At 43.0% G+C, this 144,179-nt stretch overlaps 1 protein-coding gene and 1 pseudogene across 2 annotated transcripts; both read right to left on the reverse strand.

The window, feature by feature from the left end:
* Positions 1 to 4,794: 4,794 nt before the first annotated feature.
* DPYSL3 (dihydropyrimidinase like 3) lies at positions 4,795 to 109,775 on the reverse strand. 2 transcript variants are annotated; one of them, XM_072146151.1, is made up of 14 exons: positions 109,277 to 109,775; positions 30,899 to 30,987; positions 27,610 to 27,794; positions 26,624 to 26,788; positions 24,827 to 24,888; positions 24,477 to 24,557; positions 19,119 to 19,187; positions 15,522 to 15,642; positions 11,674 to 11,830; positions 10,011 to 10,152; positions 9,273 to 9,443; positions 8,112 to 8,291; positions 7,656 to 7,818; positions 4,795 to 5,305 (listed from the first exon to the last, which is right to left on the reverse strand). In XM_072146151.1, the coding sequence occupies exons 1-14, from the start codon at positions 109,595 to 109,597 to the stop codon at positions 5,214 to 5,216; spliced, it is 1,998 nt and encodes a 665-aa protein (XP_072002252.1). In that variant the 5' UTR covers positions 109,598 to 109,775; the 3' UTR covers positions 4,795 to 5,213. The 2 variants fall into 2 exon arrangements, with proteins under 2 accessions (XP_072002252.1, XP_072002253.1); XM_072146152.1 differs by lacking the exon at positions 109,277 to 109,775 and adding an exon at positions 46,743 to 46,978.
* Positions 109,776 to 133,755: 23,980 nt separating this feature from the next.
* On the reverse strand, positions 133,756 to 136,152 carry LOC140128452 (nuclear pore complex protein Nup155 pseudogene; annotated as a pseudogene).
* Positions 136,153 to 144,179: the final 8,027 nt, after the last annotated feature.

The following is a 144,179-nucleotide window of genomic DNA, read 5'->3' on the forward strand; positions in this document are numbered from 1 at the left end:
CCCTGCAGTACATCTATATACAGTCTCCTCGCCCCCTGCAGTACATCTATATACAGTCTCCTCTCCCCCTGCTATACATCTATATACAGTCTCCTCTCCCCCTGCTATACATCTATATACAGTCTCCTCGCCCCCTGCAGTACATCTATATACAGTCTCCTCTCCCCCTGCTATACATCTATATACAGTCTCCTCTCCCCCTGCTATACATCTACATACAGTCTCCTCTCCCCCTGCTATACATCTATATACAGTCTCCTCTCCCCCTGCAATACATCTATATACAGTCTCCTCTCCCCCTGCTATACATCTATATACAGTCTCCTCTCCCCCTGCTATACATCTATATACAGTCTCCTCTCCCCCTGCAATACATCTACATACAGTCTCCTCTCCCCCTGCTATACATCTATATACAGTCTCCTCTCCCCCTGCAATACATCTATATACAGTCTCCTCTCCCCCTGCTATACATCTATATACAGTCTCCTCTCCCCCTGCTATACATCTACATACAGTCTCCTCTCCCCCTGCTATACATCTATATACAGTCTCCTCTCCCCCTGCTATACATCTATATACAGTCTCCTCTCCCCCTGCTATACATCTATATACAGTCTCCTCTCCCCCTGCTATACATCTATATACAGTCTCCTCTCCCCCTGCTATACATCTATATACAGTCTCCTCTCCCCCCCCAGAGCTAGAGACCCTGAGCCCAGGACAGATGACCCCCCCCTTTTCTTTCACAGACAGCCCAGAACATAGCTTCTCTCAAAAATTACCTTTCAGCCAAGTTGTGAAGGGAAGCGCTGACCCATGACAGGCAGGGAAGCCTCCTCTCACAGTAGATAAGCCGGCAGTATACAGAAGCCGGCATTTCCCGGGCTCACAGCAGGTCACGTGACAATGAACTGCACGTGACCCTGTGACACTGAAGAAGGGAGCTGACCGTCTCAGGAGCTGACAATCTCTGGCTAGGAGCGATGTGCTGCATTGTTGCAGCACATCGCTCCAGGTGGAGACAGACAGCTTTTCGTCTCCTACCAGGGACTGATAGGCATCCGGATAGGGGTGGAAGCGCACCGCTCTGCAAACAGCTGAAATTCCCGTGCATGGATGGGAGTGATGCGCTGCAGCACAGCCGCAGCGCATCGCTCCCAGTTCCAGAGAGCTCAGTGTCAGTGTCCGGAGCGCTAGCGGTCTGCCGCTGGCGCCGCAAATCTAATGCCTGCATGATTTTTACAAGTTCAATTGCGATATGGTGGGGGCCCACCCCGGGAACGGGATGGTGGGGGCCCCGGGGCGCGCGCCCCGGGAGCCCCGCCTATAATCCGGCTCTGCATGCATATGAATATATATTTACATGTATATGGTGTACATGTGTATCTGCTGTATATACTGTATGTTTGTGTGTATATACTGTATGCATGTGTTTGCTGTATGTATATGGATTATATATATATATATATATACTGTATGTATGTCTATATAGATTCAGTATGTGTGTATACAGCGTTTTTAGATCGCATGTATGTGTATACACATTGGGTGTATGTATGTATGTATGCTGTATGTATGCAACTTTGATGCACATATACTGTATGTATATACAGTATGAGTTTGTATATACTGTATGTGTATAAATGTATATATGAGTACATAAATGTGTGCAAATAGGTGTATACATATGTATCTGTGTACGAGTATATATAAGTGAGTGTAGAATGTTATATGTCTTTATTTAAGTGTATAAATGTGTGTGATTGTATAAACGTGTGTGTATGTATATATGGATATATTTTGAACGGGAAGGGGGGAAGCCCATGAAAAAATTTGCTATGGGGCCCTGCCTCTCCTAGTTACGCCACTGCTCAAGGTATGTTTGCTTCATAATGCATCAACTCAAATGGTAGGTTTATTAAATATACAGTTCAGACTTACATACAAATTCAATTTAAGAACAAACCTACAGGACCTAACTTGTATGTAACCCGGGGAACTGCCTGTAGTAGTAAAAAAATCTAATTTACTGTATTCCAAGAGTGCTACGTTTAGCTCGTGAATCACGAGCCTTTCTCAGGTCTATACATATGCATTTTTTTCCCGCTTCCCAGTACATGTTTGTGACTTGTGTTCTTTGCCCCCTGAAGATTTTGAAATGTAGACGAGTTTAGAATATAAATAATGGCATGTCTACATGTAAGATATACCGTAGTGCAGTGATGGCACACCTTATAGAGACCAATTGCCAAAACTACAACTACAAAACTACAATTGTCACAGGTCTCAATTGTATTGGCATCATGAGGACACCAAAACAGTAGAAAGAAGCAGGAAAAATTTGGATTATTATTGCAGCTTTTCTTTGAAGTGGCCTGAACAGGTAAAATCACAGGGCCCAGAGCCAGAGCATCAATGTTCATTCCCCTCCGTCCACACCTCCTCACGACTCCAGCGCTTCACTTTAAAATAGAGCTGAACGTGGCACATCCTGTGCAACCTGGGACCACAGGAGGAGGCCCTAAGTATTGTCTGTACTCTGTGCTGGGATGATGGCGTGGGTGCCCATATAGAGGGCTCTGAGTGCCACCCGTGCCAAAGGCTCATCACCACTGTCCTAGTGGCTTCCTGCTCACAAGTAATTTTCACCACCAGCTCAGACAGGTCTTACTTCCATTTCCATGAGACTTGCCCATAATACAGCATTGCGTGATTTCGGTGTATGTGTTGTGCTCTATTACACTATGCATGTGATTAATATGGAAGGTGAAGAATAGCTTCTCTATATGATACGGAGAGGTCTATAGGGCTACATTGAATATTTGCTTAACAATATTTGCCCTTTTCTAGTGATGAAGTAGGCTCCTGAATTTATGGAATAAATTCTTTACAAGAAGTCTGATCAAATTTTGCAATGTGGTTCTACATAAGGTAATTGTAAATTGTACTGTACAGTTTGCTAGAAGGAAAAAGCATTATGTGTAATATAGAAATGATTGCCACCCTCTGGACAAATTGTGGCATTGCATTGTATAGGTAATAGAAAATACTATCACATTGTATGGATAGACTGAGTGCTTCTACACTAATAGTGCAACGTCCTCTCATCTGGGTTTGACCTCTGGTGTTGGGGCATCTGAATTTCCCTGTTACCTGAGTAGCTATCTGGCTTGATGTGTGGCCTAGAACTAACCTGGTCATGTTTGGCTTGGTCTAGGACAGGTGAACAGGCCTCTTCCATGCTTGGTAGGTCCAACGAGGGATGCAAGAAGAGGGGAGGCGGCAATATGATGGAAAATTCCCCCTGGGGTACTGATGTATTTATGATGTAGGGATCCCCAGGCTGTGGGTGAAGGGGAGGCCCATGATGGTAGCGTCAGGGGTCACACATGGAGACAGGGTTGATGAACATACTGTATAACTCACAGTCTCTTTATTCTACAGACTTTCAACACCTAAATGGGTAACAGGCTGAGGTAGAAAGGTCTTTCCTGCAGGGGCTACGAGGTAGCTGATGGTTGGGTTGCAGTCTGGTTGTAGCTCAGTGATCAAAAGGCCGTACAGTCCTTAAAATGACACCACACCTAGCCCCAATACACCAAAGTATGAAAAAGTTATTAGCTCCAGCAGATTGCAAAATGAAGATTTTTTTTTTTGTACAAGAGGTTTTAATTTTTGTAAATGTATGAACGTATTATAAAACCTATTTGGTATCCCCATGATCATACCAACCCAAAGAATGAAGAAGACATGTCATTTAGTGCACACAGTTAAAGCTGTAAATATGCAAATATCAAGCAAAATACATCAGCGAATGATCCCCCAAATATTGTATAATATCACCAAAAAAAAATCTATAGCTTGGATGCATATCACTGTATTCCATGTAGCTGATGGAGATTTTAGCCTCACGTGTATCGCTGTTCCATCAGCTACATGGAATACAGTGATATGCATCCAAGCTATAGATTTTTTTTTTTGGTGATATGATACAATATTTGGGGGCTCATTCGCTGATTTATTTTGCTTGATATTTGCATATTTATTTGCACTTTACCAGTCCATGCTTACAGACTTTATCGTAGTCAGTGTAGAGAGATAACACACATTGGGGCTCATTTAAGGGTCCGTCGGATGCATTTTCGCCATGTTTCCCGAATATTTCCATTTCGCTCAGAATTGCCGCATGCAATTGGATTTTGGCGCATGGGCCCCGGTTTTCACGCGACAGGAATGTTGGGGTGTGGCCGTCGGACAACCCGACGGATTCGGAAAAACCACAGAATTTAAAAAACAAAATGTGTCGCAAGATCAAGCAGTCACATGCACCAGGAAGTAGAAGGTGAACTCCGGCGGACCACGGCACAGCAGCGACACCTGCAGGAACTCGTGGCAGATCTTAGTGAATCGTGGCAGACCCAAATCCTCGTTGGACAACGCACCACAGGATTGTGACAGGACTAGGTAAGTAAATGTGCCACGTTGAGTGTGTTTTTTTAAGTGTGTTTTAGAGTATGTCAATAAAATGTAGCTTTTTATATAAAGTTTACTGCAGTTGTCTTTTGACACCAGCTCTGTTACAAACATATGAAAGTATGAAGTGCAATTTGTTACACAGAAAACAAGCCCTCACACTGCTCTTTACATGGAGAAATAAAGTTATAGATTTTTGAAGGTGGGAAATGAAAAATGGAAATACAAAAACAAAAAAGGGCCTCGGTGTTAAGGTGTTAATTCACCTAGTTTAAATGTTGGTGCATCTAAAAGAGAATTAAGACACAGGGAGACAGATTATTTGGTGGGACCTCCATTTTATTGCAATTCTTGTATAAAAACAGAAAAGCTTGTTGACAGAAGATCCAGAATTTTCCACAACTAATGAATTTATCCAACAGATGTCTGTGTTAAATGCCTCATAAAAAATCATAAAATAACCACAGGAAAAAGGATCCTCTCCAGACATTCTCTGGAAACTGCACCTGACTGAACTGCATGCACTGGTTGAAAATTAAGGCTATGCAATTATGGAGAAATAAAACAGCGACACTTTAAAGCTAGGTAGCAAAAAGCAATTGTAAAACATAAGGCCTGAAGGTTAACAATTCTTCAGCTTGGACTTCACTTCAACTTTTTAATTTATCTGTGAACTTCTCTCTTAAATACCAATTGTACCATTTGGTTGTTTCCCACTCTTTATGGCTCTTGGTTGTTTAACTGAGAGATGTAATATTGGAGCGTCCACCAGGGGGAGCTACAATTCTCCGGCTACCGGAACGTACGCCGCTCTCATCTGCCTGGTTCCCTGTGAACAAAGTATAATGAAATGTTAGGTGTTTTATCAGCGTGAGAATAACACATAATAGAGAGCACCGCCAACAAGAGTAAATTAAATACCCACGCGTTCACATTTTATGATGAGTTTTTGTTGCCATACGTTATTACATGCGCTGCACTAATAAAATGTTCATGCCAACTAAAAAAATATACAATGAGCTACTGTCTTATAAAGTGCTGAGCAAGTGGCTGGAACCTGCAGCGACAGGAGGGCGAGGCTCATGCAACTATGATAACAAATCAGCTCTCACAAGGTTGTTTAACAGATATCTACCATCAAAATCAAGCATCATAAACAGGGACACTTACTCATAGACCAGGCACTGTGACTGTGGTGATATTCTTATGTGTGTTATCCTGGACTCCTTCCTTCTAAAATCACTTTTTAAATGATATGTGCTGTAGCTTTACAGGCTGTTATACTGGGGGAGATCTTTCAATCCGTCTACGCCAGAATATTGGAGCAATTTTCAACAGAAATGCTGTGCGCCATATTTATTGAGGCTTTTAGACCATTTTTAGGCAGTTTTGTGACTGCACAGGAAAGAAGCACTGGTTTAAAGACCGACACATTTATACATCTACCTATTGTCTCTCCCTCCCCCTCCCTTAGTACTTCCCACTCCTTTTGCCTCTCAAACAATAAGGGGGGGGGGGGGAAGCGCTCCTGCACAGTATAACAGCATGTGCAGTTACAGCACAATGGGGCTCTGGTAACAGCACTAGAACCCTTCAGGCTCATTAGCTTCATTTGATGTTGATTCTAGAAGGAAGGAGTCCACGGATAACAAATATAAGAAGATAACCACAATTACGTTGCCTGGATCTACGAGTAAGTGTCCCTGGTCTATCAGTCTTGATTTTGGGAGATTTCCTTTAATATCCTGGGGCAGGTAAAAGGGCTTGCTTTACTACAGTTATCTGTTAATATAACTTTACAAGATAAACTTACCAGCTTTTGTTTTTAATAAACTGTATTTTTTTCATTGAATAAGCAAAGTCAAGATACATGACAATATGAATTATAATGAAATAGCATGAAATAGACTCTGCACAAATATGCTCTCGGTACAGAAGAAGAGCTACTGACCTCCAAGTTTTAAAAAAAAAAAAAAAACAGAATGGGGCACATTTACTTACCTGTCCCTGCGCGATCCCTGAGGTGCAATGCCCTACGAGAACGCACAGCTGCCGGGATTCACTAACAGTGTGCGCCTGTGTCGCTTCCCCGATCAGGTCCGCCGGAGTTCACCATCTTCTTCCCAATGTGACACAATTTTAAATCCCACGGTTTGTCCAAATATGTCGGATCGTCCGCTCGGCCGCCCCCCCAGATTTGTGTTGCATGAAAGCCGGCGCGATTGCAACACAATCCGATCGTGTGCGACAAAAACCTTCTCAAAACGGGAATAGTCAGGGAACCAGATGGAAATGTGATCCGTGGACCCTTAGTAAATGTGCCCCATTGGGTAAGACCCAATGCAAATCATCAGTTCCTTATGTCCAAATGCTGAAAGCCCCACGGCTCCTGTCACTGTAGCCACTGTATAGAGAAGAACATGACTATAGTGGGACAGTGAATCACAGACCGTTCAGTGGCCACATTTCACGTTTACCACAGCCAGAGAACAAGAATCCGAGCATCACAGTGATATATCATGATTACAGTTCTACACTGAAGTTTTGCAGTGACTTCTTGTATAATATATTACTAGGATGCATAGGGTCCAGTCCTCTGCACTGTGGTCAGGCCATTAAATCCGCCCATTGTGTAATGTGTGATTCAAGGACCAACCGCGATCAGATGCTTAAGGTGCAATGTTGACCCCCCCATCACTGACATAGAAGAGGTGGGTAAGTTTAATACAAACATCATACTAATATAATTAACAAAAATTCTGTGCACACATTATAAAAAAATAAAAAAATATTACACAGTACATACAACATAATAGATTGCAATGAAAAGGGTGCTCATGAGAAGCATATCCACAGCCATCTCAAATACAGGGAGCCTGCATCTCTAAAATCACATGTATACTGATTAAACATAAAATCACATGTACGCTAATAAGACTTACAGAATACAGAATACCCTAGGGTAGATGATATCAGGGTAAGTACAAGCCCCTAAATGGGTCACCCATATTGTATACATGCCTCTGTCTTAGTGACAAAAACTAGACCTAGAGTTATTCATACAGCAAGTACTGTGAACTCATGCCATATAACTTATGGAACAAATCAATGTACCACTCTGCCCTATGGTGCCTTAAGCCTAGAAACGTGCTATAGTATTACACATATTATACACATACCTGCTAGACTGAATGCAGAGTGGTGCAAGTTTCGGACTGGTGGGGTCTGCCTGGTTGGAGACCCCTTAGCAGAACCTGCAGGAGTTCCAGCTTTAGGAGTTGATGATAAATCAAAGACTGGTCCGTCATACATACCCCGGGGCACGGCATGTAAATCTGACATCTATGGAAGAAACAATGATGCATTTGGATCATTTGTGGGTAAATAGTAGTCACACTAAGCACATGCTTCAAGCTGTAGATGCCAACAACATAATGAAAGTTACATCTGCTTATGGTATCAACAATCAGCAATCCATCTGAATAAATCTAAAGGCATATTAAAGGTTAAAATCAAAAGAAAGTAAAATATAGATTTTAAAATGTGCATAGTACAGTCCTCAATTATGTCTACTAGTAGAATTTATTTAAAATATTAGGAAATTGGGGTAGCTAGAACTAGGGCAATTATCTTACCTTAGTCCTGGCTTTGATCCGCTTGTATACGTAATCAGAGAAGGGACCGCAGGGGATGAAGCGCCCTGTTCCCTGGGTCACATGTAAGGTACCCTCCTCCATCATGATCTTCCCTTGGCAGATAACCACCAGTGGTGCTCCTCGTAGCTCCATGCCTTCAAAGATGTTGTACTCTGCAGCCTGGAACACATCACAGAGTCTTAAATTGCTGTAACTAAACATTTCTAATGACTACCACATCTATCAAAAATACTTAATAAACTTACACTTGGCAATAAAAATCTGACATTTCATGATCTACTTTTCTACAACACACAGTCTTCTCATTTTAGTTTATCTGCAGTTCTCTGCTTTCAGAAGTTGATCAGATGATTTGGCCAGGGGCACGTTAGACATTTCCACTGCTCTAAGGGTTATGTTACGTGACAAAGAGACTATTCAGACATACGGCTGTCTGCAAAATGCAAGGATGGCACAAGAAATAGAATAGAATTACTCTTTTGTCTAGCGCTTAACAGGGATGGTCTCGAGGAGGGTTCAACCTCTATTGTCCAATAGGACACACAGACAGAGGATGTTGTCGTAAAAGATCCTGTTTTTCTGCATCCCTATAAAATAAACTTTGGAAACAACAATTGCAAAGTTACTGTAGTTCTAACCAAGTTTTTGTAGTTTTGGGCTGTGAGGTATGTGTAATACCGTTTATAACCATTAAGATCCAACACTTTACAAATGCAAGCCATGATGCAGATGTGATCGGAGCCAAGGACAGCAAGCTCCAGAATAACCTATACAAATAGTTGTGGGTGTAATTCTGATAAACCATGCTCTATTAATAATCTATCTTATTCATATGCAGGCTAAATGAGTAATTTGGTTAACAATGGAGCATAATATCCTTTTTTACTGTGGCCATAAAAAGAAGTTCAATTCTTTTACATTGTGTGAGATAATGAGGAGCTGGCTTATTCTTTTTATTATCTGCCTTAGTCATCGCTGGCCTATTATTCCTGCTGCTATACAGCTCCAAGACACGTCGTCATCCTATTAGATCATTGATACAAACCAGTTCATTTAATAATGCCACAAATAATCTGAGGTCATCATTATATACTCTACATATTAGAAAGCTCCGCTGTCACCGGGCTCCATGTCACTTACCGAGTGATGACTTTTGGCAGACACAATTTTCACTGCGTCTGGATCCCAGATGACCAGGTCGCTGTCTGAGCCCACAGCTATTCTCCCTTTCCTGGGATACAGGTTGAAGATCTTGGCAGCGTTGGTACTGGTTACGGAAACAAACTGGTTTTCATCCATTTTGCCTGTAGCCTAAAAAAACAAATAGTTTTTGTTCAGTTCACAGCTGCTTAAAGTGAGAGGTGTACTCAGCACACCATTTAGCGGAAGAATCTTATCAATAGATTCAATCTATTCATTCTGTAGAAATCCAGAAATTTTCAGGCACCAAATCGATTCAGAATCTTTTCTGATCAGCTAGCTACTCCTGTCATTCATCCACAAGCTTATATAGGGAGGATGGGGAAGGGAACAATTGAAAAAAAAATTACAATTACAATAGGAGCTTCTCATTTCCAATTTAAGGACAATAGGAGCAACATCCATTCAGACTGAATAGGTTTGGACTTGAAACAAATCTTTTGAAAAATGTACCAAAGATTCCAAATATCCCAAAAACTTTCATGATTCGCTCAACTTAATAGTTGATGAAATGTTCACATGTATAATGTTCACATGTATGATCAGTTCTAGAACAACAAGCATGCATTAAGAAGTTTCATGGGTGTGAATGTGATTCTTTTGGCACAAATATAATATTAAATAAATTTGCATATGATAATATATCACTGCTCTACCGTCTCTATAAAAGTGTCTTACCACTGCTTTGTCCCAGATGATAGACATTCTCTCCTCGATACCATTGGTTCCTTCTGGGATTAGAGTAAAGTTGTCCTTCCCTATAGCCTTCTGTGCGGTGCTGAATGTAGTATGAGCACTGCCGGTCACCTGCAGATCACCGCTGTGAAGACAAAACAAATCTTTTACTTATTGTAGTGGGAGATTTTGAATTCTGTTGTTTGACAATAACATATGGCCATAAGGTGGCAGCAGTGAGTTTATAATAACATGATTATCAGAAGGTTTGGATGAGTCCTCCAGCTGCATATTATTCCCAAGAAATGATAAACCGTATCAAATATCTGACATCATATGTCTCGGAGGAGCGGCACTGAGTAATGAGGTCATTTATAATAACATCTGAGCACTAAGTGTATGTCCATAATATAGCAACTGGCAGCACTACTGTCCTTTAAAGGGAACCTGTCACCAGGAGACCCATTTTTAGCACCCCCCCAGTCCCCACAGAGCATAGTACATACACTACCAAAGTATTTTTGTATAAGAAATAGGTTTTACAGAAAAAAAGATATGTTATATTGTACCTTTCATTAGCATCTGCTGTGTGACTAGGCAGTTGCCAAAAGGGAGGGACTGGAAAGGAGCAGTTCCCCCCCACCCTTGGGGAACAGCTACTCCATGTGACCTTTTCAAATATATGAAAACACCCATCACTGGGCTTAGCGACGCCCCCTGCTCCTCTACAGCCAATCCCGAGTGTGGGGAGTTATTCATATATTTGAAAAGGTCACATGTTTCCCAAGGGTGGGGGGGAACTGCTCCTTTCCAGACCCTCCCTTTTGGCAAGTGCCTAGTCACATAGCAGATGCTAGTGAAAGGTACAATATAACATTTCTTTTTTCTGTAAAACCAATTTTTTATACAAAAACAATTTGGAAGTGTATGTACTATGCTCTGTGGGGACTGGGGGAGTAGCTAAAAATGGCTCTCCTGGTGACAGGTTCCCTTTAATGTACAGTCCACACCGTCAGTAACCCTGATCGGAAAGTCAAAAAGTAAATAATGCGCAGTTAAAAATTATTTACTTATGCTATATTCACACACACGTACCTGTTGTACCGTAGCACGGCGGGTACACGGTGGCGCAGGGGAAAGGAGGAGGGGGTTAGTGCCGCTTACCGCTGCCCCTCTTCATAGAGAAACATGGCACACACCGCCGTATTCCGGGGAATGCTCCAAGCTTCGGAACGGTAAAGTGCAGCATGGCGCCGTACGCCCATTGCCGTCTACGGGGAACGTATATATGGTGTACATATACGTCGGCCGTATATATAGATCCCCCATACGGCCGTGTGAATGTAGGCTTAAACAGATGGACGTCTTATTTATTTATAAATAAATAGTGTATTTGTTAGGCTCAGTACACACCTGCCATCTCCCTTCTATTATGAAATAGCAGGAAAAATAACTTTTTGCCACTATAATAATGGAACCCTCTGTAAACAGGGAACGAAAAGTGAACAGAAAACTGCTTGGAAACCCCCCAAGCAGTGGGAAATGATCTGATAATTATTAACAGTTATTCCCCATTTCCTACGAACCGCAGGTTGATAGTTGAATCAACTTTACACATAAATTCAAGAGACTGAGAATAACCAAAAACAGGTTTATCTTTTCTTACCTGGCCAATAGGGAGTTGATGTAGTCAGGGGTGGTGGGGTCAGGGCTCAGGGGGGGTGATGTCACAAAGGCTGCAGCTTTAGCCCAGTTCTTGCTCCAGTAGTGTGTACCATCAGTGCCCAGACTAGCTGTGATTGGTTCCCCAAAAACAACGTTGCCTAAAAATGGACAGATTCTTATGTGACTGTTTGATACAAATGTATCTATACATGAAATCTGTGAATTTACAGAAAGATTATAGAATTATATGTACAGGCGGTCCCCTACTTAAGAACACCTGACTTACATACGACCCCTAGTTACAAACGGACCTCTGGATTTTGGTAATTTACTGTACTTTAGTCCTAGGCTACAATAAGCAGCTTTAACAGTTATCACAGGTGTCTGCAATTAAGATTTATTGTTAATCCTGATTCTTATGACAATCCAACATTTTTAAAATCCAATTGTCACAGAGTCCAAAACAATTTTGACTGGGGTTACAATAATAAAGTATACGGTTCCAACTTACATACAAACTCAACTTAAGAACAAACCTACAGAACCTATCCTGTATGTAACCCGGGGACTGCCTGTATTGGATCTTTGTAATCATGATTCTGTACACAAAGGAATCACATCTGAGGCCACAATGAAACCTAAAGAGGACTGGATTTCTTTTTCTCTTTAATGTTTTAATAAACTGAACTCCATATAAATAAATAAATAAATATGATAAATATGATGACGCTATGTAGGAAACAAAAGAAACATTTATAATAATGCGCATAAAAGAACACAATAAAGTGAAAAAAAAGAGGACCTGCCATCAGCCATACACACTGGCTCATGGTAAATGTTCATTTTCATGGCAATGTACATGGCACTGGGTTAGTGTGAAATCTCTAACTTCCTTATATGAGCATCATCAATATCTCTAAGCAGTGAACCTGAGATATCCTGGAAGCAACAGCTTGGGCAGAGCAAGCAGTATCAGATCTCCCAATTTGTGAGGTTACATTTTCCAAACACAGATTCATAACTTGGGTGCCGTTAATGACAAGGGTGCAACTAGGAGAGGTAGGGGACCCCTTAAAAATTTAATTACACACATTTATATACCTATATACATAAACATACAGTACTTCACTCATACACATATGTATACACTTACACACATATATGCACATATATAGAGCATAAACACATCGCATATACAGACATACAGCATATACACACATTGTACACCGTATACACATACAACATATATGCACATATACAGAATATATACATCACATATATGTTATATACATATTATACTGTACAATGTGCAGCATAATATGTATATAATGGTGCACATCCTCCACTCCTTATTGTCAGGTAGGATGACTACGGCTGCTATGGCTGCTACCATTGTAGTTAGGGCCCTGGTTAATGGTAAAATATGACCTGGAGATCCAGGAGAGGCACACTAACACACAAGTTCACAGCAGATAGAAGAGTACATCGGTACTCACTGGAAAAAATTTTTTGGTAACTTTATTCATCCAATTCACAGAAACAATACAGGCAAGGTACAATCACAAAAAATAGGATGCCATCTCCATCTGACGCGTTTCAGACTATCAGGTCTTTAGTCATAGACCAAACTATTTTACCGAATCCAGTGATCTGTTTTATCTGCTGCTTATATCCAGAGAAGTGGAAGACTTTTTCCCTATGATTGTGCACCTGGTGGAGAGCGAGCCTGGTACTTTGCCTTAGATTTTTTCCATATTTTAGAGTCATAGAGGGACAATTTTCTTTACAGTACAATCTTTAGTTTTGCTTTTTGGACGTTAAACGGTTCAAAGCAGACACACTAGCAATGAGTGCCCTAGCTGGTGCACCGCTCTGGTGTTCCAGTGGCAGTCACTGTGACCTTTCAGACCCCTCAATAGTCATATAACGTTTCACTGGTTTGTTTTAATATATTTCTTGGCCCTTCCTGGCTTCACAATACCCAAGTCTTACAATCTGCTGCTTCTGAATGCCAATGTATAATAAAATGTCTAAAATGTAACTTTGAAATCATGTATTAAAAGAAATGGCTAGCATGAAAACACTAGATTATTAACCAGACAAACATATATCTTTATTCTGTCTGAATCACTGTTGGTGATGAGCAAGTCATGCCTTAAATGACTGCATACAGATAAAATGAGGAAAAAAGGAGGGCCCTCCTTATGTCAGCTGACACAGTGGGGAATGATTACTAAGGCTTTGCGCCACTTTGTGGCTCACTTTTTTCGGACTGTGCCCTATTTCCAATGGTAAAATGGCTTGCACAGGTACTTAAGTAGTAGGTGCATTTCAATTGTGTCGCACGTGACCCTATTTTTGGCGCAGCTACGCTAGCCTCCAATGCTTGGAAATTTAGGGAGCCTGCCGCCGGGCGATCCGTTATTAAATTGTGTTACAAGCCCTAGCACTTAGATGCACCACTAAAAAGATGATGAACTCTGTCGGACCTGAGTGGGGAAGCGACACATTCATGATATTAGTGAATCGCAGCACAGTCATTATCATCAGACAATGCACTTTCTGTGAACTCTGGTGATGGGGTAAGTAAATGTGCCCCTGTATCTGGGGTAGTCATATGCTGAAATACTTCCCGATACTAACCCAAGGCTGGATTCTAGCCTGTTGCAGGCGACAGATGATACACTGGTTTCTGTGCACGCTGCACTGTCTAAGATTTGCATGTGGCTATGGCCAATGAGACGGAATCTACTCCACCTCATGCCTAAGTTACCACTAGGGGTGAGCCAGCCCTTATGAAAGATACCGTACTTTACGAATCTAAGTTACTGGAACTTTCCATATGTAATCCGACTTGTAAGGGGTCTAAAATTCAGGGTTTCTGGTCTAAAAGGTATAATGGACCACAACTGTCAATACATTACAAAGTGCATATGAAATATAATAAAGTGCATGTAGACGCCATAAAACAGCGTAAAACATTAGCAACAATGAGAGAGGGTCAAATACTAACTTTAGGACACTACAAATACATATACAGATACATCACTGGTTAACATAACTGGCTTAACCTATTAAAGGAAATCTACCATCAGGTTCCGTTCTTCTTTTACCTTCTTATGCCCTTGTTTTTACAAAAAAAGCCTTTAAAAATTATGCAAATGAGTGGGTTCAAATTTTTAATCAAGCACAGACTCATTTGCATCATTATAAAAACAAAGAGTGGATCCTGCCTGAGGGTGCAAACACCAGCATGTTAGTGTGTTTGGTTTACAATCCTTCATCCTGGTGATAGATTTCCATTAACCAGATGTGATAAAACAGTCTGTAGTGTAAGTGAATGGAGGAAACCCCCCATTTTCTGTGATAACTAACTCACCTTCAGTCATGTTAACCATTGCTACATCTGTGCACATAAAAGCATTATTTGATTTACTTAAAAACTTGACTTTATATATAAACTATATAATAGGCTTCCTTATTAGCCTCAACCCTCAGTTCACACTTGGCACCAATCTACAGTGCATGTAATATACAATATATGCATACTATGTAATGACTTATATTCCCTGGCATTCAGTGCCATAGAGCCCACATCCTAGGAGCCACAGCACAGAAAATAATCTATAAGAATTTAGTCTGTGTATTGTGCTTCATTTAAAGGAATTCCCATGACAATTCCATTACCGATTGGCCCCTAAGATTTGGTGATGCTGGGAAACATGCAGTATGTGTTGGTAGGCACATGCTGACCATACAGTACAGTCTGTGCATGCGATCTTTAGAGACAATCCTTTTGCAGGTATTAGATACAGATATAGCAGGATGTTCATATGTCTGCACATTCACCTTTTTTCCTGGCTTGGGAGATGAGGTCTACTGAGCTCTTGCTCATCACTTTGGTCACATATAGTGGACAGTTTGTTTGGCTGGCAATGGTTATGGCACGAAAGACAGCTTCTGCTTCCAGCTGAAAGAACAAAGAGACACGGGACGCTGAAGAACGTAACACAAGAAGAGTTATCAACAGCCACAAACAACAAGAAACAGCACTGGGTTACACAGTTTTACACAAAACTGCAGGATAAACAGCTAAACCCTTTAACCCTTTATCTTATTGTATCCCTCCAGTGTGTAAAACATTAAAATAAGACCCCATTACCCTCTATCATGTGGTCAGACACAAAACGTCTCAGTATTTATGGACCTGTAAGTAATTCTTCATCAATATAAAGTACAGGCGGTCCCCTACTTAAGAACACTCGACTTGCATACGACCCATAGTTACAAACGGACCTCTGGATATTGGTAATTTATTGTACTTTAGTCCTAGGCTACAATAAACAGCTATAACAGTTATCACAGGTGTCTGTAATGAAGCTTTAGTGTTAATATTGATTCTTATGACAACCCAACATTTTTAAAATCCAATTGTCACAGAGACCAAAAAAGTTCTAGCTGGGATTACAATGATAAAATATACAGTTCTGACTTACATACAAATTCAACCTTAAGAACAAATCTACAGACCCTATCTTGTGTGTAACCCGGGGACTGCCTGTACTGTAATAGTATGATATAATGTATAGTATAATAGTATGAATCAGATTTTTGCATGAAGTTTTTAAAGCCCAAATGTGAATCATAAAGGGAGATGAAGTAAAAATGGCAGGTACCGTACTTTTCTGATTTACCTCTGATATCACAGGATATATGTTGTTTTATTGGGTTTTCACAGATAGCCATACCCTGTGAATTCTGATTTAATCGTGTAACATTTAAATCCCGCCAAAAGGGGTTGGAGCCTCTATATTATAGGTTTCTGACTGGGACACAAGCCTAACCATATGTACTGTTTCTATACATCCCGTCACTATGCCGGCTGATGAACTAGAGACAGGGGAAACACATTGCAGAAATGATTAGGGCAAGGGAGAATCATAGGAATTGGGGGCTACTGAATGGTTTAGTATCTGGGGTCTTCCTTTTGAGGGACCACAGTTACTTTCAGTGTTTTCAGGAAAAAGCAAAACAGTAGTGTAAATGATCCTGCCTTTTTACTTGTGATACATGTCCAGTTTTTCCTGTCCTGGCAGGTGCAAATTTTGGCTTATTTTAGAGACTTTTTGTTGCAAATGTCTCAAATCCACATGGACACAAGTCATGTGAGGGGTTATATACAGGAGTGGACACTACTGTTAATTTGGGATTGAACATGTTTCATTTTTAATGCATTTTGAAACCTATTACCACAGCTGAGGAGAAGTGATTTGCCTTATTTCATTACTTTTTACATTTGAATTCACAAAACGCATAGTAAACGCAATGTTAGCGCATGCATTAACGCGGTTTATATTGCATTTTGTAAACACAAATGTTAACAGTAATGAAATAAGGAAAATCACCTCTCCTCAGCTGTTGTAATTAATTTCAAAATGCATTATAAACTTAATTAAATCGCTATGTGTGACCTCAACCTTAGAAATAACCAATTTTTTAAAAAAATTGACGAAAGAGGTTACTGTGCAAAATGTTAATCATTTAAAGCATGTGAAATAATTCCAATTTACATGTTAAAATCGGGTCCATGAAAAAAAAAACTTCCTTTGCACCCGCCCTGGACCTAAAAAGTCGCAAAAAAGGTGAAAAGTCGCACAGAACATCTGGAAAGTTAAGATACATGAGGCACACTGCAAAAGGTGCAGACCGAGGTGCACTTGAAGAGCACCAACAAAAGTCGCAAAAACTAGAAAAGTCGCAAGAAAAAGACAATTTGCCTAGCTGAAACTATGATACATGTGCCCCTTATAATCATACTGATATATAATGCAAGGTCCCTGTTACCGGCCGGACAACAGTGCCAACCTGTTATCATGATTTATCACAGCAACAGGTACTATATATAATGCAAGGACGTCTGTCAGCGGCACTGTGCTCAGTCCTAGTCCACCGCACATTCCCATGCCATAGAGCAATGAGATAATGTATTAGTTGTGCAGGTACTCTTTTATAAACCTGACCCTGAATCTTCCACATTAAAGGCGGCTGCTATGGAGACATCGTATCCTTACATAAATAATATCATTTATGGCTCTGTTTCCACTCAGAGCCCTGTACTTCCCTCACATTAGTTCTGCTGGTCTGTGGGCTTTTATGGCTGAAGCCTGTCAGCACGGTGCATCTCTTATTGATGACCTCACAGGCGTAAAGACCGCGAGCTCGGGTTATATCAATCCCTGGCAATTGCTCTATTAGGAGGGAGGACGATTTCCTGCGTTCTCAATACTCAGGGCGTGAGGCTGCATTGCTACGTGTGCACATCTTTTCCTCATTACATAGGACTTCCTCTCCCATTACTGAAATAATCATTACACTAAAGAATTGGCTCACTCTCAGACACTGTGGTCGACACAAAACATTCCCAATTCTTTCATCCAAGTATTACTTTTATCTTTTCCTGAATGTACTTTTTGCTTACCTGTGTGTCTCTAAATGCCTTTATTGTATATCTTTTTTTCCCCTATTGTATACATCTTTCCTTTCTATTTCCTTTGTTCTGTATGGCCATGGGGCTGCTAATGAACAGTAAAGTTTATGTTTCTTATGTTCTGATGCCCGATCATTAGCAATCAGCGCAGGAAATGGTTAATCAGCGCCAGATACAAACAGGATGAAGACACACAGAAATAGAAATTGTTTAGGCTCCATAATGACGCCACAACAATTATACGGTGTATAAAGTTAACATCTGATGGCTTTCTTTCCATTTGAGTATGAAGTGGAAATACACACAGCCTTGAACATACAAACCATCTCAAGTCTTTACATATGTAATGGAGCCAATGCTTAAAGAGGAATTCCCATGAGGAAATTACATCAAAAACTGATCCACTTCTGTAACCAACATCTATTTGATGGATGTATATAGTGAATTGAGAGGTGGTAACGCATGTGTGGCTCACTCCATTGACTTCTATGGGAGCTCTGCCCTCAGATTTTACTATACTAGGAGGTTTCATTGAAGTGAATGTAAAAAGCAGCTTATGTGTATCCATCTAGTATTCACAGCAGCCATGCAGAGGGGTTACTTAAGATATCAGAACGGGCAAAAATGTAAGTTTTGTCTATGTCCAATTTTCTGTATATTTATGCTTATTCTTGTTTGTGTTGTATGTATGTATCATTTTTGTTTATTTTACTATTTTACTGTGGTGATCATAATTTCCCCTTGTGGGATAATTAAAGTTGTATCGTATTGGATAAAGGACAGTAATAAACACCAATAGCAGGCTCTTCAACCAATGTGAACAGATCCTTATCTTGTACAGAGGCATGTGCTTCGGTTTTACCACATTACATCTCATGGGACATCAGGTTAGCGACATTTATTGATCATGGATTACACTACCACCAAATGTCTTGCTGTCCTTCAGTCCATTCACTTACCTCTTCTGGCCGACTTAAAACATGACCCTCTGGTCCAGTAATCCCCATTTCTAGCATTCTCTGTTGTTCCTGAAATGGAAATAAATTCATATTTGATACTTTGAAATATGTTTTAGTATAAATATTGCTTTCAATATGGTATTCCTTCCCAGTTTGGTCTTAGTCACACACAATTGTATTACCGTAACTGTGGGCAAAAACCAAGAGGAGACTACACAGAGATAAAGTATAATGGAACGGTTTGCAAAGATTTTCATCACTTATGACTTTTAAGGTTATTTTCACAACAATTGTTGATACAGCACTTCTCATGCAGCACGATTTTTGCACATGTGACTTCTGGCACCAGTAATGGGTGCACAGGTCACATAAGCCTCACTAATTCCAGTCCCACTGGGAGAAGGATTGGACGTGAAGGGGCTGAATAGTTTCTTTAATATTACCCTTCCCCTACTACCAATGGGCCTTACGGTTACCCCAGAAAATCAGTTTAAGCGTTATTCCCATTTGCCCAACTTAAAGCATATCTGCAGGATATGTACTAAATATGCCATAGATCCCACCTCCTGTGAAAATAGGGGTTCCCTGAATAAGCTCTGTCTGCTCAGCCATCTCTGGATCTTAGCAGGAAAAAGATCGGAGAGAACTGTGTACATATAGCCACCGCTTCATTCTTAGTGACTGCAAAATAGTGGTTAAAAGCCTCTGAGTTCTCATGATAAAAAAGCGTGTGATCCAAGACTATCATACATTTATGGTTTACCCTATGGATGTAAACACGTCATACGGGACAACCACTTTAACATATGCTACCGCAATGTCCTAATAGGTACCGAGAAAACAAAACCTGTCTTCAAACTAAAACAATTATGTATTTTAGTAATAACTATATTTGAATATTCAGGGACAATATAAGATACAATGTCAAAACAATGTGTCTTTCAGCAGGAATAAATTATTTCTGATAATAATCTACAATGACCTGGCAAAGAAGATATGGAAATCATTTAGAAAAGTCATTAAGGGCGTAAGTGATTCAGATGAAAAAAATGTGAGAGTTTAGGGGTACTGCACCATATCGTGTACACTGGGGTACTGCACCCCAGTATGTACACAGGGGTACTGCACCACAGTATGTACACAGGGGTACTGCACCACAGTATGTACACAGGGGTACTGCATCACAGTATGTACACAGGGGTACTGCACCACAGTATGTACACAGGGGTACTGCACCACAGTATGTACACAGGGGTACTGCACCATACCATATACACTGGGGTACTGTACCATACCATGTACACAGGGGTACTGCACCACACTATGTACACAGGGGTACTGCACCACACTATGTACACAGGGGTACTGCACCACACTATGTACACAGGGGTACTGCACCACACTATGTACACAGGGGTACTGCACCACAGTATGTACACAGGGGTACTGCACCACAGTATGTACACAGGGATACTGCACCACAGTATGTACACAGGGATACTGCACCACACTATGTACACAGGGGTACTGCACCATACCATATACACTGGGGTACTGTACCATACCATGTACACAGGGGTACTGCACCACACTATGTACACAGGGGTACTGCACCACACTATGTACACAGGGGTACTGCACCACACTATGTACACAGGGGTACTGCACCACACGATGTACACAGGGATACTGCACCACACTATGTACACAGGGGTACTGCACCACACTATGTACACAGGGGTACTGCACCACAGTATGTACACAGGGGTACTGCACCACAGTATGTACACAGGGATACTGCACCACAGTATGTACACAGGGATACTGCACCACACTATGTACACAGGGGTACTGCACCACAGTATGTACACAGGGGTACTGCACCATACCGTGTATACCCCTGTGTACTGCACCACACTATGTACACAGGTGTACTGCACCACAGTATGTACACAGGGGTACTGCACCACACTATGTACACAGGGGTACTGCACCACACTATGTACACAGGGGTACTGCACCACACTATATACACAGGGGTACTGCACCACACTATATACACAGGGGTACTGCACCACACTATGTACACAGGGGTACTGCACCACACTATGTACACAGGGATACTGCACCACACTATGTACACAGGGATACTGCACCACACTATGTACACAGGGGTACTGCACCACACTATGTACACAGGGGTACTGCACCATACCATGTACATATCCTTTGTAAAGGCAGAGCTTTTTTTCTGCACTGACACATGGGATATGCAAAGCAAATGAGTCTACTGCTTGATATTCATAACAAGTTTCCTCCTCTGGACACTATTTCAGCTATTTTTTAGACTAACAAAATGCTTCTAATCTTTCTAAATGCTCTGTCCTTTCTTTAGGGAGCAGATTTTTCGTTCTATGACTTCATCTTCTCCATTTTGCATTCCTGACCTCTTGCTAACATTCTGTATCAATTAAAAGGGACCCGTGAATGAGAGCCAAGTACTGCAGTCCAGAGTTTGGAAGGGATTCTGGTTAGGATTCTAGTGACACACAGGCCAAACCCCAATCCTTTCATCATTGCAATCCCTTATTATGGAAGGGAGAGTCTTAGCAGACACTGTAGAAATGGTCACAATACATGTTCCTAAATACATGTAGGGGAAATGAATGCTTTTCACCTAATGCAGGGGAGTTAATATGATTTAGTGTACACATTTCATCTTTAATTGTTGCTGACACCCAAAATGTATGTAAGCTATATTGGTGTTATTTTACTGATCTCTATGATTCGCTTCTGCATAACGTGTATATATATTTATTTCCAAGTTTCTTTTGCTAATGATACTAATACAATAGGATACTGCGCAATGCAGCCCCCAATGCAGCTGGCTGCCCTATCTACAAAGCGCTCTACTCTCAACATGGAAAGGCATGGGACTAGTCACCAATAATTAACATTGTACATGACATAGGATAGAAGCAGCGGCAGCCCCCTCATGGGCTTACAATAGTATATGAATAATTGCTCATAATACCCTATGCACTTCATTTGTTAAAGTCTGGAGAAAGTATCCACCCCATTAAAAATATCAGTCTACTATCTATCAATCATTACATATACATAAAACATATTAGCTAGAGTTAATGCTCACAAGTTATAGGCACTAGTTGTCTGGGGATGGGTCATTGACCCAGGGGTTTTTGGAGTGCCTCCCTCTCTTACGTGTCAAATGACATTTATTGTAGAGTTTTTGACTTCCTGTAGTATTACTGGTTGCATGTGATGCTTTCTTTTTCAACTTTTCTAACCATAAAACAATTTGGAAATATGTGCGTATACTTCTAACTGTATACCCATGGGCCTTTAGAACTGGAAACCATGTTCCTTTAAAACATAGAAACTGTTACTTTTCATTTAGTTTATACTTAGATTTTTCCGCTAAGGATCCTTATCCTGTGCCTAAAGTATTGGGAGGAGAATCTAAACTATTGGGGTCTGACCACAGGAACCCACCGTGATCACTAAAATTGCAGCCCCTTTGTGCTCCATGTTCATGACTGCCAAAAGCCCAGCTATCACAAGAATGGGGGTCTTGCATTTCCCAAATGTGGCCCATACAGAATAAGGCTACATGCACACTTCCGTGTGCCTGCTGCACCATGGCACGGCGGGCACACTGCAGCGCGGGGAGTGGAGGAGGAGGTGAGCGCCGCTCACCCCCGCCCCTCTCCATAGGAACATATGGGCCACGGCGCCGTAATACGGGAAAAGATAGGACATGTCCTATCTTTTCCCGGGCTACGGAGCGGTACGGTGCCGCTCCCGTACGATGCCATCAGCCCATAGCAGTGTATGGGGGACGTATATCGGCCGTACATACGTCGGCCGTATATACGTCCCCCATACATGTCCCCTATTTTAACAAAATAGTACAAAACATCCACAGAGCATGTATATAAGTAGTGGTCATACATGAAGCAAAAGGATGACAGCTATAGAAAAGAAACATCAGGTATGTACACTCACCGGCCACTTTATTAGGTACACCTGTCCAACTGCTCGTTAACACTTAATTTCTAATCAGCCAATCACATGGCGGCAACTCAGTGCATTTAGGCAATTTAGACATGGTCAAGACAATCTCCTGCAGTTCAAACCGAGCATCAGTATGGGGAAGAAAGGTGATTTGAGTGCCTTTGAACGTGGCATGGTTGTTGGTGCCAGAAGGGCTGGTCTGAGTATTTCAGAAACTGCTGATCTACTGGGATTTTCACGCACAACCATCTCTAGGGTTTACAGAGAATGGTCCGAAAAAGAAAAAACATCCAGTGAGCGGCAGTTCTGTGGGCGGAAATGCCTTGTTGATGCCAGAGGTCAGAGGAGAATAGGCAGACTGGTTCGAGCTGATAGAAAGGCAACAGTGACTCAAATCGCCACCCGTTACAACCAAGGTAGGCAGAAGAGCATCTCTGAACGCACAGTACGTTGAACTGTGAGGCAGATGGGCTACAGCAGAAGAAGACCACACCAGGTGCCACTCCTTTCAGCTAAGAACAGGAAACTGAGGCTACAATTTGCACAAGCTCATCGAAATTGGACAGTAGAAGATTGGAAAAATGTTGCCTGGTCTGATGAGTCTCGATTTCTGCTGCGACATTCAGATGGTAGGGTCAGAATTTGGCGTCAACAACATGAAAGCATGGATCCATCCTGCCTTGTATCAACGGTTCAGGCTGGTGGTGGTGTCATGGTGTGGGGAATATTTTCTTGGCACTCTTGGGCCCCTTGGTACCAATTGAGCATCGTTGCAATGCCACAGCCTACCTGAGTATTGTTGCTGACCATGTCCATCCCTTTATGACCACAATGTACCCAACATCTGATGGCTACTTTCAGCAGGATAATGCCCCATATCATAAAGCTGGAATCATCTCAGACTGGTTTCTTGAACATGACAATGAGTTCACTGTACTCAAATGGGCTCCACAATCACCAGATCTCAATCCAATAGAGCATCTTTGGGATGTGGTGGAACGGGAGATTCGCATCATGGATGTGCAGACAACAAGTCTGCGGCAACTGTGTGATGCCATCATGTCAATATGGACCAAAATCTCTGAGGAATGCTTCCAGCACCTTGTTGAATCTATGCCACGAAGAATTGAGGCAGTTCTGAAGGTAAAAGGGGGTCCAACCCGTTACTAGCATGGTGTACCTAATAAAGTGGCCGGTGAGTGTAGGGTAGTGCAATACCCGGCGAGCACAAATGTGCAGCCTAGGATATGTGTTTTAAGTGATAGAACACCTTGAATTTACTATGCAATGTGGATTTTGTACCTTTAGGGTCTCATCACTTACCTGGGCTATGATGTCTCCATTCTCAGCATGAACTTGAGCAATCGCCCCCAGGCTTCCAAGGAATGTAAAAATTTCATAAATCTGGAAAATACACAATCAGAATGTCAGAAAACTGAACATTTCCATGTTTATTCCAAAAAGCTGAACTTTTAGTGATTGTATGACAGCTATGACGCCTTCTTTAGAATAAACAATATATAACAGAGACAACACATGTCCGGTACTATTGGTTACAAATTGTAGTAATACTTCAGATCAGAGTCTTGTATCCAACAGACACAAACTAAAAGAAGAACGTTCAATTCATTTGGACTCCAGCCCAGAGAGGAAGGAAATATAAGAGAACTTACCTCAGTGTTGGACATCTGATACAAATCTTTATAGGCCATGTAAACCATGAAAGAGTTAACACCTGGAAATAAAAAAGAAAATGCAAAGATGGAAACTTAGTGTCAGATTTTTTTCCTGTGTTATAGCTGGGGACATGTGATAATTATTACACTCCTGTGGAATGGAAGGAGTTGGCTGGAGAAGTTAAACATGTAAGGAAAGGGCTTGTTTGGCATCGCTACCAAGTATTTAGCTGGAGAAAAACAGAGCTGAGGAGAGGGAGAAGGTAGGAGAGATATCCCAGATGTAATGCTCTTGCGCTATAAACCCAAATATGCAACGTCCTCTTTAAAAGCGTTCTTAAAATAACACATTTATGGCAGAACATATAAGTCATTATCACCTCCTCAAAGGCAAGAATTATGGGCTTGGAAACGGGAAGCCTGGGCACCGGGACAAGAGAAAACACAGGTTCCTTCACTTGCTGCCGACTGGTACCGCAGCCGGGAAGTTTAACCTATTATTAAAGGCTTGACTCAAGCAGATTATATAATGACAAACCCAATGACAGAGAAGAAGTGTCTGAATATCAGTGGAGCAATGTCTAGACCTGTAATCTAGAGCAAATAATACTGGAAAGAATCAATACGAGCACAAAGTCACCATATTTACATAAAATATTCTAGTTGGATTCTTGGGGATGGAAAAAGGGCAGGGCTGTATTTGCCTGTTTTTTTAAGCATTGAGGGATATCCTTGCGCAACGCCAGAAATTGGGATTATTTCCACATTTACGTCATCCCCACACCAAGTGTGAAGGAGTGTGAAGGGGAGCGGAGCTCAGTGGCGGAATGGGATTGGCCAGAGCCTCCTGATATATTCCACGAGCAGTAGCAGCGGGGGAAACATCATAAGCTATCTTAGGGTATGATAAATAACCCCCATTGTGTGGTAAGCTACAGGAGAGGCGGCCTAGGAAGCCATAGTAAATATGATGGAGTAATGGGACGTATAACATATAGTAGTGACAGAATGGGGGGTCATAGTATATAGTGGTGTAAAAATGGGGGGGGTTACAATATATAGGATTGGAGGGTTATGGTATATAGGAGTGGAAGACTGGGGGAGTTGCTCTGGTATATAAGCGTTGCAGATTGAGAGTCATGGCAAATAGGAGGGGAGAATGGAAAGTAATAGTACATCACAGTAGAGAAACAGGGTTTAATGGTTTATAGTATTTTGGGAACAAAGAGCTTAGTGGTATTTAGGAGTGAGGGCTTAGTGGTGTCATAATGTAGTAGGATGGGGGCAGAATGTCATACAGGAGTATGGACAGAGAGGTTAGTTGTCTCTAGGAGGTATACTTGTATCATGGTCTTTTATTGACTTGGAGATCAACAACAGACAAGTTATTCTGAATGTTTCCCACAATGGAATAAGAAAACTACACAAACTATCATGAAATAAATAATGAAACCCCCCCCCCAAAGAATTGCAAAACAGAGGGGTCAATTTATTAAAACTGGCAATTCAAACGCCAGTCTTAATATTCTCCCCCACTGGCACAAGACACTGGCCTCTTTGTATATCTGGATGTGACCTCCACCAGCGCAGACCTTTTTAGACAAGGTTTGACCTGGCAGACATTATTGGCTATAGACTCCGCTGGAAAATAGTAAATATTGCCGGACGAGGCATTCACTCCCCAGGAAACCAAAAGAACTGGCAGAGATGGCCTAATATATAAAATGTATTTGGTTTCCCTTGGGGTTTTTAATAATCCTAACTTTCACAGTAAAATAATCTAAAAAGCTGCACCTTTTTGCTTGACAAGTGCTTCCACTTCTTGTCTCACGCTGTCGTTCCAGTGGGTTATATCTACATGCAGAGAATAGTCGCAGCATGTCTTCCCATCAGCCCACTCTCTCCACTTCTCAAAAGCTTCAGTAATGCTGGATTCCGGCTCCGGGATGACATGGTCAACTAAGAAAAAAAAAGAAGAAAAACTGGTGTAAGTGACTGGCATACTCATGCTCATCTCATTCTATAGTCATAAATGTAATGGCTCTTGGTCAAGAAGTTAGACAACAGAAAGGTCACCCAACTCCACCATAATTTAAGGAAATCTACTATCAAAACCAAGCTTGATAAACCAGGGGAACTAACTCACAGATCCAGGCACTGTGACTGTGGTAATCTTCTTATATTTGTTATCCATAGCCTCCTTCCTTCTAAAATCAACTTTTAAAATTGTGCAAATGAATCTGAAGAGCTCCTTGTGGTGTTATCAGAGCCTCTCTGTGCTGCAGCTTCACAGGCAGTTACGGTGAGCAATGAGCACTCACCCCACCCACTAGAGTGATGGCTGAAGCACTAAGGGAGTAGAGAGGGAGACAGTGAAATAGGCTGTGAAGCTACAGCATGGAGGTCCCTGGTTTATCATGATGGATTTTGATGGTAGAAGAAAATTCAAAATGCTGGAGTGGGCATGTTTATTTCAAGGAGAAGAAGAGAATCAACCACTGTGGTGGCAGCTTCTTTTCCATGAAAATACAGGTTCAAGCATTTATAAAAGAAAATAGAGGGGGTTCATGGGAGTATATATAGTAGTTTGATTAAAGTGAACTGAATAGAGTGTTTGCTGAACAATAAAGTGGACATAAGAGTAACTTTGGTGTTACTACTATTGGAATTTCTCTGAAGCCTGTTTTGTAAATATGTGCGTTAAGAAATAGGGCAATATTGTATTATTTACATCTTATACATTTTTAAAAATCATATGAACCCAGTTTTAGAAAGCGTACGTATCATGGTGGTTCCTCCTGCGATGGCGGCTTTGGTCCCTTGGAAAAAATCATCTACTGTTGTCATTCCTCTGTAGGGCATCTGTAGGTGGGTGTGTACATCAATGCCTCCAGGTATCACCATTTTCCCATTGGCCTCAATAGTCTTTACACCTCCTGGCACAATCAGGTTGTCTCCAATCTGCCTGTAAGGTAGAAAGATAAGAGTCTTTCACTAAACCAGAACGTGGTTGACCTAAAATTGACAATGTGGGCTAGAGCAAAGGTAAAGCTCAAGAAATGATTTGATTCAAAATACAAAATAAACCCAACAATTCCCAAATACTGCAAAGTGTAATAATAAATGTAAAGTATGATACACCATGCATCACTTTTACGAGACCACAGTCCATTACTAATATCTAATACTACTAATATGTGAAAGAAACATGGGATAAGCCACTTTTTTTGTTAGTTTTCTTAGAACTGGAGGTGAATGTAGGATAATAGAATCTATAGTAGAATCAATCCATGTTGACAGAAGCACAAGGTGTGCTTCTTCTGAATCCTCCTAGATTTCTACCAAGTTATCACCCACATACTGGTGTGGGAGACATGAGACACAGAGACCTTGGCTGCTATTCGGATTCAGCATTTAATACCTTTCCGCTACAGACTTTGGAGCACATTATGAGAGCATATACTTGTGTGTACGTTTATTCTCTTGATTAATTAAATGTACTACAGTAATAGGTTTAGCCCTATCTGTTTCTCTCCTTTCTCTTGCAGGGGTCCTCATTTGCCCAAAACAGACAGGTCAGATCTTCCACTGAGGTTCTAAAACTCCCTTCCCTCCAGTACCAGATCCATAATAGCCAAGTTTAATGGGTTCAATAGGAGAATAAACCTCTTTGGTACCGATTCCTGTGACTGAAAAATATGTAACAATCCCGGGAGACTACCATCCATTTCAAGTTACTGTGACTTACAATAACAGGCTTCAATCTGTGATTGTTGCCCTTGGCAGCATATAGTACTATTCAATATTGTTATCTGTTCATTGTGAGTTTCCGTAACTGTACACACTTTAGCCCATTATTTATATCAAAAGTCATATACAGTAATTTTACATTTCTATATAGATGATGATTTTTTACCTTTTTTTAACTTATATAAACTACCATATATACGTGAGTATAAGTCGACCCAAGTATAATCAGAGGTCCCTAATTTTACCACTCAATATAAGCCTAGGTTGGGAAATGCATTGGTCACAGCCTCCCCAAGTAATGTAATCCCCATGCACCCTCCTCCAGTAAAGAAATGCCCCATGAAGCCCCCCTTAATGAAATATCCTGCAACAGACCCCCTAGTAATGAAATTTCCTGCAGCAGACCCCCTTAGTAATTAAATGCCCTGCAGCCCCTCTGATAATGTAATACCCTGCAGCCTCCCAATAAGGTAATGCCCTGCAGCCCCCCTAATAATGTAGTGCCCTGCAGCCCCCCTAATAATAAAATGTCCTGCAGCCCCTCATTGTATAAAACAGTAAACTTACATACTCACCTTCCAATGCTCCCCACCGTTCCTCTTCTGCCTTTTCTTCACTGGTAACATCCATGCACTCTGCCCGCCGATGCACACAATAACACAGCAAAGCTGCTGATGTCATAGTGTGCGCCAGTGTGCAGAGTGCATGGATGCGTCTCTGCCCTTTCTATTATAAGTGAAGAAGAGAAAGAAAAGGAGTGATGAGAAGGTGAGTATGTAAGTTTATTTTTTTATACACTCAAGTATAAGCCAAGTTAGTTTTTCAGCACATTTTTATACATGAGTATATGTGGTACATATGATACTTTTGGGTTTTTCTTGCATAACCCAATTCCTTTCTGAAGATGCCAAAAATACCTGCAGGCATTGCCAGCCAGTGTGGGCAGTATCAGCACAGACCAAGGGTTCTCAAAATGCCAGATGCACATGAATGTGTGCGTAGAATGGATCCTATAATACCATATCTATCACGTTGGTTGAGTTTTGTATGTGTAGTGTCACATGACACAGTGGTCATGATGGAATAAAGAAAAGTTACTTTTTGTACAAATTCTGTATTTTGGGTAATTTATTTATTGACCTGGATAGATTTAAAATAAATGAAAACTGCAGAAACCTGAGACATTTCACAAAGCAAACAAACCCCTGGGGCTCCTCGACAGCGGATGTGAATTTCAGCTCCAGCTTCGGAGAGTATAAAGATGTGCAGCTGTTCATTTGTCTTTGGCTGTGAGGACCTTCTGATCCTACTCACATCCTACAGGTCTCGTTACAAATGCTAGGTTTTTTGGAAAGAGAAGAATTTCCTAATTCTAATCCAGAGAACAAACAATGTTCTGCAGTAACTGGAATGCACAATATTAATCAAAGTGGAAACCAGGTGCTAACCCAACTATGATCCTTAAAGGGGTTTCCTCAAATATCCTATTAGGGAATTGTAATGGTCCCCTTTGGAGGACCATCATTGCATTACTAACTAATAATAATAATAATAAACACTAAGCTTAGCTTATCATCCTCTCTTAACTGAAGTTGTTAAGTAGTTTGTAATATTATGAAAGACTTTCCCAACATGGTGTGTCATGGTGCTGCATGGAGTCCCCTGTTTCTGTGGTGCGGTGCTTGTAAGGGTTCAGAAGACCATAGGCAGTCAGTAGGGGTACTGCTGGTCTGTTGGGTCTTAGGCTATGTTGGTGGTGTTTTGTGGTCATGTGATGCCGCACCCACTAGTGCACCCATTAAATTGAGGTCACCGTAAAAAAAGATTAGTGGAGTTCTAATATGGTTTCCATTACTGAACCAAACTTTATTTCCCATCATGCCTCTGGCTATGCAGAGTCTACTCAAACGGCAATTGCTCTGCTATCAGGGTGTATGGGCACGTGAGAGGGGACAGCAGTTCTATGTTACTGATCTACCAAGTAGGGTGGAGCTGTGCTGCTAAGAGATAGAAACTCATCTAATTGCCTGAAATTGCCCGTTACCCCAGTAACAATATTAATGTATATATGGCAAATCACTGATAATATCAAAGGAAATACGGGCAAAAACATCATTAAACAAGTGTGTATATGACTAAGCAATAACAACGGACAAAAAAATAGACCTAAATCTACATAATTTTTGGAGCACACCTCTTTTCCCATGAAGTCATCCCATTTTATTAGGCCATGCTCCTTTTGTCCTACTAGTCGTACTCATTTTTGGCACAAATTGATAAATCTCCCTCAATATGATCTGTGTCTCGACATTGACTTACTTGATGAGGCCATCTTCCATGTAAATGTCTGCAAAGAAAGATTGGTCATCGTTCACTATCCGGCCTCCTTTGATCAGAAGCCGATCACTCTGAAAAAGAGAAGTGTTAGATTTCAGTTACATATCATGAGTAATACAACTGATTTACAGACTTATCGAGTCTGATACACACTGCCCACATTACTACATTTTAATGGAGAGTATGTTAAACTGCTGACCAAAGTGACTTACTTTATCACTTTAGAAAACAAATGATATAATGGATGGCAGAAGCAACATACTACATGGTACATGCCCTGCCCCCACACCTCTGTAATTACTAATAACTAATAAACTATACATCAATACATTTCATTAAAATCAATTTATTTCATTCTGATACAGGTAGTTTATGATATTGATGTCCTATCCTTACCCTTGGACAACTGGGACCCATAACCATCACTTGTTCTTCGTGGCACCATACAACAGAACTACAAACTGAGTCACCAGTAGTGGATTATAGTATTGGTGACATGGCCACCCAAACCACCCACCTAATATTAGACTACTTCACCAATGTAATTCTGGTACATCTGTATGTCTCTCAATACATATGTAAACACCACCCGTTAAAGGACCTTTGAAGGACCTCCAAAGGTCCTGAAACTGCAGATAGGAGCCATTGTCTATACCCCAAGTAGCTTGATTCTAGCATCATATGGCGATGGTTTAGTCCACTGTCTAGTAGCCATGAAAGGAAATGCATTATCTAAGAACTACCACTACAGTGGATGAAGCTCTTGCTTCTAGCTCCCACCCTAGTGTGGTTCTGGCAGAAGAATCTGCCTTGGACTACTGAACAGCAGGAAATCCAGGTGTCAGACCCCAGTGGTTCTAGTACTATCCAAGAGGATAAGTTATCAGTATAAAAAATGGTATAGAAACTCAATTAATTTTACTTAAAGTCACCACACGGACACGGCAACAGAAGCAAACAGCCATGCCATTCATACTATACTAGGGGTAGGCCTTTGATTTAAACTCTTCAACTTAATCAACGGTTCACATGTTTTGAGTTTGAGTTTGACATCCTAAAATAGAAATTGATGGTTAAACTAAACATAACCCACATGACACTGCACCCAGTTATGTAAGATCCGCACACCAAGGATTTCCAAATGCCAACCGGTGACTTGGGTGTGGTATTCACAGAGGAGACGTGCATACAATAATAAGTGAGAGAGGGTTAGTAATCAGCCCGCTGACCCGCCAAAAGTGCCACAAGACCCAGGACATCACTGGAAGTACTGAAAGCAGCTGCCGGTTGGCAAAGGGGGCACGTTTACTAGGATAAGTACAAAATGGGTAACCCTTTTGGAGATTTATTGTCTTTCTCCGGCTAATTTTTGGGCAACTTAACTGCATGCGAGCAAAGAGATTTGGCATAATTACAATAATAATAATAATAATAATAATAATAATAATAATAATAATAATAAATCTTTACTTATATAGGGCCATCATATTCAACACCACCTTACAGATCACGGGGTACACATACAAACAAAAGAAGACTTAATAGATGTAAGCTATCATTTATGTAAATTCTTGAAAAAACTATAGTTTATGATAATCTATCCTTCTTCAATGATGTCCATCCCAGTGATGTGAATGGTAAAGATTCACACATTTGACTTTTAAAAGGACTCTCACCATATTTTCACAAATACAGCTACTGACAAGTTTCCATAGAGCCCTATTAACTAACTGACACCTTCCTTTTAGCGTTTCGCGTGAATTCACATGTTCAGTTTTCAATGTCCAAATAAGGAATTGAGTGAAATAAAAAAGGAGCAGCACCTTTCAATCCTACATTCTCACCCATTATGATCCACACCTGCTTTTGGCTTTAAAAACGGGATCATGTGAACGCCGGCCTCACATGAAAGGGGGCATTTCCTGCTCTGCCAGCCCCTCCCATCTATTCCTCCCCATGTCTCATGGCTTTTCTCAGCATGTCATGTGACCAGGGAGATGTCATCTAAGGTTCTTTACACAGTTACATTTGTAACATTTACCCCATGAATGTATCTGATCACATGAAATCACAGCATGCTATATGGACTTCTACTCCTCTGTGGAGGCTGCTGTGATCTCATGGGGTCAGATGAATACATGGGGTAGACATTTCAAATGTAACATGGCCTTAGATGACATCCCCATGGTCACATGACATGAAGTGCTTAATGATGTAGCAGAGCTCTCTCTCATTTTCCCACACAGCAGCATGTCCTAGCAGTGAGGCCTGTCAATCAGGAACAGGGAGGCAGGGAGGGGCAGTGCAATGAACACTGCATATGCAGGACTCTATTAATATCACTGGACTCACATCAGGTGATTAGGTTTACGAACTGATTTTTTTTCACATTGCAGCCATGAAAAGGAACCATTTATGGATAAGGACAATGTTTTTTAATCATAGTTTTTAATGAAATATTTTTCGGTGGGTTAATTTAAAAGACAGGTTTTCTTTAAGTTTCTTCTGTGTGTGAAACCACACTAAATCATATGTAATGGCCATGGAATTTCACAGCAACCCTTTCTAATACCAAACAGTGTACCATGCTAAAACTAGCTAAAGATCTGTAATCCCTGAGACCATTCAGTACATTTCAATGAACATTCAATGAGTAAAATACACTTCTGTTAGAGGACAAAGAGCCTGGTATCTCAAGTTCAGTAAAAGAGTAAAAGAGTTCATTCATTGGAGAGTGAGGACTATCAGTGACACTCCACTGCTTATATCTGTCTCTGTTATATAAAGGATCTCATGTAATGGTGAAAATATTCTAATCAGTCAGAGGTCAGACAATTATTCTTTTCAGCACAGTTAAGAAAATAGACTTAACCTGATGCTATTGAAAGATGACCTCTATGAAGGTTAGTTAGACCCATTTATATTACATAAGTAAAAAGTCTGCATAGTGTAAGGCTACATTCACACACACATACGCTGCTCAACCCCGCCCTCTCCAGAGAAATACATGGCACACGGCGGAATACGGGGAAAGACAGGACATGCGTTATCTTTTCTCCGATTGTGGCGGGTACGGTGCCACACGTGTGCTGCACTGTACAGCTCCTTATGGTGCCGTGCACCCATTGCCGGCTGAAAGGGGGTGTATATACAGCGGACGTATCCATCCCCAAACAGCCGTGTGAATGTGGCTTAAGGAGTTTACAGGTGATGTGTCCAGACGTATCTCATGGTATACTGCTGGAGCATGGTACATTTTTCATATCTAATGTTCTTTTGCCATCATTTTGTATGGACATTACTAGATTTTCAGCCTCCTATTAATACCACTATTATATTGAAGGATTTTCATGTATTAAACCGTGCTGGCATTTTATATTGTTCAAATCAAATACACTTCTTTGATCATAAGGATACTATCAGAATCTTCACACCTTCATCCTCCAGGGAATTTATCACGCTAATTTTACCTGTATTGTGCCTCCACCCTCCTTTTGAAAAGTGACTGGAAAAGTGCAATTAGTTAATAAAAAAATCACAAATCAGTACAGTCCTTCATCCTGGTGGTAGATGCCCTTTAAGTTTCTGTCATATCTAAAGGATCCAATAAGATGTCTAAAAAGCAGTCTTGAGAAGGCCAAGTCTCCCTGAAGAACGGAAGCAGTGATGTGATAAGGACAGAATATATTTTGGACTTGATTTCCTAGGATGTTCACCATCATCCTTCCCTCTCTTCCTGTGTAATGTTTACTTGGTTTTGCTTATTCTAGTTAGCGTTTTGTGATGGAGATTTTCTTTGGACAATGTAATTTCACAAAATACTGTTCGCTAAGCTTTAAGACCTCACAGAGGAACCAATACAGGAGACCAAAAACTACTGGTCTGGTGAGAAGAACTTGCATAGGCTTCAACAGAAAACAAAAATGGAGACACATTTCCTGTGATGTGACCAGCCAGGATGTATGGAAGTAAAACGTGACAATATTATATTTAACAATATCTGTAAACACAGAACCTTTTTTTTGGATAGGCTGGATTTTATACATGGACACATTCAAAGTGTTATTACAGTATATGAATGCACTCTCTCATTTCCTTGACTGTTACATCACCATTTGGGATGTACAAAGCACATCTGGTACACATTGTATGTACTCAAGTCAGTTTCTCAATTACTTCTGTGTTTCCTGAACAGTAAAGAGGGAGAACTGCTCCACAGCAAGGTCTCATCTGCCTCATGACTCACAGCTTAGAGGAACAATCTGGAGGCAGCCAGAGGATCACATCATTTTCTGAGGAAAATGAGGTCTATGTGTTACTTAAACTACTCTACTAAGTCTGAGATATCGACATACAGTGTACCTAGAAATTACATGTATCTGGGACCAATAACAATGATTAAGTGTTCCTAACAAACATCATCTAAAAGTGGTCAGGATCAAAACTTGCTGAATCATCTGCCCAAACAAACCAATATGGCTGCGGGCTCATGTTTCTTCTTGTCACCCAAAGAATACCCATTTCTTAACAGAATACTTCTGCTTTTGTATATTTGTTTAATTTTATTCAGTGTAATTTACTGCAATTATTCATGCATTTGGGGGGGAAAAACAGAATGGGATCCTAAATAGAATTAAAGCAGAAAAAAAGACAAAAATTGCATTGCTTGGATGAAATCTTGGCTTTGGCTAAAAGTGATGCTTTCAAAATTCCAGACTGTAGGTCCTAAGTTAGCAATGTGAACCCGAACCAAGCAACAACTGACATTTTGTTTAGGAGGTCTGCAATAAATTTGGACAGCAGATGGATGTCAACATGCCCATTGTCAACCATAATGTCTAGATTAGGATATTACTTAAATGTTATAAAGCATTTACATGTCTATAATATATATGACAAACTACAAAACAAGAAATCAAGGATCCTTATGGAGCATCTGTCACCTACCTGACATATATATATATAAGGACTTATATAATAGTTGTATCTACCATAGGATGAGTGAATCTGTTCATTGCTTCATAAATTCTGGGAGGAAGTGATTGAAAATGAAAAAAAGTTGTAAAAAAAAATTAGAAGAAACAAGGGAGGAGATTTTCTTGAAAAGTTTGCGTTTTGGGAGTCATATACCAATCTCCAGGACAATTGGAGCAACATTGATTTGGATCCAAACCAAGGGAGAAGATTTAATCATTGCTTCTATGCCAGTTTATTGCCTAGAAGTACTTTCATACTTTCTAAAAACCTTTCCACAAAACTACACCTAAGCCTCTTGATGTATGCGGAGGGACTGGGGTGGGAATGGTCTCTATCCTACGCCAGCGCACAAGTGGTAACATCCAAGATCCAGTTCATTCATTAATGTCTAGTAGGAATAACAGGGGAAATGTATTTATTCATGTATATATTAACCTCAAAGTTAGATATTTGTGATATGGTGAATATCTTATGTTTTCATGAGCTTCTCTCTCGACTATACAATGAAATCCCTGGTACTGCTGACTACTGCATCATAATACTGGATGGGGCCCAATGACCTAAGCTGACACTCATTTAACTACATTCCTCTCATATATACACCCTTCCAAACAGTCTTTTAGAAGACATGGAGGTTCTTTGATCACTTCATATCTTTATCTTTACACCCACGCTGTGGCATGGAACGGTCTAGTTCTCTGTATGTGTGCTTTGACATAGGTCTGTGGGCATAGAGGCGAGAGATGGCTCTCCGATAAATTTGTTACTAGCGCTGCATGCCACTTCCTTTATCCTCATAAACAAGTACGTCTTTGATTCCCCTCACATGTTCTGACACTATGCAGAACTGGTCATGCTGCAAAAAAGTTGGAAAACTTAGCTGGCTCCAAGTAACAAACCAAACCTTTGTACTCGGAATCCACTGAATTTCTTATTTCAAGTGAGCAGATAGAAGCCAGGGATTAGAAGAGATTAGAGGAAATGAAATATATGACTTTTAGCAGATTAGTCATCAATATAGATGGTAGCCCTCCGGGAATTTATATGGAGGTGATAAATAGGTGACTTTCTACTAAACTACATTCTGGTACATGTCCTTATGCAGAGCAATGTGATTATTCATAGAAAAACTCATATCAGCGATTAAACTACAGGAAGTCCATGGGTTACGTATATAATATGTTCTGTAGGTTGGTTTTTAAACTAAATTTTTATGTAAATCGGAACTGGCAAATTTTGTAAGTGTCACTCCAGACAAATTGACAAATGGATTTTCGCAATTTTGGGTTGTCATAAGAACAAGGATTAATAACAAAGCTTCTTTGCAGGCAACGTTGATACCTCTTGCAGCTGAGCATTGCAGCCTGGGTTTAAAGTTCAGTACATTATCAACATCCAGAGTTCCGTCCATAACTAGGGGTCGTCTGTAAATCGGGTATCCTTAAATCAGGGATTACCTGTATACAGTTCCTTTTTTAAAGGAAATCTACCATCAGAATCCATCATGATAAACCAGGGAAACTTACTATTAGATCCAGTGACTGTGGTAATCGTCTTATATTTGTTATCCATTACAATTATGCTAGTATGCCAGAAGGGCTCAGGATGGGGTTACCATAGCCCCTCCATGCTGTTACACTGTGGAGTAGCGCTCCCCTGGACAAATCCAACATGCACATCCAACTATGGTTTCCACCTATACTTGTATAACAACAAGTTTAATCAACTCCATTGATTTAGGCCGGGCACACCTCTTGGCAAAGGCTTAAACTGGTTATCCAGAGAAATAAAAACACTGCTAATTGTTTCCCCCCACCCACTAAACTATGCATGCGCTGCTCTGTACACACATTCCACCATCGGCAGCTGCAATGAGGGGCTGCATCTCCTCAGTACAGCCACTTAGTTCCAGACCCCATGTTAACTTTCTTAACTTTCTATTAACCACTTGATAAAGGGGATTTGATGTCAGAAATGTTATATTCCACAATTAAAAGAAATTAACTCTTAAAGTCTCACCTAGAACTCTTTAAAGTTAATTCAACATTAAAGGTCTTATGATAGGTCATTAATGTTAGATTTGCAGTAGTCAAATTCCTCTTTATAGAGACAGCACCTTCTCTGTACAGGCAGCTGTGTGATTGCAAATGGTTTTAGGGGCAGCATGGTGGCTTAGTGTTTAGCATTACAGCCTTGCAGCGCTAGGGACCTGGTTTCAAGTCCCAGGATCAACATCTGCAAACAGTTTTTATGTTCTCTTCGTTTTTGCGTGGGTTTCTTCCGTTCTTTCTTCGTCCAACACGCTAAAAACATACTGGTAGGTTGATTAGACTGTGAGCCCCATTGGGGACAGGGACTGATTTTGAAAACTGTGTGCAGTGCTGCGTAATCTGTGTGCGCTATATAAAGAAAGGAATTATTATTATTAAAACAAAGCTGCAGAAGAGAAGTGACATGGTCATTAATTTACTTTGTGCATCACACAACAATTTCTGTACAGAAGAAAAATGCAAGGTCTACATTACTTTTTCCTACTGTATTACACTGTGGATTTTCCGATATTTACATTAATGCTACTATATTACACAATGGATTTTTGGCACCAAAATTAAACGGAATATCCACAACAAATATGAATATGCAACAAAGATAGCTTTACTGTAATACACACACGTTATAAAGCTTTTAAATACCCTAAAACACATGTGTTCTTAAATGGGTTAAGTCTCAGAGAACCCTCTTTAGCAGAATATAGATTGACTTTTCCTGCATAGGGGGTGGTGTCGCTTCATGAATAAACACTTTAGCTAACGAGAAAAGTCTGAAAGAAGACAAATTAGAATAGAGTCTGAGAAATCAAAGCAGAAATCATGTTTTCCGACAGATAATTATGTGTTACCAGCATTTCTTTTCTCTCGTTCATTAAATAAAAACCCGATAGTGTCCATGAGATGGATGGCAGCGATATGAAAATACAACTTCAGATACAAAAAAGCATTGCACTTGTGCGTATACATTGTATGGGGAAAAAACACTACAGTATGGGACATCCTGTAGTTATCAATCTGTATATAACAAAAACAACCTGCAACCTTAACACAGCTTCACACTCTGCCCCTATAACTACAAGCCTCCATAGCATTTTACTCTGTAAATGATGATAAGGAGTAACAGTACAAATATGTAAATGGGAAGTACATTCTTGGATAAATTTGGTTTGTTTAAAGAAGTGGTTCACAATAACGATACTTGAAATCTCCTGTTATTGCTTCATATCTAGAGGCGTTATGCATAATTAAAGTGGTACTGCAGAATTTTGGATCCAAAACCATTTCTGACATATTTATTTGATAGCTTATAAATATCTGATAGTACAGGCAACAAAATCTTACACGACAACATGGAACCCAACAAGGAGTTCAAAGTATTTTGGCTACTCAGTGAGATGCAAACAGTGAAATATACTCAAAAAGGAGTCAGCAACTCACAAATCTTTCATATGTGCTTATAAGAAGATGTTGGCATAGAGGTGAGCTGTAATTTTTTGCTCATTTATGACATATTTGTGGGAAGGCCACACCTCCCCACAAAGCCATGGTTGACATAAAGCATTAAAAAGTAAGTGAAAAACTGAGATCTTATTTTACACCAATGTGAAATAGGGGGCTTAAAACATCCCCCACCTCCCACATATATCATATTATAGTATACTGTAACCCAAAACACAATTTTCAGTCCACTAGAGTCACATTTTAACGTCCATCTAAACTTCCATATATTAGCTTCACAGTGCCACAAGTAGGTGTGGGGTTTATTAAACTGGGGTTTAACTAGGTTTTATCTTAAGCTAAATTGTTGATAGGGTTCTACACAGTCACTATTTTTAATGCTGTTATCTTACAATTGCAGATGCTTGTAAACAAGAAGTAATCTAATCGCAATCTAAAAATAAATTGCAATAAGTGAATATGAGACAGTTCATTAGTTAAAAATAAAACAACCAAATGTTTATTCTGGTAGTCTGAAAAAAACCCAATCCAGGGTTAAAAATCTAGAAAAAAAGTGACCCTTTGGAGTATGGATCATTTTTATCAGTCACTTTTGAGCAAATAGGGGCTTATTTACTAAGGCCCCTTCCACACTTGCGTTTTTCACACGCGTTTTCTGCACGTGCTTTTGACGCGCAGCACTTAGAAAAGCCATAGAAAAGATAGACCTCAGTCCCGAGTCCATTTCACGTGCATTACCTGCGCGTGAAAAACGCATTGAAAATGCATTGAAAACGCGCGTGAAAAACTGAGACACTGAACAAACTCTGACTGAAAACAGATTGCACTCTGATGCAAAATGTCAGTTTTTCACTGACCAAACCATGATCGCACCCTGATCAGACTCTGACTTGATCTGCAACGCAAGTGTGGAAGGGGCCTAAGGGTCCGCAGACGCACTTTCGTCGGACTTTCCGACGTTTTCAGATTTTGCGTGGCTGTGACAGATATTCAACTGGGGATTGTGTCGCATGTGATCAGATTTTGGTGCAGCTATGCTGGCTTTCATGCGACAGAAATCGGGATGTGTGCCGTTGGATGATCCGACTGATTTGGACTGAGAGCGGGATTGATGACACAACATGATGGAGCTGGTTTAATGAAAAGTATTTTTTTTACAATGTATATATTTGACTTATTGGGGAAGATTTATCAAGCTGTCTGAAAGTCAGAATATTTCTAGTTGCCCATGGCAACCTATCACAGCTCCCCTTTAAAATATTCATGTTCACAGGTAAAATGAAAGCTGAGCTGTGATTGGTTGCCATGGGCAACTAGAAATATTCTGACTTTCAGACACTTGATAAATCTGCCCCATTGTCTCAACAGTCACATGTATTCTTGACAATGGTTTTCCAATATCCAGAAGTCTTAGGCTGTTTAAACCTAATCCACTTTTGTAGAATCACCCTATAAAATATAGTGGATCCAAATATCTCCATGGTATACCCTTAGTTGCCTTTACTCTGTCTGCAAATAAAGTCAACTAGCTTTGAGACCCAGATCCCAGCCTTTTTTTCCAATGTAGATTAAGTTATAAAGAAAGTGATCATGAACAACGGTTGGTGTTTTTTTTACTATTTTTTGCTCTCTTATTTTTAAAATAATGGATTCGACTTGGTCTTGCATTTAGATCATTCAGTGAGTCTTTGGTTACCTGCAACAAGGATATACTAACAATATACCTTTATAAGGTATTACCCAATAAAAAAAAAAAATAATGAGTTATAATTGCAGCCACCACCTATTTCTTTGTTGTGCTATAATGTCCCTCTTGCCCAATTAAAGGGCCAATTTTCTCTAAAACCACAAGCGAAAGCGTGACAGATGGTCACACACTATAGTGACATTACAAGGTACATGGTAGCAGCCATTGTAGGGCCACCATCATAGTATCATTGGCTAAGCCCTGATAATTATCCATGTTTCTGTATGTAATGGTTTAGCATAGTCAGTAGAACATAACAAGGACTCTGGTTATGTGTCATGGTCCACTATGTTTTTTTTTTCTAATAAATCGTGCTTTCAGCTAATTTAGGTTCCTATTATAAAGGGCGAGTCACAAAATCTTAATTACTAACTCATGAAAGAAATGCAGAACACCGAGCCCCACCCTACTGCACGTTCACAAATCCATCTTTGTGCTAGAAGACATGGACTGTTGTCTGGATGCTAGTGGCCTGGATGGCATGACCTATCATATACTGTGATACATCTGTGCCATTAAATTACCCTTTGTGGTTACATATCCCACTAGAGTGGCTATTTTTAACCCATGATGTATATTCATGATTTGTTGTCCAAAAGACTCAGCTTGAGGTCCTTTGTTACCATAGACTTCATACATCTGACGCACAGAAGGGGCTTAAGAAATTCTATAGGGAATAATAGACCTGCCAGGCCATAGTGCTACACCACCCAACCCCCATAGTGTAATGAGCCAAATCCAAATTGGCCATGAGCCCTTCCCCCCTAACACAGGTCTATTCCTAAGGGCAATAAGAACACCTGCCTAGCAACAGCCCTACATAATGATGTAATAGACTAGAATTCTACTTTCCATCCTTTTCTCTCTCCATTCCATGTCAGAGTTTGTCAGTGTGCGCCCCCTCTGGCAGGATCTGCTCTTCTTTAAACCTCCTATATCCTGGATTTTAAGAAAAAAAGACTTCCAAAGTTATGCAATGATCCTGACGGGCTCCAGGCCCCATAGATGTTAATAGAGTTGGAGCCCCTCAGACTCATTTACATAATTTCAGAGGCATTGTTTTGGAGAAACCAGGACACTAGAAGCTTAAAGAAGAGCAGATCCTGGGGGGCACACACCAGTTTGTTAGTGTATTTGGTTTATAATCCTTCATCCTGGTGGTAAATACATAGTATATGCCTATGCTTTTGTAAATATAAGAGCTTAGGACACACAGGTTGAAGTTGCAGCGGATTAGCCACAGAGGAACAGTACAGTACAGTAGCATTTTATTGAATGACACTTAAACTAATTTCACTCACACACAGCAATAAAAAAAAAAACCTTCAGCACAAAATGGCATGCGCTGGCGGTTTTGTGTCCTCCGCATGTCAATAACTGCAATGGAAAGGTTAAGATCCATCCAGGACTCAGGGAGGTAAACAGAATATTATGGATGGTTTTAGTAGAAGGCACATCTCCTCTAAGATGCTAATCTGAGAAATCCCTCTGTGATCATGTACCCCATGTTATAGATTCAACTAAATAGTGAATGAAAGCAATTTTCTGTAGTCACTTTTTAAAAATTAAAACCCTATGAAAAAACCCTTAGAAGCTTTCAGTTCTTTAATACAGGCATAAATGTGGGATTTTCTACTTATATTTTTGTGGATTTTGACTGTGGAATTTTCTGGAAGTTATTAATGAAACTGTGATCCACAATGAAGGGTATTGAGCAATGGAAACCGTCTCTATGATGTCATGACAGATCTTATCACACATTTTTCATAGCCAATTTTTATCAGTCTATTTTTATAAATCTATTTTGCACGGATACTAATAAACTATACTTTATGGGGGGGATTTTATAAATGCGCTGGTGCATCGTGTGGCAGCACATGCTCATTTTGCCACGCAGGTCGGTTTGGATACCCTAATAGGGGCCCACTCCATGCCTCTCCAACGCCCACATGGTGTACGAGGGGGAGTAAGGGGAAAAGTAGTCACAATTTGTTCCCATACAAGCTAGTATGAGTGATCCATTAAAAACCGTTAAGACTAGGACATGCTGGAGTCTTTAAAGGATGACATGGCTCCACCAAAAAGTCTCATGCACACGGCCAATATTCACATATCATTCTAGCATTGTCTTAGGCCTTTTCGCATTCCACTGGACAGTTCTAGAATACAGTTTGCATTATGCAGGTTTTTCCATAAGGTGATGTCATTTTTTTGATAATTGTTTGATACAATGTATCCAAGCCCCCTTTCCATTAAAGGAAAAATGTTAGAAAGTCTTTTAGTAAATGGAAACAAGTCCTCATAGATATGGTTACCACCAAGAGCAAGTATTAAAGGAAATGATACCATTGTTTGGGGACATAGAAACAGAATTTTTTATTAGTCTTAAGGTTTCACATGTTACTTATGTGAGTGCTGCCTTTGAGCTTTATGTGCGTACTGGAAATTTTTATGCATAATAAAAAGGTTGACATAGACCTCCATAAAGATACAGTATACACCATATAAAACACACTATCCAGGCATAATGGGCTAGTGCTAGACTGGAATCTAGAAAAATTCAGGAAAAAATTGGGGTGCACATTGTGTCTGTCATTTGATACTGTATTTGCTGAAGATATATTTAAGAAACACTGGTATAATGTGCACAGATCTATCTAGACATATGTGACATGGTGGAATAACGTCTAGCCATGTAGAAATGAATTTTCTAGGGTGTGGTCTGCAATAAAGCAGGATTCCCTTAGCAGCACAACTTTGTTTTAGTTGAAATTAACGGAATATACAGCGCTCCCAGGAGAACAGCCCAAGGGAACGGGCGTGGTATTGTCTATACCAGCGAGTAATGTGTTTCACATAGTGTAATAGGAATCTAATATCACCCACTGAAGGTGTAAAGACAATAAAAAAGCTATTGGAGATACATTCATATTGTTACACTATAAAACGGGCGGAAAAAGGGCACAATTTTTGGTACACAAATAAGGTGCCAGGTATGGATGAAATCTAGAAGAGTTTCTAAATACTTATGCCCATTTCTTGGCAGTAATGGAAGGGATTATGCCCCTCAATTATTGCTTGAACTAAAGTGAGTTGTAATTTCATTTTGTTACAAGCCAAGAATTTTCAATAATTAAAAAAGTATTGCTACATTTTTAACCATAAAGTACAATAAAAAGCCACTTTTTTACAGGCAGCTTAAAGGGGTGATCTGACAAGTTAAAAAACAACGACAGATCCTCTGCCACTTGGTACCAATGCTGCACAGGTCACCTCTTAATACACAGGAAATGACTGCTCAGCCAATCACAGGCCGCAAAAGTGCCCCGCCTAAGCCACTGATTGGCTGCTTTTTGAGAAAAACTATTAAATAGAGACGGTCAGGGACCAGGAAACGTGGGAAAAGAAATGGTGGGTAATTTGTAAGAAATACATTTTTACATGCGTGGCACCCACTGTAAACATAATCTTTCTGCCTAGGAGGGCAAAAATAGTCATATTTATATCATTGTTTTCAATATTTTATATGTAACATATTTATCAATGGAAATGCATAGCGTTGAGGTTTTCAACATGAATTATGGAAAGAAGAGTGGGTGGGGCTCTAGGCTGACAGTACATTATTGACTGCCATGTTGATAAATGTTGAATAAGAACGATTGACCTGGCGCAAAATATTCAAGCAGAGTGATTAGTAAATGAACCCCAATTCTATAAAGTACAGTACATTGTAGTACAATTCATATTGACTGTAATTATTGTATATACACATTATTACAAAAAAAGCTAAAAAAGGTCAACATCTGCAAAGAGTTTGTATGTTCTCTCAGTGTTTGCGTGGGTTTTCTCCGGGTCCTCCGGTTTCCTCCCACACTCCAAAAGATACTGTTAGGTTGTTTAGATTGTGAGCCCCATGGGGACAGGGACCAATTTGACAAGCTTTGTGCAGCGCTGCATAATCTGTGTGCGCTATTTAAATAAAATAATTATTATTATTATAAAATAACATGTATACGTTAAATGTGGCTTAGACAAACCCTTACATAGTTGTTGCCTAGCAACACTGACCATCTGCAGCAATGGCACATACGTTGTATGCAGTTTGCAAACCTGCACATTCAGTGGCTTCTGCTTTATACAACTAGCGGGCTGTGCCAGAGATGCCACCTGTATGCCAGGCATTCTTTTAAGAGGGAAAATCCACAAACTATTCCTCTAGCTGCAGGGTATGAATGCCATCCTACTAGGAGGCTGATAATGTACAATAGGATGTGTGCTTAATATGCAGAGACACCCCCCCCCCCCTCCTCAAAAATGCTTTTGTTTTCCCATTAGCAGCCAGTAGCCACAGTGCTCATTTCTAGGACAATATGGAAGCTGCGGAGGATATCCTGAGCACTCCCCCCACACAAGCTTTGTACTCATTCTGTAAGAATGTCATGGATTGTCAAAATACTGCAGAGACAGAGACTTCTTCTGGATGACTGCACCTGCCCGCTCGCCCCTCTAGACCCTCACATGCCCAGCAAAGCACACGGGCTCAGTGCCAGCAGTCACCGACATGCCACATCTCCTCACAAGTACATTCCATTCAGCTTCATAGCATTTATTTATTGGATCTGACAGCATATTATAAATAATATTTTATTTTTTTATTACTATTCTTATTAGCATTGTAACAAAATACAAAAAGCAATCATTTTGATCCCCATCAGTCCATGTTCCTTTTGTCTAACTGGTAAAGATGGAGTAGCGAGCACCTATTCCACTCCCAGTGCATCCCCCACCCATCACCCCACGAAAGGTCTAATTAAATTCAGCCCAGACAAAGCCCAGCTGCACATCTACAATGTGACAATGAAGGGCAGGCCTGCTACCGAGCAGAAGGAGGCCAATGATTGTCTGCAGAGCATTGCATTGCACCTGCGACAAATGGCTTCACCCTCTAAAGATCTTGAGAAGATGAAGGCAGCAAAACATGGACACACACACAGACGCGCCCGTCCATGTTTGACACATACAAAGGATTTTTTTTTTTTGCACATAAAAAAACAGCACTAATCCAAAATTTTAGACAAAATATTCTAAGCTAGGGAAGACAGGGTGAAAACGAATATCCCAATTCTCTCTCAATCTCAGAATCTGTAAGTGTGAAATATGTAGGTCATTTCCTAAATCTGACAGTAGACGCTGTGCTATATATAGATAAATGCTTGGCAATTGGATCTGGTGATAGATAAGGACATGGAAGTCCATTGCTATGTATATTTCGGTGGTGCAGTAGGTACCACCCCTATCCAGGGTGTCATCCTTTCTCTTTTATATAAGAATAAGAAGAAATCACAGCCATACCATATATACATATACATTGTATAACGTCTGATAAAGATGCAGCCACCTGCCAGTGGCAGATTATAGAGAGGCAGCCCCTGGCATGATAAACCAGGGCTCTGATCCTAATACACTCAGGTCATTTTCACCTTCTTAGGCTAATCCTGGACACACAGGGGCTATGGAAATAAAGGGTCCCCAGCACACAGACAATACGAGGAGACATGACAGCTAGGAACACACAAGGGATGCATTGACTCACTGTTATCCTAGGAATGTTCTTCTTGCCCTGGTAAGACATGATGCTCATGCTCTCCACAAGTTTCTCTGCAGCCTGCTCCCTCTGTGTCTGGCTTGCAGCAGATCAGGTAAGGGGCTTGTGTTTTGTTATTTTGGTCTTAGCTGCCTTAGACAATAGTAAATCCCTTTTTGCAGTGCCAGCTGGGACTCTGAGAAGAGAGAGAACGAGCTGATCCGGGCTCCTCCCTCACTAGTACTTGCTATAGGCACTGGCCTCACCCACTGCTCGGCTCTGCATCTGCACTGCACCTCTGTGGCCAGCAGGAGGCGCTGCAGATACACTGCAGATTTCAGCACCGAATCACGAAACTAGAAAGCAATGCATGTAGTCTTTCCAGGAATGAGATGGTGTGATCCTAATGTGCAGCCATGATAATCTCACAGATGATCCAGTGACTGTATCACATAATACATCTCCATCAATGACCCATATAACAGTAAGTCTTCATTCACACCATCACATTCTGCTATTGACTAACATGAAAGCAGAAGAAAGCATGTTATACCTAAAAATGCTCAGGTCAGTTTTTCACATATTATTCATGCTCTACTGAAGAAGTCTATGTGAACGTGAAAAATACGGATGCCACACATCCGTGGTACGCAGCGGTACGTATTTGCAGATCAATTGCTATTTAACACAATCACATGACCCTTCAAGGGGTTGGCACTAGCTAGAGATAACATTTGTCAGCATTCCATTTTTTCCCAGATCCACAAAAAAACAGATGACACATGGACCATTTTTGCTGCCATACGACTCAGAAATGAATCCATTGTTTGCGAGCCAAGAACAGAACATATTCATGTGCAGGTAGCCTAACCCTGTGAATATCCAAGCTTTCCCAAACTCTTCCCAATGTCACTCCCACCTTCTGTTTGTATACAATGTCCAGCGGCAATGCGCATCTACAGCTTCTGTTTACAAGCAGAGGCCAGCGGCAGGGCTGATTCTAGCCTTTTTGCTGCTCGAGGCAAAAATTTAAATGTCCCCGCCCCAACCCTCCCCAAGCAGCCTACTTTGGATTCATTTCTCGCATAAATTGCAGGGAAATCTTTAAAAGCATCTAAACCTGATCGGATTCTTACAACTTTAATAACAAGTGATACCATTCTCACATAGTGACACCAGCTCAGTCTTACAGGTGATGATCTGCTCCATCAGGAAGAGAACTTCATCATGATTTCTCCTGGCTATGGTTTATCCCTGTTGAATTCACTGCCAAATGTCTTCGCCACCATGCAGCAGATATTCACACTGCGCCCCTAAAAAACCCCAAATCCTGTCAATTACGTAGCTGTTTTAAAGACAGTAATGAAATAGATTTTCTCTTAGCACGCCAGCGTTTGGCAGGTCCGTACTAAAGGCAATCTGCCACCCCCTTCAGGGGTCTGCGATCTGCCGCCCGAGGCAGGAAATTCATCCCGACTGTCACGGGTGACCTTGCAATCCGAGACATGCACTCGTGCACCCGTGTTCCTCTTTGTGGCGCAGCCCCGACACGGCCCTTTGTCACGCGTGTCCCTGCGATCCATGTTGCGGATTGCAGGTACACCCATGCTCCGATACGTGCTGTTCTGTCCCTAGCCTGTACTTACCTCTCCAGGATGCAGGCTGTGGTTCCATCCAGGCCACACGCCTCCTCCGACTAGGCCACGCGCTCCCGCTGCTAGGGCGCTCGCCGACTCTCCAAGAATTTAAAGAGCCAGCGTCCTCCTAATTGGCGCTGGCATTCCCAGCTCTGCTATACAGCCCGGCGGCTCCCAGCATCCCCTGCCGGAACTTCAAGTCATTCTGCTGAAGAGAAAGCCCTCCGTGTTTCCTGAGCGTTTCCAGACGCCTCCGTATTCCTGTGCTTTTCCAGACGTGTTTCCCGTATTCCTGTGCCGTTCCTGTGTTCCTGTAATGGTCCTGTGTTCCTGTGGTGGTCCTGTGTCCCGGTGGCCATCCCAAGGTCAAGTATCCTGCTAAAGTCATGGACTGTGCCAAGGACCCACTCCAGCTACTGGCTCTTCAACTGATGATTGCCTCCCAGCAGCAGGCTCCTGCAACTCCTCCTGTTGCTCCAGTCACCCCACCATGTTTTCTGGCAGTAGAGTCTGGACCCGAATTTTTTATGCCTAACAAATTTGATGGCAACCACAATTTTTGCAAGAGCTTTGTTGCCCAGTGCTCGCTGCACATTAAACTGATGTCCTCCCAGTTCACCACCGAACGCACTAAGCTGGCATTTGTTTTCTCTTTGCTCTCTGGAGAGGCCCTGACCTGAGCTACCCCTTTCTGGGCTAGTGGTGATCCGGACATGGCTACCTATACCACGTTTCTGAAAAAAAACTCAATTCCGGCCTCAACCTCAATTCTGGCTCCCATGCCTGCCTTCCCAGCCTCTGGCCTTCCCAGAGGCCACTCCAAAGTCTCCTCCGGCCTTCCCAGAGGCCGCTTCAGAGTCTCCTCCAGGCTCCAGAGTCTCCTCCGGCCTTCCCAGAGGCCGCTCCAGAGTCTCTTCCGGCCTTCCCAGAGGCCACTCCAGAGTCTCCTCCGGCCTTCCCAGAGGCCGCTCCAAAGTCTCCTCCGGACTTCCCAGAGACCGCTCCAGAGTCTCCTCCGGCCTTCCCAGAGTCTCCACCGGCCTTCTCAGAGGCCGCTCTGGTGTGCCAAGAGCCGCTCCAGTCTCCAGTGTGCCAAGAGCCGCTCCAGTCTCCGGTGTGCCAAGAACGGCTCCAGCCTCCGGTGTGCCAAGAGCCTCCCCAGCCTCCGCAGCGTCCCAGTGCTGCTCCAGTGGCTCTGCAGCGTCCCATTGCTGCTCCAGCGGCTCCACAGCATCCCAGTTTTGCTCCAGCGGCTCCCCAAGAGTCCCCTCAGCCTCCACAGCTTCCCAGTGCTGCTCCAGCGGCTCCCCAAGAGTCACCCCGTCCTCCGCAGCTTCCCAGTGCTGCTCCAGCAGCTCCACAAGAGTCGCCCCGGCCTCCGCAGCTTCCCAGTGCTGCTCCAGCAGCTCCACAAGAGTCGCCCCGGCCTCCGCAGCTTCCCAGTGTTGCTCCAGGGGCTCCCCAAAAGTTGTGAGGCAATTTTAATTCTTTTAAAATTTTTATTACATTTATCAGGTTTGTATTCATCACAGAAAGGGCACTGAACCACCTCACAAGTAATGGAATCGCATAACCCATTCACTTTGGAGCTACGGACACACTGGAGTATATTTATAAAACTAGTAGCATTAGTTTTCTGTCATGGTTTGCACAAAGTGCTTGCACAAGTATTTATGAAGTGCTGCACCTAAGGGGTTGCTTCACACCATGCACATTTGTGTCGAAAGTCTGACAGAAATGTGGCGCACTTCCTTTAAAATGATTACATCATTAAACAAAACTGGTGCACTCAGTTTATTGTACGACTGGTGTTTGCAGGGTGCACAAGGTTATTGAAATCTATGCACCGATCTTCAATAATCGGGTGCACTCTGCACATTGGTGAAGCAAACTGTTTCTCAGTTCTATGCTGTATCTGTAAAATCTGACCGAAAACTGTAGTAATTCTAGACCAAGCTCAAACTTTATTTGTATACATGGCACTAATTCACATTAAATGAGTTATTTTCTAGCTTTCTCCACAGCTATTAGTTTATGCCTTGTACTTTTCATGCCTTATGGCTCCAATTATTTATTTTTAAAAAATAAATAAATAAATAAAATAAGCAAATATGGCTAAATGTTTCCAAATGGATCATTGCTTAAATGTGGTTCTAGGCTGAAAATAAGTCATGTTTTTGGCTTCTCTAGTCGACCGAGCTGCCAACTGGCCTTTTGAATGGGAACTTTTTCCCTTCATTGTAATAAAATCTGAAGAGTTTTAATGTACACAAGAGCATAAAACTAATCATTCTTGGTATGTACAAATAAGATACAAGAAGATACATATAAGCAACAAGTATGAAAATGTTTGCGGTGACCTTCTGCGAGTCTACCATTACCCACAAGCACTTCCGATGCAACACACATTGTCACGGTTGCTCCCGCAACCCACGTCTCGAGTCGCGTGCACACCTGTGCTCCCCACCGCGTCCCAGTGCTCCAGCAGCCAATAGACGCCGCTGGACTAGACGTCCAGTGCCACTTGGACGCCGCTCCCAGGTGTCGGCTTATATCATCGTCTGCGGTGGTTCAGCGGGTCCACTACCCCTGAATCCTGACAATAAGATCCGGGAGTGGATCCCGCCAAGGTTCCCCTACCTGAACTGGCTGATCTTACCACTATTGTGGTCAGCAGTCCTAGCAGATTGCCATGCAAGGCCAGCAACTTGGACAACTCACCACCATCCTGCAGCAATTGTTGGTTACCCAGCACTAGCGTCCAGTACCTGCAGTACCTCACGGTAATATGGCTGCATACATCATCGTCTGCGGTGGTACAAGCAGGTCCACATTAGACGACACACATAAGCCAAACATGGTTTTCTGTTTCAATAGTTTTTATTGGTATACCAGATTAAAAGCTCAAAACATTCAGCATATTGTAGCAAGTACAAAGTAGTAAACCTCCTTTCTATTAAAAAAAACTGTCACTATTTGCTTGTTAAATGGAGGGACTGAGCACCACAATTTACACATTGGCACTATACAAGGACACCGCGAGTCTTCCTGACATAACCGTCAGGTCATTTAAAATATAGGGTGGGACCCATCACCTTTAACCGGTTCACGACCGGCTGCCGTGTATTCACGGTGTGTGTCAGGTTCTGGTTCATGGAGAGCGCTCATGGGCTGAGCCCTTTCCATAGCCAGTAAGTCTTTGCTGCGTATTGCTAGCACCGAATCAGCACGTTGTAATGAATGAGGTGGAAAATCCCCATATACTGTCATAATGTAGTATGGCAGTATATGATAGGATCGATCAGACACCCTAGGGTTAAAGTACCTTAGGGAGTCTGAAAAATAGTAAAAATAAAAATAAAAAAAAGAAGTTAAAAAAAAAATTATAATAAAAAAACCTAAAAATTCTAATCACCCCCTTTCCTTAGAATTGATATAAATAAACAGTAAAATCATTAACACATTAGGTATCGACGCATCTGAAAATGCCCCATCTATCAAAATATAATAAAGGTTTTTCACTGCATAACGGAAAACAGCACCCAAAGTCGAAAATGGCACTTCTTTGCCATTTTTAAAAATATTTTACAAATCTATAAAAAGTGATCAAAAGGTCGTATAGTTCTAAAAATATTATCACTGAAAACATCATCAAAAGTCACCAAAAATTACACCACCCATAGCTCCGTACAATGAAGTATGAAAAAGTTATTAGTGCCAATAGATGGCAAAATAAAAAAAAAATGTTGTACAGGAGGTTTTAATTTTTGTAAATGTTTGAAAACATTATAATACCTATACAAATTTGGTATCCCCGTAATCGTACCGACCCAAAGAATAAAATAGATCCAAGCCCACAAGAATATGGCACAAATGCGTGTTTTTACCAATTTCACTGCTTTTGGAATTTTTTTTCCCGCTTCCCAGTACATGGAATGGAATATTAAATACCACCATTTTGAAGTGTAATTTGTTATGCAGAAAATAAGCCATATCACAGCTCTGTACATGGAAATATAAAAAAGTTATAGATTTTTGAAGGTGGGGAGTGAAAAATGAAAACACAAAAACGAAAAAGGACTGCGGCGGGAAGGGGTTAAAGCTGGTGAATATTATGTGAAAAAGGGAATTGTGACCAACACTTTTAACACCTCTCTTGAAAGTCTGTACCCTGAAATGTGTATTGGATTATAGTTTTTAATCTGACAGCAAAGATTCCAGTTATAAACCATGTCGGTCATTACAGACTTGCATCACCCCAAGAGGTTGTATGGGCTCAGTGTGAGGGACACAGGGCTAGCACCCCACAACGCCGCCTGTGACACATGTACTATAAGCTCCAGCAAGCCCTTCTACCATAATACCCTCTGGGCACCACAAATGACTCCAAAAAATTTTCAAAACTCACCTTTCCAGCGCCCCCGCAGGTCTTCTGTGCATGCAACGTCATGGGCTCTGACGTCAGCGCTGTGTGCACACGGACCTGCCACTGCTGAACGTATAATACAGAAGACCTGCGGGGGCGCTGAAAAGGTGAGTTTTCACTTCGTTTCTCTAATCAATTGTCTGTATAATGGGGCAGGGGGCCGGCTGTATAATGGGGGAGGGGGCTGTTCGTATCATGGGGTCAGTGGGCTGCCTGTATGACAGGGTCAGGGGGCTGTCTGCATAATGGGGCAGGGGGCTGCATGTATAATAGGGCAGCGGGCTGTCTGTATAATGTAGTAGGGGGTTATCTATATACTGGGGGGCAGGGGCTGCTGGCTATATACTGGGGCAGGGGTCTGCCTATATACTGGGGCAGGTGCCTGGCTATATACTGGGGGATATGGGCGGTCAGGCTATATACTGGGGGGCAAGTGCTGGCAATTTGCTAGGGGACATGGTCTTGCTATGTACTAGGGCAGTGGAGGCGAACCTATGGCACGGGTGCCAGAGGTGGCACTCGGAGCCCTCTCTATGGGCACCTGCGCCATCACCCCAGCGCAGAGTTTGCCAGACCAGACTCAAGGCCTCTTGCAGTCCCAGGCAGCCCAGGACCCTAGAAGGAAGCTACAATGATCTACACCTTCTTTCTACTGTATTGGTGTCCTCAGGTGCCTATACAATTTAAACATGTGACAAAGCAGGGAGTTATAAGTTACTGCTTAAATGGATGCATCGGCACTTTGCGAAAAATATGTGGGTTTTGGTTGCAGTTTGGGCACTCGGTGTCTAAAAGGTTTGCCATCTCTGTACTAGGGGCTGCTGGCTATTCACTTGGGGGTTGTTGGCTATATACTGGGTGGACAGGGTCTGGCAGGCTATATACTGGGGAGGCTATGACCAATGCATTTCCCACCCTTGGCTTATACTCGAGTCAATAGGTTTTCCCAGTTTTTTGTTATCCTTAGGAGCCTCTTCTTATACTCCGGTTGACTTATACTCGAATATATATTCACAAATAGTTAAATAGGAAAAAAGTTTGGGTGTGAACATGGAAGGTCTGCATAAAAGTTTTACAGTATTCATTATATGTTTAGGATAGGTAAACTTAGGGTTAATGAACGTTTCTGACTTGTTGAAGGGAGGCAATATTGTATTGGTGGAATAGAAGGTGTGGTGGCTACAATGGATTCTGATAGGTCGATTGAAAAGGCCTGCCGGATGCATCCATTGGACGAATGAATTATGGGACTAAAAGTGGATAAGAGAAACCAACCAGTTCTTTAAAGGTCAGCGGAGGGTTTTATGAATTACTGAGATATTCAGGTGAAACCCAGGGTTGGGCACATATGACGTATTACACGTGCATTTTAAATGGATAGAGGATAGAAACTAGCGTTTCCTGTCCGAATGGTGGCTTATTCTTGTGGAAGATCTTCCAGATACTAGGTTGAGTTGGAAGACTTGAAAAAGAAAATATATTACTATCAAGTAACAGTACATAAAATTAAGTAGCTCCAGTGAGAGATTTTATTATTATAATTTTTTTAAAAAATTTTTTTGTCCTCAGAAAGGTATTAAAGAAACGTGAAAAAATGCTTTGGAGGAAAAAAGTTGGATCACTATGAGTAAGATATAAATGAGGGCAGTTTCTAGGCAATTTGTTGTACAGGGCGAATCTCAAAAAATCCCCCCTGCACTTATTGAAATAAACACAAGGCGCCCCAATTTTAACATAAACAGCCCCCCACAAATTAAAAATATTAGAGACAAACATTTATGTATGGTTTATAGTTCATGCAGCACTATCCCACTAAAATACCTTAGATATTGCTCTCCCCAAATTAATTCTAACATATAGAGTGCCCTTCCCCTTAATTAAAATGTCATGTGTTTCTTACATTATAATATTGTGCCCGTCATGAATAGCGATTTACATATGTATTTGCCAAGAACAAAGATTTGTAAATATATACAGCCAGCCTGGTGCACCAAAACCAAGTTGGGTTTGGAATTCCCTTTAACAAAGATATTTTGACCTGTGGGTAGAGATAAGCAGACCTGACGTTCAAATTCAGACCCGACGTTCATTGGCAGACAAACAGCCAATCCGGCAATCCGATGGCCCTAGCATCTTGTCGAGGCTATAGTCAGGGAAACTTTGTAATGAGTTTTAGGAAAGCGCTTCATTCTCCACTTACTTTGGCTTCTCAACTGTTCCCTCCCTTCCCGATAAAATGAGTTTCACTTTCACTAAATTCTATCTTTCTAGCAAGACAGACCAAAGGCCACTGAGATGTTAGACTACATTAATGCCATTTGGAGAAGGAAGGAGGATGATTGAGCATTAATTATGGCTTGATGACTATGGAGGTACACAGATTGTACACACAATACAGTAAGGATGCTTCAAAGGCACTTTTAGATAGCAAACTAAAAATAAAATATAGTAAATAAATAATTACATCCAAGTAGAGTAGTTAACAGATGTCTGAACCCTCTAGCCCCATCTGCTGGTAGAGAAGGTAGTGGTCATTGTATGGTATTTTTGTATTGTAATGTGGTTTGTATTTTTATGCATTGTTTCTGAGTGGTTATGGGTCAGATGTTTTCTACATTGTGCAGCATATATTCAGATAATACTTAGTACAATAGCTGATAACATAATGCTTGCCCTTTTACAGGACCCTGTTATCCAGACACACATGGGTCCTTTGCCAGAAACATTGACTGCCCTTAGAAGCTCTGCATACTTTCCCTCTGAAATGCACTCCAGGGTTTTGCTTGTGAAAACAATAGGAAGGGCTGACAGATGTAGTGCCTGGAGCCAAGAAAACACTTGCATTATTTCAATGTGCTGCTTAAAATTCAACGTACGGATCTGCTACCCTTCACAGAAAACACATTAACAGATCTAATCGTCAGTGCAGCCACTGATCAGAAGGCAACGGCTTTATGGTCATTACATTATATATACATGATGCTGTTTAAATATTAATCCCACTACCAGGACTCGGGTGCAATTTCCAATGAAAGCCTCTTACAGGATACTAAATGTACAAGTGCTTAGGACCATCTCTAGGATTTCCCCTGTGCATCCCCAATACTGTAGAACTGTACCAAAACAAAACTATTAAGAATTGCCTACAAAATGCAATAACCCCACTGCTATGTTCCCCCGCCTCATGTCTTACGTATAGATTGTGAGGCTCACATGCAGGGCCCTTCCACTTGTACCAGTTCAATATCGTTTTGTTGTTTTGCTTTTTCTTATTTGCTTTAGTCTTAAAGGAAACCTACCATTTCAAATGGTCGGTGTAAGCTGTAAACACCGAGCACCAGCTCAGGGTGAGCTGGTGCCGGTGCTTACTTTCGTTAGTGTTATTAACCGCGGTATTGCGGTTTTAACACTTTTTAACCCCTTAAGGACCAGGCCCTTTTTCGTTTTTGCGTTTTTATTTTTCACTCCCCACCTTCAAAAATCTATAACTTTTTTATTTTTCCATGTACAGAACTGTGTGATGGCTTATTTTCTGCGTAACAAATTGCACTTCGTAGTGATGGTATTAAATATTCCATGCCGTGTACTGGGAAGCGGGAAAAAAATTCTAAATGCAGTGAAAATGATGAAAAAACACATTTGCGCCATTTCTTGTGGGCTTGGTTTTTACAGCTTTCACTGTGCACCCCAAATGACATGTCTATTTCATTCATTGGGTCAATACGATCACGGGGATACCAAATTTGTATAGGTTTTATAATGTTTTCATACATTTACAAAAATTAAAACCTCCTGTACAGAAAAAAAATTCTTCATTTTGGCGTGTTCTTGCGCTAATAACTTTTTCATACTTTAGTGTATGGAGCTGTGGGTGGTGTCATTTTTTGCGACTTCTGGTGACGTTTTCAATGCTTCTATTTTTAGGACTGTTCGACATTTTGATCACTTTTTATAGAATTTTTTCTATTTTTCAAAATGGCAAAAAAATGCCATTTGCGACTTCGGGCGCTATTTTCCGCTACGGGGTTTAACGCAGTGAAAAACGGTTATTATATTTTGATAGATCGGGCATTTTCGGACACGGCGATACCTATTGTGTTTAGGATTTTTACTGTTTATTTATATTTATATCAGTTCTAGGGAAAGGGGGGTGATTTGAATTTTTATGTTTTTTTAATATAATTTTTTTTTTTACTTTTTTTTATTTTTTTTTTTTACTATTTTACAGACTCCCTAGGGTACTTTAACCCTAGGTTGTCTGATTGATCCTACCATATACTGCCATACTACAGTATGGCAGTATATGGGGATTTTGCATACCATCTATTACAATGTGCAGATCGCACATTATAATAGATAGCCTCGATCATGACAGCCTGGGATCTTTGTGTGATCCCAGGCTGTCATGGCAACGGATCGCCGCTCCCCGGTGACGTCACGGGGAGTGACGATCGGAGCCAAGATGGCGGCGCCCATGCGCCGCCGGCTCTTTAATGCCGCCGGCAGCTTTGCCGGCGGCAATCAAAGGGTTAACACCCGCGATCGGTACAAGCACCAATCGCGGGTGTTAGCGACGGGCGTTTGCTTCATTATGAAGCTAATGCCCGGTGAGTATGAAGAGGGCTCAGCCTGTGAGCCCTCTTCATACTCCCCCATGCGCAGTAAGACGTAAGGGTACGTCTTATTGCGCTATGGGGTTAAACTTTATAGCAGAAGCTGCTTCCGCGACCGTGCGCGCGCCTACATAGGAAATGCTGCAGGCGTTGCGCGCGCACGATCGTGCACACGCAGCGCCTAAGCAGTTTCTGCTATAAAGTTGAAAAAGTGTTAAAACCGCGATACCGCGGTTATTAACACTAACAAAACTAAGCACCGGCACCAGCTCACCCTGAAATGGTAGGTTTCCTTTAATGTATGTGTATGTACATTGAATGTACAGCAAAATGGAATTAATGGTGTGCTATAAATTATAATAATAAACAGCTTTAATTAATGTAAAGAGTTCACCAAGGCGAACGTATACATACAGTATACCTTTTGTATGACATAGATATGCATATATTGGAGCTGTTCAGTAAAGACATAGGGAGCGTTTCTAGATCAAACTTGCACTATACATGTGGAGTGAATAAAACCTTACTTGTCAGTGACTGCCCTGTGTATTCAAAAGACTGCAATATGTTCTATCCTTTTAAAGGGATCCTGTCATCAGGTTCTCTCCATCAACCTAATGACAGGTTCTCACAGAACATTATGCCCCATGCAAATAATCTAAATAAAAATCTATTGTTTAGATGTAGCTAAAATCACTATTACAAAAAGAGCTGGCACTGCCAGGTGCGTGTCCTGTTTGGCAGAGTAATTGGGGCAGATTTATCAATTGTCTGAAACTCAGACTATTTCCAGTTGCCCAAGGCAACCAATCACAGCTCAGCTTTCATTTTCCCAGTGCTCATGAATATTTTAAAGGGGAGCTGTGATTGGTTGCTATGGGCAACTGGAAATATTCTGACTTTCAGACACTTGATAAATCTGCCCCATTGTGTGACTCACAAAAATAAGTTCACAGAAAGTGCATTGTCCGACAATAATGCACTCTGCCGCGATTCACTAAGATCGTGCGCCCGATATCCTGCATGTGTCGCTTTCCTGCCCAGGTCCGATGGAGTTCACCTTCTTCATCGTGGTGCATGTCAGTGTATTGTCTTGTAACACAATTTGAAAGTTAAATCCTGCATTCAGTCTGAATCAGTTGGATCGTCCAACGGCCCGCCACCCTGATTTCTGTGGCATAAGAAGCCAGCACAGCTGCGCCAAAATCCGATCACATCCGACACAATCCCCTGTCAAATACCTGTCACAGCCGCACAAAACACGAAAACGTTGGAAAGTCCATCAAAGGTGCGTCTGCGGACCCTTGGTAAATAAGCCCCAATGTCTCCCTCAGATCCCTCAATCCCCTTCCCTCAGGAATTTTTCTCTAATGAGACAACCAATGGCTGCATCAGCTCCCTCTTTCCCTCACGCTCATTCCTTTTTTAGAAGTGATTTTAGATAGATACGCGCTATGAATCTTTATAGAAAAGAAGCTTGAGGCACACTATGGAGACTTTTGTGGGAACCTGTCACTAGGTTTAATGCTGGAAACCTGAAGACAGGTTCTCTTTAGGATTGAAAAAAACATGAAAACTGTGCAGGAGAACATATAGGAGGGTTTTTATCAGCGCTTCTGTGGTGTAGAAGTCCTGAAATAATCGCAAATGCTAGCTTATTGCTTGCACTTGCGATTATCTTCCCCTTTCCAGGGGAGCGCGGCCAGCCAGAGGTCCTTCCTGCGTGGGCTTGGAGTAAAAATAAATGTTGCGCGTCCAGCTGTGGTGAAGCAGATGTAAGACTCCATGTAAATTGATTGGAAGTGATTACATGCAAACTGGCTATGAGAAAAACTAACCTATCATGAATGGCAACAGTTAGTCCTATACATACAGATTTGTCTGGTTGTGTCTGATTTTAACCCTGAATATATACTATTTTACATTTTAGCATTTTTTTCTGTGTAGAATATGTTATAACCATAAAATAGTAATTTTATTTTTGTTCATCATTATCTTTCAAAAATGTTGACATTTAGTAGGGTGTCAATTTACACTATACTTTTCCATTATAACTGGGGAATTCGGTGCGTGTGCTGTTAATTATAATGAGTACGGGTGTACTGAAATAATCAACAACTTCTCTAAAATTTTGTATATGCAGGTATGGCAGCCCAACAGAGAATACAGATTAAAATATTAAGATGTACAGCCTCTGAAAAAAGTGTTTTATGTAAAGAACAAAGAGTCCAGCTTGGAATTTTTAATTTCCTATTGCGGACCTTATCATCCAGCAGTTCAAATCATAGCATAAGGGGCAGGGGGTTCCCCAGTGTCATTGTACATGCTGAAATAAGGTTGGAGCGGAGCAGCCCCACCAGACACATCTCCATGTGTGAATCCAACCAGATCGGGAGCTTTTCCATTCGGGAAGTAAGTTGATAGGTGAATCGAGAATCTGTAAAGAAAATTGGACTTAAAAACACCTCATTCTTATCACCTGATTCCTAGGGCACATTGAGGGAACGTTACAGTTATAGCCCTGAGTTAGCAGAGAAGCTCTGGTGACAGGTTGTCTCAGGTGGAGAATGAAGGAAACCCCTGGATATTCTTTTTGATTCTCTTATTACTGTACATGGCCAGAGGGACATTTCTTAGGCTCATGTCAGGTCTCCATACAACCTGCTCTAACGAATGTCTAGGCCAACCCTAAAGTATCAGTATTCAATCAGTAAAATGATTTCATAAATAAAACCAAAGAAACAAACAATCTGTTGGGGCCTAAGAAATGTTAAACATTTTATGAAAACCACAGACTGCAAACGCTGCTTGTTCTTGCTGATGATCACTTTTTGCTGCCCAGGGGATTCAATCATCCCTGGAAAATGTGTCCGGATATGAAGTCCTTGCCCTGCAAGCCTGGGACAAGGTTTTTATTACACATTACATTTTGGATGTTGTCTGTCTCCAGGAAAAGAACTTGTGACGTGTTTATTTCCTCTGCTTCTGTTTTGCCCTGTACATCCATAGCAACAGCTGCACCGCATACATGTTACATGATTATCAGGGTTACCTCATCTCTGATAAGGTCAATGGAATTCAAGGGCATCACGTGGGGTTAATCACTGCTCATCTGTCCTTGTCCTGGCATATACATAAAAACTGTTCTTAACCCCTTAAGGACCAGGCCCTTTTTCGTTTTTGCGTTTTTATTTTTCACTCCCCACCTTCAAAAATCTATAACTTTTTTATTTTTCTGTGTACAGAGCTATGTGATGGCTTATTTTCTGTGTAACAAATTGCACTTCGTAGTGATGGTATTAAATATTCCATGCCGTGTACTGGGGAGCGGGAAAAAAATTCTAAATGCAGTGAAAATGATGAAAAAACACATTTGCGCCATTTCTTGTGGGCTTGGTTTTTACAGCTTTCACTGTGCGCCCCAAATGACAGGTCTATTTCATTCATTGGGTCAATACGATCACGGGGATACCAAATTTGTATAGGTTTTATAATGTTTTCATACATTTACAAAAATTAAAACCTCCTGTACAGAAAAAAAATTCTTCATTTTGCCGTGTTCTTGCGCTAATAACTTTTTCATACTTTGGTGTATGGAGCTGTGAGTGGTGTCATTTGCAACTTCTGATGACGTTTTCAATGCTTCTATTTTTAGGACAGTGCGACCTTTTGATCACATTTTATAGAATTTTTTCTATTTTTCAAAATGGCAAAAAAATGCCATTTGCGAATTTTCCGCTACGGGGTTAAACGCAGTGAAAAACGGTTATTATATTTTGATAGATCGGGCATTTTCGGACGCGGCGATACCTAATGTGTTTGTGATTTTTACGGTTTATTTATATTTATATCAGTTCTAGGGAAAGGGGGGTGATTTGAATTTTTATGTTTTTTTAATATAATTTTTTTTTTTTTCCTTTTTTTTATTTATTTTTTTTACTATTTTTCAGACTCCCTAGGGTACTTTAACCCTAGGTTGTCTGATTGATCCTACCATATACTGCCATACTACAGTATGGCAGTATATGGGGATTTTGCATACCATCTATTACAATGTGTAGATCGCACATTGTAATAGATAGCCTCGATCATGACAGCCTCGGATCTTTGTGTGATCCCAGGCTGTCATGGCAACGGATCGCCGCTCCCCGGTGACGTCATGGGGAGTGACGATCGGAGCCAAGATGGCGGCGCCCACGCGCCGCCGGCTCTTAAATGCCGCCGGCAGCTTTGCCGGCGGCGATCAAAGGGTTAACACCCGTACAAGCACCGATCGCGGGTGTTAGCGACGGGCGTTTGCTTCATTATGAAGCAAATGCCCGGTGAGTATGAAGAGGGCTCAGCCCGTGAGCCCTCTTCATACTCCCCCATGCGCAGTAAGACGTAAGGGTACGTCTTATTGCGCTATGGGGTTAAAGTATAGTGCTTGCGAGGTGTGGGGGTTACGCAGAAAATGATGGTCATCCCCAGGGGCATTGCTAGGGTGGTAAAAGAGATGGGGCATGGGCCCCAATGCATATGTATTAAATTGTCAGTAGGGGCCATTCTTATACATAACCCCTTCAAATGAACTAACCCCCAAAACGAACTGAAAATACAGGAGAAATCCCTACCTTTTCCATCCAGTGACTGCAGGTGACATGTCCTCTGACTGTAACTGTCCTTTATCTTCTCCATTAGGCCCCGCCAACACCATGTCTCCTCTTCAGCCATGTGTCCTTTACCACACAGACATCTTATGTTCCTCATTGTCCCTACATCTTGGTTCTGTTATAGGTTTATCCTGCTGCTACCCCAGACACTCTCACCCAAATAAAGTAATACAGCGACACGGAAAATCCACTATTTATAATGCATGCAGTTGTGGCAATTTACATTATACTGTCCTGATTTCCCTACTTATATATACTACTCATACTGGTTAACCTAAAGTACATTGTGGCCCCCACAATAACTGCCCCTTCACAATACATGTGCAATATAATTTACAACCCCCTCATTGTGCCACTCACCTAATAGTGTTCCCTATAAGTGACCTAACATGTAATAATGCACTTAATACCTGTGGCCCCTGCTAATGCCCCTTCAATGTGACCCTAATTTGAATTATGTTGGACCCCAAATGCCCCTTCACCTTTCTAATCATGTGCAGTGAAATGAGCCACCTAATAACACCCGCACTAAATAATGTCCCCCATTGAATAATTCTCCTACACTAAATAGGTCTCACCAGTAAGTGATGTCCCCACAGCCCCCAGGATAAAATTCCCCTTACAGCCCCCGATATATAATGTCCCCCACAGCCACAGTATATAATATCACCCGCAGCCCCCAATATATAAGGTCCCTACAGTACCCGGTATGTATAATAACTCCCACAACCCCCAGTTTATAATGTCCCCCACAGCCCCCCCAGTAAGTACTGCTCTGCACAACCTCCAGTATATAATGTCCCCCACACCCCCAGTATATAATGTCCTCCACAGCCCCCCAGTAAGTAATGTCCTGCACAACCTCCAGTATATAATGTCCCCCACAGCCCCTTTGAACGGCCATTGATGTATATTGGGTACTATTGTCAGTATTATTTATGAAATTGCATGTTTTTACTTAATGATGCACTTAGCCCTATCACTCATGTATTTTTGCACTATGCAGTCCAAACTTTACAATGTTAATAATCCATCCACTTGAAATCGGATTTGTGTAATGTTGTTTCTAGTGCCCTCTTGGCCGCATGTTTACACTTCATTGTGTGACTATTGTATCATGATTAGTGATGTACCTTTTTGACCACCAGGGACTGTTTTTATGAGTTGTTTTAAGTCATGGTCATCATACATGTGTCATTTTTGTATATTATTAATAAAATGTATTGCTGGTGATTTATTTATTGTCGACTTTTTTGAATTTTTATGAGGTTTGCATACAGGTATATAATACCCCATACAGCCCCCAGTATATAATGCCCCCCCACAGCTCCCCTAGCAATTAATGTCCAACACAGCCCCAACAGCCTCCTTCCGCAGTAATGGATGTTCCTCGCAGCCTCCCCCAGAAATGAATTTCCCCCACAGGCCCCAGGCAGCAATGAATGTCCCCCAAATGCCCCCTCGGCAATAGATGTTCCCCACAAGCCCTCCCACCAGCAATGAATGTCCCCCACAGGCCTCCCCCAGTAATGGATGTCCCCACACAGGCCCCTCCAGCAATTAATGTCCCCCACAGGCCTTCTCCGCAATGAATGTCCTGGACATGCCCCGTCGTGAAGGATGTAACTGACGTCTTTGTTCTCCACTACAGTACTCACCTTTATCTGTATCCAGAGAGGTATCAGATGCGAGAGGTGAGAGTGGGGTGAGCTACCTGAACAGTGGGACAAGTGTCCTGCTGATCCAGGGCACAGGCCAAAACATACACTGCACGAACCCAGGTTCTTTATGCCTAGCGACACCCCTGGTCATCGCCAAAGCAAGGTCTTGAGGTAGGAAGATACTTTGCCTCCTTGTCACTTCAGTGCTGGTTCTGGTCATACTTCTATAGTACCTGGGGTGTCACTATTTCTGTCACTACTACCTGTTGGAGCAGCTCACTAGGATCCCATCCCAGCCTTTATCTAGTCAATTCATACATTAATCCTTATAGAATCATCTTTTCTTTATTATGTAAATGAGGCTGGTCACATGGTCAGAGGCAGTGATGTCACCCCTCCCCTCCCCCTGCTCATGTCTGTGTGTAATGTATAGTAATGCATCACTAGTGTCTGTGCTTTATCTGCTGACATGCTGAATCCTCCTAATACACAGAGACACAGACATCAGCTACACAAGTACCTGACATGTTCTGCTATAACATGTGTGACACACAGACATCAGCTACACAAGTACCTGACATGTTCTGCTATAACATGGCTGCCTGGAGCTGTTGTATCTCTCCTATACACACACAGGCTACAGGGGGCGCCAGCACCAGGAAGCACATGGAGGAGCCATTACACCATTATACAAAACATTATTATAAAGGCTGTCAGTAAAGCACTGGGGGTGTGGCTGTACCGCCCACTCATTAATAAGCTGGACAGCTTGAATATGATAATGACTCACTCTACATCTCACAGGTCATTTGCATACAGCTTTAGGACCTCATTGCTTAAGTTTACAGGCATGTAGAGGGACAATGAAGGGATAGAGGCAATGCTTTCTAATGGCAGTTTATAAAAATATATTTAGTTTAGGGGGGTTATTTTGCAAAATGTGCAATGCAGCATCCATAAAGGAGACAAAGTGTAAACTGTTCACTGGCTCATTAGGCTCCTCAACTCTAACTAAAGACTCAAAAAAAAAGTCTTGTCGCAGGGCAGGGTATGACAAAATCTGACAGATCTGCTTCGACAGGTTCCATGACAGATTACAGGCAACTTTCTCTTTTGGTCTTGTAAACACTGGATATGATGTAGAAGCTGGGAGGAACAGCCACCACTTTAGGGAAAATGAATATGGAGTGTCTCTTTAATGAAGCCAGTAACCGCAATTTCCTAATATAAACTGAGAGGCAACATAACTACAGGAGCAATAGAAACATAACAGGAAACTTAAGAAGAAACGTTTGCACAGAGATCCTGAGCAAATGCAAAACAGATGAAAATGAATGGTAATGCACTCTCCATGTATAAACACATCACTGACAGGTATTAGACCAGAAATGACTGCATAACTTCCTGCATGTATGACTAACTTTTATAAATCTGCTAGGGCATGCTCCATTGAGGCTATGTTCTCTCAAATGTGTAAGGCCTAAATCTTTCTAGTGTGACGATGATGTCAAGTTTTGAGTCCAGTGAAATGATTTTTCATTACTGGGGAAGGCTGCCTGGGCATTTCATTATGGGGGAGGCTGTCTGGGTCATTTTATTACTGGGGGAGGCTGCCTGAGCCTCTCATTACTGAGGGAGGCTGCCTGGGCCTTTTCATTACTGGGGGAGGCTGCCTGGGCCTTTTCATTACTGGGGGAGGCTGCCTGGGCCTTTTCATTACTGGGGGAGGCTGCCTGGGCCTTTTAATTACAGGGGAGGCTGCCTGGGCCATTTCAATACTGGGGGAGGCTGCCTGGGCCTTTTAATTACTGGGGGAGGATGCCTGGGCCATCTCATTACTGGGGGAGGCTGCCTGGGCATTTCATTACTGGGGGAGGCTGCCTGTACATTTCATTATTAGGGGAGGCTGCCTGGGTATTTCATTATTAGGGGAGGCTGCCTGGGCCTTTTAATTACAGGGGAGGCTGCCTGGGGCATTTCATTACTGGGGGAGGCTGCCTGGGCCATTTAATTACTGGGGGAGGATGCCTGGGCCATCTCATTACTGGGGGAGGCTGCCTGGGCATTTCATTACTGGGGGAGGCTGCCTGTACATTTCATTATTAGGGGAGGCTGCCTGGGTATTTCATTATTAGGGGAGGCTGTCTGGGCATTTCATTACTGGGGGAGGCTGCCTGGCCATTTCATTACTGGGGGAGGCTGCCTGGACATTTCATTGCTGGGGGAGGTTGCATGGGGTATTTCATTTCTGGGGGAGGCTGCATGTATATTTTGTCAGTGAGGAAAGGCTGTTGGGCATTTGATTAATCGGGAAGGCTGGGACCAATGCATTCCCCATCCAATGCTTATACTCGCTTCATTACGTTTTCTCAGTATTGTGTGGTAAAATTAGGGGCCTTGGTTTATACTCAGGTCAGCTTATACTTGAGTATATACAGTAATATAAGTTTAATATTATTGTAATATGTAATGTGTTAGGTAGAGTGGTGCAGTGAAAATGCTGGAAATAACTGCAAAAAAGACTGTTTACTAGCATGACAAAGACATTGACAACACTGCTGGGGTTGGGACTCCTTTTATCATAGCAATATATGATGTGAGGAGTTCCTGTGTCCCTGCTAAACAGCAGCGCCAAACTGCAAACTGCAGGATCAGAGCTTCACGGACCAACAATGGCGGGATTTCTTGCAGTTTATTTGCCTCTTTAGGCTGACCAGAGGGAGTGTAACTACAGGAGATTGATATGCATGAATGATCCAGGAATGAGATATACAGGCAGTCCCCGGGTTACGTACGAGGTTCCGTAGGTTTGTTCCTAAATTGAATTTGTATGTAAGTCACATCTGTTTATTTTATAATTGTAGCCCCAGAAAAAAGAAAATTTTGCACCAGTGACAATTGAAGTTTCAAAATTTTTTGCTGTAATGGGAAGAACGATTAGCAATAAAGCTTCATTACAGACACTTTATAGCTGATCATTGCAGTCTGGGACTATAGTAAAGCATCCAGATAACTTTACCAAAGGTCACAGAGGGCAGAGGGGTCCGTCTTTAATTAGGGGTTTCTGTAAGTCAGGTGTCCTTAAGTAGGGGACCGCCTGTACATATATAGGATAATATATGTACAAGATACAAAGTGTGGAGCAATTTCTCTTGTCTTAGGGACTTCATACCAAGTTTCTAGCTGTGGAGATATGGAATCTATATTAATGCCTATAAATCCCCATGGTAGCAGCTGGACTGTGGTGGGTTTTCCATCAAACATGGAAACTTTAACTCAAGTTTTCCATGAAAAGAGTTTCTTCCATTTTAAACAGCCACTTGGAAAAAAAAGACACTTGGATGTCAAGATACACATATGTTATTTAGCAGAATTAGCAGATTAAGAGATTAATACTTAGGAAGAACAGCTGTCTCAGAGAGAAATGGCCAAGTCTTGAAGCAGGACCTATTTTCATCTTCTAGAGCCAGAGAACATCTTTTGTCCTTAAGCAAGTGACGCTATCTCCTTATGAGGACTACAAGTCCTACATTGTAAGCTCGGACAGACCACATAAGCTGAATTATTTAGTACATAATAACAGGACACTTCTACACTTGGTTGTCAATGTTCACTATGTATATATACTCCCAGCCCAGGGCATTTTCATTGGAGAAACCTGCTGGAAATCAGTCACTTAAGAACATTAACACAGAAGACAAAAGAATTAAAGTGATCCCCAACAGAGAGACAGATGTCATTTTCATTAATCTTCTTCAAACACTGCCACAAAGATGTGCGGGGCGGTTCTCGAGCCTTCTTTGTAGGGAATGGGAGCAGTGAAGTAAAACATAAATGCAAATACTAAAGTTGTTAAATGACTTAAACTGTGGCCATACTGTAAATTACAAGCTGCTTGCCACTTCTCATTTCTGAGATTCTTATCTACTCTTATTCATTTTATTTTCTTCTCCTACACAGTAAAGTTTTATGTAAATCTTCAGCATAATGCTTATTTGCTTGTACATACATTCATATTCAGTTCATTAGATGTATAAAGTATGGATGTAGTAGTTTAGTTAGTTTATTAATTTATGCAGCCTCCATACTTAAGGACATCTGACTCACAGACAACCCCTAATTACAGACAGACCCCTCTGCCCACTGTAACCTCTGGTGACCTCACTGGATGCTTTACTTTAGTCTCAGGCTGCAACGATCAGCTGTAAGGAGTCTCTAATGAAGCTTTGTTGTGTAATCATTGTTCACAATACAGCAAAAAATTTTGAAAAACCAATTGTCACTGGGACAAAATTTTTTTTTGTCTGAAACAACAATTATAATATATATCAGTCTCGACTTACATACAAATTCAATTTAAGAACAAACCTAAAGACCCTATCCTTGACATAACCCTGCCTGTATATATACAGGGTGTAACAAAAAGGTTGGAACAGGGGAATATATATCGCAAAATAGACTCTGGATTGAAATTTTTTTACCACTCATTACTAATTATTTTACAACTAATTCCATATTAGCTTATATTTTTAGGAGCCATTTGTATATGAAGTATGCTGATTCCTGGAATACCCCTTTAAAGGAAATTTACCACCAGGATCCTATTATATAAACAAAGATGCTCAAATGCTGCTGTGGCCCCCACATTCTGCATCTGGTCTTCTTTTACATTTTTATGGCCTTGTTTTAATTAAAAAAACACTTCAAAGATTATCCCAATGAGTCTGAGGGGCTCTGGGCTTTGGCGTCACTAAATTATTCACGCCACTTTGCAGACATTCTGCCCGCCTCCTCCATCCTAGCCACAGAGTCGGTGATGTCACGTGGCTCTCAGCAATTCCAGTGCACGTGCAGTCGTCTCTGCAGTTTGCAGCCGCTTCCAGCAATTCCAGCTGTGCACAGCAGAGATTACCGTACATGTGTGCAAATTGCCAAGAGCCGGGTGACACCCCCAAGTCTCTGGCTGGGTTGGAGAAGGAGGAAAGTCTGCAAGAGGGCAGAAATTATCAATCGATGATGGAGCCGAAAGGGGCTCTGGTAAACCCCCCCCCCCCTCCCAGAGCATAATTTTTAAAGTATTTTTTTTAGCAACATGAGGCCTTACAAATTAAAAGAAGACCAGATGCAAAACAAGGGGACATGAAAGCATATAATTGTCTGTGATTAATATTAGAGTTTCCCAGGCTCCAGGTCTTGCCCTATGCACTAGATGCCGGTGATGATGGCATCCAGTGTGCAAGTGTTGCCGGTTTCCTGCTTTCAGCGCTCGTGGGGACTTACTGCGCAAGCGCGAGAATTGGAGCGGCCTATGAAGAAAGAGGAGTGCCTGGATGGCACCCTAATGAATAAGCCGGATCACTGGTCCGAAATAGACTGCTTTACAAAGGGGCTGAGGAGTAGATTAAGTAGGTATGTTTGTGGTCACAGGACCTCTGTAAGTTGTAGAAATACATGGTTAAAGGACATCTATCACCATTTTAGCTGTGATAGACTGTCCTATAAGCGCTGCTCATTACTTGTAGGGGATGGTTCCACTTCTTTTAGCTAAAACTTGCGCAGCCACCAGGTTACCGATGCAGCTGGACAAGGGACAAGTTCACGCGCCTGCGCAACATTTCAAACAAACTGTGGGGAGGGATGAATATTAATTATCTGGGGAATGCATAGATTACTGAGAGGAGGAGCCATGAGGCGCTCAAGTTGCACGAGCCTGAGTGCCTCTGGCTCACTTACATAACGTTATAAAGTTGTTTTCTCTGCGATTACGGTGCCCCAGATTTAGCTAAAAGAAGTGGAATCATCCCCTACAGGTAACCATAGGACAGTCTAACACCGCTAAAGCTAAATGTCCTTTAACCCCTTCCCGACATGCGCCGTACTATTACGGGTGCATGGAGAGGGCTCACGGGCTGCATAGTGAAAAACAGAGTGAAAAATAGAAATGAAAAAACAAAAAAGGGCCAGATCGTTAAGGGTTAACATATCAAACAGCATATAGATAAACATGGTGTGTAATAGGAACATACTCTGTGATATTGTGGGTCAACATTTCAAAATTAAAAAAAAAAAAACATGCCTTTCAAAAAATTTTCATTTTCTTCTTATTACAATTTAAGAATTACGAATTAAATTGTAATGTTTTTAGAGCAATTAATAAAGTTTATTATTTAAATATATTAAAGAAATTAAAAAACTCAATGCATACATTGTTCCCATACAATTTGGTAGTTTTGTTTAAAAAAAGATATTAAAAACGTTAATGCTAACAGTTTTTTTAAAACATTTTGGGAAAAATAAACAAAATAATATAAAACAAAACTTCCATTGGAGGGTTCAAATCCAAAACATAAATCCTTCAGTGCTAAGCCAGAGGAAGAAAAAAAACCCTACGAGGCTGATGCTAAATTTCTTCCCCACCCCAAATATGGCAGTCAGAATAACTCCCTGGATCAATGTTCAATGTTTGGATCACAGAATTGCAACAAAACATTCCAACTGCCGGCAGTTAACACTAGAGGGAGTTTAATGCACAGTGTTACATATTGAGTTCAATTATTTAAGAGGTTTTCTAGGGGGATGAATCAGGTTTCTTGATCAGGTGAACAGGTCTGGGATGCTCTATGTTTCCTGATGTATACAGAAAATGCCTGAAGATGGCTGCTCAGGATAAATGCAGTCTCCCACTGCTGTGGTCAGTGCATGAATCATGGACCATGCAGTGTTCTGTTTCATGAACTGACCACAGTGACCAGGACTCCAGGCATCATAGTGATATATGATGCAATGTATGTACTATAATCATGATATATGACTATGATGCTCGGAGTACCTTCTTTGACATGAAACAGGACACCACACGGTTTGTGATTCACAGATCAATCAAGATGGTCAGTGGGAGCCCTAAATGACAAAGCTCATAGCTAGTGGCTTACAATTCACATGAAGGTAAATTCCAGGGGCCCAGGATGGATGGATGGAACCAAAATGTATTGGGGGCATTCTCTCCCTGCTGACCACAACAACAGGTTCGATCATACATCCACTCTCCCCTAGCCCAAAAGCACCCCCCATCTACCCCTGCCCGAAGACACAGTCAAACAAATTTATAGCTGCAACCATACACATCACACAGTCTACAAACTGCATATTATGTATGTATCTGCTGTATGTGTATGTATGTGTGTATGCTGTGTATACTGTCTGTATGAGTGTATACTGTATGTATTAGTATATGATGTATATATACTATATATATGCATATAATGTGTATGTGTATTTGATGTGTATATAATGTATGTGTGTATAAATGTATGGATGTGTAAATACTGTATGTATTAGTGTATAGATGAGTGTATAAATGTATGGGTATAAGTGTATACGAGTATATAAAAGTGAGTGTATGAGTCTAGAAATGTATGTGTGTGTATATAATATAAATGTGTGTATATGAGTGCATGTTTGTTCCTTTTCTCTATGCAGTAAATTCATGCTCATTTTATTTTCCTAGAAAGCCTTGGAAACTGCTACTAAGACAGACCCCAGAGCTCCTCTGACCAGAACAATATCAGCAGATTAGTCCTAACATAACCAATTCTATGCTTGTGCAATAGAAACTCTATCATATCCTCCTAAACTTCACTTTGAACATATCATGACAAAATAGCCCACTTTAAAGAGTAAAACCCACCCACCAAATGTGCCCCCTATAATCCTCCCCCAGCCCCTTTCTCCCTAGGCATTTTTTAAAAAAAATTTATGTCCAGTAAATTCATTTAAACCGATCCGACCTCTTACTAAATATTCATTAGGGGGCGGGCCGACACCCCCCCAGTGCGCCCCTGCCAGCGATCACATTGTAGGAGAAGCCGGCAGCATCGATCGCATCGCTGACGGCTCTCTGGATCACATCGCTGACGCTGTAAATAAGCCGGAGCGGCCACAGCTGCTGACAGTGCGGCGCGGCCGGACGGTAATGTAATTCCAGGCTGCGGCCGCAGCCGCTGTCAGTCCGGTGCCACCGCACCGCGGAGAGCCGGCAGCGATGCGCATCGCTGCCGGTTTCTCCACCAATGTGACCGCTGGCGGGGGCTTGCTGGGGGTGTATCGGCACACCCCCTTATGAATAAGGCCAGACGGTAATGTAAGTCCAGGCTGCGGCCGCAGCCGCTGTCAGTGCGGTGCCACCGCACCACGGAGAGCCGGCAGCGATGCGCATCGCTGTCGGTTTCTCCACCAATGTGACCGCTGGCGGGGGCTTGCTGGGGGTGTATCGGCACACCCCCTTATGAATAAGGCCGACTGCCAGCACACCAGATACTCGATTCCACCTCTTATTTAGTAAGAGGTCGGATCGGTTTAAATAAATTTACTGGACATAAATTAAAAAAAAGGCTAGGGAGAAAGGGGCTGGGGGGAGGATTATGGGGGGCACATTTGGTGGGTGGGTTTTACAGGGTGACAGGTCCTCTTTAAAGGGGATTTCTTGAAAAACAAGTTAGGCCCTATTCACAGGAGTCCAACAGAGGTAGATCGGACCACCCGTTCCTGTGATCTTTAGGGGTCTCATCACTGTGACCCCCACCATCAGCAAGTTAGGTCCTAACCTGTGCATAACTTGTTTTGTGGAAAAACCACTTCAATGGTAAGTTAAATAATGTTATTGATTATACAATGAAGGTCCTCAATTTTCTGACTTTTCTAGAACTTTGCTTGCTTTCATCCAGTAAGGAACTTCATAGCTAGCGTGTAGTGGATACAAATCTGTCCATGGTCATATTTTTTTAAAAACTACCATAATACCCATACTTAAAAATTCCTGAAAAAATTATATATTAATAAATATAATTGTTTCTAGAGTTTTTAGATAAAATACCTGACTACAAGATGTGATGCAGATGTGATGTCTATAGATGGCAAGAGAATGGTGCCACATAGTGGCCAATTAACAAAAAAAAATTCTACCTTCTATGTTATTTGATTTAATGTGTTATGCTACTATCCTGATATTTTTTTTATCTGCTTATATTGCAAAATAAAAAGTAGAATTAAAAAAAAAAACTCCTGTAAGATGCACCTTACAAGCATAACACACCTAAACCCAAAATATGTTGATATTTTACATACAGTACAGGACATGTAGTGAAGATACCATAAATCAAAGAACTGACTTTTTAAGGTCAATCCAGTGGCAGTTTCATCTAATCTATAAAAGGATAGGGCGTAATCCTTTAGTCCTCCGTATCTTTTATCATTTTTAATGCTCTAACATGCAAATTTACCAAAGAGGCTACTGGGGCGTGGAGTAGCCACGACATTTAGCGTCAGCTCCGGGTACTCTATGCCCCAGTAGCCTCTTTGGTAAATTTGCATATTAGTGCAATTATAAATTATAAAAGATACGGGGGACTAAATGATTAGCCCTCACCTCATGTCTCCACCCCCCCCCTCCCATATAGATTGTGAGCGATATAGATCATGGGCAGGGTCGTCCTCCCACATGTCTCCTGATGTATTTTTTACTTGCATTTGTTTTAATGTAATGTACGTGAACCCCTTACTGATTGCACAGCACCATGGAATTAATGGTGCTCTATAAATAAATAATCCTACTATAGATTAGATGAACCCACCACTGGATCTACCTTATTAGGTAGATCCTTATGGTAGGTTTTCTTTAATGTAATCTTCACAGATTCATATTAGCTTTGTATGCTTTGTATTTGTATCATTAATAGAGATGAGCGAGCACTAAAATGCTCGGGTACTCGTTATTCGAGACGAACTTTTCCCGATGCTCGAGCGCTCGTCTCGAATAACGAGCCCCATTGAAGTCAATGGGAGACTCGAGCATTTTTCAAGGGGACCAAGGCTCTGCACAGGGAAGCTTGGCCAAACACCTGGGAACCTCAGAAAAGGATGGAAACACCACGGAAATGGACAGGAAACAGCAGGGGCAGCATGCATGGATGCCTCTGAGGCTGCTTAATCGCACCATTATGCCAAAATTATGGGCAACAGCATGGCCATGACAGAGTGACAGAATGAAGCTAGATAGCATCTAAAACATCCAATAATTGACCCTGACACTATAGGGGACGGCATGCAGAGGCAGCGGCAGCAGGCTAGAGAGTGTCATGGCGACATACCCTAAATGGACTCAGGCTTCAAACCAATGGGTGGCAGAGAGGAACCAAAGGAGGTGAGCAAGAAGCGCTCAAATAATATCGGTACATGATAAAAGTTTGCCAGTATATTTTGTGGATTACACAGCAGGGTGGCGACAAAGTTAACATGGAAGCCATGAAAACAACCCAAAATTCTGCCTGACACAGCTCGTTTGATAAGGGGACCATGTATGGAGGCAGTGAACTAGTAGTAGATTAAAGGTGCTGCAGTTAAAACTATGTTAGTTGGATCTTGGCATGGAGCTGGCGCTCCGCTGCCAGGCGAGCTTTCGCCAATCCAAGCCCCTGTCTCTAGGCTACTCCCCAAACAGCACTTCTAAGAACCTTTTGTATAAGATCAAGTGTAGTAGCGTTCTTATAAGTTTAGGATATGGCGGGTGAGGGGAATGTAAACAGATGCGCAAGAAGCGCTGAAATAATATCGGTAAATGATAAAAGTTTGCCAGTATTTTTTGTGGATTACACAGCAGGGTGGCGACAAAGTTAACAAGTTTGTTGTGGAAGCCATGAAAACAACACAAAATTCTGCCTGACACAGCTCGTTTGATAAGGGGACCATGTATGCTTACAGTTCATGCCAGTCGCTGCACTGGCTGCCAGTCTCCATTCGAATAGTTTAAAATAATAACCCTCATCCATAAAGCTCTGTATAATGCTGCACCCCCCTACCTCTCCTCTCTTATCTCAGTCTATCGCCCAACCCGTGCTCTTAGATCCGCCAGTGATCTTAGATTAACCTCTACCCTAGTGCGGACCTCCCACTCGCGTCTCCAAGACTTCTCTAGAGCTGCACCAATTCTATGGAATGCTCTGCCCTGGACTATCAGACTAATACCTAACCTTCAAAGTTTCAAACGTGCTCTTAAAACCCATTTCTTTAGGCAAGCCTATAACACTCATTAACTGCATGAAGTTTTAACTCTTCTACTAACCCGTCCTGTGTCGTCCTCCCATCTGTTATCCAGCAACCAACAGGCACCAGACTTCTCTACAGTCCCATTCACCCTGGACCTGGTATATAAGATGACGGCTGAGTGGTTCAAGCGACAGCAATTCCATTTATTATATTTTGTTCTATTCCCTAAGAAGAATGGCTTGACCATTAAATATTCTTTTACCTCGTGTTACCCCATCATCTTCATAAACCGTAAGCTCTGGCGAGCAGGGACCGCACTCCTGTTGTTCCATACAAATGTTGTGCTCTGTTACATTACATTTGTATTTGTTTCCTATGATTTGTAAAGCGCTACGGAATATGATGGCGCTATATAAATAAAGATTATTATTATTATTATGGAGGCAGTGAACTAGTAGTAGATTAAAGGTGCTGCAGTTAAAACTATGTTAGTTGGATCTTGGGATGGAGCTGGTGCTCCGCAGCCAGGCGAGCTTTCGCCAATCCAAGCCCCTGTCTCTAGGCTACTCCCCAAACAGCACTTCTAAGAACCTTTTGTATAAGATCAAGTGTAGTAGCGTTCTTATAAGTTTGGGATATGGCGGGTGAGGGGAATGTAAACAGATGCGCAAGAAGCGCTGAAATAATATTGGTAAATGATAAAAGTTTATTAGTATATTTTGTGGATAACACAGCTGGGTGGCGACAAAGTTAACAACTTTGATGTGGAATCCATGAAAACAACCCAAATTTCTGCCTGACACACCTCGTTTGATAAAGGGACGATGTATGGAGGCAGCTATATGGACGACTTTTGGAGGTAGCAATGGAGACAACGTGTGGAGGCTGCTATGGAGACAATTTAATTTGGATAGTGCCTGTATGTGGCAGTCCCAAAAAATTTTCAAACCAGAGGAGCAGGTAGGTGGCCCTCCAGAAAAATTGAATAGATTGAGTGCCTGTATGTGGCAGTCCCAAAAAGTTTTCAAACCAGAGAAGCAGGTAGGTGGCCCTCCAGAAAAATAGAATAGATTGAGTGCCTGTATGTGGCAGTCCCAAAAAGTTTTCAAACCAGAGGAGCAGGTAGGTGGCCCTCCAGAAAAATTGAATAGATTGAGTGCCTGTATGTGGCAGTCCCAAAAAGTTTTCAAACCAGAGGAGCAGGTAGGTGGCCCTCCAGAAAAATTGAATAGATTGAGTGCCTGTATGTGGCAGTCCCAAAAAGTTTTCAAACCAGAGGAGCAGGTAGGTGGCCCTCCAGAAAAATTGAATAGATTGAGTGCCTGTATGTGGCAGTCCCAAAAAGTTTTCAAACCAGAGGAGCAGGTAGGTGGCCCTCCAGAAAAATGGAATCGATTGAGTGCCTGTATGTGGCAGTCCCAAAAAGTTTTCAAACCAGAGGAGCAGGTAGGTGGCCCTCCAGAAAAATAGAATAGATTGAGTGCCTGTATGTGGCACTCCCAAAAATTGTTTAAAACAGAGGAACGGGTCGGTGGCCCTCCAGAAAAATTGAATAGATTGAGTGCCTGTATGTGGCACTCCCAAAAATTGTTTAAAACAGAGGACCGGGTCGGTGGCCCTCCAGAAAAATTAAATGCATAAAGTACTATAGCAAGAGCCAGTGGGCCCTGTCAAAAAATAGCCAGTTTCCTCTGCTTTACTGTACAAAGAGGAGGAGAAGGAGGAAAATGAGGAGGAGGAGGAGTGGATCAATTATTCAGGTTGAGCTTCCTTCACCTGGTGGAGATTGGAAATTATGAGAAATCCAGGCTTTATTCATCTTAATAAGCGTCAGCCTGTCAGCGCTGTCAGTCGACAGGCGTGTACGCTTATCGGTGATGATGCCACCAGCTGCACTGAAAACCCGCTCGGACAAGACGCTAGCGGCAGGGCAGGCAAGAACCTCCAAGGCGTACAGCGCCAGTTCGTGCCACATGTCCAGCTTTGAAACCCAGTAGTTGTAGGGAGCTGTGTGATCATTTAGGACGATGGTATGGTCAGCTACGTACTCCCTCACCATCTTTCTGTAAAGATCAGCCCTACTCTGCCGAGACTGGGGACAGGTGACAGTGTCTTGCTGGGGTGACATAAAGCTGGCAAAAGCCTTGTAAAGCGTACCCTTGCCAGTGCTGGACAAGCTGCCTGCTCGCCTACTCTCCCTCGCTACTTGTCCCGCAGAACTACGCACTCTGCCGCTAGCGCTGTCAGAAGGGAAATACTGTTTCAGCTTGTGCACCAGGGCCTGCTGGTATTCATGCATTCTCACACTCCTTTCCTCTGCAGGGATGAGAGTGGAAAGATTTTGCTTGTACCGTGGGTCCAGGAGAGTGAACACCCAGTAATCGGTGCTGGAATAAATTCTTTGAACGCGAGGGTCACGGGATAGGCAGCCTAGCATGAAATCTGCCATATGCGCCAGAGTACCAACGCGTAAGAATTCACTCCCCTCACTGGCCTGACTGTCCATTTCCTCCTCCTCCAACTCCTCCAACTCCTCTTCTTCTGCCCATACACGCTGAACAGTGAAGGACTCAACAATGGTCCCCTCTTGTGTCTCGCCAACATTCTCCTCCTCTTCCTCCTCATCCTCCTCCACCTCCACCTCCTCCGATATGCGCTGAGAAACAGACCTGAGGGTGCTTTGGCTATCAACAAGGGAATCTTCTTCCCCCGTCTCTTGTGACGAGCGCAAAGCTTCCGACTTCATGCTGATCAGAGAGTTTTTCAACAGGCCAAGCAGCGGGATGGTGAGGCTGATGATGGCGGCATCGCCACTGACCATCTGTGTTGACTCCTCAAAGTTACTCAGCACCTGACAGATATCAGACATCCACGTCCACTCCTCATTGTAGACTTGAGGAAGCTGACTGACCTGACTACCAGTTCTGGTGGAAGTTGACATCTGGCAGTCTACAATCGCTCGGCGCTGCTGGTAAACTCTGGATAACATGGTCAGTGTTGAATTCCACCTCGTGGGCACGTTGCACAACAGTCGGTGAGCGGGCAGTTGGAGGCGGCGCTGCGCTGCCCTGAGAGTGGCAGCATCTGTGCTGGACTTCCTGAAATGCGCACAGATGCGGCGCACCTTCGTGAGCAAATCAGACAGATTGGGGTATGTCTTGAGGAAACGCTGAACTATCAGATTTAACACATGGGCCAGGCATGGCACATGTGTCAGTCTGCCGAGTTGCAGAGCCGCCACCAGGTTACGGCCGTTGTCACACACAACCATGCCTGGCTTCAGGTTCAGCGGTGCCAGCCACAGATCAGTCCGCGCCGTGATGCCCTGTAATAGCTCTTGGGCGGTGTGCCTTTTATCGCCTAGGCTCAGCAGTTTGAGCACCGCCTGCTGTCGCTTAGCGACGGCACTGCTGCTGTGCCTAGAGCTACCGACTGATGGCGCCGTGCCCACGGATGGTAGTTCGGAGGAGGAGGTGGAGGAGGGGTGGGAGGAGGAGGAGGCATAGTAGGCCTGAAACACCTGGACCGAGGTAGGCCCCGCAATCCTCGGCGTCGGCAGTATATGACCAGCCGCAGGGTCAGACTCGCTCCCAGCCTCCACCAAGTTAACCCAATGTGCCGTCAGCGATATATAGTGGCCCTGCCCGGCAGCACTCGTCCACGTGTCCGTGGTCAGGTGGACCTTGTCAGAAACGGCGTTGGTCAGGGCACGGATGATGTTGTCTGACACGTGCTGGTGCAGGGCTGGGACGGCACATCGGGAAAAGTAGTGGCGGCTGGGGACCGAATACCGAGGGGCGGCCGCCGCCATGAGGTTGCGAAAGGCCTCGGTCTCTACTAGCCTATAGGGCAGCATCTCCAGGCTAAGCAATCTGGAGATGTGCACATTAAGGGCTTGGGCGTGCGGGTGGGTTGCACTATATTTGCGTTTCCGCTCCAGCGTCTGGGGTATGGAGAGCTGAACGCTGGTGGATGCTGTGGAGGATCGTGGAGGCGACGATGGGGTTTTTGTGGCAGGGTCCTGGGCAGGGGGCTGACTATCAGCTGACACAGGGGAAGGAGCAGTGGTGTGCACGGCCGGAGGTGAACGGGCTTGTTGCCACTGAGTGGGGTGTTTAGCATTCATATGCCTGCGCATACTGGTGGTAGTTAAGCTAGTAGTGGTGGAACCCCTGCTGAGCCTGGTTTGGCAAATGTTGCACACCACAGTCCGTCGGTCATCCGGTGTTTCCTTAAAGAACCTCCAGACTTCTGAAGATGTAGCCCTCGCCGCAAGAGCCCTCGCCACGGGAGCTTCACTAGTTGACACATTTGGCGCTGATGCACCAGCTCTGGCCCTGCCTCTCCGTCTGGCCCCACCACTGCCTCTTCCAACCTGTTCTGGTCGAGGACTCTCCTCCGTCTCAGAAGCACTGTGTTCACCCGGCCTCTCAACCCAGCTTGGGTCTGTCACCTCATCATCCTCCGATCCCTCAGTCTGCTCCCCCCTCGGACTTCCTGCCCTGACAACAACTTCCCCACTGTCTGACAACCGTGTCTCCTCATCGTCGGACACCTCTTTACACACTTCCACTACGTCAAGAAGGTCATCATCACCCACAGACTGTGACTGGTGGAAAACCTGGGCATCGGAAAATTGCTCAGCAGCAACCGGACAAGTGGTTTGTGACTGTGGGAAGGGTCCAGAAAACAGTTCCTCAGAGTATGCCGGTTCAAATGCCAAATTTTCCTGGGAGGGGGCAGACTGGGGGGGAGGAGGCTGAGGTGCAGGAGCTGAAGGAGTGGCGATTTCGGTGACATGGGTGGACTGCGTGGAAGACTGACTGGTGGACAAATTGCTCGAAGCATTGTCGGCAATCCACGACATCACCTGTTCGCACTGTTCTGGCCTCAACAGTGCTCTACCACGAGTCCCAGTAACTTCAGACATGAACCTAGGGAGTGTAGCTCTGCGGCGTTCCCCTGCTCCCTCATAAGCAGGTAGTGTCTCACCCCGGCCAGGACCACGGCCTCTGACCCCTGCAGTAGTTGGACGCCCACGTCCCCGCCCTCGTCCTCTACCCCTAGCCCTCGGGTTAAACATTTTTAAAATGAGAGTTATAACTTTAATTTTTTTTTAACTTTTTTTTGTGTTTTTTGTTTTTTTTTGTGTTTTTGAGTTTTTAAAACCAAACGATGCTATCCTATTGCTATGGCTATTTTCTAGCCAAGTATGAAAGCACACTACTATGCCAGATGAGATGACGCAGAGTTATGAAACAAAATAAACGTAAAATAAAAAAGGAAAAATGGCAGACTGTGCCTAATTGAAATCCAACCCCTACTAAATTTTCCCACTTCGGTCTTTGCAATGGATATGTGCGTCACTAAGCGCAAAACACAGCGGTCGCAAGTCTCACTACAAATTGCTCACAATTTGCTAGTAGATGCACTGCAGCAAGTACAGCCACCAGCAGATCAACCAGAAATCAAATATATATAACGCTACTGTAGGCGTAAGTAAGCCGTTTAGATTCTCCTATGGCTATTTTCTAGCCAAGTATGAAAGCACACTACTATGCCAGATGAGATGACACTGAGTTATTAAAAAAATAAACGTAAAATAAAAAGTAAATGGCAGACTGTGCCTAATTGAAATCAAACCCCTAATAAATTTTCCCACTTTGGTGTTTGAGGTGGATATGTGTGTCACTAAGAGCTAAACACAACGGTAGCAAGTCCCCCTGCAAATTCCTCACAATATGGTACTAGCTGCAAATAAAAAAAAAAAAGTAGAACGTTATTGTAGCCCTAAGAAGGGCTGTTGGGTTCTTGGAGAATCACTCCTGCCTAACAGTAAGCTAATAGAACACCCTAACGCTTTCCCTGACCAGCAGCAGCTCTCTCCCTAGCGGCATCTAGACACAGAATGATCCGAGCAGCGCGGGCAGCGGCTAGTCTATCCCAGGGTCACCTGATCTGGCCAGCCAACCACTGCTATCGACGTGTAAGGGTACCACGTCATGCTGGGTGGAGTGCAGCGTCTCCTGGCTTGTGATTGGCTCTGTTTCTGGCCGCCAAAAAGCAAAACGGCGGGAGCTGCCATTTTCTCGAGCGGGCGAAGTATTCGTCCGAGCAACGAGCAGTTTCGAGTACGCTAACGCTCGACCGAGCATCAAGCTCGGACGAGCATGTTCGCTCATCTCTAATCATTAATAGCCATATTGTGAGGAATTTGCAGGGGGACTTGCTACCGTTGTGTTTAGCTCTTAGTGACACACATATCCACCTCAAACACCAAAGTGGGAAAATTTATTAGGGGTTTGATTTCAATTAGGCACAGTCTGCCATTTACTTTTTATTTTACGTTTATTTTTTTAATAACTCAGTGTCATCTCATCTGGCATAGTAGTGTGCTTTCATACTTGGCTAGAAAATAGCCATAGGAGAATCTAAACGGCTTACTTACGCCTACAGTAGCGTTATATATATTTGATTTCTGGTTGATCTGCTGGTGGCTGTACTTGCTGCAGTGCATCTACTAGCAAATTGTGAGCAATTTGTAGTGAGACTTGCGACCGCTGTGTTTTGCGCTTAGTGACGCACATATCCATTGCAAAGACCGAAGTGGGAAAATTTAGTAGGGGTTGGATTTCAATTAGGCACAGTCTGCCATTTTTCCTTTTTTATTTTACGTTTATTTTGTTTCATAACTCTGCGTCATCTCATCTGGCATAGTAGTGTGCTTTCATACTTGGCTAGAAAATAGCCATAGCAATAGGATAGCATCGTTTGGTTTTAAAAACTCAAAAACACAAAAAAAAACAAAAAACACAAAAAAAAGTTAAAAAAAAATTAAAGTTATAACTCTCATTTTAAAAATGTTTAACCCGAGGGCTAGGGGTAGAGGACGAGGGCGGGGACGTGGGCGTCCAACTACTGCAGGGGTCAGAGGCCGTGGTCCTGGCCGGGGTGAGACACTACCTGCTTATGAGGGAGCAGGGGAACGCCGCAGAGCTACACTCCCTAGGTTCATGTCTGAAGTTACTGGGACTCGTGGTAGAGCACTGTTGAGGCCAGAACAGTGCGAACAGGTGATGTCGTGGATTGCCGACAATGCTTCGAGCAATTTGTCCACCAGTCAGTCTTCCACGCAGTCCACCCATGTCACCGAAATCGCCACTCCTCCAGCTCCTGCACCTCAGCCTCCTCCCCCCCAGTCTGCCCCCTCCCAGGAAAATTTGGCATTTGAACCGGCATACTCTGAGGAACTGTTTTCTGGACCCTTCCCACAGTCACAAACCACTTGTCCGGTTGCTGCTGAGCAATTTTCCGATGCCCAGGTTTTCCACCAGTCACAGTCTGTGGGTGATGATGACCTTCTTGACGTAGTGGAAGTGTGTAAAGAGGTGTCCGACGATGAGGAGACACGGTTGTCAGACAGTGGGGAAGTTGTTGTCAGGGCAGGAAGTCCGAGGGGGGAGCAGACTGAGGGATCGGAGGATGATGAGGTGACAGACCCAAGCTGGGTTGAGAGGCCGGGTGAACACAGTGCTTCTGAGACGGAGGAGAGTCCTCGACCAGAACAGGTTGGAAGAGGCAGTGGTGGGGCCAGACGGAGAGGCAGGGCCAGAGCTGGTGCATCAGCGCCAAATGTGTCAACTAGTGAAGCTCCCGTGGCGAGGGCTCTTGCGGCGAGGGCTACATCTTCAGAAGTCTGGAGGTTCTTTAAGGAAACACCGGATGACCGACGGACTGTGGTGTGCAACATTTGCCAAACCAGGCTCAGCAGGGGTTCCACCACTACTAGCTTAACTACCACCAGTATGCGCAGGCATATGAATGCTAAACACCCCACTCAGTGGCAACAAGCCCGTTCACCTCCGGCCGTGCACACCACTGCTCCTTCCCCTGTGTCAGCTGATAGTCAGCCCCCTGCCCAGGACCCTGCCACAAAAACCCCATCGTCGCCTCCACGATCCTCCACAGCATCCACCAGCGTTCAGCTCTCCATACCCCAGACGCTGGAGCGGAAACGCAAATATAGTGCAACCCACCCGCACGCCCAAGCCCTTAATGTGCACATCTCCAGATTGCTTAGCCTGGAGATGCTGCCCTATAGGCTAGTAGAGACCGAGGCCTTTCGCAACCTCATGGCGGCGGCCGCCCCTCGGTATTCGGTCCCCAGCCGCCACTACTTTTCCCGATGTGCCGTCCCAGCCCTGCACCAGCACATCATCCGTGCCCTGACCAACGCCGTTTCTGACAAGGTCCACCTGACCACGGACACGTGGACGAGTGCTGCCGGGCAGGGCCACTATATATCGCTGACGGCGCATTGGGTTAACTTGGTGGAGGCTGGGAGCGAGTCTGACCCTGCGGCTGGTCATATACTGCCGACGCCGAGGATTGCGGGGCCTACCTCGGTCCAGGTGTTTCAGGCCTACTATGCCTCCTCCTCCTCCCACCCCTCCTCCACCTCCTCCTCCGAACTACCATCCGTGGGCACGGCGCCATCAGTCGGTAGCTCTAGGCACAGCAGCAGTGCCGTCGCTAAGCGACAGCAGGCGGTGCTCAAACTGCTGAGCCTAGGCGATAAAAGGCACACCGCCCAAGAGCTATTACAGGGCATCACGGCGCAGACTGATCTGTGGCTGGCACCGCTGAACCTGAAGCCAGGCATGGTTGTGTGTGACAACGGCCGTAACCTGGTGGCGGCTCTGCAACTCGGCAGACTGACACATGTGCCATGCCTGGCCCATGTGTTAAATCTGATAGTTCAGCGTTTCCTCAAGACATACCCCAATCTGTCTGATTTGCTCACGAAGGTGCGCCGCATCTGTGCGCATTTCAGGAAGTCCAGCACAGATGCTGCCACTCTCAGGGCAGCGCAGCGCCGCCTCCAACTGCCCGCTCACCGACTGTTGTGCGACGTGCCCACGAGGTGGAATTCAACACTGACCATGTTATCCAGAGTTTACCAGCAGCGCCGAGCGATTGTAGACTGCCAGATGTCAACTTCCACCAGAACTGGTAGTCAGGTCAGTCAGCTTCCTCAAGTCTACAATGAGGAGTGGACGTGGATGTCTGATATCTGTCAGGTGCTGAGTAACTTTGAGGAGTCAACACAGATGGTCAGTGGCAATGCCGCCATCATCAGCCTCACCATCCCGCTGCTTGGCCTGTTGAAAAACTCTCTGATCAGCATGAAGTAGGAAGCTTTGCGCTCGTCACAAGAGACGGGGGAAGAAGATTCCCTTGTTGATAGCCAAAGCACCCTCAGGTCTGTTTCTCAGCGCATATCGGAGGAGGTGGAGGTGGAGGAGGATGAGGAGGAAGAGGAGGAGAATGTTGGCGAGACACAAGAGGGGACCATTGTTGAGTCCTTCACTGTTCAGCGTGTATGGGCAGAAGAAGAGGAGTTGGAGGAGTTGGAGGAGGAGGAAATGGACAGTCAGGCCAGTGAGGGGAGTGAATTCTTACGCGTTGGTACTCTGGCGCATATGGCAGATTTCATGCTAGGCTGCCTATCCCGTGACCCTCGCGTTCAAAGAATTTATTCCAGCACCGATTACTGGGTGTTCACTCTCCTGGACCCACGGTACAAGCAAAATCTTTCCACTCTCATCCCTGCAGAGGAAAGGAGTGTGAGAATGCATGAATACCAGCAGGCCCTGGTGCACAAGCTGAAACAGTATTTCCCTTCTGACAGCGCTAGCGGCAGAGTGCGTAGTTCTGCGGGACAAGTAGCGAGGGAGAGTAGGCGAGCAGGCAGCTTGTCCAGCACTGGCAAGGGTACGCTTTACAAGGCTTTTGCCAGCTTTATGTCACCCCAGCAAGACACTGTCACCTGTCCCCAGTCTCGGCAGAGTAGGGCTGATCTTTACAGAAAGATGGTGAGGGAGTACGTAGCTGACCATACCATTGTCCTAAATGATCACACAGCTCCCTACAACTACTGGGTTTCAAAGCTGGACATGTGGCACGAACTGGCGCTGTACGCCTTGGAGGTTCTTGCCTGCCCTGCCGCTAGCGTCTTGTCCGAGCGGGTTTTCAGTGCAGCTGGTGGCATCATCACCGATAAGCGTACACGCCTGTCGACTGACAGCGCTGACAGGCTGACGCTTATTAAGATGAATAAAGCCTGGATTTCTCATAATTTCCAATCTCCACCAGGTGAAGGAAGCTCAACCTGAATAATTGATCCACTCCTCCTCCTCCTCATTTTCCTCCTTCTCCTCCTCTTTGTACAGTAAAGCAGAGGAAACTGGCTATTTTTTGACAGGGCCCACTGGCTCTTGCTATAGTACTTTATGCATTTAATTTTTCTAGAGGGCCACCGACCCGGTCCTCTGTTTTAAACAATTTTTGGGAGTGCCACATACAGGCACTCAATCTATTCAATTTTTCTGGAGGGCCACCGACCCGTTCCTCTGTTTTAAACAATTTTTGGGAGTGCCACATACAGGCACTCAATCTATTCTATTTTTCTGGAGGGCCACCTACCTGCTCCTCTGGTTTGAAAACTTTTTGGGACTGCCACATACAGGCACTCAATCGATTCCATTTTTCTGGAGGGCCACCTACCTGCTCCTCTGGTTTGAAAACTTTTTGGGACTGCCACATACAGGCACTCAACCTATTCTATTTTTCTGGAGGGCCACCTACCTGCTCCTCTGGTTTGAAAACTTTTTGGGACTGCCACATACAGGCACTCAATCTATTCAATTTTTCTGGAGGGCCACCTACCTGCTCCTCTGGTTTGAAAACTTTTTGGGACTGCCACATACAGGCACTCAATCTATTCAATTTTTCTGGAGGGCCACCTACCTGCTCCTCTGGTTTGAAAACTTTTTGGGACTGCCACATACAGGCACTCAATCTATTCTATTTTTCTGGAGGGCCACCTACCTGCTCCTCTGGTTTGAAAACTTTTTGGGACTGCCACATACAGGCACTCAATCTATTCAATTTTTCTGGAAGGCCACCTACCTGCTCCTCTGGTTTGAAAAATTTTTGGGACTGCCACATACAGGCACTATCCAAATTAAATTGTCTCCATAGCAGCCTCCACACGTTGTCTCCATTGCTACCTCCAAAAGTCGTCCATATAGCTGCCTCCATACATCGTCCCTTTATCAAACGAGGTGTGTCAGGCAGAAATTTGGGTTGTTTTCATGGATTCCACATCAAAGTTGTTAACTTTGTCGCCACCCAGCTGTGTTATCCACAAAATATACTAATAAACTTTTATCATTTACCAATATTATTTCAGCGCTTCTTGCGCATCTGTTTACATTCCCCTCACCCGCCATATCCCAAACTTATAAGAACGCTACTACACTTGATCTTATACAAAAGGTTCTTAGAAGTGCTGTTTGGGGAGTAGCCTAGAGACAGGGGCTTGGATTGGCGAAAGCTCGCCTGGCTGCGGAGCGCCAGCTCCATCCCAAGATCCAACTAACATAGTTTTAACTGCAGCACCTTTAATCTACTACTAGTTCACTGCCTCCATAATAATAATAATAATCTTTATTTATATAGCGCCATCATATTCCGTAGCGCTTTACAAATCATAGGAAACAAATACAAATGTAATGTAACAGAGCACAACATTTGTATGGAACAACAGGAGTGAGGTCCCTGCTCGCCAGAGCTTACGGTTTATGAAGATGATGGGGTAACACGAGGTAAAAGAATATTTAATGGTCAAGCCATTCTTCTTAGGGAATAGAACAAAATATAATAAATGGAATTGCTGTCGCTTGAACCACTCAGCCGTCATCTTATATACCAGGTCCAGGGTGAATGGGACTGTAGAGAAGTCTGGTGCCTGTTGGTTGCTGGATAACAGATGGGAGGACGACACAGGACGGGTTAGTAGAAGAGTTAAAACTTCATGCAGTTAATGAGTGTTATAGGCTTGCCTAAAGAAATGGGTTTTAAGAGCACGTTTGAAACTTTGGAGGTTAGGTATTAGTCTGATAGTCCAGGGCAGAGCATTCCATAGAATTGGTGCAGCTCTAGAGAAGTCTTGGAGACGCGAGTGGGAGGTCCGCACTAGGGTAGAGGTTAATCTAAGATCACTGGCGGATCTAAGAGCACGGGTTGGGCGATAGACTGAGATAAGAGAGGAGAGGTAGGGGGGTGCAGCATTATACAGAGCTTTATGGATGAGGGTTATTATTTTAAACTATTCGAATGGAGACTGGCAGCCAGTGCAGCGACTGGCATGAACTGTAAGCAAACGAGCTGTGTCAGGCAGAATTTTGGGTTGTTTTCATGGCTTCCACAACAAACTTGTTAACTTTGTCGCCACCCTGCTGTGTAATCCACAAAAAATACTGGCAAACTTTTATCATTTACCGATATTATTTCAGCGCTTCTTGCGCATCTGTTTACATTCCCCTCACCCGCCATATCCTAAACTTATAAGAACGCTACTACACTTGATCTTATACAAAAGGTTCTTAGAAGTGCTGTTTGGGGAGTAGCCTAGAGACAGGGGCTTGGATTGGCAAAAGCTCGCCTGGCAGCGGAGCGCCAGCTCCATGCCAAGATCCAACTAACATAGTTTTAACTGCAGCACCTTTAATCTACTACTAGTTCACTGCCTCCATACATGGTCCCCTTATCAAACGAGCTGTGTCAGGCAGAATTTTGGGTTGTTTTCATGGCTTCCATGTTAACTTTGTCGCCACCCTGCTGTGTAATCCACAAAATATACTGGCAAACTTTTATCATGTACCGATATTATTTGAGCGCTTCTTGCTCACCTCCTTTGGTTCCTCTCTGCCACCCATTGGTTTGAAGCCTGAGTCCATTTAGGGTATGTCGCCATGACACTCTCTAGCCTGCTGCCGCTGCCTCTGCATGCCGTCCCCTATAGTGTCAGGGTCAATTATTGGATGTTTTAGATGTTATCTAGCTTCATTCTGTCACTCTGTCATGGCCATGCTGTTGCCCATAATTTTGGCATAATGGTGCGATTAAGCAGCCTCAGAGGCATCCATGCATGCTGCCCCTGCTGTTTCCTGTCCATTTCCGTGGTGTTTCCATCCTTTTCTGAGGTTCCCAGGTGTTTGGCCAAGCTTCCCTGTGCAGAGCCTTGGTCCCCTTGAAAAATGCTGGAGTTTCCCATTGACTTCAATGGGGCTCGTTATTCAAGACGAGCACTCGAGCATCGGGAAAAGTTCGTCTCGAATAACGAGTACCCGAGCATTTTAGTGCTCGCTCATCTCTAATCATTAACCTTTTAACATGGTTTTGGAACAAGACTTACAACCACCATAAAAAAGATGATGCTTTATATTGTTTATCACAATGTAGTACAGTATATGCCCCTTAAATATGATGTTAAATTGATGGTTATACTTGGCACCTGCAGTGATTTTGCCCATTCTCCAGCGCTGCTGCTCCCTGACAGTCTTAATAAAGTTAAACTGTAAAGTGCTAGGGAATGTGATGGAGCTGTAAAAATAAAGATTAATTATAAAAATTAAAATATTAATGTTTCAGTCTAATCACATGACTGCTGCAACCACTCACCTTATTGGTCTTCCACTGTACACTGAAGTGATTGGCTGTAGTGGTCGCATGGGGAGACATGGGCGATATTGCTGCCATCAAGTAAACAAAGTCAATACTTTGCCAGGAAAGTCCCCAATTTTCAGAGACAATTCTAGCAAATTAAGGCATGTCACTGTATATGGGGAAGAACAACCCACTACATGTGGGACCCCACAAAAAGTAGGTTGTTTTTTCAGTATTGTAAACGCGTCAGCTGTTGCTGTTTCCCCACACAGTGGATGTTGCACTTTCATGCATAAATAAAGGACATTAAATGCACTGCCTGGAGCCTGGCTGAGCCGTTATTTTCGTTTATTGGGAAGATTCAGACAGCTCTGAGGCGAGTTCAGGGTGGGAACTTAAGGCCCATTCCACACTTGCGAGTGTGATGCGATGAACTCGCATCACACTCGCAACGCATGCTGCCGGGAACGCACGGCCCAAACGCTGCACCGCGGGAGTGAACTCAGCATGTCAGTTCACTCCCGCGGTGCAGCGTTCGGGCCGTGCGTTCCCGGCAGTATGCGTTGCGAGTGTGATGCGAGTTCATCGCATCACACTCGCAAGTGTGGAACGGGCCTAAGAGTTTCTAGTTTACTAACTGAAAGGCAAGTAAGGATGAAAGATAGTCAGGCAATTTCTTCCTCATAGCCATTTGTTTTCTTAGGAACTCAGAAATTCTCCTTAAAAAGGTTGTCTAGTCATAAACAGTTAATTCCTATCCACAGGAGAGGGGATCATTTGCTGATTGGTGTGGGACGCAGTGGATAAGGGATATCTTGTTAGGACTGGACAACCCCTTTGACTCTGTAACAAATAACCAACTTAAGCACTTAATGTACCCATTGTAAATGAAGCTGCAGTGTTCTTCAGTATTCCATCTACAACTTTTTTTGAGAATAGCTAGTAATAGCCACAGATGATCTAGTAGGGTGTGATTCACCATCTGACGGGCGTGGATGCCAGCTGACCACATCATTCCCTTTCATCTGCATAATGCATGATTCATTCAGCTTCCAAGCAGTTTATTTCAACCACTACATTTCTAGAATGTGGTTTATAAGACAGACCCATAATTCAATCCCAAAGACTTCTTAATATTCAGTGGTTAATAATATGTGTTCCCAGAAGAACTCTTATAATGGCTGGTGTATTTTTTTATGAACCAGACATCAATGACAAAATAATCCCACCAAATCTTTGTGAGGGCAAATTTGTCTGTTATATGTTTAACATACACCCATGTAGCCTACTGCAGATAGCTCTGAGCATTTCAGCTCTTTAGCTACAGTAGGCATGGTCTTAACCTCCATTTCTAATATCCAAAGAGAACATTAAAGGGGTTGTACCAAGTATGCAAGTTATCCCCTATCCACAGGAAGCTGACCGTCAGAGACCCCTGCGATCACGTAAATGGACCTCCAGCAATCCAGCGGAACAAGGGTCCCATTCTCACTTACGGGTGATGTGGCAGCACAAGCATGCTTTCTGTCAATCCATACATTAGTAAAGTGGTGTTGGATGCTCGCGGCCATTCCATTCAATAATATAGGAGTGTTGGATGCTTGCGGCCATTCCATTCAATAGTATAGGAGTGTTGGATGCTCACGGCCATTCCATTCAATAGTATAGGAGCGTAGGATGCTTGCTATCATTCCATATAATAGTATAGGAGTGTAGGATGCTTGCTATCATTCCATATAATAGTATAGGAGTGTAGGATGCTTGCTATCATTCCATATAATAGTATAGGAGTGTAGGATGCTTGCTATCATTCCATATAATAGTATAGGAGTGTAGGATGCTTGCTATCATTCCATATAATAGTATAGGAGTGTAGGATGTTTGCTATCATTCCATATAATAGTATAGGAGTGTAGGATGCTTGCTATCATTCCATATAATAGTATAGGAGTGTAGGATGTTTGCTATCATTCCATATAATAGTATAGGAGCGTAGGATGCTCGCTATTATTACATATAATAGTATAGGAGTGTAGGATGCTTGGTATCATTCCATATAATAGTATAGGAGTGTAGGATGCTCGCTATCATTCCATACATTAGTATAGAAGTGTTGGATGTTCGCGGCCATTCCATACATCAGTATAGAAGTGTTGGATGGTCGCGACCATTCCATACAATAGTATAGGAGTGTTGGATGCTCACGGCCATTACATACATTAGTAAAGGGGTGTTGGATGCTCACGGCCATTCCATACAATAGTATAGGAGTGTTGGACACTCGCAGCCATTCCATACAATAGTATAGGAGTGTTGGATGCTCGCGGCCATTCCACACATCAGTATAGAAGTGTTGGATGCTCGCGGCCATTCCATACAATAGTATAGGAGTGTTGGATGCGAGCGCCCATTACATACATTAGTAAAGGGGTGTTGGATGCTCGTGGCCATTCCATACAATAGTATAGGAGTGTTGGACGCTCGCAGCTATTCCATACAATAGTATAGGAGTGTTGGATGCTCGTGGCCATTCCATACATCAGTATAGAAGTGTTGGATGGTCGCGGCCATTCCATACAATAGTATAGGAGTGTTGGATGCTCTCGGCCATTCCATAGATTAGTAAAGGGGTGTTGGATGCTTGTGGCCATTCCATACAATAGTATAGGAGTGTTGGACGCTCTCGGCCATTCCATACGTTAGTAAAGGGGTGTTGGATGCTCGCGGCCATTCCATACAATAGTATAGAAGTGTTGGACCCTCGCAGCCATTCCATACAATAGTATAGGAGTGTTGGATCCTCGCGGCCATTCCATACATTAGTAAAGGGACGTTGGATGCTCGCGGCCATTCCATACAATAATATAGGAGTGTTGGACGCTCGCGGCCATTCCATACAATAGTATAGTAGTGTTGGAAATTGCTGAGCACGATGCTTGGCTAGCTTAGACACTTCCTTTTTATGGATTATTTATCAATGTTTTTCATGGGCTTTTTTGGTGGAAAAAAGTCTCAAAGCAGTCACATTAAGGTTTTTGGGACTTTTCACTGCTAAGAAGTAACAGGGTTATTTACGCCGCTCTTGTACTCTGCTACTGCTAGTGCAACGCCATGCAAAGCCAGATTCGTGACTTAAGACTTTTGTAAAAAGTCTCACATAAAGTCGTATAGTTACTCCAGTCCCCTGCGGTGCACTTTTTATGCATTTTGCGACTTTTTGAAGAAAAAAAAATCCTAGACACAAAGAAGACCATGAGCACATTTATTAAAGGGCCAAAGCCACTTTAATGAATCTGAGTGGAGCTATAAAAACAGATATAGAACTTTCCCACAGAACCGCCAAATGATAAATATATATATAGAATTGACATAAGACATCTGCATTACAAGGTGGATTCCTTAGCATTTTTAACAAACCATCAGCCAGTTTGATCTGAATACCAATTAGGATGTTTACAAACTCTGAACAAGCACTGCATGGTTTTGCCTAAAGGGGTTTTACAGGCAAAAACTATTAATGAGAGGTGATTGTTGAGTGAGCAAATCTAATTCATGCAATGCAACAACAGGGATTGAGGTGGAAGCAGACAGTTCTATCTTTAATATAGTGGTTATCCAGGCTTATTACACTCTTGTAATTCACTTTCATCGGCACTAAGCCTGCAGGGAGCCTATACGGTCACTATACTGTGGACATAGCTGTCTGCTTCAGGTTGTAGAAGTACTGCAAGTCCTGCTTGATCAATAAAACATGCCACATAAACAGCAACATAAACTCTATTTAGCCTAAAGGGGGGAATTTCCCTGAATTCCTTAAACATTTTTGTCAAAGTATGTTGCTGACATTTGGTAAAATTTCATTCATTTTGATTGAACTTTAAAGAGCTGCAGATCTTCTACCTGCAAAATGTGGATGAAAAGTTCATATTGGAGGAAAATTATTTGCAGAAGTTGACAGACAGCAAATTCAAGGTCTGCTGTGTTCATGATTTTACGATGAGGATTTTTTATATAGCATGTGAATGGGGTATATACAAATACCATCCGATATGCTCTGACTGTAACTTTCTATGATTTTGGACTGTGTAAGCATAGAACATATAACGCCTAAGGTTGAAATATTATTGAACATGGTTAATGGCTGCCTGGCCAAGTCACCAAGGGCTCATGTATTATCTGATGCTGCCCGATCTCAAAAGATGAAACATTGGAAGCCTTACAGAACTGCACAAGAACAAAAAGCGAGAGGGCACACAAAATAATCTAATGATATCTTTTTATATAAGGGGCGGCAGTCATCCCCGGACACTGTGCACATCTACCTTTGACCACGGTAAGGACTGGTACTTACACACCATAATTGGCTCCATATGTATTGACACTAGGCATTGGCAATGCCATGCCACCATTAACCAAATGTGACTATGCCATTTTTGAGATCTGCACTTTTGCACACCAGCCCATTTAGATATTACAAATCTATGTGCAACTAACCGTGTCCGGGTATGACTGTCCTTTTTTCCTGCTGTATGTTCACCTTGTAACCTCGTTATACAATTTTTAAACAAATGTCCAATTATGGTTATGTTATGCTTTTTACTGTGCATATAATAAAATTTGTTTTTCGTTTTTTCTATAACCTCTTTTGATACTTTGTTCTTGCCTCATCCTTTCTCCCCTCCTCCCGAGGGGGATCTTAGGTTTTGTATCTTTTTATATAGCCTCATATGTCACATGTGGCTCATACACTGTGGACACCCCTTCTCTGGAGCTACCTATAATGTTATGATCATTTTGCACCTATTATACCTCATATACCATGTATCAGGGCTGGCGCCAGCACTGGGTATACCTGGGCATGTACCTGGGCATGTACCTAACCATGAGGGGGCTGTGTATAACATAACCATGAGGGGGCTGTGTATAACATAACCATGAGGGGGCTGTGTAACAAAATAACCATGAGGAGGCTGTGTATAACATAACCCTGAGGGGGCTGTGTATAACATAACCATGAGGGGGCTGTGTATAATATAACCATCAGGGGGCTGTGTAACAAAATAACCATGAGCGGTCTGTATATAAAATAACCATGAGCGGTCTGTATATAAAATAACCATGAGGGGGCTGTGTATAAAATAACCATGAGGGGGCTGTGTATAACATAACCATGAGGGGGCCGTGTATAACATAACCATGAGGGGGCTGTGTATAATATAACCATGAGGGGGCAGTGTATAATATAACCATGAGGGGGCCGTGTATAACATAACCATGAGGGGGCCGTGTGTAACATAACCATGGGGGGGCCGTGTATAATATAACCATGAGGGGGCCGTGTATAACATAACCATGAGGGGGCCGTGTATAACATAACCATGAGGGGGCTGTGTATAACATAACCATGAGGGGGCTATGTATAACATAACCATGAGGGGGCTGTGTATAACATAACCATGAGGGGGCCGTGTATAACATAACCATGAGGGGGCCGTGTATAATATAACCATGAGGGGGCCGTGTATAATATAACCATGAGGGGGCTGTGTATAAAATAACCATGAGGGGGCTGTGTATAACATAACCATGAGGGGGCTGTGTATAACATAACCATGAGGGGGCTGTGTATAATATAACCATGAGGGGGCTGTGTATAAAATAACCATCAGGGGGCGGTGTATAATATAACCATGAGGGGGCCGTGTATAATATAACCATGAGGGGGCCGTGTATAATATAACCATGAGGGGGCTGTGTATAATATAACCATGAGGGGGCCGTGTATAATATAACCATGAGGGGGCTGTATAACATAACCATGAGGGGGCCGTGTATAACATAACCATGAGGGGGCCGTGTATAACATAACCATGAGGGGGCCGTGTATAACATAACCATGAGGGGGCCGTGTATAATATAACCATGAGGGGGCCGTGTATAATATAACCATGAGGGGGCCGTGTATAATATAACCATGAGGGGGCCGTGTATAACATAACCATGAGGGGGCCGTGTATAATATAACCATGAGGGGGCCGTGTATAATATAACCATGAGGGGGCCGTGTATAATATAACCATGAGGGGGCCGTGTATAATATAACCATGAGGGGGCTGTGTATAACATAACCATGAGGGGGCTGTGTATAATATAACCATGAGGGGGCCGTGTATAATATAACCATGAGGGGGCTGTGTATAATATAACCATGAGGGGGCCGTGTATAATATAACCATGAGGGGGCTGTATAACATAACCATGAGGGGGCCGTGTATAACATAACCATGAGGGGGCCGTGTATAACATAACCATGAGGGGGCCGTGTATAACATAACCATGAGGGGGCTGTTTATAACATAACCATGAGGAGGCTGTGTATAACATAACCATGAGGGGGCTGTGTATAACATAACCATGAGGGGGCTGTGTATAACATAACCATGAGGGGGCTGTGTATAAAATAATCATAAGGGGGCTGTGTTACAAAATAACCATGAGGGGGCTGTATATAAAATAGCCATGAAGGGGCTGTGTATAACATAACCATGAGGGGGCTGTATCTAATGAGTCTATGGGGTGTCAGGGGGCTGTGTATAACATAACCATGAGGGGGCTGTTTATAACATAACCATGAGGGGGCTGTGTATAACTTAACCATGAGGGGGCTGTGTAACAAAATAACCATGAGCGGTCTGTATATAAAATAACCATGAGGGGGCTGTGTATAACATAACCATGAGGGGGCTGTGTATAACATAACTATGAGGGGGCCGTGTATAACATAACCATGAGGGGGCTGTGTATAACATAACCATGAGGGGGCTGTTTATAACATAACCATGAGGAGGCTGTGTATAACATAACCATGAGGCGGCTGTGTATAACATAACCATGAGCGGGGCTGTAGATAAAATAACCATGAGGGGGCTGTGTATAAAATAACCATGAGGGGGCTGTGTATAACATAACCATGAGGGGGCTGTGTATAAACTAACCATGAAGGGACTGTGTATAACATAACCATGAGGGGGCTGTGTATAACATAACCATGAGGGGGCTGTGTATAATATAACCATCAGGGGGCTGTGTATAAAATAACCATCAGGGGGCTGTGTATAAAATAACCATCAGGGCGATGCTTGGTATGATAGACTAGGGAATATTTAAGGGAACATGAGACTGTTTTAGTTTCTGAATTTTTAATGCCACCACGTGAGTTCACTGCAGAGGGGCCTATTCAGGCTCTGTCGCCCAGTGGCCTGCTGAACCCTGGAGCTGACCTGCCATGTACCATGATGTAAACTCCATTATATTTTACTCTCAAAATAGTAAGCATGGAAAGAGACCTCCAGAAATAAAACCAGCAATATTAAAAACAGATATATTAAAGAGATCGCTCTACCCTGCAGTTACTTTGTCACTGACTGATAACATGCATCAGGAACAATGTACAATCTGTTCACCATTCAATAGGATCATTGCATTTGCAGATAAATATCACAACTATTGCCTAATGTATCATGTAAGAAGTCACGAATAAAGAAAGGATACGAAATGACTGCAGGTCATGAGAAGTTGCCCAGACAAAGCCTCGATTTCCATGCTGTTCTGCTGAGCGAAAGCTCATGATTCAGATTAACTGCTGCTAAATGCACAGAGAATAGAAATAATTTAAGGCCATCCACTGACCGGACATTTATTTTCAACAGTTTTCCACCCCAAGGGGAATCTCCATTCCCCAGAACTGTCAGATAGCCAATGGATATGCAAATAAGCATTTACATTGCAGGGAGGATGATTTGCATTTGAATCGTGTGAACCCCACTACAAGCTTCAGAGCAATTCCTAGTTTTATGGTTTTCTACACTGATGTAATCCAGACATGGAAACCTGCATTGTTATTATACATTACAATCTTCTTTCATGTTTATATGATGACAACTGATTCAGATGGAGCCATGGAATTAATAGCACGTGAAATGTAAAACATATGAGAAAGAAGGTAAACCCAAAAAGAGTGTGAGAAGGGATCTGACATATTCCATGCATACCACTATGCTGCCAGATAGAGAGCATAAACCTTTTTTTATCTTCAATCTTCTGGTACCTGAATTTTGGCTGGTGATACCCCAGATATTTGGTGCAAATGTTTGCATATTCTTTCAAGAACATTGATTTACAGCATCCTTGCCACATTAAGTCATATAATAAAATAGTGGTGTAGTTTAATACCATGTACAGTATAACACCCAAAAGACATCTATAAGTTCATACTAAGCATACCCTTACCACAAGACTAAGTGCACTAGACTGTATGCTCACATGGCCGAAACAGTGGTGTACCAAATGGCTGTCTGGATAAGCGAAGAGGGGTTGAGCGCTACTCACCCCTTCCCTCCTCTCTCCATAGAAAGCCAAATGGCTGTGCCGTAAATCCAGTCAGTTATAGGACAAGTCCTAATTTGTGGCTGAGCCACCCCGCGCAGATATAGGGTGGCTCATTTACTAAGGGTCATGGATCACACTTTTGTTGGACTTTTCATCTTTTTCGGGGATTACACGGCTTGGACAGGTATTTAACAGGTTCTGCGCTGGGATTGTGTTGAACGCGATTGTTTTTTGGCTTGGTTTTTTGCAACACAAATCGGGGACGGGGTGGGGGACGATGAGACTGATTCGGACAGAGCTTGGGATTTAGCTTTCAAATTGTGTTGCAAGACAATGCACTTACATACACCAGGAAAAAGAAGGTGAACTCCGTCGGACTGAGCGGGGAAGCGACACATGCAGGATATCGGTCGCACGATCTTAGTGAATGCACTTTCGGTGAACTCCAGAGGACAGGTAAGTAAATGTGCCCAAATGTGTTCACCCCACCGTGACTGGGTGCCATGGACCTCTATTATGGCCCTCAATAGGGCTGGGTGCACATAGCCCAAGTCCAAACTATCTGTATTTAGGTGAACATTAATAAATCTACAGTACTCTGTTCTTTTTTCACATAGTAATAGGCACATTCTCCTACTAAATTATTCATTTGCTGTAAATGATTCAACAGATCTGCTTACTAACTCAATTCAGTCTCATTTTGTTCTCAGCAGAGGCATCAAATACAACAAAATTGTCTTAGTGTTTATGACAACTGCTACTCAGGTTTGTAATACAAAGTGGCCATTTGTCGTGGTCTTCTTCAAGAAGATAATGAATATGAATTAAATATGGTAGCATTAAAAGTTTGGATCCGGTTTGGATAAGAAAGTGGTCTTGAGTTAGTAGAAGGTATAGTTTAACACCAATAAATATAGTAGCAATGTCCGCTACTACTGCTTTTCTATTGTGATAAATGGTTAAAGTGAGTTTTGTGAAGTAAGATAAAGGGAGCTGGAGCTCCATATGACCCTGGAGATCTGCCAGGCTGGTACCACACAGTGGGGGTAATTTACTAAGGGCCCGATTCGCGTTTTCCTGACGTGTTACCCGAATATTTCCGATTTGCGCTGATTTCCCCTGAATTGCCCCGGGATTTTGGCGCACGCGATCGGATTGTGGCGCATCGGCGCTGGCATGCATGCGACGGAAATCGGGGGGCGTGGCCGAACGAATACTCGACGGATTCGGAAAAACCGCCGCATTTAAAACAAAAAATGTGTCGCGGAGCTTGCACTTACCTTCACTCAGCCCGGCTCGGTGTATTCCAGTGCATTCCAGGGAACTTCAGTGCAGCAGCGCCACCTGGTGGACGTCGGAGGAACTGCCTTAATAAATCCTGGCCGGACCCGAATCCAGAGCAGAAAACGCGCCGCTGGATCGTGAATGGACCAGATAAGTAAATCTGCCCCAGTATATTCATATATGGCACATAGATTTGTATGGGTCAGGGTTCTTTATCTTAGTATTACCAACTGTTCAGCAGCAAAAAAAAAGCTAAAAATGAAGCTAATTGCTGTAAGAATAAACATTTCCCATATGTTGAAAGAGACCATAAAGAAGACTAATGTGCTCTTCCATGTTGCAAAAAATCATTTCACCAAAAAGTTCACCAAATCTTCTGGCCTATCTTTGGTGAAGTGCACTCTATAGATTTATTTAGCATATGATTTCAAGCTACTTTCACAGCATCGGCAGAAGACATTTTTCTATGGATAGAATGCCAATTTGGCTTCTATAGTGCAGTAACCATCACAGGTTTTTTGTCTTTTTGCAGTAGACTTTCACTTTGTTCACTATATGTTATTACCTTATATACAGTGGGTGTGGAATGTATTCAGACCCCTTTAAATTCTTCACTCTTTGTTTTGTTGTACCCAATTAGTAAGATTAAAAAGTTCTTTTTTTCTGCAAATTAATATACACCCTGCTCCCCATCTTTAAAGAAAAAAATGGAAATGTAGATTATTTGCTAATTTATTAAACAAGAAAAACTGAAATATCACATGGGCATACATATTCAAACCCTTTTCTCAATATTGAGTAGAAGCAGCTTTTGATCTAGTACAGCCCTGAGACTTCTTGGGTATGAAGTTGTTTACACCTGGATTTGGGGTCCTCTGCCATTCTTCCTTACAGATCCTCTCCAGTTCCCTCAGGTTGGATGGTGAAAATTGGTAGACAACCATTATAAAGTCTCTCTAGAGATGCTCAATTAGATTTAGGTCAGGGCTCTGCCCGGGCCAGTCAGGAATGGTCACAGAGTTGTTCTGAAGCCACTGCTTTGTTATTTTAGCTGTGTGCTTAGGGTCATTGTCTTGTTGAAAGGTGAACCTTCAGCCCAGTCTGAGGTCCACAGAACTCTGGGATACGTTTTCATACAGGATATCTGTTTACATGGCCTCATTCATCTTTTCTTCAATGAACAACACCCCAATAGCATGACGCTGCCACCACCATGCGTCACTGTTAGGATTGCATTTGACGAAATGATGAGGTGATGGTTTTCTCGCCACATATTACTTAGAACTAACACCAAAAAGTTCTTTGCCTCATCAGACCAGACAATTGTATTTCTCATAGCCTGGGAGTCCTTGATGCCTTTTTTTGCAAGAATATACAGAAAATACCCACCTTGTATGGAGAGGGCTCAGCCCATGAGCCTTCTCCATATATCTGCAGCTGACATGTGACATACTTTTATATCACATGTCGGTAAGGGATTAAATACATTTTTTTCATTCCTTGCATAAAAAAACCCACAAAAAACAGTTACATGTTTAAGTATGAATAGGGGCGAATAAGGAAAATAAATAGTATTTACAATAAGTATAAATAAGTATATACAAAGTTATTAAAAACTCACAAGGTCCTCCATGATATACATATCAAATTCAGGGAAATGTGATCTCCTTGTGACTCCCCACAACCACATTATACATTGGGGGTCACTTACTAAGGGCCTGATTCGCGTTTTCCCAACATGTTACCCGAATATTTCTGATTTGTGCCGATTTTCCCTGTATTGCCCCGGGATTTTGGTGCACGCGGGAAAACCGCTGCATTTTAAAAAAAAAAGTGTCGCTGGACACGCGCTTACCTTCACCCACGATGGCTCGGTGTACTCCAGTGCGTTCCGATGCTCTTCAGCGCAGCAGCGACACCTGGTGGACGTCGGAGTAACTACCTTAGTGAATCCTGGCCGGACCCGAATCCACCGCAGAGAACGCGCCGCTGGATTGCGAATGGACTGGGTAAGTAAATCTGCCCCATTATGTGGTCACTTTACGCATTACCCCTTGCACTTGTTCCCTGTTTTTACTTGTTTGTAAAAACTTTAAATATGATAGTGCAACATCCCCCACCGGGGCCTTGCCTTTTCTTGGGGCCTGGAGTCAGCGGCCTAGGCACGCTAGTGTCACAGTGCTTGGTATGGGGACTGGAGGGCTGTCCTACAGCTTGGCAGGTCTCCAGCAGGTGGTGTTGGCAAGAAATGATATGGAGGGAGAGGCTGTTGTACTGATTCTCCCTGGGGCAGTGTGTGTCCCTGGTAGATGGATGGGGCGCCCTTGATGTTACAGCCGTAGCAGGGACCAGACGGAGGCAACGTTGTGCATAAGTAACTTACAGTTCTTTATTTCAACCAACAGCAACAGTAGGCAACATGCCAAACGATTCCTTATAGAGATAGGAAACTGGAAGTGCTCTTGGAGAGGGAACCACAGGAGTCTGTTCACCAGCATGGGTGCAGGGGCAGGCTGTGATATAGCTGCGTCCAATGCTGGAAGCTGCAGCTCTTAATCCTGAGTATCTTCAGTATCAGCCCTGAAGGTGGACTGACACCCTGTAGCTCTGTAGTGAGAGCTGAGGCCTAGGAGGCCTGTAGTAAGAGCATGTGCTCTAAGAGATGATGCTCCCCTGTCAGAAGCTGGATCCTAAGAGCTAACTCCTCCCTTGACCAAGGGTTTAGTTAATCCCTGGTCAGGTGATCTCCTTCTCCAATCATACTCCAGTTACAATAGTGGAACATCATTGGTTGATAAACATTCAACATTCTTAACCCTTGCCTATCAAGGCAGTATCTACCGCTGCACAATTACCTCTGTACTGGGTGGCAAAAGGGGCTTATTTGCAACTATTCCTCTGCCATGCGCATTGGCGGGGACGTTGCAATACATAAAAAAAATATAATATTTTTCCACCGTTAAAAGTTTTTATTAATTTTTAATCTACTTCAAACACAGTCAGATAAATAGAAAATCATTTAATATTTTTATTGAAGCATTTTGTCAAGCATTGGAGCAATGCTACTACAGTATCCTACCTACTACAGTATCCTACCTACCTACTACAGTATCCTAACTATAATAACTAAAACAACTTAAAGTCTATAGGTCACATGTACCTTGGTACATTTTTGGTATTTGGTAATTTTTTCTTTTTTTGTGACATTTTGAGGTGCATGTTCACTTTTGCAATTTTTTTTTTTGCACCTAAGACAAGCTCCATTCAAAGTTCACCATTGTCCAGGTTTCTGCAGGGTTCCCGGAATTATCACTCTATTACAGATGTGGAAGTGGTGACCTTTTTCAAAAGTTGAAAATTTGCCACAAAAAATTGTGATTTTTAGGGGACTTTTAGGGGACAAAAAGTTGCAAACTCACTTAAGACCTAAGCTCAGATGTATTCAAAGGGCGTAACTCCTAAGACACATCTGACCATCAGAAAAAGAAAAAAAAGCCAGGAACACACAGCCAAAACTAAAATTCTTTTTTCCCGTTCCATTGAAGCTTTGCACAGGCGCCAGGGTTACCTTAGATGATTTCCAAGCGCCTTATCAGGCTCATCTAGGTAGAGAACATCAGTAGTGTGAGCATTGCTTCATTTTGTCCCCCCAACATTTGTATAGTATACTGACTAAAGGGCATAGGTTACCTATACATATTAACGATAGGCATAGGTATATAAAAAAAAAAAATATATATATATATATATATATATATATATATATATATATATACACGACACTGTTAAATGTTTCTTCGTGTTTTATGTTGTATGTAAGGGACCAGAAAAAATGAAAGTCCCTAATAAGGAAATATTTGACACAATGTCTGATTTTATTGTAAGGCTGGCCAAATGCCACTTGGAGCCTCATAATAAAACTCTTTCCAAGCAACTCTTTATTAGAAAATCTTTATTGCACTTAGTTTAGAAATGGAGAACAGAATAAATCAGACTCGTTGAAAAGCTATAACTGGCAGCGAAAACAAGACATTGGCACCTACTTCAAGAAATGAAAATAGTTTATATCACTCAACACGGTTCAGGTGCTTTAAAACATGTTCTGTTGAAAAAAGCCTGCTCCTGTATTAACACACAGTTACCCTACAGATCCACAATCCACTATTAGCATCACTTGTATCACTAGATGTCTATAGTATACCTTATATACTCGAGTATAAGCCTAGTTTTTCAGCACAAAAAATGTGCTGAAAAACCCAAACTCGGCTTATACTCGAGTCAAAAAAATAAATATATCTAAACTCACCTTTCCGGTGACCCCTGTATATCTTCTGTGCTATCTGTCCGGCAGCGGCGGCAGGCTATATACACTGGGGCAGGGTCTGGCAGGCTATATACACTGGGGCAGGGTCTGGCAGGCTATATACACTGGGGCAGGGTCTGGCAGGCTATATACACTGGGGCAGGGTCTGGCAGGCTATATACACTGGGGCAGGGTCTGGCAGGCTATATACATTGGGGCAGGGTCTGGCAGGCTATATACACTGGGGCAGAGCCTGGCTATATACTGGGGAGGCTGTGACCAATGCATTTCCCACCCTCGGCTTATACTCGAGTCAATAGGTTTTCCCAGTATTTTGTGGTAAAATTAGGGGCCTCGGCTTATACACGGGTCGGCTTATACTCGAGTATATACGGTAACTTCTATTCATCCTTTTATCAGTCAAATTACTTTCTTTATTAATAAAATTGTAAAATTGTCCCTGGGAAGTTTCCTCAAAGCTAATTCTGAGCCCAACACATAATCCTACAAGAAGGTGGTTCATTCCATTAGTGAGGGGAGCTGGCCATTCATTAGTGAGAGGAGGCTGCTGGCCATTTCATTAGTGAGGGGAGGCTGCTGGACATTTAATTATTAAGGGGAGGCTGCTGGACATTTCATTATTGAGGGGAGGCTGCTGGCCATTTCTTTATTGAGGGGAGGATGCTGGCCATTCATTAGTGAGGCAAGGCTGCTGGACATATCATTATTGAGGGGAGGATGCTGGCCATTTCATTATTGAGGGGAGGATGCTGGCCATTTCATTATTGAGGGGAGGATGCTGGCCATTCATTAGTGAGGAGAGGATGCTGGCCATACATCAGTGAGGGAAGGCTGCTGGACATATCATTATTGAGGGGAGGATGCTGGCCATTCATTAGTGAGGGAAGGCTGCTGGGCATTTCATTACTAAAAGTTTTTATTTTTCCATTAAAGAAAATCTACCACCAGAATCAAAGATTGTAAACCAAGCACACAGACACACTGGTGTGTGACACCTCTGGCAGGATCTGCTCTTGTTAAAGCTTCCTATGCCCTTGTTTTTAAGAAAAAAAAGGCTTTAAAAATTTACATGTATTGAGCGCAGAGCCCCTCAGGGTCATTTCCATAATTTAAAAAGCCTTCTTTTGTAAAAAAAAAAAAAAAAAATAGGGCTTAAGAACCTAAAAAGCAGATTCTGCCCACCAGTATATCAATGTGCTTGGTTTACAGTCCTTCATCCTGGTGGTAGATGTTCTTTAACAGTGAATGCAGAAAACATGCATGGTCAGGCAGAACATAACAATCTACACAATTCCAGCATTAGTCACGAGGACAGCATTTTCACAGCATTTACTTATTGTTCATTATTAGATGGTGGGGTGTAGACACTTAGGAATCGCAGCTGATTCCAGTTGTCTCTAGTGGAGAACTGAAAGTGAATGGAAAGTGAGTTGTAGTACACAGTTAAGCCTCTGCACAGAGCGATGCTGTATAGATTCTGGTGCCAGAGGCAGCTGGAGTCAGCTGATTGATGGTAGTGCTAAGTGTCAGACACTCACTCATCTGATGTTGGTGACATACCAAATAGATAGCTCATCAATATTTAAAAGTTGGAAACCCTTTTAGCTATGGAATAACTCCGGACATGATTCAGGGGTTTTTGAAACAATCTTAAATACATAATGATATCAAAGAGCACCTGTCCCCTTTCCTGACATGTCTATTATTGTGCTTGTATTTCTGATTCATAATTATTCTGGAGCATGCTTCACCCTAATTTCTCACATTTTATTTATGGAATAATTTAGATTGTTATCATTCTCCTTCTTAAAGGACTGTGTACCTTCATAGTGACAATGGGAGCACCAAGTTTAAGTTACATTACCTGGTGAGTCCCCAGGAAGGGGGTAGCTGCTGCCTGTGTGTCCTTAAGCATTCTTCCACCCCTGCACACCATACCCCTCAATGCACATGACAGGAAGTAGGGAGGGAGTTAGATGAGTGCTGAGGAGAGGAGACTGACACAGGCACACTTCTGCGGCTGCCCCCTACCCCGGGACTTAAAGGACACCTGTCATCAGGTCTGTGTCACTAGTCCTGTCACTACTACCTGTTGGAGCAGCTCACAAGGATCCCATCCCAGCCTTTATCTAGTTATTTCATACATTATTCATTGTAAAATCATCTATTTTTTATCATGTAAATGAGGCTGGTCACATGGTCAGAGGCTGTGATGTTAGCCCTGTTCCCCCTCCCCTCCCCTCTCCTCCCCCTGCTCATGTCTGTGTATAATGTATAGTAAAGCATTGCTAGTGTGTGTATGTCATCTGCTGACATGCTGCATCCTCCTAATATACAGGTGAGAGACACAGACATCAGCTACACATGAATCTGACATGTTCTGCTGTAACATGGCTGCATCCTGGAGCTGTTGTATCTTTCACATACACATACACACACAGGCTGCAGGGGGCGTGGCCACCAGCACCAGGAAGCACATCATTATACAGCCTCACATCATTATACAGGCTGTCAGTCAAGCACTGGGGGTGTGGCTGTACCTCCCACTCATGAATAGAGTGGACAGCTTGAATATGCTAATGCTTCATTGGACATTTCACAGGTCATTTGCATACAGCTTTAGGACCTCATTGCTTAGGTTTACAGGCATGTAGAGGGACAATGAAGGGATAGAGGCAATGCTCTCTAATGGCAGTTTATGAAAATATATTTAGTTTAGGGGGGTTATTTTGCATGACGGGTTCTCTTTAATACATGCTGCTGGCAGAGAGCCAGGTAATGTGAATTAAACTTATATAAAGTACTGAAATTATTCAGAAGACATGTTTAAAATCAGCATAGAATAGGTTATTTGGACCTGCCACCAGCTAAAAGTGACATCCCTGGTGACAGATTTGCTTTAAACCAAAATTCAACATCTGAGCACATGTTGCTCAATGTCAATATTTTAATAATTTTACTCTCCTGCATCCAAAATAGACTGGGAGCCAAATCTGACTTCAATCTGACATTTCAAATAGAATTTCTGTGTGTGAAGTGATACGTTATTTTCAAGTTAAAGGTGTTGTTTCTGGATTATTTATTTTTTCAATAAGAAGCTGCTCTAACAAAACAAAATATTTGACACTTTCCACAAATTTACCTCTTGGTATACAGAGGCCATTGTATGGTGGCACCAAGAGGCTTCTATAATGATCTGAGTAAAAACCCCTTGAACACAAACTTTTTTTTTTTTACAGCCGTGTTCTACCCATACCTTTTTAATACAGGAAGCACATGGCCACATTCCCTTTAGTGGGCAATATAGTCATCCATTTGAACTAACTATTGGAACTACTTAATTTCTATTCAATTTCTATTACTATTTACAATATTCACTGATATGCACAATTCCTCAGTTATCAATGTGCTACTTATTTACTTTGTTGCAGCGTTTCCATGAATTCTATTATCTTGTATAGGAATTTCATGCTTAAAACCATTTGCCTCTATAATTTTGGTTTGTGGCTGAAGAAACCATGTCCCTAGGAATTTTTTTTTCCTGTCCACAGAGTAAAATAACAGTGTATGTGGATATCATGCAAGACTAAACAGGAAAAGATGAGCACTTGCAGAACATGCACATTGGACAACTTATGCAATGCCATTCAATGACTATACATGTAACCCAAGGACAGCTCAAATTCACCGCAAATGGGACTACTAGTTCTGGCCCACAGATGGCAATATATTGCACATTAAGGAACTTATCCTTTTGTCAGGTGTCATATAGAAGGAATTACTCTGGTACATCTTTAGAGAGTTTAGTATATGTCAGGACTGTAGAGTCGGTAAGCCAATCCGAAAAAATATTTATTGGGATGACAACCTTGGAACTATAACTTTACTAAATTGCAATTATGCAAAACACTATGTGGAAAAAAAATGTACTGAATAATATTTGTTTAGTAAATCTACGAATTTGAACTTAAAAACAGTGCTGCCTCCATCAGATTCTCCTTCATGGATTAACTAAAGTCTGACCTAATTATTTAAAAGCTAGAGAACAGCCTCTTTATGCTGACTTGGGTTGGTGGCAGTACCCACACTAGCAACATCTCTAACAATTTCTGGATACAGAGGAATTGTCTCATGAAAGTCGGTTCTGATGAACGGTTAAAGGGAACCTACCACCACAATTCTACCTATAAAGGTAGATTGGGTGGTAGGTGGATGTAAGGGACGTGAGGATAGCTCTTTTTAGAGCTAATCCTTACGTCCCCGCTAACTTTTGGCAAACTTTATTGAACTAATATGTAAATTTAGTTATGCGGCTACTGGGGCGTGGAGTAGCCGGGCACGAGGCTACACAGCGCGGCTACTCCACACCCCAGTAGCCACATTACTCCTCCTACCCTGTTGTGTGCGCTGCGCAGCTCCTCGTAGCTGCGTGCCCTCGTCCGACAAGCCGGCTTGGGGCTGCTCATGACGGACGGGGGCGCACAGCTACAAGGAGCTGCGCGCCGCACACAACAGGGTAAGAGGAGTAATGTGGCTACTGGGGTGTGGAGTAGCCGCGCTGTGTAGCCTTGTGCCCGGCTACTCCACGCCCCAGTAGCCGCATAGCTAAATTTACATATTAGTTCAATAAAGTTTGCCAAAAGTTAGCGGGGACTTGAGGATTAGCTCTAAAAAGAGCTATCCTCACGTCCCTTACATCCACCTACCACCCGATCTACCTTTGTAGGTAGAATCGTGGTGGTAGGTTCCCTTTAAACTTTCAATATCAGGCTTCTCTCTGGGAACCGCTAAGTTTTTCACATCATAATGCTGACAGTCTAGCAGTGTTATATAACATCAAGGCTTGGCTTCTATAGCTAAAGTTCTTTTCCATGTGTGTGAGTTCCCCTCATATTCTATGTATAGTGTATAGAATCCATCAGAGCAGCTAACATCTACAAACATGAACTCAAAGGAAAAGCAAGCTACAGCAGTATACAGAGAGACCATACACAGGGCAATCCTGCCTTAATCAAGTTTCCCTGATCACTTTAAAAGCTCTAAGATAAGAGCAGACATTCTTCCCCCTCTGATTTGTAGGGGAGGAGCTCCATTACTGAGCATAAGCAAAAAGTGCATCCACATCAATTTCAACCAAGAGCCAGGAATAGAACATAGGACATTCCATAATTTCCCTAAATTCTGATCAAAAAAATATTCAGCACATACTGCAGTGAACTTACTGTAACAATTCATTATATATTTTTGGAGTTGGAGTTGGTCCATTTTATTCCAACTTTAGCAAAATGGTCTCTGACTGCGACAACACAGCCCTGGTGTATGTACTCTATAAACTTCCTAATAGTTGGTTTTCTTTTTGCCAGATTTCTATCCATCGTGTAGGTGCACATTATATATAGAAAGAAATGTAATAATTGCCATATAATATACTTTCTCAAAGGTTATGTTATGGCATTTTAAAGGACATCTACGACCAGATCAACGATTTTAAACCAAACACACACACAGATACTGGTATGTGCCCCCTCTGGCAGGATCTGCTCTTCTTTTGTGTCTATAGAAGTATTTATGTATTTGTAACATTATGACTGTCTCTAACTGTGTAACAATCGCCGGGACACTATGTACAAAATAATGCCCCCCCCCACCACCACCAGGAATCAATAAAGTTATAGTGTATTGTACTATGCCCTTGTTTTAAAGAAAAGGGGGTTTTAAAATTATTCAAATGAGCCTGAGGGGCTCCAGGTTCCATTAACTCCTATGAAGCCTGGAGCCCCTTTTTCCGTAAAAGTAGGGCATAAGAAGATTAAAGAAGAGCAGATCGTGCCTGAGGGGGCAAATACCAGTATGTCAGTTTACAATCCTTCATCTGGTGATAGATGTCCTTTAAGCTACGTCCTCTTTGTCACTAAGTGAACCCCTTTTAAAAAGGATCTATACTACTATTGCATAAATAACGTGCAGTGCAGCAGAATTTTTAAGATGTCTGATCAGTTCATTTCCTTATTGTTTGCAGATATAAGATGTAATCTCCTTACTTCTGACACTGATGATGGATAGAGGACCACAGACTATGTGGTGGTGAATCTTCTGTCTATTCATAAGAGATGTAACAGAAAAAAGCCTTGCATGTGGCCTTAAATTCTAGGTCCTCTCACACCCTCACTTTCAGTCAACAGTTAGAAACCTAGGTATAGACTAATTTATAATTCCTTTAGTAAACTTTGAGTTTTGTTAAGACTTCTTTATCCTGTTCACAGAGATTTACCCACTGATGGACATCTGACCTCTGTTTTTGAATTTGGGGAACCGGGTACCATTTTTCAGCAGACTGCATTCACTATTCCATACCCTGGCACCCATGGGGGACATATATCTATTTGAGTCATCAATTAGGAGGACTTCCAGAACATAGAGGTGCTTAAGACAGTGCAGTCAAGGCCACATTAGAAAATAATTGTTTGTAGAACTGCAATGACCCCTTTGTTTGTAGGGTCTATGGTGTAATAAGAACATTCCCTTGTTTTTCTATTTGGCAGAGGTCGACAGAGGGGCGTAAGCTACCACTAACGTCTATGACTTTTGGTCTTCATGAAGTGAAGCCCATGAGACAGGACATGATGCTGAGTGACCTGACAGCTAATAGCCATAAAACAACAGGTGCCGCTCCATTCATACATTAGAAGCATAGGTGACACTCAATGTTTTCAAGCATCACAAGTTTTATATTAAAAGTAATGTGCAGGACCATGGATGCTGGCACCATACCAGGACACCTGGCACATGGTGGCATCTCTTTACACACAGCATTTCTAATCATTACACTGAGATAAAAACTTTCTTAAAGTGATCTGAGTATGAACAGATATAACAGATATGATGTTGTAAGTGAATGCACAGATATTAGAGAAAGCTCTAGACTAGGGAGCAGTCCCCTGTATTGTCCTGTGTAGCCCTAAGCACTAGATTGGGCATAATCCTGGGCACAGCGGGCACTCCTTACCTTGCCCTCACTGAGGTTCTGCAGCAGCTCCTTCCCCGCAGATATCTTAATCTCCACTACGTGGTTCTCCACTTCATTGTTGTTGGGTGTCTTCTTCGGGGTCTGGCTGTTTGCCCCTTGGCGGGCAGAGTTGCTCTTCCTACCCCCTCTCTGCCCCACAGTGAGCGAGTCAAAGTCTATAGTCTTACTCTCATATGCGCCCTCCACATTGCAGAACATGCCCCCATACTTCCCCCGGGGGACCTGGTCTGCTGTTCCTGGACGGGCCAGATACACGGGCAGGTCATCTTCCTTGTCCCATCCTCTGTTGCCTGATGCCATGGCTGAGACGGAGCGGAGCTGGAGCCGAGCACAGTCCTGAGAGCAGGGACAGGAGGAGAGATGCGGAGCTCGGCCACAGGGGGCGCTAATGAGCCGGCGCCCACTGACACGAATGCAGAGTCCCGGGCAGGTCAGTGGTAACAATGAGTCGTGTGCTGACCCTGGCAGGAGTTATCTATGCCCTGCCATACGCTGTGCGGCTCCCACCAGCAGCTGGGGTACAAGTAACACAGTATAAAGACAGTGCAGGTCTCACTGCTATGCTGCAGGCAGTGCAAGGGTTAAGGGAAAAGGAGGGGGCGAGCAGCCAGGGAGAATAAAAGGAGAAGGTTACAGGGAGGCGCCCTGGTAACATCTCAGCTTCTGGAGGACTGGAGAAGGGAAGGCTGCATGGGTCACCCTGGTTAGAGGGGCAGTTAATGTGCAGGGTTCACACCAGGGGAAATGACCTGCCCCGCAGGTGCCTGATAGAATAGGTAATGGTGAATGCCTTGACGTTTTTTTTACTTGCTTTCACTATATAAGTTTAAAGGGGTGTTCCCATCCCCGTAAATAAATATTATATTATTGTTTGTATAATAAAAAGTTATGCAATATTCCAATATACTTTCTGTATCAATTCGTATTAGTACGTCACATGTCGGCCGCAGGTGTATGGAGAGGGCTCACCTTCTGGGTGTTTGCTGCATTTTGCTAGCACCGATCGCAGGTTTTAAACCTTCAACTGCCATTGGCAATGCTGCTGGAAGCAGTAAAAACCCAGTGGCTTGTGATCACCGCTGTATTGGCTTAGATTGTAGCTCCCCGTGATGTCATTGGGGAACGACGATCTGTTACTGTGACAGCCTCGGGTCATATAAAGACCCTAGGCCGGTGGTGGCGAACCTATCGCACGGGTGCCAGAGGCAGCACTCAGAGCCCTCTTTATGGGCACCCTTGCCATCACGGGTAGAGTTTGCCAGACAGGACTCAAGGCCTCTTGCAGTCCCACATAGCCCATGACACCAGACGGAAGCTACAGTCATAACCCAAAGGTCTTCTCCTTCTTTCTACTGTATTGGTGTCCTTGCGTGCCTATACAATTTAAACCTTTGAAAAAGCAGGTAGTAATAAGTTACTGCTTAAATTGTTGTATTGGCACTTTGTGAAAAATACGTGGGTTTTGATTGTAGTTTGGGCACTCAGTGTCTAAAAGGCTTGCCATCACTGCCCTAGGCTGTCTGATTGTAGCCTATCTATTATAATGTGTGATTAGCACATATGCACATGCAATAGATGATGTGGAAAATCCCCATATACTGCTATACTCTAGGACGGCTGTATATGGTAGGATCAATCAGCAACCTAGGGTTAACGTACCCTAGGGGGTCTGGTAAATATTAGAGAAAAAAAAAGTAAAAATGTAAAAAAAACCTTTAAATTCAAATAGCCCCCACTGTCCCTTTGCTTTTTTTTTGTACAGGAGGTTTTAAATTTGGTAAATCTATAAAAACATTATAAAACCTATATACATTTGGTATCCTCAAGATCATAGTGAAAGATTTAAAATCCAAGCATGCAAGAAAATGGCACAAATGCATTTTTTTCACCAATTTCAATGCATTTGGAATTTTCCAGCTTCCAAGTACACTGCATGGAATATTTAATACTGTCACTATGAATTGCAATTTGTTATGCAGAAATAATCCCTCTTACAGCTCTTTACATGGAAAAATAAAAAAGTTTTTGAAGATTTTCGAAGCTAGGGAGTAAAACTGGAAACGCAAAAATAAAAAAGGGCCTTGGGGTTTAAGTGTTAAAAGGACTTGAAAACTGAATATGAAAGCTGACCGGGGCACAGGGTGAGCCTATTAGGATGGAAAGTATGCACCGGTTTGTAAAGTACAGTATATACTCGAGTATAAGCTAACTCGAGTATAAGCCGAGGGTGGGAAATGCATTGGTCACAGCGTCCCCAGTATATAACTAGCAAACCCTCTGTAGTGTATAGCCTGCCAGCCCCCTGTTGTATATAGCCTGCCAGCCCCTCTAGAATATATAGCCTGCCAGCCCCTCTAGAATATATAGCCTGCCAGCCCCTCTAGAATATATAGCCTGCTAGCCCCCTGTAGTATATAGTCTGCCAGCCCCTTGTAGTATATACTCTGCCAGCCCCCTGTAGTATATAGTCTGCCAGCCCCTTGTTGTATATAGCCAGCCCCCATTTAGTATAAAACCTGCCAGCCCCTTGAAGAATATAGCCTTCCAGTCCCTTGAAGTATATAGCCTACCAGCCCATTGAAGTTTATAAGCATCCCCCATTAGCGTATAGCTTGCCCGTAAAAAAAAACAGCTGCTGACATCACAGTTGTGCGCCAGCCGGGCCGTTTCCGTGGAGCTGTCGAGGACCTGGCGCCGGATGAAGAAAGAAGAGGAGCTGTCGCAGACCTGCCGAGCACATGAGGACAGAAGAGGAGCTGCCTGGGCCGTCGGAATGGTGAGTACTCAGTTTATTTTTTTCCTATATACCCGAGTATAAGCTGAGTGAGTAATTTCCAGCACAAAAATTGTGCTGAAAAACTCGGCTTATACTCGAGTATACTGTATACAGTATTACCCAAAAAGGGAGGCCAGCTTATTGTTTCTGTAGGATTTCAGGAACATTTTTCTGTTTTCTTTTATTCTGGTGGTAGATGTCCTTTAACAGGGTCATAGCTTGTTATGGGCAGAGGGCAGAGGTTCATAGCTTGTCATGGGGGAATTCTTAAAGCTGAGAGTGGGTATTTTAGGCGTTGAATATGTAAAGTCTGGTTGATGGCTTGAGTATGGCTGATAAAACATGAGTAAGTTAGAACATCTGTCTTCAAGGATGCCTCAGCTTAGGTTTAGGTCTTTATTGGATTTGTTAATACCATTAATTAAAATGAAAATATATGTTTTTCATGTATAAATGATTCCATGTTGTTTCCGTTCTTTTTAAATTCTGATCCACATTTGTGGCCACAACAATGGGTAAACAGTTTGGATGACCAGCCAGCATTTCACCACCATAGACCACATGTTAGTCTACAAGAATAAATCACTGCTAAGTGTAGACTATATGGAGCCATCTGCACAACTGCAGTGTGAAAGTTTTGATCCTTCTTCCTCTGTGCTCTGCCCACTTCACAGCTGCTTAGACCACTGCGCCCAAACCATAAGAGCCCACTTGGCCTCAGATCTTATATCAAGAAAATGAATGGAATGGCCAATCACAAAAATAAAAGTGCAGAAATGTCTCACCGGTCTGATTAATTGCAGACATAAAAATATATGACTTTTCTATTTTAATTTTTGGCAGCAGAAGAAAACAATATATTTTGCCAAAAACACTGAAACAATCTTGAACCAATTGTTGCTTTCTGGCTTAACCTGGATAATGAACAATGGGTGTGTAAAGTTTTTTGCCGTATGATCTTATGAAGTCCACATAAAAAAAAATTTAACAAATGACATCATGGACCAGGCAGATTGCATATAGCCTGAACAAAGTCCTGCAACTCCTCATGGCAGTAAAGGGAACCTGTCACCAGGAGACCGATTTTTAGCACTCCCCCAGTCCCCACAGAGCATAGTACATACACTGCCAAAAAGTTTCTGTATAAAAAAAGAGATTTTACAGAAAAAAAGATGTGTTATATAGTACCTTACAATTCCATGTGCTCTGTGACTAATCACTTGTCACCTGGGAGTGGCTATAGAGGAGCAGTCCCCCTCCCACCCTTTGGAAACCGCTTCTCCATGTGTCCTTTTAAAATATATGAAAATGCCCATCACTCAGGAGTGGCCATAGAGGAGCAGGGGGTGTCGAAAAGCAGGGTGATGGGCGTGGGAACTGGACGAATGCTAAACATAAGTCTCCTGGTGACAGATTCCCTTTAAAGAACCTCGGAACTCGGGATTTGGTGCACCCAGTGCATGTCCTTAACACCTCACACAATTCCTCTCTCTTTTAAAACAACCTTCTGCTCATCTGGCAGAGGAGTCCAGGCAAGAGTGGCAGTGCTCAGGGTGTTGAGGGTGCATCCAAGCAGATAATATTGCTAATGGGGAGGTAGTAGCCACCCTTAAAAATCCTCCAACATTTACACCAGGCGCAACACCAATATATATAATTCAGTCAATGGCTGATTTGGCATTTTTGGTACCACCAGCAAAATTATGTCTAGAAGTCACAGAAATATACGTTTAAGGCCAGATGCACACAAAAGCCTGTGGAAACGGACCAATACATTGTCCAATCCCATGGACCGAGCACAGTACAGTGGATGAGAGTCCTTGCATCAAATAGAAACATTATGCAAGAACTCCCTGTATGCTGGCCAAGTAGCTGTGACCATATTTTAAGAACTTTTACAATGTCGTCGCTGTGGTTTGGGTCACAGACAGAGAGTCTTTGCATCATATTTCTGTTTGATGCTAGGACTCCCGTCCTGTGCAATTTGTGGCGTCTGTGGGATCGGACCAACAAATGGGTCTGTTTCCATGTGCTGAACACATTTGTCTGCAGTCCGCCTATGGATCAATATCTGATATCCTCAGGTCAATGGTACCATATGTGATAATAGTTAAAACTAAAGGAAGGCTAAGCAATATTTATGAAGGTCTAAATAAGTTAATACATTAAAGGACATTTATATAAAGCGCCCTTACCTCCACTGGTTTGGTTCCTGACTAGCTGTCGGTAATGAGGTACAGATTTAATATTTCTGTCCCGGGCAGTTTCTATTCTGCTAGACCATTTTTCTTTTGGTCTACCCTCCACCACTTCTCAGTGCCCAAAAATGGAAAGGACAGATATTAACTGTGTTGGAGTTTCCACACCATGAAAACCAGTCTGGGGATGCGGAAAATTACATTTTTTCTGGTGCCAACTAATAAATGGGTTGGAAAGGAGAACAGCGGTGGGAGGCCACAAAAAACCCATAGTAAATGTCCTCCATTGTATTTTTGCCATTGCACTGTTTTGTATTGTATTAAAACGTGTCCGCAATGTAACATTCTGATGAATAAAAGTCTGTGAATGTAAAACTGTTAAACACTGTATATTATATACCAACAATGAAGCCTTGAGCATGTAACAATCAGTATACAATGTAACTAGTGCCAAACTATCATGTAATAAGCACTGGGAAAGCTTTATCCACCTCATGAAGGCCAGAAGAGCCTCCGTTTGGTTTGTATCCAATAGGTTTTGCATTTCTTTATTGCAAAGAAAAATGCACTGGGCTACATTTATAGCAAGTTAAAAACATATACTGTATGGGTTTGTTTTCTGGTGGATGGGTTCCACTCTGTTCCAATCTGGTTTACTAATTATTTAGAGATCTACTGAAGACAACATACAGTGTAGGTATTTAGCATTTAACAAGAGGTGAACTGGCACTACTTTGGGGGACCAGGAGTAGGGTGCTGACTTTCAGGAGGATGCAAAAAGTAGATATGAAATATGCTACTGCCAAAATAACAGCTTTTCCAGGAAAAATAATATAAACATCTGCATTGTAAAAATAAAGAAAATGTTTTTTACCCTTCTAGCCACTGCCTGAATCAAGTATGCTCTGTATCCAGGTGGTGACTACCATTATAACAGTCATAGTGCCGGCTACAGGGCCCAAGGTATCAGGGGGTCCGGAAGCCCCTAAAACTCAGCATAACAGTAGTGAATAAAATATTTGCAATATAATCCTCTAGATGCATAACAATCTGTTAGGATGTTGAAAAGATAACATGTAGGCCCAACCCTTTAACAGCAGTGTCTAATTTATTTTCATCAGCCTTGTGGTTGCCCTTAAAGGGGACAAATGTTATTTCATTTCTGTTCAAATGTATCTAGTAGTTACATTAATACAGCGTTACCAATACAATCATCCAATTGAGGGCAACCACAAAGCTGAAAATATTGTTGCCCTTTCCTCTGCCCATCCCACTGTGGGGAAGACATTTACTCACCTTTCCTCCGAAGCAGCACCAGCAGTCGTCTTCTCTGCTGCAGTGTGTGCCTGCTGTATGCATCAGCTCTGTATCGGAGATGTGATAATGTCAACATGTGATAATGTCAACATATCACATATTGCGGGGGCACAAAGAAGATAAGTGCTGGTGCTGCATCGGGATGCAAGGAAAGATGAATATTAGAGGTACCTTGCCCCTATCCTGCTCCCCCGAGGAGCACAACGTAGGGGCAGTAAGCCTAAGCCGGGCTGCATAACACATCTGTCCTGCAGGCCTCGTGTTTGCCACCCACCCATGCTTTAATACATTACTGTGGCTGTACGTGACTCGACCTTGTGAATATAGATATATGCGATTAACCACTTGTTCTCAGGTACACTTTGAGTAGCAGGTACAGCCTGTAACTTCTTAAGTGGTTACCACTGCTGGACCCACTGTGTATAGGCTCCTTTGACATCTGATGTTCGTTCTTAAATGGAAGAGAGCCCAATCACAAATTTGTAACGGGGCTCAGAATTTTCTAGTTACACCCCTGCTGGCCGTCACCCCATTTTCTCCAAGTGAACACATATACGGTATGTGTTATTGAGTTTACCTTAAAGAGAACTTGTCAGCAGAAACTGACCAAGTAAACCACTACCTGTATGTAGTCAAGTAAATGACATATTTATCAGGACCTCTGCGCCCTCTCGCTAGGGGGGGAGTGGGCTGGCGCAGGGCGTTACCGTCCCCACGCCGGAGCTTTCGCTGCCTGGCGAAGAATAAACGTGCCACAGAATCCTGTCCCAATACTTCAAGAGGCTTCTGCCTCTTGATGTATCCCGCTGCGACTATGCACAAGAGCCAGCGTATGTTAAATGTCCCCCAATGTTTCTATCATGGCTCGGTGTGATGGCATCATCCAAAATATCAACTTTGAAGTGAGATGTAAACTGGCTTTATAAAGTTAGGGAGATGGAGAGGACATTACTGAAGTCAAGCTCTCCCTTCTTAACATTGCTCCCTTCACTATAATTGATGGCCTTGTGCCCAGGGATATAATTAACTGCCTCTCCTGAGTTCTGGTGCATAATTCCAAGGTGGGGAGATCTTGACTTCAATGCTAAACTCTTCACCTTCTTGACTTACATGCAACTTAATATTGTCACAAAGTTAATTTTCTGGATGATGCCACCACACTGGGCCATAAAAAAACATGATTTGCACAGTGTAAAGCTGCTTTACAACATACTACAACATACATGGTTTATTAGGACAATTTCTGATGACAGGTTCCCTTTAATCTGGGCAAAATCACCTAACACTGTTAAACATACCTCTCAACATTGTGGTTGGCTAAAGATGGTCACAAATAATTCTTTGTTGTAACAATCTTTTATACATTTTATATAATCGTTTTATATATATATAAATGTGCCAAATATCCATATGCAATGAGATGTCATTTTAAGATGTAACTAAACCCCATGCCCCAATATAAATAGTGAAAAAAAAATCTCACCAACCTTGTCACCAATGTAAGGCCGACTGCATGATCATGTGCAGCCCCTGGAAAGAGGCCTGTATGTTGGTCCAATACTACACACCGCACACTTTGCACAGGATGGGGGTCCTTGCATCATGCAGAAATAGTATAATAGTGAGCCTTTAGGCCCGAGGGAATAACTTACTTGGCACTTGTGGTTGTGATTATAGTGAATACTGAGTATAGGTCATTCTGTAGTGCAATTCATTACAGTTTTAGTGCAATGTTTCGGTCATTTCATGAGATTTTCATCAGACACAGATTTCCTCTAGTGAAATGTGCAACACAACCTGTCCGGGAGTATCGTCTGTAAATATGGACCTGTGAGTTAGTAGCTAAGTGCAGGCTATGTTCCTGTACAGACCACAAGTAAACTGCAACTTAGTTTGTTTCCATAGCCTATAACTATTCCACATTCTGCAACTATCTTACAAAGCATTACCTAAATATATATTACTTAGCTTTCTTTGTATTTTGTTCGGGGATAAATTGTTCAATTTAGATTCAACCTCAGTAGTAGAACAAGTTGAGGTCACTACCAGATCATGAACAACGGGAATCAGAAAAACAGGAACTGGAAAGGAAGCTAAATAATGATCTCACAGCCAGACAAGGGAGAGTAATGATGCTAGACACAGCTGAGGGCACGGGTGCCAGTAACACCTCTGAAGAAAACATCTTTATTGGAAACATGATACATCACTTTTATACTTTTCTAAACATAACAATAATATTAGGAATGATGTCCTGAAGTTAAAAACCGAGAAATATTGCAGGGAAGGCACTTGAGTAATAGATGGGCTGACAATGACCAAAAATATTATTTTAGTACTGCAGTTGGTGCAGAATTATGTAAATACGTGAAAATATAGTGTTTTGCTCAAACTGTTTCATCAGTGATAATAGAAACAGACTCATGCCCCATAGATATGATGTATCACTAAGCCATGCCAGTCTTTCAGCCAGAGGCGTTGCAAAGGTGCTAAAATATCCGGGGCATGGGCCCCAATGCATATGTATTGCAATTACAGTAATACCCCCTCCTGTACATAACCCCCTCACATTTGGTTGTGCCAATAACAACTTTACTGAGGGTCTATACAGCTACAGCAACCACAGGAGAAATCCCTACTTGTTCCCTCCAGTGGTTGTCCTCTATTTTCTACATTAGGTCCTGGCATCACCATGTCTCCTCTTTAGCCACGTGTCCTCCCTGTGGCGTTCACCACACAGACATCTTATGTTCTTCATTGCCCCTACATCTTGGTTATCTGACAGTGTTATCCTGCTGCTACCCTTAACACTCCCCACAAAATACTGTAAGGCTGCGCTCACATGTGTTTTACCTTGCATTTAACTGCAAAACAGTGACTACTGGTAACCAATCACATATATATACATATTCACACATACTTTCTGGTTTACACACAGTATGTGGTCCCCAAACCTTATAATGATCCTAACAATTACTGCCCCCCCCTCGCCATAATACTTAGAGTAATGTCCCACACAGCATCCAGTAATGTCCCTTACAGCCCCTAACAATGTCCCCCATAGCCCCCAGTTATGTGCCCACAGCCCCCTGTATTGTCCTCACAGCCACCAGTAATGTGCCCACAACAACTAGTAATGTCCCCCAGAGTCGCCAGTAATGTCCTCTACAGCCTCTAATAATGTCCCCCATAGCCCCCAGTTATGTGCCCACATCCCCCTTTATTGTCCTCACAGCCACCAGTAATGTGCCCAAAACACCTAGTAATGTCCCCCAGAGTCACCAGTAATGTCAACACAGCACGCAGTAATGTTCCTCAAAGACCCCTCAATGTGGCTCCCCTGACACTTATACTCACCCCGGTCTTCCCTTCCTCTTCATACTTTGCTCTGACTGCTGGGCTGGTCGCGGTGATGTCATCACCTCACGTTTCCTGCTTTCTGCACTGTAGTCAGCTCAGGGCTCCGGCCAAAAGATCTGAGGCACATGCCCTGGATCTTTTGACTTAGCGATGATCCTGCTTTGAGCACTGATGAAGTAAACCACAAAATGATCCATTCAAGTGTATAGGGTCAGGGGGCTTGGAGTCGTGCTGTGTAGCAAAAACGACACATTTACTAAGGATCCGAACACTGCATTTTCGTCGGGTTTCGTGATTTTTTACAGATTTGCCCTGAATTGCCCCGGGTTTTTGGCGCACGCGCTGGCGCTTCGGCGACGGCTTGCATGTGACACGAATCGGGGGGCATGGACGTCGGACAAACTGACTTATTCGGACAAACCGTGGAATTTAAAAGCTAATTGTGTCGCAAGATCAGCACTCACATGCACCGGGAAGAGGATGGTGAACTCCGGCGGAACTCAGCGGGGAAGCAACACATGCAGGAAATTGGACGCACGATCTTAGTGAATAGCGGCAGCTCCGGATCCTCGTCGGACATTCCGGATCGGCGGCGTCAACGGGACAGGTATGTAAATGTGCCCCATTGAGTCGGTCCAGCAGCTTCTTCATTCTCAGGAATGGTAGGAGGACCAGAATTTCAACTTCTATTGGTTCTTTTCTATTATATTCATGTAAGGCTTATTTTTTCAAAGTATTCTTAACATAGTGTGCAACAGATCATTCAAGAGTGGGCTACAGGGGGTATTGTCTTTCTGCCATAGAGTTTCCATGAGCTCAGGTAGTCTCAACCTGTGGAACTGTTCTTTCAGCACCTTTGTAGAAGCCGATACATTACAGTTCAGTCCAACATCCCTATCAAAGCCGTGTATATACTGTGTTATATTGTACATCCCGTCACAACTTGGTCAGAACTGTAATGTATCTGCTTCTACAGTGATCCACAGTTTAATTATTTAATTTGCAACCTATCGGGTGACCACTGTGTGGAACAAAAGAGCCCTACCTGTTACATATACCGCTTGAATTTAGTTTGTAAGCACTATCAAAAGTCCATTGTACCCAAACATTGCCTGAAACCAGATATCATCTTGTCTTTTTAATGTAAAGAAGTTAATGTAATTCCAAAACCTGACTCCAAGGAACTGAAATATGCTTTGTATAGACGGCAGAACCATATTCTGGATGTCAGAAAGTATGCAGATATTGCTGCCAAAGTAAATGAATTCTCTGGAAGCCAAGACTTAATGAATGGCGTCTTTTCTGCAAGATGATAATTCTCACCATGTTATTCCTATAAAGCAGTGTAGTCCATTATTTGTAAAGTCCTAAGTGCATAACGTGGCCAGGAAAGATATATACTGTAATGTAATTGATTGCCAGTAATTTTTACTTCTCATGTACGATAAGGAGGTTGTAGGTTAAGCTATTTGTTCTCTAAAACGTAGAAAAACATTCATATTCATTAAGAAGATTTTGTAGATTTTGATCTTCAGACAAATTGGAACAATTGCCCATAATGGATGTACTGTGCATCTGATATGTAATTTTGTTATTTTTTTTATTCCCGTAGAAACTTTTCATTAATGGTTATGTAGAAAGGTGACCACCAGTAGGGGGCACGGACACAATGGGGCACATTTACTTACCCGTCCCGTCGCGATCCCCGCTGTGCGTTGTCCAACGAGGATTCGGGTCTGCGCCGATTCACTAAGGTCGTGCGTTCAATTTCCTGCAGGTGCCGCTTCCCCGCTGAGATCCGCCGGAGTTCACCATCTTTTTCCTGGTGCATGTAAGTGCTTGATCTTGCGACACAATTTCGTTTTTAAATTCTGCGGTTTGTCTGAATCAGTCAGGTTGTCCGACGGCATTCCCCACGATTTCTGTCACATGCAAGCCAGGGGTGATGCACCACAATCCAATCGCATCACCCAGTGCAAAAAGGAAATATTCAGGAAACCCGACAGAATTGCGGTCTGCAGACTCTTGGTAAAGTCATAATCGTGGCAACCCATATGTTAAAAATAATATACTGTTTTTATGGTACGGTAAAGGGCCCAAAAAGCCCCCCAAAAAATCTTCCAAAAAATTAATGATTTTAATTTCTTCCACCAACAAAGAGTTAATAAAATTTCACCAATTAGCTATAGATTTCCCAAAATTATGTACCAGAAAAGTGCATCACATGTGGCAAAAAAATAAGCCCCTATGGGTCCACATTAAAAAAAGAAAAAAAATGATAGCCTGTACAATTAGACAAAGCAAATCTGATCTGGATGGCACCTCTTTCCCTTCTATACCTGGCCGTGTGCCCATACAGCAGGTTACCACCACTTATGGCAGTGGCTCTCAACCTTTGTAATGCTGTGACCCCGCAATACAGTTACTCATGTTGCGGTGACCCCAAACCATGCGATTTGCAGTAAAAACACAATAAAATCGTGGCTCCAAAGGCTTTAGGCGACCCCTGTGTTTTGGTCGTTCGACCCCTACTGGGGTATCAGTGTACTCGGGAGAAATTGGGTATTAAACTTTGTGGAGCCTTTTTTCATTTAATCCATTGCAAATGTTTAATTTTGCACCCAAAATGAATGTATTGTCAAAAAAATAACAATTTGTAGACTGCACCTCCATTTTGTTTTAACCCCTATAAAACACCTGAAGGGTTAACAAACTTCTTAAAAGTGCTTTTTCATACGTTGAGTATTGTTTCCATAGTCGAGCTATTATTTAGGCCTCTCACAATCATGGTGAGCAGGTCCATCTAAATACGGGTTTTGTGATATTCCAAAAAATTTGAAAAATGGCACCTAAATTCTAAGCCTCATATCATTCTAGTAAAATATGAGCAATCTTTAAAAACCATGCCAACATAAAGCAGACATTTGGGAAATTTAAGTTATGAATTTATTTGGGTGCTATGACTGTCTACATCAAACATAGAGAATTTAGAACTTTGAAAATAAAGAATTTTTCAGGGCTGATTTGAAAAATGGGGCCGCGTCCTAGTGGCCAAAATAGGCTGAGTCCCGAAGGGGTTAAAAAGACAACATACACAGAAAATGTCCGCCAATGGTCTAAATAACTAATTATACAGAGTAAATAAATCACAATAAGCTTGTATAGTCCTCAGAACAAGTGAAGGCACTTGCCCACAAACAAGTATTGCACATTACCCAGAGGAATAACGGAGGACAAAGAATGCATACACCGGTATATGTAGACCAAAGGTGGACATCTCCCGACACGTGGTTTGCTTTGCTTGGTCAGGGGTCAGGTCAGGGACCCCTGGTGTAAATAGTATTTTTTGTATTTGTTTTCAGGCAATTTGTCATTTGTGACTTAAACTCATATTTCTCTTTTGTTCATTTATATTGTTTAGTCTAAGTAAACAATGGGGTGTAGACTATTTGTGATTACAACTCCTGTATGGAGCTTACCATGGAACACCACGGCTTTTGAAGATGTTTCCTTTGATCTTTGATTATTCCATTGCATTTATTTCCTGTTGTTCCTGTTATGTTTTCAAAAAGCAACATTTAACCCTGAAGTCAGGGATGTATTAGGAATCCGAGCTGCTAACAAAATCTAATGAATGAAAGTGGTTTACTACTAAGTAATGACAAACAATGGGCATAGTGCCATATCTGCAAAGACCAATGTCAATGAACACAGGAGGGTTTAATGTGTATTACGCTGTTGGTAGAGTTTCATGGGGGGTGATCTAATATACTGTGCATTATGTTCAGTACATTTAATAGAGAACAAACCATACAATTTCCTGATATCCTAGGACAGTGGTGGCAAACCTATGGCACATGTGCCAGAGGCGGCACTCAGAGCTCTCTCTGTGGGCACCTAGGCCGTTGCCCCAGCACAGAGTTCCCCAATCCAAATTTCTACTCCTTCTGTCAATGGTAATGACATCCTGAGTGCCAGGGCTTAGGGTCAGTGAACCTCCTGGACCACCACGGACGATGACACAGGCCAACACCTGGGACCGGAATCTAAGTGGCACCCGATGTTCACCAGAGCCCTTTAAATCTTAGAGAGCTGGCACGTGCGCGCCCTAAGGAGTGGGGTCGCGCGCCGACCAGACGAGGAGGAAGCAGGAGCTTGGAGAGGTAAGTGAGGGCCGGGATGGGCGCTACCATGGATTGCAGGGACACCTGTGACACTGAGGATACCAATATAATAAAAGATGTGGCAGAGAAGTTAGCATTAAGTTATTGCTGTATTGGCACTTTGGGATAAATAAGTTGGTTTTGATTGTAGTTTGGGCCCTCCATCTCTAAAAGGTTCTCCAACACTGCCCTAGGACATGATAATATTCTCTTAGGTCTTATGCAGATGACCGTATGTCATATACAATTCAGTATATACAGCTGCATTTTGGCCATAAATACAGGACGTTTTTCACCCTTATGAGCATGTATGGCACCGTAACTGTATAAATTACGGTGGGCTGGCCAATGGTGGCTGGCTGACCATTGGCTGTTTGATAGAATGCACCTCTCACTGGCTATGGTCTCCCTGGATACTGCACGTATACACGGCAGCAAAACTGTATGTGTATGCAACACATATTTTATATGTTCCCATAGACTTCTACGGGGTGTACAAAACAGAAATAAATGAGAAAATAGGACATGCTCTATATTTTTCATGTCTCACTCGTGGTATGGTACATTGCAAAATACTGCCTTCAAATGGATGGTCATATTGCTCATTTTAATGAATGGGTTCATACGCTACATGTAAATATGGCCGTATATTTGAGATGGTAGGAGGGATGAGCGCTCTTCACCCCTCCTTCCTCCGGGTGACACCGTGACACTGTGACTGGAAGGCTTAGAGGTCTATGGGGGCCTTGATCTGGTCCCATACCATGAGATTTCACCAAAATAAATACGTCCTCTATATACTAAGTATCAGGGAAATTTCCCCCGGAGCTACATGTCAGCCAACCTGTTTCCACGGCGCATGCCCTGTTGCCCCATTACCTGGCGGGGAGGAAGGGAAGCTTTCTTTCTGAAACTTTCTTTCTAATCAGGGTGCGCCTGTGACGTGGAGTTCGTCGGACGTGGGTCGCCATATTGGTGCAGGCGGAGGGAACAACGGGGCATGCGCCATGGAAAAAGGTTGGTGGACAGGTCATTTCGGATTAGAGGTGACGGCCATGTATGTAAACCTATTAGGTAAGAAATAGAGATCACATGATGGAGTAGTAGTACAATAAATAGCCGGACCATTCCTATGGTTAGACATGCCTCCTGAGGAAGCAACAGGCGAAACGCGCATTGGGGCGAGAGTGAGACGGCAGCTAAAACAATAAGGTATGGTTCTCCTTAACAATAACTTGATATAGACGCTGATAAGTGGTAGTCTAATGCAGAGAGAAACATTGTGCTAGTCAGTAGTGGGAACATTGAAAAACTAAAGAGACAGTCTTGACACCTATAACCTTATTGTGGGAAGTAGCCTATCCCCTATTTAATCTTGGGACCATTTTTATGAGGCTTTGTTATGCAATGGAATTTATTTTTTTTATGAATTTGGAAATAAAAATTGATTGTTTTTATTACAAAAGTGGTTAATTCCACTTTTTTTTGAGGTTTTTGCCTTATCATGAGACCATATCATTGCCCCCATTATGGCCATGTGAATGTGCCCTTACACTGCGACACAGAAATATTAGCCTAACACATGCCCCCTCCTCCACACCAGCACCTCCTCTCTGAACATGGAGAGGACTACAATGGTCATATACTGGAACTGGGGGCAAAGAAAATCCAAAGTGTCCCCAAATCTATGAAGGGACTCCCAAATTATGGTATGTTAATCAGCACATATGTGAGGTGGTGAAAGATCCTCTGTAAGGGTTCACTTCAGAGACTATATATTGACTTGGTGAAGGAAAGAGGGGGAGATGTGAGATGGGTTTTGGTTTTTACTATTTTTGAAATGTTTCAGAATTCTGTTTTTGGCCGGAGATGGGGCACTACTAACAGATGATTGGGCAGAATATTGGATCTGATATTGATGTCCTAACCTATAATTTTAAATGGATTTGACCAGGACCCCAGCTGCTCCTCAGAATCATCAGACCATCAATGTTTTAGTTTAGAAAAACGTATTCTCAGGTGTTTAATGTTTGAAGTTTGGTTGAGAAGGAGTACAGTGCAGGTCATTTACATAATAACTTCCTCTAAATCTTAGAACCATGTGTGAGAATATGTAATTACACCCGGAGACCACTAAATTTACATTACCAAAAGAAACTGTAGAACTGTGAGGCAGAACATTACTCCAGCTTGAGGACATTGTGATGAAGCACGACTATAAAATCTTTAGTGGTCACACGTGAAAGGCTCCGTCAGACTTCCATTAGAAACACGTCTCTGTTGTTACCATGGAGATTTGTGATTGTGTAAACATGGCCAGACAATGGTTCTAGGAGCCAGATTGTTTTATAGGATGTGGCTTGTGGCCAGAAAACCTCCCGTGGTGACATCACTTTTAGGGTGGAAGAAGCTGAATATTACACACCAGTAATACACTTTCTCTCTTGTCATAATTATGTTATCTAGCTAATAGCCATCGTCTGTGAGTGCAAATGAAAGTCCCAGAGACATTATCTGGATACGCCCTTCAGATGGAAATTGTGAATGCAGCTTTTCATTCCCACTTTAGGACAAAGCACATTTAATTCACAATGAATAGAGTAATGAAAAGCAGAAACTTTGTCACAAAAACAGTTAAAACTAGTAACATTACTGGGGTATAAAGTAATGTGTGCCTCATGCCTCATTAATATCTGTCTCTTACCATGCAGTTGGTTGTCTAGAACCAAAACCAGGTGTGAGAGAGAGTTCCAGAATAACTGAGGCAAAAAACTGAATAAGAACTTTGAAGGTTTTTAAAATCATTTTTTGTTATAAAAGTCTCCTGATGGGCGTGAGAGAAGTAATTGACCCAAAAAACAAAAAGGCGTTGTAGGCTCACCTGGGATACAGCTAATTAATGGAGTGGGTTACCCGAGCACGGGTTTCACCAACTTCTGTGGGATATACTATGAAAAAACATAGTATATGCCACCTTCCGTTTGCCTTCCGTGCCACCTTTTAAAATTTGTGAGTATTTTTTGAAGATTTGAATAAAGATAAAAACGTATCGCTTTTAAAATGGAGTTGAGTTTTTCTCTGGAGTAATTGACCAGGTTTCCAGGACTGTTTCCAGGATGGCCAATACCAGAAGTCTTATTATATGACCATATATACTACTTTATATACTATAAGCTAGCTCAAGGAGATTGGAGTCCAATGTTCTGCAGTGGTCAGACCCCCAGTAATAAAACATTTATGCCCTTAGGAATGCCATCCAGCAAACACATTGAAATAGATATATCAAAAGTGATGCAAAGAAAAATTGTCCATGGCAAAAAGTGACACTTAAAAATTAAAGGTACATCTTGTTTATAGGCTTTATAAGAAATCTAGCATCAAACTCAAGCACCATAATACAGGGACACTTACTCATAGATCCAGGCACTGTGATTGGGATAATGGGGCTTATTTACTAAGGGTCACGGATCGCACTTTCGTCAGACTTTGCATAATTTTCAGGATTTGCACGGCTTTGACTGGTATTTAACAGGGGTCTGCGCTGGGATTGTATTGCTCGCAATAGCTTTTTGGCACAGCTGCGCTGGCTTTCATGCAACAAATTGGCGGGCGTGTTGTCGGGAAATCCGACAGATTTGGACTGAGCGTGGGATTTAACTGTCAAATTGTGTTGCAAGACAATGCACTTACATGCACCACGAAGAAGAAGGTGAACTGCGGCGAACCTGAGCGGGGAAGCGACACATGCAGGATATCGGGCGCACAATCTTATCGTTGGACAATGCACTTTCTGTGAACTCCTCGGACTACGTAAGTAAATGTGCCCCAATCTTCTTATATTTGTTATCCATGTCCTCCTTCCTTCTAAAATAAACATTTGCAATTATGTGAATGAGCCAAATTAAGGATATAGAGTAGTACTTAAAGGGGGTTTTCCACAATTTCAGGTTAGGCCCTATGCACAGGATAGGGCCTAACTTCCTGATCGGTAAGGGTCTCAGTGATCGGCGCTCAGCGATCTCTGTCAGCTCCATAGAGATGTATTGAGCAAAATGGTCATGCACGGCCGCCTGCTTCATTACTCTCATGAAGCGACATGGTTTCCGACTGAGGTACGTGGGACCCCATCGGACCCCACGTTTTCGTGAAATGTGAGGTTCTCATCACTAAGACCGGCACTGATCAGCAAGTTAGGCACTATCTTGTGGGTAGGGCCTTATTTGACTTCATGGGAAAACCCCTTTAATTTCTAACATCGGGGCACATGTTGGTTTGGACACAGGGGGGGCCCTAGTTGTGTCAACAGCCCAGGGCCCATGGGACACATAATCTGCCACTGATTGTGAACCAAACATACCTTGAGAATGCTGTAGCTACACTGAAACATATCTTGTTTAACCCCTGAACCAATGGTTTTGTTCAAAAAACAATTATATAATTAAGGTAATGTGGCTCTTGCCCTAATTATGCACTCCTCCAGTGTGCTTTGTCCTGCCCCCCTTAAGCCTTCCTAAGAGCCTGTGACATCATTTAGCTTTCCCAGTATCCTGCAGATCGTTATTCTCCAATGTAATTCAGGAACTTGAGAAAGCTAGGTGACGGCTGGCTGACTTACATTACTTTACTTCCACATGCAACCGGATGGCTCATACACAGTTGCTGGGGGATGGCGCAGCAACTGATTACTTCTGCCTGTCAGGGACAACACAGTGAATACAATGTTCTAGGCAGATGCTAGGCGGGACGTGGCTGTAGGAGTGCAAAATTAGGGTAATAGGATGTCCACAGGAGCACCATAACCTCATTATTAGAATTTTATAATTGTTTTTTCAGCAAAACCTCTAAGTTAAGGGATTTAAAAAGATATGTTTCTGCATCAGTGCAGCTACAGCATTCTAAAGGTATGTCTGGTTCATAATGCATAAAAGCAATTGGTAGATTTCCTTTAAGATTTAGATTCCTTTTAGATTATCAGTGGTAGACTGACGTATACTGATGCTTGTTACCTCTAGGGGATGATGCAAATGTCTCCAGCTTAATCCAGGGTGCCCTGGACTAACGTTTTAAAAATGCATAAATTAGCCTGAGGTGCTCAGGCTCACGTCAACTTAGCGCCTCATGGCTCCTCTGCTCCTTAATTATGCACGCCCCCCTTGTCTGCTACTTGAAAAATTATCCCATGAGCACCCGCACTAGTAAGCCACGGGCCAGGCAAGGGAGAAGTGCTCGCACATGCGCAAGATTTCCAGACAGCCGGATGACATCACTAGCTGTCTGTTCTCCAGGAGCAGATGGAGGGGGTGAATATTAATTAAACGGAGGGGGGGAGGCGCATAATTAAGAAGTGGAAGAGCCATGAGGCGCTCAGTTGATGTGAGGCTAACTTACATATTTTTAAAGCCTTATTTTCGCTGGACTAATGGCAGCCTGGATTAACCTGAAGACACTTGCATCATCCCTCTATAAGTAACGAGCATCAATTAGAGGGTAGTCTACCACTGATAATCTTGTGGTAGATGCCTTTTAAACCCTTAACGCCGAAGCCACTTTTCACCTTCCTGACACGGCCCATTTTTTTCAAATCTGTCCTGTGTCACTCATTACAAGTGGTTATAACTTCGGAACGCTTTAAAATATCCAAGTGATTTTGAAATAGATTTCTCGTGACACCTTGTACTTCATGTTAGTTGAAAAATTTTGGTGGTATTTGTTGCGTTTATTTTTGAAAAAAAACAGATATTTGGTGAAAATTTGGAAAAATTCTCGATTTTCAAAATTCAAAATGTTCTGATTTTTCCACACGTAGTCATAACAGCAAAAAAAACTTGATAACTAACATTATCAGAATGTCTGGTTTATGTTGACATGGTTTCTTATGCATCCTCTCATTTTTGTAAGATGTTATGGGGCTTTGAACACAAAATCCTTAATGTATGTAAAACAACTTTCATGAAATTTGTTAACCCTTTAATTGTTAACAGGGGATAAAAAAAAAATCGTGTGCAACATTGAAATTTTCATTTTTTGGGCTAAATGAATGTGTTTTTAAAAAACTGTACAAATTCTCAGTGGATAAAATACCAAATGCTTCAAAAAGTTTCATACCCAATCTCTCCTGAGTTTAACAATATCCCATATGTGGTGGTAACCTGCTGTATGGGCACACGCCAGGGCATCGAAGGGATACTGCACCATTCAGAGCAGATTATGTATTGTCCCTTTATAACGGCTATACAATCTTTATTTTTTGGGCACTTTGGACAAATAAGATTTTTTTTTAGCCACATGAGATGCACTTTACAAATACTTCATATTGGTTGGTTATTGGCTTATTGATGATATTTTATAAATGTATGTAGGAAAAAAAATCGCAAATTCTGGTTTCCTGTCTTGTATTTTTTTGGCGCTGTACACTCTGCCTTAAAAATAACATTATCTTTATTCTATGGATCACTACATTTACGCTGATAACTCATTTATATATATTTTTTAAATATATTTTACAATTTTACTGAAGAAATCCTATTCTCATTTATTTTCGTCTCGCCATGTTTTTTGAAAACATAACTTTTATATTTCTTGGTTGACAGAGCTGGTTTAGGGCTTATTTATTACGTCTTTGTCCTTTTCAGTGGTACCATTTTGGCGCACATAACTTTTTTTTTTACTTTTTGGAACATTTTTGTAAATGGATTTTATGAAAAATTAACATTTTTGGGAAGTTTTCCAGGTTTTTTTTTTTTACAGCGTTTACCAAGCAAGTCCAATAATGTTACTGATTTATTGTACAGATTGTTACGGGTGTGACAAAACCAAGTATGTGGGGGCTTTTCCTGGTTTTGTGTATTTTATTGGGTATGTAAAGGGAATGTTGGTGTTTAGGGGATTTTTATTTTAATTAATTCTTTTTATTAAAAAATAATTTTATAAAGTGTTTTTAATTTTTTTTTTTACTTTTATAGGTTGGCAGATGTATTACACTGTGATATGTAACACACTGAGCATGCTGCCGATGCTCAGTGTTTTAAAGCCGGGTCCTGCTAGGACAGGATCACGCAGCCCCGGGGCACTGGCAGACCCCGGGGCTGCCATCAGACCAGCGCGCGGTCTTACACACCGCGGTTAGCGTTAGAAGTTAATGCCCTCGATCGGAGTAATCTTTGATCGCAGGTGTTAGAGGTCGGTGTCGGCTGCCAGTGCCAGAAGCTGAAAGTAGTACTAATGCACGATGCTGCAAATCCTTGCTGCCCATGACGTAGTACTAAGTCCAATGTCGGAAAGGGGTTAAGAACAAATGCAATGAGCCTATCCTGTACGTAACTCAGGGACTGCCTGTACTTATAGTGGACTGAAAAAATGAGGTATGAAACTAACCTTAGGCTATATTCACACGAATGTGTGCCCGCCATACTATAGCATGGCAGTAACATGTTGGTGCACGGGAGAGGAGCAGGGGGTGAGCGCTGTTCACACCCGCCACACTCCGTAGAGAAACAGGGCGCATGGCGCCGTATTCCGGGGAAAGATAGGACATGTCACAGAACGGTACGGTACCGCAAGTGTGCCGCTCCGTACCACTCTGTGCGCCCCTTGCCGATCTATGGGGGACGTAAATACGACGTATATACGTCGGCCGTATATCTATATATATGTCCCCCAACAGCCGTGTGAATTCAGCCTCATATTGCATGTTTTGTAGATTGCATATGTAATATTGTAATCTCTACAGTACTTGGAAATTTGATATTAAAGGGAACCTACCACCACGAATCTACCTATAAAGGTAGATCGGGTGGTAGGTGGATGTATGGGACGTGAGGATAGCCCTTTTTAGAGCTAATCCTCACGTCCCCGCTAGCCTAGCATAAACTTTATTGGCCTAATATGTTAATTTAATTAAGCGGCTACCGGGGCGTGGAGTAGCCGGACACGAGGCTACACGGCGCGGCTACTCCACGCCCCAGTAGCTGCTTTCCCCCGCCTACCCTGTGATCTTCGGCGCGCAGCTCCCGGCAGCTGCGTGCCCTCGTCCGAGAAGCCGGAGTTCTGCGCATGCGCAGTAACTCCGGCCAAGATGCGCACCGAAGATCACAGGGTAGGCGGGGGAAAGCAGCTACTGGGGCGTGGAGTAGCCGCGCCGTGAAGCCTCGTGTCCGGCTACTCCACGCCCCGGTAGCCGCTTAATTAAATTAACATATTAGGCCAATAAAGTTTATGCTAGGCTAGCGGGGACGTGAGGATTAGCTCTAAAAAGGGCTATCCTCACGTCCCATACATCCACCTACCACCCGATCTACCTTTATAGGTAGATTCGTGGTGGTAGGTGCCCTTTAAGTGTAAGTTATAGTCTCTTCTCTCCTCAGACATATTGTCCCTGTGATGAACCTCTGTTGTTGGCAAGAGATTCTTTTTCTCACAAAGAAGAAATTATTTTTCTAAATGAGCCTTCAGGAAAGTACACAGCTATATAGAAGCCTATAAAACAAGATGAAAATTCTGATAAGATGCTATGTAGATCAGTACATGCCTGCACAAATATTTACTTTGTATCAAATGATTAAAATGGGAAAGTCATTAAGCAAGTTGAGGCCATTCATTAGTTTTAATAACCTGTGCATGGCAGGATACAGTAAGAAGTAAAAATAAAGTATACAGATGATAAATTCACATTTCCAACAACTGAACCCTTCAGTTGGGCCGATCTATTATAGGAAGTGTAGTATAGTGCTCCGGATTCTGTTTTATTACTAGTGTCACTAATATAAAGAACCATCTAGCACTTTTATTACCAGTTGTGTAAAATAAATGGTGTAATAATGTTGTAGACTCTTTTCCATACACTTGTCTAGAAACAGAGGGCTGTCTTTATGGAGTCATAAAATGTGCAAGATTTATTTATGTTTCAATTTTTACATGCAAATACAGGTCTTAAAGGACTGTATGGAAGACTGTATGCAAATGAGCCCGAGGGACTCCAGGATCCAATAAAACCTATGGAGCCTGGAGCCCCTCCGGCTCATTTGCATACAGTCCTTCACCCTGGTGGTAGATGCCCTTTAAGTTAAACAATGGAAGTTGATGTGAAGAAGTGTGAAGCTCACAAACAGCAAGATGTACAGCGCCATCCATCAGCAAATGCCCCCTGAGGTTTATTCCAAAGGACTTTATCACCATGAAAACAACCCTGTCTCCATGACAGCCATTTTATGTCTGTGTCAACCACTTCATGACCACTCCCTCCGTCTCCATGAACACCACTATATTTCCATGACCACCAATCCATCCCCATGACAACCCTTCCATTTCCACGGCAATTACTCTCTCTCCATGACGGCCATTCCATATCCATTGCAACTACTGAATCTCCATGATGACCATTTGATATCCAGTACAGCCACATATTTTCCATGACGACCATTGATCTATTAAAGCAAGATTTTAATGGGAAAAATTACAAAAAAAGCAAAATTTTTTCACATTTATTGTTATTTGTCTGCTCATTCTAAAAAAAATGTTATCAATAAAATTATTCTATCAAGTAAAGGTCTCACAAGTCATGACAAAAACACTGAAAAACTTGTTACAATACATAAAGTGGGGATGGGAATGGAGAATTAAATAAATATTAAGGGCCTCTTCTGACTACTTTTCTATTTTTTAGAGTCCAGTTTTACTTTTTCAGTAATAATAACATTGGACCGGTGGGAACATATAGCTGGACTGTGTGGTGGAACCACTTTGCGGCGGCTGCAGGCTTACTCACCCGTCCACACTCCAGCAGTGGCTGCTGTGAACGGCGGTGGGTCCCTGCCTCCTAGGGAGTGTGCACATCCTCTCTGTGAAGTTTAAAGGGCCAGTGCTCCGCTAATTGGCCCTGGCAGGCCACTGCCCTGCTATATAGCCTGCCTCTTCCTATGACTCCTGCCGCATCAGTGTGCCCAGTTGCCTTAGATAAAGCGTTCTTGTTGAGACTCTTGTGATTTATCCATTTTGACCTCTGCTTTGTTACCTGACCTTGATTCTCTACCACCTGCCTTGACCTTCTGTTACATTCCCAACTCCGATCCTGTGCCGCCGGTCCTTACCTCTTGTCTGACTTCAATTCTGTCTCTGTCTGCCGTCTCTGAATCTTGCCTTGGCCACTTACCGTCTGGCTCGTGGTAGAGTCAAAGAGTCGCACCAGTGGACTGAACCGCACCCACTGAACCGCCGCAAACGATAGAGTAAGCTGACACTTGGGAGCGGAGTCTAAGTGGCACCTGGTATTCACCAGAGCTTGCCGCAAAGCGTGTTGGACTTGCTTCGGCGGGATACCACCAGGTCGCTCCGCAGGTGCTACTTGTGCATGGTAGTGGCCAAGGAGAGGTTCAGAAATGGCAGACAGAGACAAAGTCGAAATCTGACAGTAGGTCAGGATCGGTGGCATAAGATGGGAGTTGGAAATGTAGCAGATAGTCAAGGCAGGCGGCAGAGAATCAAGGTCAGGATACGAAGCAGAGGTCACAACGAATAAATCCCAAGAGTCTCAATAAGAGTGCTTTCTCTAGGCCAACTGGGCACAAACATCCGACAGGAGTCATAGGAAGAGGCAGGCTAAATAGCAGGGAAGCAGCCGGCCAGCGCCAATTAGTGTTGCGCTGCCCTTTAAACCTCACGGAGCCGGATCACAGCTTGTAAGCCTTCCATATCCCTTTTACGTTTCCCATTCTTGATATAGTGCAATCCAAGTCCATGTGGATCCTTTTTCTCAGCAAAAGTCAAGCAGAGCTGGATCATGCCCTCATAAAAATGTTCTTGCTTGTAGTGATCAAATACATGAGACAAGTCAACCAGGTGACATACTTTCTGGTACTCCTGCAATGACATGACCGGGGCAGGGCTGAGCTGAGGGGAAAAAGGGGGGGGATAGCTATTCAGCAAAAGGCCTACCTATCATACACTAACTAAATAAAACACCGACAAAGTTATGTTGGAAAAGTGCTGGTCACAGCTTTATTCAAATCTTGTAACAATCTGTAAAACATAAACTTTATTAAAACATAAAATTATATATGCATTTTATGCAATAAACATATCAGTATTATTAAATTAAGTGGTCGAGTACTTGACAACAAAGCTGGATCACTTTTAAAATTGATAAGTAACACCTAAGTCCGGCCTCATAACCAACCAACCATAGTTGTAAATATCGCTCAAAATCACGCTCAGCGTGCAAAACCACAACTACCATATCCACAAGCCGCTAACCTCCTGGCGAGTGGCAAGAGCAGAATGTGGCTACCAACCAAATATATAACCAAACCAACTGCTGAGGTACACCCTCTCAAGCAGTCTATGAAGAACTTTTATTAGTAAAGCCGAACATGACCAAAATCATCACCACCAATTTACCTTCTTACCGTATAACTGTTGCCAAGTACCCGCCCACCTTTACAATGAGGATCTGAAACTAATTGTATCCCTCCTCCCCGGTGAACACATAATGCGACCCTGATACACAAACATATTATTGGGAGGGTGGGTGGGACAATTTTGCTCGGCCACCAAAGATGGCTGGCCCTTCCTGTCACCCCTTAAAATCCCCATTAACTCCTCCCTCCAAAGTAAACCCACCTATCACATCATCCTATACTCCAACCCCCAAGAATCCAACCGCAGCAAAAGAACAGGCGATTTGTAAACTAGCTGCACAAGCTTGATCTTTGTTGAAAAGTCGGAAGAAGTGCTCAAGGTCCTCTTCCCCGACACCATTGTAAGTTCTTCTTAGCAGAATTTGAAGCTGCTGCACTGGTGTGACCAGAGAGAAAATGTGGCATCCGGTAGAGGAGATTGCAACAAATCTCTTGGATGGTATCATAGGTTGCTCTGTGCCAACAGCAGAACTGGTTACAGGAGCAAGAGCACAGGTGTGACCAGTGACCGGGATTGTAGTATTGGTCTGGAATGGTAGCGGGTAATGGTTGATGCACCATATAAGATCATGTGTGTCATCTTTGGAAGCTGCCATAAGAAAAGCACCATTGCAATAGAGCATTTTGTGGACTTTTGAGGGCTTTTCCACTGTGGCAGAGGCTGTAAATCCAGGAGGCAGCCGAACGTGCATCAAAGCCAATCTGCAGGGCCGAGCTGTGGGCTGTTGCAGTGGGGCTGTTGTAAAGTAGAGGTGGACAGCAGCCTGGGTAATGGCAACCAAGTCAGTATGGATGGATTCTGACTCCTCAATGACAGCAATGTGAACAATGGGCTTGAATACTGACAGATCTACTGTCTTGGTGATATCCATTGCAGAGGAGGCGATGGTGTCCTGGGAAAGTGATGCCACTGGGAGCATCCTGTTACCATCTTGTCCCAAGTAAGCTTCAGTAACCCATATTCAGAGCGGGTATACAAGATATGACGACTGTTATCAATAGCAATCCGTACTATGGGATCGGCACTGGACAAAATGCATGCTACAAGTAAAGAGACTGTGCTTTCTGTTTGGTTGAGTGTCCAGTATTTTGGGCTAAGCCAGCCGGCTGTAGCCTTGTAGACTACTTCATACAAGCAGCCATATTTTCCGGACAGAAATATACATCCAATGTGTGTGCCAGCCACAGATGTGTAGGTATCTTCTGCGCCTACTGAGCACAAGGGCTCTGTCAGCAGCTGGATCTGCGGTGTGTTGTCAGTCTGTGTAGTTGTGATGCTCACTCACAACAAAACAACTCTGAGAGGAGTAGCAGTGACAAGTACATATGAAATATGTGGCTGGAATAGACCTTCTCTAGGTCTTACTAGTCCAACACACAGTATATTATCCCCGAGTCCATCAAAACAAGTGAGATGGTTACCATTCTGGAAATTCCAGAGGTAGAGGTTGGTATCCATGATCAGCCAAGCCTGGCTGATCTCAGGGAACACACCCATCATGCAATGAGAGCTTTGCATGGGGTTTACCTGGTCCAACAGCTCCCCGGGCAGTGGCACAGTGTGCACTGGGCTGACAGCTGGAAGCCGGGGAACACTCAGCAGACGAGAAGCCTGTAGGGGATAATCCATTGGCAGGGGCGCATCTTGCCTCAGGGGGTGCGCCTCCTGTTCAACGAGGGGGCGGCATCGGCCGACACTGAGCTCCCGGGCCGCACGCCGGATGGGACCGCGTTGCAGCCCTCCATCAGCCCATCTTGCTCCCCGACGCTGCCGGCACTTTGCACCCATCCCCCGATGCCGCCGGCACCGAGCTTCCGCCCCCCCTGCCTGCCTGCATCAAACTCCTGCCGGCCGGCAACACTTTCCGGTGCTCTGTCTGGCACCATGCTCCCAATGTGCTGCCGCTCCCCACTCTCCGCATACTTTCGCTCCCGCCCATACCTCCGCTCCCGGCTCCCCCTCCATTCCCTTCTCAACCCCGCTCCGCTCATGACTCCCCCCCTCCAGGCTCTCGGCTCCCGGCTCCCTGCTTCCCCCGCCCCTGCTCAAGCTTCAGGCTGCCTTCCCGCTCTCCGCCCCCTTCAGGCTCTCAGCTGTGTAATATGTATATATATGTGCAGGGTCGGACTAGGGTGCCTGGGGCCCACCAGTGAAATTGATTTTGGGGCCCACCTTCTACTACATATACATATACTAAATATTCTGGGATAAGGGAATTTCTAAGCCCTACCGGGGCAGTGAGAATAAGGAGAATGTAATCCCTCTCTCCCTCCCTCTCTGCTAGTGCTCGGCTCTTGGTTTGTGTACAGGGGCTGCAGTGGTGATGTTATCTCAGGGCATTATTGTTAGGAATAGTATAAGAGTTACCCCTGGTTTGCAGGGCTTTCTGCTGGTGGCTGGGCTGTGGTTAGGGATAGTATAAGAGTTACCCCTGGTGTCCCGGGCTTTCTGCTGTTGGCTGGGCTGTGGTTAGGGATAGTATAAGAGTTACCCCTGGTATCCCGGGCTTTCTGCTGGTAACTGGTTAGGGATAGTATAAGAGTTACCACTGGTTTCCCGGGCTTTCTGCTGGTGGCTGGGCTGTGGTTAGGGATAATATAAGAGTTACCCCTGGTGTCCCGGGATTTCTGCTGGTGGCTGGGCTGTGGTTAAGGATAATATAAGAGTTACCCCTGGTGTCCCGGGCTTTCTGCTGGTGGCTGAGCTGTGGTTAGGGATAGTATAAGAGTTACCCCTGGTGTCCCGGGCTTTCTGCTGGTAACTGGGCTGTGGTTAGGGATAGTATAAGAGTTACCCCTTCCAATAAGGAAATGCTGAAAACCTTTAGAAGAACGGATGACAATAACCCTACTATGGCGTTCCGCACCACATAGACAAGCTCTCTGACCCTATAGATATAACAGTGCATACTCTGAGAGCTGTCTTACACTAGAAGGTTAGTCAGTGACTACAATACTGATCTGACACAGGAAGAAGTAGCATATAGTACCTCACAGGTGACTTGTCTTCTCCTTCACCTCCAGAATCTTTGCAGAATTTTTTGCCGGATGTGGTTCAGCTTTGGGAAGCAGACCCCCCTCACTGTGCCCCTAAAAATACCACTGTTACTTACAGTATAATGTCTCACACTGTACTTCTAAAGAATCTTCATAAGAAACCCCTCTGTGCCCCCAGCATATATAAAAAAAATTACATTCTTACCCCCAAATATATTACTATGTTAAAGTCTGTGAATAAACAATACTATACCACTAAAAATGATGTGTGGTGTCCTCGCCCCCCTCGTGAATTATTTGAATGAATTAATTTATCTATTCAATGTCCCTTGTAATTATTTTAATACATTAGCCCTACTAAAAAATGTGTTCTATAACAAGTTAATAGGCCCCATCATTGTAGGGCCTCATAATGGGTCCACCCCCAATGAATTTTACCCTCTCATCATACACTTATCATACACTACGCCCCCCCCCCCCCATGCTAGCGCTGCGCTGGAAAGCACAGCGTTAGCGATACATGTGACCACACTCTTAATATACTGGGCCCCCCTTCAATTTATTATTTAATCCCCCCCCCCTTGTCAACCGTTTTATATACTGGGCCTTAATTAATTAATAAATATACTGGTACCCCCCATAATGAATTATTGAATATACTGCCCCCATAATTATTGAATATACTGCCCCCCATAATGAATTATTGAATATACTGCCCCCATGATAATTGAATATACTGCCCCCCATAATTAATGAATATACTGCCCCCTATAATGAATTACTGAATATACTGCCCCCCATAATTAATGAATATACTGCCCCCTATAATGAATTACTGAATATACTGCCCCCCATAATTAATGAATATACTGCCCCCTATAATGAATTACTGAATATACAGCCCCCCATAATTAATGAATATACTGCCCCCTATAATGAATTACTGAATATACTGCCCCCCATAATGAATTATTGAATATACTGCCCCCCATAATGAATTATTGAATATACTGCCCCCATGATAATTGAATATAATGCCCCCCCACAATTACTGAATATACAGCCCTCCATAATTAATGAATAAAACTGCCCCCCATAATGAATTACTGAATATACTGCCCTCCATAATGTATTATTAATTATAATAATATAATAATTAATTAATAATTGTATATATTCGGCCCCCGGGCCCCACCATCTATTACTGCTGTTAGTTAAAATAAAAAATCTTGTACTCACCTCTGGCTCCCTCGTCTTCATCCTTCTTGCCGCGGCCGGGCAGGAAGAAGTGCGTGGCCGCGTGATGACGTCATCACGCGGCCGCGCATCCAAGTTCAAAGAGCGATGTGTGCCGGGGGTTGTTTTTCCGGCCACATCGCTCTAATAATAGTGCTCGTGCAGCCGGAAACGGCCGTATCGAGCACTATGGTATTGCGGGCAGGAGCTTCCTGTCCGGATGGACGGAGGCCCCTGCCTTACTACTGTGTGTCAGCGGGGGCCCATGGTGGCGCCGAGTAAATTATCATTGGTGCTATTGGAGCGTCAGGCCGGGGCCTCTGCAAAATAGTCCGGGTCACGCCGCTGGTGCTCCAATAGCGCCAGTCCAGCTCTGGGTGTCTGGGACAGGGGCCCACCGGGGAATACCCCAGCCTCCCTCCAGGCCAGTCCGACACTGTATATGTGTAATATGTGTATATATGTAATATGTGTGTATATATGTAATATGTGTGTATGTATATATGTATATGTGTGTGTATGTATATATGTATATTTGTGTGTGTATATATGTGTATGTGTGTGTATATACACTCACCGGCCACTTTATTAGGTACACCATGCTAGTAACGGGTTGGACCCCCTTTTGCCTTCAGAACTGCCTCAATTCTTTGTGGCACAGATTCAACAAGGTGCTGGAAGCATTCCTCAGAGATTTTGGTCCATATTGACATGATGGCATCACACAATTGCCGCAGATTTGTCGGCTGCACATCCATGATGCGAATCTCCCGTTCCACCACATCCCAAAGATGCTCTATTGGATTGAGATCTGGTGACTGTGGAGGCCATTTGAGTACAGTGAACTCATTGTCATGTTCAAGAAACCAGTCTGAGATGATTCCAGCTTTATGACATGGCGCATTATCCTGCTGAAAGTAGCCATCAGATGTTGGGTACATTGTGGTCATAAAGGGATGGACATGGTCAGCAACAATACTCAGGTAGGCTGTGGCGTTGCAACGATGCTCAATTGGTACCAAGGGGCCCAAAGAGTGCCAAGAAAATATTCCCCACACCATGACACCACCACCACCAGCCTGAACCATTGATACAAGGCAGGATGGATCCATGCTTTCATGTTGTTGACGCCAAATTCTGACCCTACCATCCGAATGTCGCAGCAGAAATCGAGACTCATTAGACCAAGCAACGTTTTTCCGATCTTCTACTGTCCAATTTCGATGAGCTTGTGCAAATTGTAGCCTCAGTTTTCTGTTCTTAGCTGAAAGGAGTGGCACCCGGTGTGGTCTTCTGCTGCTGTAGCCCATCTGCCTCAAAGTTCGACGTACTGTATGTTCAGAGATGCTCTTCTGCCTATCTTGGTTGTAACGGGTGGCAATTTAAGTCACTGTTGCCTTTCTATCAGCTCGAATCAGTCTGCCCATTCTCCTCTGACCTCTGGCATCAACAAGGCATTTCCGCCCACAGAACTGCCGCTCACTGGATGTTTTTTCTTTTTTGGACCATTCTCTGTAAACCCTAGAGATGGTTGTGCGTGAAAATCCCAGTAGATCAGCAGTTTCTGAAATACTCAGACCAGCCCTTCTGGCACCAACAACCATGCCACGTTCAAAGGCACTCAAATCACCTTTCTTCCCCCATACTGATGCTCGGTTTGAACTGCAGGAGATTGTCTTGACCATGTCTACATGCCTAAATGCACTGAGTTGTCGCCATGTGTTTGGCTGATTAGAAATTAAGTGTTAATGAACAGTTGGACAGGTGTACCTAATATAGTGGCCGGTGAGTGTATGTATATGTGTATATATGTTTGTGTGTGTATATGCTGTATCTACTGTTTGTTTATATGTATATATGCTGTATGTATATGCAGCATTTGTACTACATGGTGGTATGCTGTATGCATTTTATACTACATGGCAGTACGCTGTATGCATTTTATACTATATGGCAGTACGCTGTATGCATTTTATACTACATGGCAGTACGCTGTATGCATTTTATACTACATGGCAGTACGCTGTATGCATTTTATACTACATGGCAGTACGCTGTATGCATTTTATACTAGATGGCAGTACGCTGTATGCATTTTATACTACATGGCAGTACGCTGTATGCATTTTATACTACATGGCGGTACGCTGTAAGCATTTTATACTATGCGGCACGCTGTATGCATTTTATACTACATGGCGGCACACTGTATGCATTTTGCATTGCTTTATTTTTACACCAAACCAATATGATGGATCTGGTCCTGACACTTATTACATGATATATTACATGTATGGGCAGGGGCTTGGTATACCCCTGTCCATTGGATATTTGCCTGAGTAGCTGGGACACTCCAGGGGGTCCAGGGCAGATGACAGGTCCATCCCGTAGGCTGTAGCGTTCTGCAGCAGTCGCTGGATCACCCTCTGCGATTCTTCCATGGCGGCGTCCTCGGCAGTTAGGGCAGATCTGAACGTTCTGTAACTTGGCAGTATGAAAGCAATTGTGTGCGCAAGATCACGTGACCCGCGTAGCTTGCGCACGGGAGGAGTCCGCACCACGTTTCTAGCATGCGCTTGTACTACATGGCGGCACGCTGTATGCATTTTATACTACATGGCGGTACGCTGTAAGCATTTTATACTATGCGGCACGCTGTATGCATTTTATACTACATGGCAGTACGCTGTATGCATTTTATACTATATGGCAGTACGCTGTTTGCATTTCATACTACATGGCGGCACGCTGTATGCATTTTATACTACATGGCAGTATGCTGTATGCATTTTATACTACATGGCAGTACGCTGTATGCATTTTATACTAGATGGCAGTACGCTGTATGCATTTTATACCATATGGCAGTGCGCTGTATGCATTTTATACTACATGGCGGTACGCTGTATGCATTTTATACTACATGGTGGCACGCTGTATGCATTTTATACTACATGGCAGTACGCTGTATGCATTTTATACTACATGGCGGCACGCTGTATGCATTTCATACTACATGGCGGTACGCTGTAAGCATTTTATACTATGCGGCACGCTGTATGCATTTTATACTACATGGCGACACGCTGTATGCATTTTGCATTGCTTTATTTTTACACCAAACCAATATGATGGATCTGGTCCTGACACTTATTACATGATATATTACATGTATGGGCAGGGGCTTGGTATACCCCTGTCCATTGGATACTTGCCTGAGTAGCTGGGACACTCCAGGGGGTCCAGGGCAGATGACAGGTCCATCCCGTAGGCTGTAGCGTTCTGCAGCAGTCGCTGGATCACCCTCTGCGATTCTTCCATGGCGGCGTCCTCGGCAGTTAGGGCAGATCTGAATGTTCTGTAACTTGGCAGTATGAAAGCAATTCTGTGCGCAAGATCACGTGACCCGCGTAGCTTGCGCACGGGAGGAGTCCGCACCACATTTCTAGCATGCGCTTGTGCTGATGTCAATACTATTGCCGATAGGTGGCGATCAATGACTCCTTCTCCTCCTGCTCGTGTATTGTGCTGCCGGCCGTGTCTTCTGGTTAGTGCTGGTGTAGGGTGATGATTACTCCTCCTTTGGGTTACTGCTGTAGTCGGAAGGTGTTTGTTTCTCCTGCTCTTTACTGTCGGGTGATGCCTCCTCCTTCTGCTGTAGTGGTTGCAGAATAGACTGAAGTTCCTCTCTAGGGCTTTGTTCACACTCCATGTGCAGGGGCTGCACTTCTATACTGGGAGTCTTTCCCCCTCCTGACCCTTAGGAGCTGTCATCCAGGTGAATGGTTTCCATATCTTTCTTGCTTTTCTTCTTTGAGTCCCCTCACTGTTTACAGGGAGAAAGCTTGGAGCTGTTCTTGCTCCTGTGATATTTATCAAAGTGCATTTATTGCATAGACGGCAATGGCGGCCCGGCGCATGCTCTATATTTTGGCGAGTGTGCGGCTGCGAGCAACTGTTTCCTATGGAGGGAGGAGGGGCCACTTCCTCCTCCACTCCAGCACACAGCGGTATGCCTGCACGACGGGCATACCGCGTTTGAATGTACCCTAACTGTGGGGCACTTTACTGGTGGTAACTATGTGAGGCACATTACTGGGGGTAACTGCGTGGGGCACATTACTGGGGGTAACTGCGTGGGGTGCATTACTTGGGGTTAATTGTGTGGGGCACATTACTGGGGGTAATTGTGTGGGGCACTTTACCGGGGTAACTTTGTGGGGCACTTAACTGGTGGTAACTGTGTGGGGCACATAATTGGGGGTAACTGTGTGGGGCACATAACTGGGGGTAACTGTGTGGGCACATTACTGGAGTCCCTGTGTGGGGCACATTACTGTGGGTAACTGTGTGGGGCACATTTCTCGGGGTGCGTTCACATGTGGCGCTAGGACAGGCCTCGGTTTTAACTCACATGAGTTTTCAGAGAAACTAATGTGATCGGTAACAGGCACTTGGTGTCTTGTATTGTTTAAATCCAAGGCAAACATGTGACCGCAGCCTTACAGTATTTCTGGAGAGTGATTGAGGTAGCACCAGCATAACACTGTCAGGGAACCAAGATATGGGGGAAATGAGAAACATAAGATGTGGTGATGCCTAATGGAGAAGATAGAGGACACGTCATCTGCTGTCAGTGGAGGGAACAAGTAGGGATTTCTCCTGGGGTTTATGTAGCTGTATAGACCCTCAGTAAAGTTGATATTGGCACAACCAATAGGGGTTATGTACAGGAGCGGGCATTACTGAAAGTGTGATACATATGCATTGGGGCCTGTGCCCCGGACCAAACGCCCCTGCTAATATGATACTTTCAAGAAAAGTATTATTTGGATTCAATGGGACACATTTACTTACCCAGTCACCGGAGTTCACAGAAAGTGCATTGTCTGACTAATGCACCGTGCAGCGATTCACTATGATCGTGCTACCGGGCCGAAATCATGAATGTGTCGCTTCCCCGTCCAACAGAGTTCACCATCATTTTGGTGGTGCATGTTAGGGCTAGGGTGTGCAACACAATTTGAAAGTTAAATTCCGTGCTTAGTCCGAATAAGTCGGTCCGGACGAATAAGTCGGACCACAATGTGGTCTGCTGCGGTTTGAGGAGTTTGTATGATATATGGGGAGCACAGTGTGGTCAGTTGTGGTGTGAGGGATATATATGATATATGTGGGACACAGTGTGGTCAGTGGTGGTACATTTGATATATGTGGGGGTACAGTGTGGTCAGTGGGGGTGTGATGGGTATATATGATATATGTGGGACACAGTGTGGTCAGTGGTAATGTGAGGGTTGTATATGATATATGTGGGGGCACAGTGTGGTCAGTGGTGGTGTGAAGGGTATATATGTGGGGGTACAGTGTGGTCAGTTGTGGTGTGAGGGGTATATATGATATATGTGGGGGTACAGTGTGGTC

The sequence above is a fragment of the Engystomops pustulosus genome, chromosome 4 (genome assembly GCF_040894005.1).
Source record: "Engystomops pustulosus chromosome 4, aEngPut4.maternal, whole genome shotgun sequence".
NCBI lineage: Eukaryota > Metazoa > Chordata > Amphibia > Anura > Leptodactylidae > Engystomops > Engystomops pustulosus.

Bases quoted from the DNA above. Each gene is read 5' to 3' on its own strand.
- DPYSL3 (XM_072146151.1), bottom strand. From the start codon at position 109,597: ATGGCATCAGGCAACAGAGGATGGGACAAGGAAGATGACCTGCCCGTG. The intron at 8,292-9,272 runs GTAAGTGACATG...GATGTGTTCCAG, and splicing joins CTGCCAAAAGTCATCACTCG to GCTGCAGAGTACAACATCTT. The intron at 7,819-8,111 runs GTAAGATAATTG...TTTCTTCCATAG, and splicing joins GGATCAAAGCCAGGACTAAG to ATGTCAGATTTACATGCCGT.